We start from the raw sequence: 142,607 nt of genomic DNA on the forward strand, positions 1-142,607 counted from the left end.
TAATCTTAGTACCTGAATCTTTGAATTGAAACCAAAACTGGAAGGGGGGAAGAAACAAGAAGGATGCAAATTCATACATGAACCAGCAACCTGGAGACCACAAGGGATGTAAAAGTTCCTGATGGTTTTGTTAATCAGAAGGAATTCTGTACATCCTTGCACATGGAGTCAGTAGGAGGGACCAGGGAGGAGCAATCGCAGCGGTAATAATATATCTCAAACTTATCACTACATTTTTGCATCATTTTTCTTCATTGTACAACTGGAGGGAAAAAAAAAATCCAAAAAAGGGTTTAATTTCTACCTCTACATACAATAAGTTACAAGTTTATTTATTTAAATAATTGTAAAACATCTTACATTTTTTAAAGAGGTTAAACTATGAGCAAATACACACATACACCAAAGTTCCATCATTCACGGCAGTTTGTTCGTCCTAGAAATCCTTTCATGCTGGTACCCTGTTTTGTTGAATTGTTTTTTTTCTGCATAAACTAAATCGATATCTGAAAGGCTCCGTAGAAAATAGAAACTTCAACTTTTTTCCCCTACAAAGTAAAACAAATTGTATCCAAAATATCACGCTTGAATCATTTTTTGCCAATTTCTTTCTCCTTTTCATAGTTTACAAATCTCAGGAAGGTTTCACGGCTGTCAGGAAAGACTTTGCATTTCGGGTTCCATGCGGGCAACTGCTGCTCATCCCGGCTCGTGGCTGATGCTTCCTTCGCAATGGGTTAGGAGTCGACGTGGCTGTGTCACAAATATGAAACGGGTGAAAGATGCAACTTCTGTCTTGTCCAGTCCATAAAAAATGTTCCTTTTTTTTTCTCTCCTGGGCCTGGCTTTCCCCCAAAAAAGAGCTTGTAGTGCTATTATTTTCTTTTAGTGGTCCATCACAATAAGTAGTTTTGTGCTGTAAAAGAAACATGAAAACAAAAAAGAGGAAAAAAGGGAAGAGGGAGAGGAGCAAAACTGCCTCTTCCTTACATCGGGGGAACGACAAGGCCAGTCATGGCTGAAAGAGAAAAGTGACAAAGATGAAAGTCTGGCAAACTGGTAAGGAACAAAACGCATTCGAGCCCTTCAGTGGACAAATGGATAAATCAATTCAGCCCTCAGCAGGTCAGTTTCTGGAAATGCAAGCCCATTTTTGGGTGCTCATCTCCTGAGGGATCCTTGGGGATGGACATTGCCCAGAACCACCCTCAGAACTTCAGACTTCCCACTCCAAACCCTTCCTCAGGACCCTGCTCAGTTTGGGTTTCACTTCCCACAGAGCCTGGGTGCAGAGGGGTTATGTTGGGAGGGAGGGAAGATGGGGAAGCAAGTGGGAATTGGCTCACATGCTGCTTACGGGGCCTCACCAGGGAATTGCAGGTCCCCATTCCTGGGACCACGACCAGAGCTGGGTTTGTTAATCCCCTTGCAGTGGAACTATCGGAGCAGCCTGTTTCTCGCTCTCTTCACCCCATGCCTGAGCCACTGCGGTTCTTCCCTGGCACATTCCCAGAACACTGGGCTTATGGAAATTATTTATTAGTCACTCTCCCTGCCTCTCGTTGCAGCTGGATCCTTCATAACTGACACCAGCAACCTTGGAACCTGCCTGGAACTGGTGCTGTTCCCAGAGGTCCTGAGGGGTAAGTGACGTTTGTATGTATTTATATAACAAACGAGTGAGTCATGTTTTCAAAGGGGCCTCGACGCAGTGCAAGGGCCTAATCCTGCACAGATTGATGTTCACTGGAATTTGTGGGATTATTCATGTGTTTAAAGCCCTGTCCTGTGGGAACTGATTTCACCCTTGTGTTTGCAGTGGTTAAACAAGTGCTTGGGGCAAGCTCCTCTGCTACCACGACTCTTACTGGAGCTGTGTTTTTAAACACCCAGGCCACGGGCTGGGATTTAACACAATGGGAACAGAAATCTTTCCATAGTTTGTAAGTGAGGAGGGCTGGAGTCCCGGCCAGTTCTGGCGCATCCCTGAAAGAGAAAGTGAAACCAAAGCACCTTCAGTCAAACACTGACTTCTGCTTGCTTAGGAATCTCCTATTGATTTTCAGATGTATTTCCAAGCAGGTCACTTACCTAACCCTAACTACAGCAGGTAGAGATCTGAATGCCTGCCTTAGGGGGTGCATTAGAAGGAGAGAGCTTTTCTGCTAACACCAAGGAGCAGGCTCCTCCTCCCCAAACTAAACCATGACCCTAAGGGTAGTGTTTGGCCTCCCTTTCTGTCCTCTAGGAAAGAAAACTCGGCTTAAGTCTTGGATTGATGTCCTCGTCTGGATTCCACTGGGCTGGGAGCAGAGTAAGTGTCCCCCACACGCAGGTATCCAGTGTGCATCTGTGTGAGCTCTGCCTTGGCTGTGTCGGGCAAAATCACCCAGGTGAGCTCAAGGATTGAACCCGTGTCTCTGGGGGAGCCTGGCTGGTCCTCTGCCTACAGCAAACACAGGAGCAGCTCCAGAGGTGGTGGAACAGCCGGAGTCTGGCTGGCTGTGGGCAAACAGACTGTCCCTGGTGCGGGGAACATGGATTAATCCCAGCCAGGCAGGGGCTGTTCCTGAGGGGAACACGCATTGGCACAAATGCTTTTTCTGCTACTCTCGTTAACAGCATGATTTTCATTTCTTTTACGCAAGGCAAACCTCTTCCAGCAGATCAGAGCAGAGATCAAGTCTGAGTTTGTGCCGTGTCACTTCAAAAGTAGCTGAGGAGCGCTCGTAGAGGCATCATTTTGGGAAGTTCCCTACAAGTAATGCAAGTCCATTTTTACTGTGTAACTGGAATATTCTGTTCTGCAGCAGTCCTGGCCTCAAGCTAGTGACAGCAACAGCAGCACTGCCTCTGCAAGCAGGAGAGTGTGTTACTACCCCTATAGGGGGTTCTGGTGATCCCTCTTGTGCCTCCCTTCCTCCTCCTGAGCAAACAGCAGGTCCCTACTTTCCACTCCTTGCTTCCCTCTCCTTATTTTAGCTCTCCCAGCCCCAAGTCTCTTTTCTCCCTGCAGGCTGTAAGTGCTCCGGAGCAGAGACACTGCTCAGAAGTTGTAGGGATGGAACCTGCCGCTGGGCCAATTCAGGTAAAACTCTACCCTGACACACAAAGGACAAGCAAAGGGGTAATTGTTTCACTGCCATTTCATCCTAAGGTTGCAACTCCACCTCCTTCTGCAACAAAGAGCAAGGAGGGTGAGGAATATTGGCTGGAATTCTCACCTGGTTTTCCCCAGCTCATCTGAGCGCCTTTGCTCTGTGGTTCTCTCTTTTTACATACCCTCATCTGCCCATTTCCACCCCACCTCCACTCCCCTTTGGGGCTGCACTGTCAAAAGCCTATTCCCAGCCTGTATCGCTTTTTATTGAATGTTTGTGAGGTTTGGATTAAGGTCTTACACTGCTAGCAAAGCTGTAATTATTTTTGCCTGTATTACTATATATTGAATCGATGTAACTTTTCAATAAAGGTGGTTCAATGCAGGACACTCCCTGATGAGTTGGGAATATAGAAACCACAGTCATTATCCCAGAGGGTCTTTTTTTTCTCTTGGAGGGAAATGGAAAAAGAATTAGAGATGAGCCTTATTGTATTAACCTTGACAGCTTGCAATTATCAACTGAAACACTTCATTAAAATTGTCACAGGGTTGGAGAATTTTTTTATAAATAAATAATCCAACGTGGATAGCACCCAGATGCTCTGGTGATGGGCACCTTTAATGGCTGTAATTAATAACCATCACAGGCCTGGTGTTTACAAGTAGCCCCTAAAACTGCTGCCTTGCTCTGTAGTGGAAAAGAGCTCTGCAATTCAAAGAGCTGCTCGGTAAGCACTGGACACAGGTACACACATACACGTGTGTGCACACGCTGATCTAGTTCTTCAGTGCTTTGTTGGGGCCTAAATACTGACCTGGTTTAAAACTCTGCTTTCTAGAGGAGGAAGATGGGTGCTGAGCATTTACAGTCACTGCCACATCAAAAGCACTGCCTTCTCATTTGGTTTTCCTCTGTTGGCACCAGGTTTGCAGCAAAGTCCAGTCCTGCAGTTCTACAGCTCTTTGGTGAACAACGGGCTCCAGTGGTGCCACTCTGAGCATCTTAACTGAATGTTCCTACCCTGCAACACCAGAAACATCTCCACGCCTGAGCTGGCTGTAGGTAAGGGGAGGGTTGCGCTTTGCAAGCCACCGAGCTGTTGGTCTGATAGAAGCTGCAGCCTCTGCCCACAGACTTCACCATCCTGCTGAATCCCAGCACCGTGACCACTAGAAAATGTGCAGACTTCCTGTCAATATTAAGACCATGCACCCATTTATTACCATCATTTATTATTAACTAAGGCAGGGGGTTGGAATTAGATGATCTTAAGGTCCTTTCCAACCCTAACGATTCTATGGTTCTATGAAAATGATAAAGAAAGGATTTCCAGAGGAAAACCCAGCTGGCCTCCATGGAGCAGACAACCAGCAGTGGGCTCTGCTGAAGGGCACCATCATCCTTTATACTGGAATGCAAGTGAACTGAATTCCAGCTCCTGTGCAGGATGGTTCCAACTGAGACACTAAAACGTAGCCAAAAGCTTTGGGTTTTTACTGAAGAATCTGTTTTTTTCCTCCAGGAAGTTAACACTTTTTTTGGAGCAATGCTTCTGTATCCGGATGGAAGATTGAAGACAGGCATTCACCCTCTCACCGTGTCCAACCACAAGCAGGTAAGCTATTTATGAACAGGGGGTTTGTCTCTCCTAGGTAACAAGCAGGTTAACCCGTATTTTATGCAAGATGTTTTTAAACAATCTACATAAAACCCCTGACAGATCAGAGGTGGAGAAGTCAACCTGGTCTCACCTGTGGAGTTGTGTTGATGGAGTTACTGCCTCACCATGGTGCTAAACTGTAGGCACTAAAGGCTGCCTCAGCAACCACTGTGATTTAGTTCAAGCTAATTAGGAACACCCTTAAAATCAAAATACTTGTTTGCAGTGTCACACGTGCATTAGTTTAATTACCAAAGCACACAGGAATGTAAAGCCACTCTGCAATTAGCTGTTCCTCCAATTAGACTAGAAAGCAGCTAAGTATTGACCTCCAAGGTGTCAATAGTGAATCCAGCCCAATAGCCTCCTTTTTTGGGGGTACATCCAGCAGTCCTGAATATTTTCTTCCATTAAAAAAGGCAGATTTTTGTTTTTTTCTATTAAAAATGGAGCTCTTGTCTAGCCCAAACAGCTCTGTGACATATGAAGAGCTACTAAAATTAACATCCCATCAAATGAAAGATAAGTAATTAATAGTAACAGGAGATATTTTTGTTAAGTGTTAGCAAGAAGATTTAAATAGTTCTTAAGGGTTTTATTTTGGAGCCGGCTCTGCTACTTACATCTCTGCCAATAAACTGGGGAGGAAACGGTACTTGATCTTCCACTATACTGGATTTAATCAGATGGCAGATACATATTTCTTGTATCTATTGACATCATGTACACAGCATTTGCTGCCTTTGGCATAATTAAATCACTGTCTTGGCTCTGGAATCTGATTCAGGCAGAAGCATTCTGCTTGCACATTCCTAGCGTGGAAGTGGCCCTGTTAGTTTTAGAATCTCTGGTAAGAGTTATTTTAAGAGTGAAGAGTATATTTATTTGTTGAGTGAGTGGAGCAGCAGATCAGGCACTGCACTGGAACCACTCAGGAACCATTGTGTTGTGTGAGCAAGCCAGGTCACGGGAATCCCACCCCTCCCAAACTTTTCAGAGCAACTATTTCTCTCTTTACCTGTTTGCACAGCCTTTTAATGCAAGGAGAGTGGAACCCCCTGTGCTGTTGACACCCCTAATGTGGCCAGGACAAGGCACTTGTAATTAATTAGGGTCTTTAATATAAATACCTGGATCTCTTCAGGTGTCTCCTTTGCTAAACCGTTTCTGAGAGTATCAGGCATCAATACCTTTGGATTGGCCAGGATCCTGACAGTTAATGGAACATCTGACCTTCTGGGGCTTGCCTGCTAGTCCTTGTAACTGAGCTTGCATTTTTACGTGGAGATGTGCTGAGCTGGCCAAAGGGAATCTGGGCACGCAGCAGTCCATGCTGTTCCAGCAGTTTCCAATTTGCTTGCTTTTCCCATCAGCTGCCTTCCTTCCATCTGAGATGAGTTGATTGGGCATTTGTGTACCTAGCATGCCGTGTTGCATCACGTCACATCCTATCCAGTGCCTTTTCTAAACTGCCTTGACATATGACATGAACAGAGCATGCAAGTGTTGTGATCAGGATCACCTGTGCTCAATTTGGAGAGCATATAGAAGTGAGTGGTGTCCAGTACGGATTGCTGCTTGTTCTCTACCTATAATGTCCTGTTACACTGTAGGAATGGATAGCAGATGGCAGGTGAGAGAGGTAAGCAGGAACACGTGGCACAGGGGGTTATCTGAGGGTATCCCACATGTCTCGGCTGCGTTGTGCAGTCCAAAGCCAAGCAGATAGGCAGGTTTCATGCTTAGCCAATACTTTTGAGTTACAGGATATTCCCTAGCAGCTGTCCTACTGTCTCCAGCAGCTTTGAAGCATCACCAGGACCTTCCCCCCAAAATACATTTTCAGAAGAAAAATTTCCAGCAGTAAACTGCCTGGAATAATGGGAATGCCAGTCTGAGGATGAAGCCTGTACAGGTACAGCTACTTCTGTTTAGACCAGTTTTAACTGAGGCTTGAACACCTTGGTTAATGTATGTGGAAGTTACATTCTAGGTTTTCACTGCTGCTTGTGAGTGGCATGCCCTGAGGTGTGGGTAGCAGTTCTATTGATCTCATTGAAACAGGATGTTGTAAGTAGGATGGAGACTCTATCACCAGGAAGCTTTTGCCTTTGAACAAAAGACATAGCTAAATTACGTTGCAAACATTACACTGGGGTGTAAAGAAATCCCCGTTGCAGAGATTTTGCCCTAAATTATGGAGGGTGGGGAAACGGAGGTAATATCAAATCACTTGCGCCTGGAATGCTTTGGGAGGGAGCCTGCATCTACTTACTGCTTGCTCTGCACTTTTGCTATTCCATCTTCATCAGTATTTACTGATGCTGAAATCTGAGATATAAGTAAATAAATTACATTACCAGCTCATCTATTCTTAGCTTACAGTACCGGGCAATGGCATAGCCAAGGGGATTAACAACCTCCCCTTGCTGCAGCCCAGTAAGTCCACTCAAGCAGCCTCTTTGGGACCCTCCTGTTGACTTTCTGGCCACATCTGTCTGTCAGCACTGTGGGAACGTTAATTTGGATATCAGGCTCTGTGTATCTGGAGCCTTTCCAAAGCATGTGCTCCCCAGCTTGCATCAATTTAAATATTTCAGTTGGAAAGGAGAATTTGCATCTATGGCTGGAACCGTTCAATAGTTACAAAGAGCTGGCATGGCAAACGTGGGCAGACGGGATCTATTCTGCAAAGCAACTGCTACCTTTGCTGGGAGTCATCTGTTGTTGCTCGTTGCTGCAGTCTGACAGGTCCTGGTGTGCTGTGTGTGCTGAAAACTTACTTAAATAAGAGCGTATTATCGTATTTATGTATCAGGCTGTTGATGTACAGGAAGTATCCCATGAAGAAAGGGATATGGTTAATAACTTCGTATGGGTTTATCCATGCCCAAGTCTCTGCATCTGTGTATGCCTAAGCTATTCCAGTGAATGCCCATAACCTTAACTGATCCATTAGTCTTGAACCCCTCACAAGCGGAGTTTTTGTCAGCAGAGATGCACGGAGGTGAGGACAGGATTTTGAGGTTTGAAGTTTGACATAAAAGCTCAAAGTTCTATTTTTAAAATCATTTATTGATTACTAACATAGATTGGAGGAAGTATGATGTAAACACTAAGCGCTCTAATGCTTTACCTGCTCACAAAAGGATTAAAAAGGAGATAAACTCTTGCTAAGTGGAATCTGGAGCAGCCAGGACAGCCGTGGTAAGTTAAGGAAAAAAAGTATTAACTTAAAAGCCAGTGGGGTTTTTAATCTGTGTTTATTTCTGACTCCCTGAAATGATAAGAGTGATTTTCTCACTGAACTGATTTGGGGTTGGCACTGCCTTAGGTAACTTCATAACAATGAGGCCTTCCCAGCATAGCAGTCAGGCAAGCCTAACACTAAAGCAGACTTAAATCTGTTCCAAACAGACTGTCCAACTGGCTTAAGCTGAACAAGCAAACTGTTGTCAAGCTGATCCCTGTCCTAGGTAAATGTTTCACTAAATCAGACCAGGCACTGATGATGACTCTTTAGGCACCAAAATTAATTTACCAAAACTAAACCTATACCTGAACAGTTTAGATGAACAGCTACAACTGCTGGGCCAACAAAACTTCCTATACATAGAGTGAAAAAAGTTACTCCAAATCCTTCTTCTCACCTTCTTTAAACAGTGGAAAAGAAATCCCATTTCCCATCCCCATCTTTCACAAAGAGGAAGAAGATCTCAGAAGCAGCTCCCTGCCACTGGGGCAGGGGAAGAAGCTGCTTCACACTTCTGTCAGTTTGCTTTTAAAAGGGTAATTGGTTTTGTTCACCACACTTAGAATTTCCTTATTGTATCAAATAATCACACTCACTCTGTGCATCCCTGGGGCCCAGCTAAGGATTTATAAGGCACCCACATCAACAGGTGCAGTTTGTGGGGCTCGTTCTGGAATTACCACTGGCTCTTGGCATGGCTGAATTCCCAGAGTTGTGTTTTCTGGGCTATCTCTAGTGAAGTCTGAAGGAGCCAGATGACTTCCCAGGCCCTATAAAGGCTGTTTTTATGGAGACTTGGAGCATATTTAAGTGTCGCACACCCCCCCACAGCCTGTTAAAAGAAATAATTTAGCACAGGTTTCCATTCTTATCTTAATACTCACATTTGTTTTGCAGATCACCTTTAAAAAGGCTGTAAATGCACTATAGGGCTCAATTCCCGGTATGTGCCTAAACCTTGCAGCAGGTTTCAAGCCATGAGCTGTTGCATACAGGGCTGTGTGGTAACTGCAGGGCAGACACTCGTTTTACAAGTCCCTGAAGCCTAAGGAGGAGAAGTTGTTCCTCACCAAAGATGTGGTACTGGAAAGCAGCGTGGGGCAAATCCTTCTTGGTCTAAATGAGTGTCTGTCCCCTGTTGTTTTAAAACCAAACAGACAAAGCTCAGACATTGCTTTAATCCAGTTAGATTGGGTCAGATTTCTACTAGTCAGTCCTGTAATAGCCATGTAATGGTATTCAGATGATTCCTGTGTTTACCCAGACTAACACTGTGTGCTTTACATGTGTAGGCTGAATATTAATTGTACATTTCTTACCTCTAAACCCATTTCCATTGCCACTAGAGCAGGCAGGAGAAGGAGACCCTTGGGGTCTGATGACAGGAGCAAAGGCACTCTTCTGTTTGACAGCAGGGAAGACGGAGGAGGAGAATGGAAGGATGGAAGAAGTGCTGGAGGAGCCAACTGTTGGACTTGAAGACATTACTGCAACAGAGAAAGGTGAATCCTTATCAGAAACACAGGCACAGAAGTTTGGTAAAACTGGTTAAGATGTCTCTTTTTATTCATTCTACTTCTACAAGAAGATCTCAGTCTCACTCTGAGCTACAGTGTAGGTAAATACATAATAACTCAGTAAAAAGCTGGTTAACTGTGCATTAGTTTATATGTGTGTGTGTGTGTGTGTATATATATATATAAAAATACACATTCTTGTCAGAGAAAAACCAAAGCAGGAAAGGAACAGTCACTTGCTAATGGTAAAACTAGCAACTACAAGTGGAACAATACTAAATTCCAGAGCTGAATCCAATCGTTGTATTTCTGGTTATGACAGTAACACAGTTTCACAAGAAATTTAATCCACAGTTCAGCTCTGGGATTGATAATGCAGTTCCTACACATACAAATTATTTTAGAGGAGTAGGGCTCGGAGTAGCCTGTGCTAGAAGTGATGGCTACAGTCTGAAGTTGTCAACTGTACCTTTTTCTTCATTGTGGCCTCTGCCACTTTGGAATCTGTATAAGGATAAAAAATGAAGGAAACACAAGCAGGACTGGTTCAGTATTCCTCTATTCTTGAAAAATGGGAACCCTTTCTAGTTCATCCCAAAACCCACCAGAACCCAAATCAGAACCTTTCACAAAGGTTTCACTAAATCTTGAGCACTTCTCTTGAGAGACACCACTTGCTGCATTTCCCGACGTGGTAAATGAAGTTAAGCAGGAGCAAGAATCAAATGCAAGAGGAGCAAAGCACGCACAGCCATAGGGGGATCCTGTGGGAGAGCCGTTGATGAAGCCGGGCGAGCCGGGGACGCCCAGGTTGGACATGGGGACGTTGCTGTAGCCGTTCATGCTGTTGCTGGAAGTGCTGTAATTGGACTGTTGAGGTGTGGAACTGGAGGAGTAGCCTCGGGGTGAGATGCTGCTCGTATTGCGAATGTAACCTGGAAGAGAACGCATTGCAGAACTTTCTCCTGTGTCTTTCCTTAATGACTGACTTAAATCCAGACTCATTAAAACATTTAAGGAAATACCATTAAATTCAGGGGTGTTTCTGCACGTGCTCTCAAGTTAAGCAATACTAAGTGTTAAAACAAGGTGGGAACTAACTTTCCACAGTGAACTGATGTGTATTTTTCTAATCACAGCTGATGTGAATAAAATCTGTCCTCAGCCCTGGATCGCAGCGTGTGTGCCTCTCTTTCTGAGGTAGAATCCATCAGGGATGGGGATTTTCTATTGTTTTAGGGGGGAGATTATACTTCTCAAGTTATTAATGAATCACAAATAAAGCAAGTACATTAGTAAGGGGAAATTACAACCCAGATCTAGTTTGCAGCTTGACTCTGTATTTTGTATATATTATATACAGTATCCATAGATACTTGGGGGAAAAAATAAACTGGATAAATAAAACCATGTTTTGTCTGTAAAACAAAATCACAGATATTTGAGAATCAAAATTTAGCCTCTTTTTTTCTCCAAAAGGAGCCCTGACCAACACCACAGCCATCAGCATCAAAGTACAGGGCTATTATTACAGCTGCAAATGGCCTATTTTAATGGAAAAGCTTTCACTAGAAAGATGGAATCCAATACCTACTTTAAATGTGGTTACCATGTAGATATGAAGCCAGGTACCTGCCCATTTATATTATGAAGTTCTAATTCAGGGCTGGTAAGACCTTATTAAGAGAAGCAGCAGAATTATCTACGTGATGACTTTTAACACGACATATGTAATATGAACTTCCTCTGTCATGGGTTGACTGCTGTGGAGCGTTAAACACTGCCCTGCTCCTGCAGTCAGCCACAGACTGGGTGTAGCTGGAATCATGGGCTAAATGTCCAAATAATCAGGAGTCAGAAAACACCCAAGTTTGCGCTGGTCCCATGACGTGTTACTGCTAATTTAATTTAATTACTTTAGGACATGTTTTCCTAACTATCCATGATATTTATCACACAACCTCTACAAGTTAACATTAAGGTAACACCACCAAAGCAGCCTTAAAAAGAAAAAAAGGGAATTTCCCACCTATTTAACAGTTTTGCTGTCCTTGTCTTCTACAAAACCAGCAATACAACAACAAAGCTGTTGTGGGGAGCAAGGGGGGAGGATTGGGGTGAAGCTGGTAGCAAAAACTCCTCAAAACTTATTTCACACATAGCTGATGTGGTGCCTGGGAGCTGCGGCAGACAGAGCACCATCCAGAATGGCAGCGCACCTCCTTTTCTAATGCAAACAGTTCAAAGCCACCTTCGTGTCCATCAGCTGAGCAGGTCCAGAAGCTGAGGAAGTCCTGTGGCAGCAGCTGGGGTTCGGTTTGTACTGTCTAAATTAACGCTGCACCACTTGCAGCGCTTACCTTGGTTGTTCCCTTGTGCTGACTCTGAAATGCTGACTCCTAACTGGCTGCCGTAGGAGTTAATTCCCATCATACTGCTGTGAGCGGGAGAGCTGGACAGCGCGGGGATCTGGGCAGGATTCCGTGGCACGCTGTAGAGAGCCTCTGCAATGTCTGCAGCTCGTTTCAGGATGATGTCCTGCGGGACGAGTTCAGAAACATGCATGGAGAAGAGCTCTACTGTGACCATGGACCACTCCCCTGCCGAGGGCTCATCCTCACCTGGTTGTTGTGGGGCGTTCCATACAGTGCTTCAACTAGGTCAGCAGCTCGTTTCAACAGCATTTCCTGGAGGATGAGAAGATGCAGAACATTGATATTTGAACAGAAAAGGGTTTCAGTGCAAATAAAACCTTGGGATTGTATTTTCTGAAGTGACTGCTGTTTGTGTGTGTTCATCCTGAAAAATGGGTCCCTTAAAGACCATTATTTGCCACTCATCTGACAAACGAACCCTTTGCAGTGTCTCAAACCTGATACCAACATCGCAGCGCATGAGATGCGCCGGCCCCGTGCTCCTGCTCATCGGGAGCTCTCCGTAGTCCTGAACCTGCCCTCGGCTCCAGAAAGTGAAAAGAACTTCCCGACCTATCCAAGTGAAATAGGAACTGTTCCCTTCTCAATTTCAATGGATATCCTTTTGCACAGACACATAAAAGCTGATTAATCCCCACATCCATTTCTGTTTTCTAAGTAACAATAACCAAACAAAGCACTTTAGCTAGAAGGTATCTTATGTTACCTCTGGTTCTAGGAAAAAAACAACACAGTATAACATCTGAACACAACAGTCTTTCATCACACAACTGCATCATGAATTGGTACTTTTGGTACTGCACTAAAATCAAGGAATACAGCCATTAATGCCGTACACTGTGCTGGGTGCTCCATCAACACAGTGCTATGGATAACTGCAAAGGACAATGGGCATGACCTGGGAAGATACCTGCATTGGATGCTCATTTTATCTGCACAGTGTTTGAGCTCTAACAGATAAAACTTACTGGCAGCTGTGGGTTCCACATGATCATATCCTTGCTTGGACCTGCTGAACGTAACTTACGTGCAGATGTAACAGTCATTTAAGACACATTTTTTTCTCTTTTATAAGAGTTAAAGAACATATTTAGTGGGCTCAGTGAAAAGCTTAAAACTCTTTTACCTTAGCTAGTCTTTCAGGGTCCCCAGGATGTCTTGGGATGACCTTCTGCAGTCTTTGGAAACCATAATCTATGGTAGGTTCATTTAAAGCTGAAAACAGGAAAAAACCACCATATGAGTGTGTGTATATCTGTATCATCTATATCTAATCTGTACCTATCTGTATCTGTCTTTGACTAAGTTTCATTGCCTAAGACAAGTTTCACAGCCTCTACAGAAAACCTCTCCTTGCCTGGGCCCCTGGGAGGTGTCATTGCCTCCTGCTCAGGTGAGCCCTGAGCACTGTGTGTAAAATGGGCTGAACAATAAGCTACTCACTCACTAATCCCTTTTCAAAGACAATCCTTACACTCATGACTTTGGCTTACTTGGTAGAACACAGAAATCACCACTTCTGCACTTAAAACATCAGTTTCTGATGCTGATTTCTCATCTGTCAAAGGCTGAGTGAATAATCTGAAAGGTACAGCAGGGAGGCACTGCCACAGAAATACCCCTTCAAGGATGAATGCATTTACTTTGGGCAAAACACACTGTGTCAAGCAAGCTATGGTACAAATACAAATTACAACAGGTCAGAAATGAAAAGTACCACATTTGCTCATGTAATAAACACGCCCCCAACATTTTGCCATCACAAACTAGGGCACAGCTATTCATTAGACACATTAACATCGTCAGTGGTGTGTGGCTATGATGCACACAGAGCCACTTCACTGTGGTGATGTTAATCTCCAGTGGATAAACTGAGCTATTTTGACCCAGATCAGTAATAGCTGGTGATTTCATAACACTTCAGACACTTTAAATACTCTACTATGAAATCATGGCAATAAGAATCTCATTTCTGACAAGTCCAAATTAAACTCCACATTAATACAGAAACCAAACGTCAAGTGCTCTGCATACTCCAAAGCTTCGACTGCCTCTAATCCATTAGGATTACAAGCATTTACTAACACAGTTACAGGTATGGATTTTAGGATTTCCTTATACTTCAGAATGCATTAGAATGCAAACACCACATTGCTGCCGAGACCCTAATACCAGGCATATTGAGTGAGTACCACCTGTAAGTCCATCAGCACCATTCTTGCTCAGCGGCTTCCACCCTCCTGCATCATTTGCCCTCCTTCTGGAGGCAAAATGAGACTGATTTTTTTACCTAAGCAGTGACACCAGCACAGGAAACCCCAACTGCAGGAGATGCCGATGGCATCTCCCAAAACATCCCCGGCACCTCGCAGGGAAGCCGCCTCGGACACCAGGAGGATGGAACTACCCAGCGAGACAGCAACGACACGGGTCCGGGTTCTCTGTTTATCTGTGCCTGTCTCTGGTATAACAACACGAAGGTAAAAGGTCACATTCCCCGCTGAGAGACATCTTCTATTTACTTTCTATTAAATAATTATGGCATGGCATGAAGTTTAAATATTACAGGAGATAATCAAGTGGGAATTGAGCAGAGAAAATCCAGACCTGAGAATTTAGTCTTGGCTATACTTAGAATGTCTTTGCTCTCCACTGGGAGCCATTCTGGTTTGCTTAAGGAGTTTAATAATACACATTTCAAGTGCCACAGAATCTACAGAAGGGGCTTTTTTAGGGAGGTGGGGGTTTTTTTGCCAATAATCCTGAGCATTACAGGCCAATTCTCTCAGGAGCCTATATATCATCTTGCGCCATCTCTCTTCTTGATTACAAGTCTAACCAGTGAAGTTATAGATCTTAAGCTAAGCAAAAGCAATGTAAAATCTATAGGAATTCAAACATAGATACACATAGTTTGCTAAAAATAGCTAATGGGAATATACAAAATGCTAATTCAGGAAGAAGAAATTGGCTATTATTCAAGAAGCATTTTTCCAATGGATTGATGTGGATATTTTCATTCTGATAAACAGCAGCAAATCACTTCTCAACAATGATGAACTGTCCTAAGAAGGACTCAACCATTTTGAACCAATGTCTACTTTATGTCTTTCAGCACAAAAGGTCTTCTGTGCAGCTTGCAACAAAATGGCCCACTCCTAATTTTACTCATTATTAAAACAAAAAATATCTCAGTCATTGAATCCTCTTAAAAAACAGCATCCAGCATTTGTGGAAGTAAATGGCACCTTTTCAACTGAAGGGCAAGACAGAGAATCCACCAGCAAGTTCAAGCAGCTTCCCCCCAACAACACTTCCATTGACAAAAGAGCTGCTGGATCAGTGGTGATTTATCGAAGTGTTACACAGAAATAGACCAAAATTATACCCAAATGCTTTTGGCTTCATGGATTCAGGACCATAAAAGGGTCTGACACAGCAGCAGGCTGCTCATTATTGCTTACAGATCAGAAAGTGGATTCAGGCACAGGAAAATCCCTTCAGCAGCTCTCAGATCTGGTGTTCTGGGGTCTCCTGAACGTCCCAGGGCAGAGTTTAAAACACTGTGCATGAAATCAGGTATGCAAAAGAAGAGCAACCACCTGGTGAATAAACTCATTGTCAGTTAGAACCTAAACCCTGCTCTAGCATAACTGCTTTAGCAACAGAACTGTTGCAGTCAGCAGAAAGGAGAGGTTTAAATGCCCCCCAGTCTACCAGGTTTTATCTGGCTCACACTATGGCACAGTGCTTCCTCTCTGCTATTGCTCCTTACCCTCCAGACACCGTGCTTTCAGCCTAAATACAAGTCTCCAGCTATTCTGACTCACTGGAATAGGAGAAGAAACAATTTCTCACACTTGAGCAACCGATGCCACGACATCTGTCTGCATTTGCAGAACCTGAAAAAGCAGCTCAGCCCCATTCATCTCAATGGGGACCAACTCAGACACCCAACGATAACAGTGCTGACATTTAAAGTATTAATTATTTCACCACACATCAAAGCACATCAGACTGTGGAAGGAAGATGATGTTATGAAGATCTGCACAATTCATCATGAGTGACAGCTCAGCCTCGTATTGCCAGTGAGCACCCTGGGAGAGGAGCGCTCCCCCTCTTTGCCAGTCAAAAAGGGAACCTAGCAAAGCTCTGCAGCTCCCCTCTGCTTTACTCCATGGAGCAGACTGGGGAGCAGCACATCCTCTGCTTGCAAAGTCTGAATGAGAAGAAACAAAGCAGGCGGAGCTCTAAAAGCATCCTGAACCCAGATGACTGAGCAAGGGGGAGCAGTTTATGCGGTGTGATGTCTGACAGCCTTAAAGAGGTGAGGGAAAGGCACCAGTGGCCTTAAAGCCTGAATTCCACCTTTCCCTGGTGAGCACCTTCACCGAAGCCAACAGTAAAGAGATGCTTGGTATTCACCTGACAGAATAAAACCTTCCCATGCTGCCAGCTCCAACTGGACTCATTGTGGGCTTGGGAGGTACCTACACACAGGTCAGTCTACCCTGAAGGGTACGTTGTGGCCTAGGGTGGGAGGGATGCTGCTAGGAGCACCCTGTCCTATCCTGTGTTCTGTTTGCTGTGCTAACAGCTTTCCAAACACCCCGCTACCTCCCAATGCGGCACTGTCTCCCATTGTGTGTGTGCCTTTCCTAGGCTAAAGCAGTGGCAGAACAAATGCCTCCTGTCACCTCAGCTGTGTTCTGCCCACACGAACTCGCTCTTCCAATTTGTAGAGCTCCCTGCACCCTTGTAAGTGTTGTTCCCCACAAGCAGGTAACAAGACCTTCTCAGATCTACTTACAAGCTTCAGCAAGCCAGTACCCTCCTACCCGTGGTGCATGGCACAGAGGCTGATAGAGTACAACCGGGAGTCCGACATATCCTACAGATTACTTTATATTGCACTGCTCTGACAAGGTAACCCCTGGAGGATTTCTGCTCAGCAAGGAAAATTATGTTCAAAATCTCCCCGATATACACGTTTCCAGGTTAGCATCTCTGTGACAGAGTAAATGCCGAGCTGCGATCAGACTTAAGATAGGAAAGCCTATGAGACATATCCTCAGCTGGCGTAAGCTGATGTAAGCGTTATTAAGTCAGGGGGACCATAATGGAACTACTTACAGCAGCAGAGCACTGAGGTTGTGTAGTATTAAAGGCAGAATATGAGGCTACTGCTGGATTAGCAGCAGAGAGAAAAATGCCTTCTTATTTTAGGAAGAGCTGATGAAAGCAAAGCAATTGAGAACATGGGGGTGTTTGTGTAACCTCTGCGTTCACCTGATGAAGGTGCACACAGGGACTACATGTTTAGTTGGGGTGATTTAAAAATAGACCTTTTATCTCTCGCTTTAAGTACAGACTGAACTTAAAGCACGTCAGTTGGTTCAGCAACTGCCATTAACATCTAACAAGGCACCTCTCTAGCTTTTTGCTGTGCTCCCTAGCACACGCTTAGATGTCCACAGAATCCTGTTGGCTTCACTCTTGTCAAAGTTTTCCATCTGGGAACCTTACAGAAAGGCCCACACATCACATCTGGGTGATGAGAGGAATCTTATGGTTAATGATAGTACTCAGGAGTGGGAACGCTGACAGCCCCGTGCTAGCACAGCACCCCATGCAAGGAGCCGAGTAGAAGCACACATCACAGGACACGTACAAGCTCCTGGAACAGCTCCACTGAGGTGCACCTTGAATTTATAGCTCATTCTTAGAGTCATCTTTTCAGCAGTTTAGTGTTTTCTTCTTCCAACAACCTGTGCTATTGCGACTCTTTAACAAAGGAGGAGTCAGAAACATTAACAGCTGACTGTATATTAAATATGAAGGGTGTAGGCAGATGCACACAGTACTAAGATCATTGGTTTTCTGTTTCCGTATTTTAGAGCAGCATTTCGGTTCTGCTTATTAAAGGATATGACCAGAACCCAAGAGAACTATCTCCCTAACTTTCAGCTCTCCTGTATGACCACAGGCCTCACTGCCCTGTGGCAATGGAAGCATGTGTCTGTAACTGATTGCCCATGTCTGATGCAATGGGACCCTCTGAGGTTTGGCCTTCTATGAATAATTATTCCTGTTATACCTGGGAACTATCCATATGCAGCTACTCAGAAGCTGGTCCTGACTTGACCCTTTGTGTTTTCCATCTGAGGCTGTATCTTGGCCATTGACAATTATGAAGGACTTAATACAACATGATCCCGATAGCACCAAGGCTCCGGTTGCTGCTGCTGATCCTAGTTGTGACAGAAGCCCTACATCTTCCTGTGCTCTTAGTTTGCAGGATTCCACACTTTGTTATTAAATTATTAAGTTCCCCTTATTACCAATCAGGTAACCCATATCACCAATAGTTATAAATCTGTTAAACCTTCCTTTCTGGTATTTATGTGCTATTTGTCTGCTACACTCTACCCAGCACATGCATTCTGAGGGCAGTGGCATTTCACAGAATCATAGAATAGTTTGGGTTGGAAAGGACCTTAAGATCATCTAGTTCCAACCCCCCTGCCATGGGCAGGGACACCTTACGCTAAATCATATCACCCAAAGCCTCGTTTCCTGACGCTGTCTTCCAGTAGCTTTTCTGCTGTCTAATAACGTGGTTGAGCTCTTCAGTGGAGGATTAATTCAGTGCTCTGTTACCATTCTCCACTTTCACAAAAGAGAACCTTTGATGCTCCTGTCTGATAAAACCTGACAGAAACTGGTTAGGAAGTTCTAAAGCTGTTGTGGAAGCTCTGAGGAAGGCACCCAGGCAGAAGGGCCCTGACCGCCTGAGCATGGCTCGCCTGGGTTAAAACCAACGCATTTGCTCCCAGCGGGTTTCTGATCGCACAGCCACAGCAAGGAAAAGAAGAGTCACCGTGTTATCTTCATAGCTCAGGAGCTGGTTCTACTGCCATCAGCAGCAACAACCTGGGGAACTGCTGACAGGTGAGGCTGTACCCAACAGCTGTGCTTACCATTTCCCCTGCCATGGCAGGAGAACCACAGGCTCCTCAGCAGACAGACTGAGAAGTTGCCTGTTCCACCCTCACACTGGGCATCTTCTGTGACTGCTGTTTTGGAACATGTGGCAGGAAGCACCCACTCACTCCTCAGAGGATGCCAACAGATCTAGATCCCCATGCAGTAAAGCAGGGGTAGTATATTTAACTCTGTTCCCTTCTGACAGCACCTACATGCATCTTTATGTCCTTTCTGGAGGAAACACTCTAACTCGGCGTTAAAGCACTGCCCTGGAGTCTGACTTTAGTCCCCCCTACATGGTACAAGTAAGTCTTGCACTTACAACAGCTTTACATTAATAAGGTGACTTTTCTTCACAGAGAAATGAACATTCCTATTACACATCTCTCTATCACTCCAGCCCTAACCCCTTTCAGCACAGGTACCAAGAGCACAAAGTACTGTTTGTGCTGAAGACACTGTGAGAGCAAGGCCTCCAGAAGCAGAAAACGGCACAGAACTTTACATTTCAATCTGTAATAATGACTAGAGAATGTCTACTAATAAAGGGGACAGAAAGCAGCATAAGGCAGAAACAGGATCCTCACAAATCACTGGTTCTTTCTCAGGTCCTGAAGTATCAGATTTTCATTCACATTTTTCCACTTTTGGAAAAAATCCCATTCACCCAACAAGTGGTGAAGTTTTTAATAACAAAAATCTTGGATCTTCACGATTGAGTTAAATCACGATTTCAATTTTGACAATTCTAATACACAAAGATTACAGAAAAAGGATTGTTTGGCTTCAAAAAAACCCCAAACCAATCCTTCCATTTTGAGAAATCTGACCACGATTTGGTGGGAGCAAGTCATTCAACTGAAATATAAATCCATCCTTTAGAGCTCAGCACATCATTATTCTCCAGCCATGTTTAATAGGCTCCAGAAACCACTGTATGCCATGACTGGTACTACTGGTATTGACAGTTCAATGAGATGGTCATCTGGGCACATCTGATTTCTTCTTTTCAGATCTATAGGTAGTGTTCCTCTGCCAGCGGAGGTGAATACAGGGCACTAGAGATGTTGATCATCCATTTAAGAATAAAACCACCCCTAACAGATTTATTTTCCACTCAGCTCATTGGCTTCACTTGATACAAGAGGCTTTCCTCGCCCTTTGGGATCATCTCGAAAATTAAAGGTTACCCTAAGCAAGAGGGCAATGTAAAATAAATCCTGTTATAAATAAAACATCATCCAGTACATAGACCAATACTCCCATGTTCCTGTACACTCAATATACCTACAGGCAGGCCCATATAGCAACAGCATGGCTCTAATCTGGAAAAAATATCAACATGTGTAGTAAGAGTGCCTCAGCAGCCCTGCACGACAACGAAGCTATCTCCTTACATGTCCAAATGTCACAGCCAGCAGAGTGGCCTTCAACCAGCAAGGGGCTAAATAAATCAAGCAAGCAAGCAGAGAGTTGTCAATACCGATTACCGAAGGAAAGAGCCCCGAGCTCCTCCAGTGTAAAGCACAGCCACCTACCTGTGTAAATAAACCTGCCCGGTGCACCCTTGCAAAACTGCTTGGATTTGTATGATAATGTCACTTCAACCACTCCGGGGATGTGACGTGGAGGCGTCTGAACTCGGATGGCATGGGGCGTGATCAGCTGGGAAGTAACAAAAGGAGAGGCACCATTACAACACGTTGGTGTTAATCCCTTGCTTTCGCTTTTCACCCTCAAACCATGAGTAAATGCACTGCTTATTGCTGTAATGGAGACACCACAGATCAGGCAAAAGTGTTACATCTGGTCAGGTTTCTCACCTTCAACACAGGAAGACTCGTTTTAGGATAAACTGTCACCAGGAAAAGTGCACTGCTTATGCTGACTGGTTAACTGCCGGCTTATTTCTGGATCCAGAGGGAATCCTTCCTCCTTCTCAAACTCTAACCCTTTCTTTTTTACTTTCATTACCTTTACTGTCTCCGGACACCTAGAACTGTTCAGTTCTGTCCTGGATATTACTGAGCAGCTGGCCTCAATAGCATCACACAGCAAGGAGTTCCACAGAGGAAATACATCCCATAAATTTCCTTCACACAGGCTTATACATCCTACCTTACACACCATAATTTTTATATCATTATCAGAACAGGAATTAATTAATTCCTATTAACACTGTTGAGCAATAGGGAGGCACCCCTACCTACCTCACTCCATACAAGCATGGTCCCAAACACAACTTGCAGCCCATCAAAGAAGTTGTCTCCGATGATGATGACCATTGCTCCACCGGTAGTCCAGCCTTCACTGGGACTGATTGCTTTGATGCACGGTGTGGCTGAACAGAACCAAAAGGACATCAGAGTATCAAGTTATAGGGCTGTTTTCCCACTCAGATTTGAGACTGTTTGCAACAGGGGGTGTAAACCCTTGCAGGAAGGCCTAGGACAAGTCCCCTCCAGCCATTCACCCATAAAGACTGCTTTACCATTCCATGAAGCCCAACAAATCAATACACAAACAAATACATAAATAAATGAAACCACGTTTTCTGCCTTGGTGGTGTTAATGACTCACCTGTTCATTACTGGCACTTAACTTTGTGTCATTAAAGCCTAACAGGCCAACTGCAGTAGGTGGAAAAGCGAAACACTTAACTGATTGTGCAGAGGCTGTTTAAAAATCACCCCATTCATTAGCATATGATCACACAAAAACCCACAGGAAGGAGAGAGAGATCAGATTTATGAAGTTTATCAATGGGTAAAAAAAGATATGGGAATACCAAATGTTTCCTCCAATTCAGGAGACAATTTCTTGATTTTATAGAGTAGATTTTTCCCCCCCTCTCTCTTCCATATGTTCAAGGCCTCTGGACTATGCATCCCATCAGGAACCCAATATGGTTTCCAGGCCATAACCAAAGTCAATCCATCACTCCATTCCCAATGTTGACAGGGTCAGAGGTGGAGGGGAACTTTGGCAGTGCTCCAAAAACATGAGACTCCTTTGAACAGCCAGTCAATCACATCCAATCAGTCAAGGAAAAACTGGATGGCTTCCTAGGCTAGGAATCCTGGGATTTTCCTTCTACCATTTCACTGCCCGCTGGGGGAGAATTAACACCACTCTGAATTCTTTACTGATTCAATCATTTTCTTCCAGTTCATTAATTCTTCTTTTAGGTTGATACAGGGCACAGTTAAGAAGTGGGGCAGCAAAACATTATAATGAAATAATATCCTTTCTTGTCTTTTCTACTAACATCACTTGCTCTTCTCACTTTCACTAGCTGCAGGGGAGGGAAAAGGAGACACAGATAGCAGTTTCTAGCTAGTGTCTGCGTGAGAGAGGTGGAATGCACTGGGAATGAATGTATGGGGAGGGGGAAAGGAGGGGCCAACCGGTTTGAAGCTTAACAGATACAAGTATTTGTAATTGCTTTAATGTAGTCCAAAACCCATCCTGCAGCCGGCCATGAGCCTTGCTTGGCCAAACAAACTAAAATCAATTAGTGTCAGTCTCCTTCTGTGCATTGTTATGCTTTGCACATAGTTTGTTTAAGGGAACCGGTGACACTTTTTCATACACATCTTGTGCTGTAACAGTTCTGTTTAACTAAGATGTCATGTTGCCTAATTTGCCTGAAATCAAATCTATCCCAGCTGAACGAGAAGCCTGAAATTCAGATAATACTTCATGTTTCTGTGTTTTTCAGCTCTGCAGTACACACTAATTAATAAACTGGGGGGAGGGGAGTCTCTGAGATGTAAAGAGGATCAGATTTTGCATGCAGCAGACACCGTTTTCCTGCCTCTTCCTTCTCTAACCCCCCTGAGGTTCTGTAGTTCCCCCTTAGCCTCCCCAAAACAAATAGAAATGGAAGAATGGGTAACATGCTTTCCCATCTGTGGCCTGCTCTTCATACAAACGTCCTACCTTCTGAAGGGTCAAGTCTCCTTGCTCTCCGGCCATGCTTGGAGTTGTTGTGAACAAACATGTTGTCAGACACTGCCAGCACGTGCCCATCGACATTCACAGTTGTTGATAGCACAACCTACACGTTTAGAAAGGGAGGAGAAGGCAGGCAGGTAAACAATGTGCTTTGGAATGCCACTTGTGAAACGTGAATTTTTCAGCTGAGTTAAAGCCCTGTTCTGTCTGTAAAATGGCACCAGGTCCTGCAGGGTTTATTGCCCAACAAGAAGGGGAGAAAGTATTTCCAGTCTTCATTCTAGGCATTAATTCCATTTAATACAGCGTCCTAAGGGCCACATAAAGTCCTAACTGTATAATGAACCATCTACTGCAGATGGCCTTAAATTTAGTTCCCTATGATGCACTGTAGCATAGCTGATGGCAAAGAGGGCTGACTATACCAACCAGGGGGGCAGGCTGCAGAGCACCACAGCAGTTTGCCCTCTGATACACACAGGCAGATTCTGAGCCATCTGCTGTACTATGCTCACATGCAAACGGACCTGCATCTGCTTTAAAAATACAGGTCTCCATTGACTGAACAAAATGGAAACTCCTACTCTGTGAAAGCAGCACCTCGGATCACGTCTGGGCTTTGACATTCATGTGCTTAGAGCCTCCTGAAAGTCACCTGAGCCCAAGGACTTAGCATCAAGATGTAGTTTCTAAACCTTGACGTCCACGTTGCTGGGCTCCAGTTGGGTATCAGTTCTTAGAGGAAGTTTATGTTCATTAATCCCACTTAGTTTTCCCTTTACAATAGAACATCCAAAGGTGTGAGTCTTATAAATCCAGAAATATACGTGCCTTTAAACCATGAACTTTTAGGAAAGCCCAAACAAACTGCGTTTTAACTACTGCAAGAAGCAGCATCTCGGGGAAACTTTCAGGTTTCAACCACTAGTGCAAAACAGCTGAACTCCATTCAGCTGCCACGCAGCCACAGTAATTCACAGCTATTGAGAATCCAACCCTGGGTGTGTTCATCAGTTTTCACAGATGTAGCTGTCATAGTCTAGGTAAGAGAATGTCAAGCTCTAATTGTTGATCAAACTCCATTCAGAATATAGCAGGAGAAGCCTTGCCCTCTACGGGGTTCTGCTAGCTTAAACAACACTTACTTCCTCGAGACAGATTTAATTCATTCCAAAAGGCTCTTGTCATACTGTACTTCTCAAGCATTCTTGTCACAAAATGCGTTGCTTTTGTGTGCCAACGGATTTCATCATTGCACATTTGGGTGGAGTGAGACTCGCATCCAAAGGGAACATTTCCCGCATGACATAGCTGAACCCACTCAGATGCACTTCATTATTTTCCCTTAAACAATGGAAATAAATTTTCATCCCTCCCTGGCCAGCCCAGAGCACGCTGCGGCAACAGGGGAATAGACCTGAATTATTCCAGTGTCTGAAATATTTACGACAAGTGTTTAAATTGTAACCAAATGTAAATAAAAAGTATATCATGTATATACAGTTACACTATATAATATACACACAGCTCAGCTCGCATACACAAGCACAGTGAACACACACCCGCATGCTCTCGGTATGAGATCTTCATAAGAGATGCAGACTTCAAGTATGCACGTTCCCTGCCTGAGAAACCATTTGGGTGTAGAAGTTGTGCACAACACACGAGCCACACTGCGGTACGGGTTACAGAGATCCCTGCAGCATGAGTAACAGCTCTGCTCTGAAGGGAAGTCCCGAGCATCCTCCATCCCCTGAGCCAACAGGGGTGGACGAAGCACTCTTAGACCTCCCCGCAGGAGCAGTTCCATTTTTATTCACCTCTCCATCACAGGAGGGTCAAAGCCACTTGGCAATCCACAGGCTGGGCCCTGGGGTAAATAACGACAGCGTTCTCATGGACAGGACAAAATGCAAAGTTCAGACCTGGACCTGAACGTTTGCAGAAGTTTTGGTCCTTGTGTGCAGTAATCTCGAAGGTACTGCTCCAGTTCAGCAGAGACCTTGGTGTCTTTGCTACAACACTGCTAGCCATCATCATCAATGATGCGGAGTAAGGACATCATGGGATTATGGATGTAAAAACAACTGAACTTCTTCACTTTGCTCCAGTCATTCCCTCCTGCCCGATGAACACGACAATCCCATTGTTTTATACTTGAAGATTAAAAAACAATGTTTTATGGATAAAAGGAAGAGGAATGCGCATTCCACTATGGTCTCTAACTCCCAGGCCCTTCCCTTTCACAAGCCAACTGCTTTCCCCCAGTGAGTATTTCCTGGGTCATGAAGGGTGACCCTTTCCATCTGGAATCAATCAGTCAACTCCTGACAACTTCCTGAAACACCTCACTCCATTTCCTGTTCTCTCCCCCTTCTCTCTTTCCCCCTGGTTTGCTTCACTCTTCAAAACTGCAGGCCACAGCAGCTTAATGTTAGAGGGTCAGACACAGTTAGACTCCAAAACACTACACAAGAACACCTTTGACCTTCAAAAATCTTTACATCTTAGCTAAACAAATCAAGGTCAACATTTCTTACCATTACCTTGTTAACCATTTCTAGGCATTTTTGCCAATACCCTTCTGAACATGTATTTACCAGTAACACTTGTTCTCCTAACACCATAAAACATTCCAGGCCTTTTGTTTAAAAGAACCTGTATTTAGTGCGGATGAAAGGTGAGGTGAAAACTTCCACGGAGACTGAAAGTCTCAGATTTGTCCACAGCACTGACAAATTACTGGCAAATCTTTTTGGTGCTTTCTCTTATCCTGATCTGATGGCACTACTTCTTGGCTATGATAATTTGGCTTCTAAGCCTGTTTACTTGATGGTCTTTTACCTAAAATCAATAGTTAATGCAAACCAGAATCCTCAGGGAATGATCTGAGAACATCAAAATCTGACAGAGAGGCCATGGATTCCAGTAATTGTTGGTGAAGGCCAAATGTGACACAGGCAGCATAAGGACCAAAGATTTTGTGCTGCCCAGCAGCTGCATCAACCCACTACCTCCACTGGAGCTTCAGAGGACACCCAATCAAGCAGGGAATCAACAGGGCAATGTGTTATTTCTCCATCCATCCAATGGAGGGTCCATCTCTAGGAACAGTCAGGGAGTTCCAGGCTTTTAAGCAGTGCTTTCAGCAGTTGTTAAGATTCTCTCTGCAAATCTGCAGGAATCTTCTTGTTAGCTGGGAAGCCACAGACACAAAATGATTCCCCAGCAGCACTGGAGGAACGCGTGTGCTCTATCTCCACATTATCTTTGTTTCCCAAGTGGATTTCTGTAATGAAATTCCTGCTCAAAAACCACAATGAGGGTTCACCTACAATGACATTCAAGCACATTAATCAGGTTCTCTGAGCTGTGCTGCCCCTCTCCCACTTCCCTGCACAGGGTTGTATTTCTTCACAGACCTTCACCTGGGTACAGCAATTTTGCCTTCCCCATCAATCCATCGCCCCAGTATTTCCATATTCTAAAGTATGTTCCTCTTCAAATCATGTATATGCAAGTAAATACACATCATCACATGCACATAAAAGCTGCATCACTCACAGACACCTTTTTAGACATATGGTACAAACATTCCAGGCATACAGGCATTTACTTACATGTAATGTATCTCATCCCTGTGTAAATGATCTCTCTCAAAAAATTCCTGTTACCATTCCAAGTGTGGAAAAAATTCTTTATGACACTGTACATCTGGAAACAATATTGCATTCCTGATGCACTTTCCCTTGTAACTCTCTGGTCACAGCACCCTGTTATTTTAACTTTTCGAAAGAAGAACTACTATGAGGACCTAAAAAATTATCATTATTAGCATTTTCCAGCTGGATGGAAGGAAAGATGTCAGGCCTCATCCTGCTGTCTTCACTTGGACAGGGCTCCCATTGATGTCAATAGGCGTTTTGGTTGAGGGAGTAATACAGGAGTAGAGGCTGGAATATTACGTGTTTGCTCCATAGCCAGATTAGGAATAGCATAAACAATGTGAAAAATGGCAACAGCCTCTCTCTGCTCAAAACTTCCACTGAATTCTTTGGGATATCCTCCCTGAGACCCTGAGCCTGCTGCAGACCTCAGGCTAAGAGAAAAACCTATGCACATAGCCTTCATGTAGGCTGGATGTGGTTCTGGGCAACCTGATCTTGCTGAAGGTGTCCCTGCTCATTGCAGGGCTAGATGACCTTTGAAGGTCCCTTCCAACCCAAACTAATCTGTAAGTCTATGATTCATCTCAGGAACAGAGGCTCCAAAGACTTTAGGGGCACAGGGATAGGAGAGCAACCTCATCCATGGTTTGTTTTTAATAGACAATACATAACTCCCGCAACTCCCTGTCACGATGCCTATTTGGTCTCCAGATCTAAGCACATTAAGCTCCATGACTGCTTTTTCTTCTGCACTTGCAGTCAGTCCTTCCCTTACTCATGTAGAACCTAAAATAACATCACCCTTTTTTGCGTCAGTCACTACCTGATGAGGAAATGTGCCACCCATTAATAGCCTTAGACTGTGCTGATACTCGTTGCACTTGTTTTGCAGTCTACACCTGGGAAATTAGTCTCTGATAACACTAGTCCATGTAGCATTCACCTCTCTAACAACAGTTCAGCAATTCCTACCCATACCCAAGAGACCGTGGGGGTCTCTGGCACATTCTTTCACCATCGGCATGAAAAGGATTTTGAAGTAGGCCCGTTGTGTTTCATTCTTGCTCTCCCTTTTTGTCTTCCCAGCCTGCGTGGCTAACTCACAGTATTGCCCCACCACTCTTACCCAGTTTTCCTTTTCCTGAATGACACAGATCCTTCAGTGCTTCGTATCAGAAGCCAGCTGGGTGAATTCTCAAGCACAGCCAGCTTTGCTCACGTGCCTGATGATGAACTGATCCAACCACTCTGAGGTCAGGCAGGAAATCTCCCCAGGGAAACACCTTGTTATTTTTCCTTTCTCTTTCTCCCCTAGAGCATCTAGAGGGGGATACCTGCCAGGAAACATTCCATATCATGATGTCTGCTGAAAACAGAGGGCAACTGCTGACCTTTCTCTTTGTGTTTCTAAAAAGCATGTTGGTTCAAAGCTGACCATTGTTAGTATTGATGTTCCGTTGCCTTGTACCATTCTCTCTGTAGGATCTGTTTAATCAGCGCGTTACTGGATGAAGCAGAATTCCCAACCAACAGGAGTCTAATGCGTTAGCACCAGGTCTCAGCTGAAGCATTTTAGCTGAAGTGCCTCATCTTAATTCCACAGAATTATTGTCCCCCATTACACACCGGTCGTTACCATTAAGCACCACTGGGCTTCAATCAAGTTCTCCAGGAGAAGTCCTCATTAAACGGAGGGCATCATATTTGTTTTATTCTGTTCCTGAGAGAATCGCTCACTGAGACTACAGCAGTGACAGCAATGCCAGTACCTGTGTAAAGTCAGCTTTGCAGCTCAGCTGAACTCAGTCAGCATGAACAGGTGATTTTAACCTGCTTTTTGTTTCAGTTTTCCACTGATAATCTCTGGTCAGAAGTATTTTAATTGATAAATAATCAGTATTTGCTTCAGTTAAATTCACAAGGATTTGTTACTCCATCTGCATACTTTTACCTGGGCAGCCAGCAAGTAACCATGAACACATCCATTAGTTCTAGAAAGATTCCCTCTCCCTGCTTTAGCCACTGTAGTAGTGAGCAATTCACAGTAAAATCATGTTAGTTGTGGGGAAAAATCCCACCAAATAATGGTCACTCATCCTTTAACTTCTGAGGTTTAGCATTTTTTCAACAGTAGAAAACCTCTGTATTTCATTTGAAAAAATGAAACTTAAAGAGATTTTCATTGCATCTTTGAAGCTCTACTCAATATCAAAGCAACTTTCAGCTGGTGAATGTGATCACAAAGCAGCTGGTGTTGCTCTCCAAACTGAAGAATTATACTAAAACAACACCTCTTTAGGCTTCTGGAGCTGTATTAATTTTACAATGCGGTGTTAATGTAACCTTTCCATCCCTCCTTCTCCTCACCCTCCTTGTTTTAAATGAATGGGATATAAGTGAAATTTAACATTTAATTTAGTCTAATACATCATAGCTCTGCTATAAAATATCTAAACCTTATAACCTATCTAGAAGCAAGGCTGAGGCCAGGGTCAGAGACTGGAGCCCACTGCCCTGGAACGCTGGTGATTAGCCAAGGCAAGCCCAAACTGTGTCACTTCACACCCATCTCTAATCAGAAGCACTAACTTGACACTTTTCCAGACATGAGTAACCATTCTTCCGCGCTGGAAGAGCTCAATAAGATGCATTGTACGGCACTAATTCCATGTATCTTATTTGTACTTGTGTCTCAACAACAAAGCCTGAGTTTTGGGCTTTCATTCAATCTTCACTGAAGAGCAAAAGTGGCTTTTGATGGGACCCTTTTAGTTCCAGATTTCAGTAGCAATTTAAATGAGAACTCTTGAGATAAGGATTCTCTCTTCTGCTTTTTAACCATAAAAGAGTATCTTAATGTCTCATGGAGATCTGACAAGTTGAAAATGAACATATTTCTGCAGGAAAACATAGGTACAAGTGAAAAGATTCTCAACAGCATTGCTGCGCAAGTCTGTTTGCGTAAGGAAAGTTAAACGTGTGCAAATGTTTCAAAAAGGAGGGCCCTAATAACAACAGCTGTACAAATAATTTATGGGGAAAAAACAGTAAGGGTTTTAGATGTAGTTCAAGAATAAAACGTAGTGAATTAAATCAGAAAATGCATAAAGTATCCTACAGCACTGAGCCTTTTGACCCTGCTTTTACTGTGCTCACACATGCTCCTGCGCTGGGAGGACGAACAACTGACTGTCCTTTCAACCCCAAGAAACAATTCTGCACATTAATTACTTTGCCTGGTGTAAACCTTAACAGCTAAAATGAAAATGAACATGCTCACAGTGTGCAAGCACATCACTAATGCTCGAAGTAATCCAGGCTTTTTCTCCCCACTTCTGACTTTAGGGGGACCATACTCAGCGAGCAGCAGGCAAAAAAGCTTTGACCCCAAAGAAACAAACCCACAAACCACCCTAAAAAATCCACCAGAAAAAGAAGATCCAGAGGACAGAGAGAGAGGAGCATTCAAGAGTGCTCTTAACTTCCATTACATCCCGGGAAGTCGTGCTTCTATCCTTATAAACAAGGAGGCAGGCAGAAAACAAGCTCTTTTGCCGATTGTCGTTCTGGCTCATCACAGCTAATTTCCCTTGGAACACTGAGCTTTTTTACTCCCAATGTGTAAAATTTTAGCAGCTGAAGCACGTTTTGTATCCTTTTTTCTCCGTCCTGACCTCTGTAGGCCAGAACAAAGCTCATCAACCGACGTGTCCCGTTTGGAACAAGCCCGAAGGAAGATCCCTGCACTCGCAACCTCCAGTGTTTGTCTCAAAGGGTTCATTTCATTTTTGTAATGCTGAGAAAAGTCGTGTCGACATTTCTGGGTTTGAGAAAAAGGAAGCTGAACCTAGTGGGTTTGCCTGATCCTGATTAATTTGGAGGTTTGAACTTAAAGCTCATAATGAAGCTCAAAGGGGATGAACTCGCATGGACTGAAAGTGCAGGAGGAGTTTAAGCAAGCCCTGCAAAACACAAGCAGAGTTTCACTTGGCTCTGTTTTCCTGGCTTGGCAAGTTGCAAGGCAGAAACCCCAGCTGAAGAGTCTATCCCAGCTCTTGTTCCACTCCAGCACACCGCTGCTTTTGGTACAGAGATCACAAGCAAAGCCATACTGTTCCACACAGAGCCAGGTGGACTGGCTGCAGGCTCTCTATCACAGGCCATGGACCCACTTCAGTTTCCCTGGTCAGTGTTTCACTGGCAATGTGAAGGTATTTAGGCTCTGTAACGTCACCGTTCAGGGTGGGGAGATAAAGAGGTGAAACAATGAATAAGGCTGATAGCAGAGACAGATTTCAGCCAAAAACCTTAGTTCTAAAATCCTCCTGCAGTTCAGCACCTGACTGAAATCTCAGGTTTTGGTTCAGTCACCGCAGCTAGCACAAGACTGAAACCAGATCTGAACTGCTGCAGTGTTCAGGTGTGTCTGCATCCAGAAGTTGTACTCCGGCTCTTACAAGGAGTATTCTTTGTAATAGGGCAGTGCCTGGAATCCCCGGGTGCTAATCAGGATACCCTTGTGCCAGATTCTTTACCAGCTCCTAACAAAACAAAGCAGGAGGCTCTGTATTTATGTTTCATCGCATTCCACAATCAGCTCCTGGAGCTGCTCTCCGAGCTAACAAGATCTGTTTACATGCTATAAACCCAGTTTTCCTTTGTGCTCAGGTTTTTGGGCACTCTTGGCAGATGATAACTAATTGCTGGGGTTTTCTTTATGGAAATTGCCACTCGAAAAAACAATAAAATCAGGATAAATTCCCTAACAACAAGCACCTCCTTCTTCTTGTGTCTTGCCTCTAAAAACACAGAATGGACAAGTCACTGTGGTTTCAGGTATTTATTTCTGCTCAACCAAAATAATCAATAACTTTTCTATTCTTTGCCTATATTTCTTAACCATTTTTGGAGCTTTCAGAAGCTTCCATTTGCAGTTGCTCCTAAAACTTGAACTCTTTATTTGGGTTTTTTATTAATACCTCCTGTGAATTTTTCATTGCTAGTAAAAGTAAAACCAACTGAAAGCACTTGTCTATGAAAACATGTTTTGGTGGAAAGTTTTAAACAGCTCCTGTGGAGTTTTAATTTCATTTATAACTGAGGAAACTGATGCAAGTGCCCAAGCAATGAAACATGAACTGCCACACCTAACGATGGCACCTTCCCACTGCAAGTCTTGTGGGTCACTAGGGAAACCACACATCCCTCAAGAAGCTAAAATCCTCTTTGTACCAGGGATGCTGCACAAAGAAGGTACAATAATGAGGAGAAGCAGTAAGAGTATTTACAAGGATAGTCCTGATATCACCAGTAGGTTACAGAGGGACTGGCTGGCCAAGCATCCCTGCACTCCCTCAAGCATTCTCCTGAATCAAGACCACAATGCTTTACCAAGGTGAGCATCCCCATATGGAGAGGTAGAAATAAACACTGGATCAATGGTGCAGCCCAACCCTGACCTGCAACCCCACGTCCCTTCACCAGACCAAGCTGCCTCACACTCAACTGCAGGAGAGCCAGTTCCAGCACCACTTTCCTACCACGTTCTCTGCCGTGCCACCTTTCCCACTGCATGGAGACACAACAGTGCATCCCTGAGCACTCCGGTCAGTTACAGTTAAAACATTAATTGTAAGTAGCTGCTTAAAAGGCTGGGAATGAAAGATGGGAGACTGTGCCTGCCTTTCTCCTCACCACTGACACACTTCGCCTCCTTCTGTGTTTTTATTAGCTGGTGTTCACAATACATCAGCGACAGCTATGATGAAACCAGTGGCAGATTTTGCTGCAAAGCAGCTGGGTCATCCTCCCATGGGCCTTGTTGCTTTGCTGCGTGAGATCTTAAAGTGACCATTGCTATTTTGGCTCCTTGTTTTAAAAAAGAAGCTAAAAGGGAGGCCATGAGAGTGTTAAAAGGCAAAAAAGATGGAAAGAGAGAGGGAGTGGAGGGAAATGAGGAGCCTGCTTGTGTACCACGTACAGAGCTACTTGGAAAATTCTGAGGCATCTAAGTATCACAAACATGATCCCTGCTGTGGGCAGCTGTATGTGCGAGTGCTTTGCCCGAGGGTGTCAAATCAAATATCCACTGCTGGTTGGTGCAGTACATCACTTCCCCTTGGGGATTGAGAGTGGAAAAAGAGGAAAAAAGAGGAAAAAAAAGGTTTAAACACAACAAATGGAGAAAAACTTTAACAATATCTGCTATGGCTTATCCTATACTGTCATCATATTTATGTATGGAGGGGAGAGGAGAGGGAAGAGAAAACAAGCAGACAGGTTAATGCTAAGCCTCATAAGACTTACCTGGAACCGTCTCATGTCTCTTGGGTTTCCTGCTGTTTTCAAGCAATTCTGATTGCACTTGAGAAAAAATTTTAGGAAGAACCTGGAAAGATAAAGAACCACGTCACTGCTGTTAACCCTCACAACCACCTCCTGTGGGATCTTGTTTTAAAATACACACGGCAGTGATTTACAGGGGGGTATCTGCAGACCAGGGACTTAGCAAAACAGAATTAAACCAAACATGAGCAAACCCTGACAAAGAGAAGTTAAAACAAATCAGGTGAAGTACGACCAATGTGAGTGTAATCCACCCTGAGCTGGGCTGCTAGCCCGTGGAATTCAACAGATCCACTCCGATTTCTGCCCGTTGCCTCACTGCATGTTTGACCACACGGTTTCAGTCTCTTTCTTTATCTCTCCCTTGCATATAAGCTCTTTCTTCTGCTGCCTGAAGGGATTTTCCATGAGACAATACAGAAGGATAATGTCATTGTAAAAATTACAAAAAGCAACAGGGCAACCCCGAAGCAGATAAGCCTTGAAACTCCCGAGAATGTGCTCAAAACCAGAGACAAACACAGCTCCCAGAAGCAGCCGATGAGATTTCATCACAACGGTGGTTTTTACTTATTAAGATTTCACAAACTAAAGCAGAGAAGCAGCACTGCCAAGAGTCCAGATTATAATCTCACACAGATTTGGAGAGAGGATAACGCAAGCACAACCTGAAGGAATACGTGACAGCTCATGCTGTCCAAGCAGATAAACCCATTAACATCGTTACAAAGTCCTCATGCCAATTATTTTTGCCCTGTCACATATGCCTATCTTTATGTGTTATTATCGGTCGAGTTTAGCTTGTCATGTACCCAGGTTGAAACTTCAGACTGCTGGGTTGGTTTCCCCAACACCTCGCACTAGATCTTAAAGCTTAGAAATATTAGGCAGGCATTTTTCTATACCATTTCCATGAAATCGTGTGTCAGATGCAGGGAGGAGAGGAGTTATCCCTTTGTTATCTGGTTCATCCCATTACATTTAGGAAATTCAGAAGTAAAGAAATTACATGAAAAATCAGAGTTGTTGCCTTAAAAACAGAACAAGCACGTCTTGAAAATTCAGACCTAGCAGGCAAGGATTTTTTTTGGCATCCTCTATCACAAGGGGAAAATTTTGCTGCAATTTTTGGTTCCATTTGTTGGACAAAACCAGATTTAACTGCAATAATTAAGGAAATCAAAAAATCAAAGACTTTGAGATAGATTCCAAAGGAAAAAAGACTTGGCTGGAAATTAAAATAAAGAGTTGAAGGATTGATTTGGAATACAAAGAGCCATTTATTTATTTATTTCGCTTTGCTGAGTGCTTTCCTTACAAAAAAAAGCCGCTTTTGCAGTAAGTTAAAGTCCCAGGTGAGCCAGGCCTATTTCCCTTTCTGTTACTATGACAACGATTTTTTACCGCAGTCCCTAAGTCCCTTCAGAACTCACACATTCATGCCTTGAATTAGAACTTTAAAGGAGAAAGATGTATATTTCCTGGCTTTACCACCACCACCCACCCAAAGAGTCCTTGCACAAGACAATAAAGCAGGAATCCGCTCGCCCTTGTTACTGCTGCTTGCTCTGCACCACTTCCATCGCGGCCTTTCTCTTCCATCTGCCCCAAACACACAAAGAAATATCGAAGGATCTGATCCGTTTATATGGTGCTTGAACAAACAAAACCCTTCAGAAACCTCATGACAATTGAACCCACAAAAAAGAGCCAGATAACGTCATGTAAAATGACTGTCACAAAATGAAGCCTTCCAGTGAGCTTTGTAAATTAAAAGCACAGAATCCCACACTGGTTTGGGTTGGAAGGGACCTTAAAGCTCATCCAGTTCCAACCCCCTCCCACGCCCAGGGACACCTTCCATTAGACCAGGTTGCTCAAATGTCCCTTTCGGCCTGAAATCTCTCACTGATATTTTTTAAATAGCTAAAATATTTCTTTTTCTCTGTGCATTTTGGAGACTGGATTTTATTTTCCTCATTCCTTCTCATTTATGACTTAGAGAGCTCCTGGTCCTTCCTTTCGCACAGATGACATCCTGCCATGGCCCCTCACCACACTGAGGTTCATCAGCAGAGACCTGCTCATGCTCAACTGTCAGGGGGCAACTTCTCCCAACAGAGCCCTGGTCACCGCTGCATCTTCTCAACTGAAAACCCTACAGAGCTTCATGCCCGAGGAGCAGCACTGAGTGAATATATTCTATCAAATACAATTTACTGGTTCCTCGTGCTAAGATCTGTGACCTCTTTTATTTGGGTGATTTGGAAGCAAGATTTTAACTGCAAGGATGTTTGCAGAAGGAAAAACACGGCGTGCCGGCGCGAAGGTTCACAGGAGAATTCGAGTCAGAACTTACTCACAAACACTCCTTTTTATCCTGCCCTCTTCTTACAGATATAAAATCATTATTTGCAGATATACAAAGAGCTGCTGTTACTGAGAGCTACCTATGGAAGGAAAAACCGCAGAATGGAACCAAACTAGATAATGAAACCAAGGCAAGTAACTACATGAAAATCAATGTGCTGCTGGGTAACTGATTATACTGGAGGGTAACTGCAACCTAAAATCCACAACAAGTTGTTACTTTCAAGGCAAAATAAATCGAACATAATCAAATTAACCAGGAAAACGTGCAGTTTCCTTTTTACATGTTTTAAATGTTCGCATTCCTATTCATCTAGAGGAGAAAACTGATCAACATGAACCAAAGGACAAAGAAAATCAGAGCAACGAATAGTGCCTGTAAGAGAACTCGCTGCGTCAGCTGGGCTGGCTTTGGGAAGAGCTATAGGATACTGCAGCACCCGGGTCACACCAACCCCTAAAATGCAGATACAGAAAGGTAAAGATTCCAAATGACCCACTGGAGACAGTTTGAAGAGCCTGACCTTTTGGAACTGCTGAGCACCTCAGCTGCTGAAAATGGTGCACCTTTAAGATAGCACAAGATGGATATCAGTAATTCCTCACCTCGCTTTTGGAAGTGCTGGCTTTGGTTTTAGTGCTTGAGCAGTATTCCCATATATTGCCACTGCCAAGAGGTCTGCAGTTTCTTTGAAGCTCACTGGATACACTGCACTAAGACAGTTTCCCCTCCCATCAGCTGAGATTTACATTCAGTTCTATTTAGATGCATACACAAGAAACCACATCTCTTTTTCTCCTCTTTCAGACTTTTTCTAGTCAAATTTTATCCACAACTGGGCATCCGCATGAAGTCTCTGGTAGGTCGATATATATACACATATATATTAAGTGGCTGCATCTGGGAAAGGCATTAATATTTATTGCAGCATTAGAATAAAAATGACTTGGGGGGAGCAAAGAGTAGGGAAGCTTTAGCGCTAAATGAAGCTGGTTTAGGGGTAACAGGAGAATTGCAGAAAAGCTTTATTAATTTTTTTAAATGAGAACCTTTAAGTTTTGGCTTTAACCTCCACATGCATCGGAAAATAAAAAGCAATTTAAAGAATTAGCCCCCTTTCATGTCTCTTAAGCTGGCCTCTGTTTCCCGCTAAGGAACATCAGCTATGAGTTTAGCAGGTAACTCTGAGTCCAGCCAAGCAGAGCCAGTGTGGCCCACTCACTTCAGAGCTCGCCATCTAAGGGCACTGGGGGAAAAACTAAACACTTCTAAATCACTACCACTAAAAATCCTGGCATTACTGCAGAAAACCTGATTAACTTAATGCATAGACATAAAATTAATGACGACATAACTGTAGACTTCTCCGGTTTTGCCTACTGTCTCTCTTACAGTCAAGCTTTCTACCTACAGCCTCATACACTTGCAGAGGTCTCCTAAAAGCCACCTTAAATATAACTCCCTCTTTTAGGATTTAGAAGGAGCTACGGTAAAAGTTGCTGCACCTCCTACTGGGAGTCACTGAGGAGTGAGGTTGATGAATCATTTAAGTGCCCCTTTTTCACTTCAGTACAAAGACAGCTGTGTTATCTCAACTGTTTTGCAGCAATACTATGAGCAATGGGATCTGACTTGGTGGGAAAGCAGACAGGGAGTGCTATACAGCCCATAATACAGCTGAGAGAGGCAGAACAGATTCCCCTGTCAATGGGCTCTCAATGGGCACAGAGAAAGGGGAAGGGCAACATTCTTGCATCTCTCAAGGTCCTTCCAAAGAAACTGCTGACCCACACTCCCACGTCATCGACATATACTCATATATTATATACAGATATATATATTATTAGGTTCTATACATTTTAGGTAGGTAGGTAGATTAGATAGATAGATAAGGTTCTGTACCCATCTGAAGCAACTTTAAAATGCAGCTAGAACTAGAAAGCAAGTTCCACACCTCTGAGAATGTTTCTCCTTCATCTCGGATGACTGAGAAGAACCTTAATCAAATCCTACTGGAGTCAGGAGAAAAACCTTTTGACTTCAACAGGACAAGACAGAAGCCCTAAAGAGCAGTCCCACAGGCAGCAGAAGGTGGAGGTTTAAAAGAAAAATGCATTAATGCCTTTTTAAAACCCTGCCACAGGACCTGGGACTGATTAGGCTCACCACATGGAACCACAGAAACAGATAATATGCTTTGCGCTTTTATAGCACCATTCTGTGGGACTTAAACTTCAATTAATTCTGGCTCGCAAAACCCCTCTGCAGCAGGTGGTGGAACTCACCATTCCACAGGCAAAGATGCCAGGGCCTGGGAACGTGGAGGGAATTGCTCCCCATCACACTGCAGGTCTGCCGCAGAGCTGGGACTAGGACTCGGCTCTCCTGACTCCAGGTTCTACACCTTAACTAACCTTTATCCACCTTTTGTGGTTCCTTAAAATACAGGTACAGAATCAAGGCTCAGAACGCTGGTTTTATCTTATGAGCAGCCTCTGGACACGCTTCCAAAACATCCCTTGAAAAGCAAATACTGAGCTAATCCTCTCCTGTTTGGGTTACTGTAGAATTTGGATTCGTGGCCTCAGGCTTTTTTTGGCACAATCCCACCTCGTCTGATCATGTTTATCAGCAAACTCAAGGATGCTTCAACCTAATGAAAACATAGAGACCTGGTGGCATTCTGCTTAAACAATTCAAGTGCTTCCAGAAAGTCACAAAGTGAACCAAGAGAAAACTAGAAGCTGTTACTAAGGATAGCTTTGCTCCAGTTAAACAATACGAAGATTAAATCTTCTATGAACTGCAAAATAATCATTGCAGTGAGGGCCTGGCTCCAACCCCATCAAAGCTCCTGTCCTCCTCTTGACTCACCCCTGTGTGTCTTTGCATTGCAGACTCTGAGATAAGCGTGACCCTACCCCATGGCACAACACGGCAAAGGAGGCGGCTGGACTCACGTCTTCCTTTCAAAGGGACTAGGTCAGATTCTGCACACCTATTTGAAGGTCACTCCTTAAAATCAATTAATCACATTTATTCCATATCATCACCTTGATTTTAATGAATATCACAGCAGAAGATTTCTTTATAATCTGAGTATTTATCTCTGGAGTAATTTCATTCTATTACATCGGTGTGTATTATTAGGGAGCTGATGAGAAAATTTCCTGCTCTTTTCCAGCAGTTACAGCCAATGTGGGATCAGGCTTTGCACACAGGCATTCTAATGAACATACACCTTATAGTGTGTGAGGAATGAGTGAGGTTATTACAATAATCCAGAGCATTTATATGATACTCTACAAACAGCAGCTAATTCATCTTCACAAAACTCCTGTGCACAACAAATGTGAAACCCACCATATGTAGGTCAAAAGACTTTGGAGTTTGTCAGAGATTTACTATGAGGGAAGGGGGCAGGAGTCAGATGATGTGAGGTCCTAAGCCTTGGCCACAAGAGGAGGTGGCTGCTCATCTGTCACTTGTTTTTTGATAGATAGAATCCAGCTGCACCAAAACTGCACATGAACATGAAGCCAGTCCCCAACAACATCCTCATTTCCTGATGGGAAATACTTCCTTCAGTGATGGGACCACCAATTTGGTAAGGCCTTTCTCCAGCTGCTGCATGCAGAGGACAACCAGACTACGCAAGTTAACTCCGCAGCCTTGTGTAGAGATGAGTTAAGGTGTTTGCAGACCTAAGGGAGATGAAGCCTTCGAGGTCCCTTCCTCACAAATTCCTGATTCCTATTTTCACACTTCCACCTATCCTTCCTGCCACATAAAACCTTTCCACTGCCACTGCATTCTCATCTTACCTCTCTGATGTCTCAGCTTCTAGGCACTGATCTGACCCCTTTCCACAGGCTCTTTTTCCTGTGCTCCACAGTTCTTTCCCAGTTTTAAAATAGATGCTTGCCAAAGTGAAATCTGCTTCTGCAGAGTGTAAAGAGTACGGTGCAGGAGTAACTTGTATTATTAAATCAGGGTGGTTTGGACTAAAATCTTCAGGACACAAAGATCCTTTGCGCTGAGGAAAGCCTAGATCAGAAGTTTCCTGTATAGGCCCATCTTTATTATTAAATTAATAACCAATCCATAAGAAGATGATCTTTCAGGTTCCTTCCAACCCAAACCATTCTATGAAGAACAGTGTGCTCATTCCAAGATGAAATTCAAAGCACATGAAGAGATGCAGATCAGATAAGTGTAATAGGGAACAGGTGGAATTAGCACTTTTAGCTTTAATAAAGCAGAAAAACTCAAAAAGGCCTTTAAAATTCCACAAGATATTGTGTCCCTCAAATTAATTGGAAACATCACATGATCTTAACTATCAAAACACTTCTATTTTCCAACGCTAACAGCCCAGTGTCATTTACCAACATCCACTGTTTAACATCCTACTTTCCTTCTCCTACACTGAGGCAATCACTTCAATTTAGGTTTTGAGTTCTGATGTGGAACCAGGGTGAAAGTACTGACATCCTGTACTTTAGATGGGTCGAGAAAGAACATTGCACCTTGAGTCCACAGCAACAGCTGGGCCTGAATTCATGTCCAGCTCCCAGCCTCATGTCTTCACCACAGAACAATTCCTCCTCAAATCTCCCATCTCTCTGCAGCCTAGAACATCATATTTCTCTCTGCCCTGTATCTAGTGGCTTTCTTTTAAAGCTTAGTTTCCAAATTAATAGGAACTGAATGTAAACCCGCAATGTCATCCAACCCCAAACCCCATCAGTAAACTTGGTGTTTCTATTCTGTACATTTTCCACCTCCTGCACAATTCTCATCTCTAAAGCAGCTTCTGTTCCACTCCTTCTGAGCAACTGCAATCCTCACTCATTTGGTAAATGCTTATTCTGTCTTGCAAAGCGATTCCATTTTCAAGAAACAAGGGCTGCGGGGAGCGCGCTGCCGGTTACACACAGTCATTTCTCGGTGCTCAATGGAGTTATTTGGCATGGCCACATTTGCTAGGGGAAAAAAAGATCTCCAAGGAAAACCTCCTTGTTTGTGCACTCTGATGAAAACCTGACACCATTAATGAAAATAATAATTGAACTCTATGGGTTCGAATTGAAAATGAAACACAACACTAACAGCGTGTTTGTAATTGCAACTGGTCTCCAGAAAGTCTTTGGAGGGCTCTCTGCAATCTGAGCAGTTTCCCTTTCCCTTTGGGTTTTCCCCCTTCCTCCCACCCCAAAACTTTCCAGTAACTTACAAGACAATGGCTAAAAGCTTATTTATACTGTAAGATCCATATTATTCATGCCATTTGGCACCAGACCAAATGCCATAGCATAATCAAAAGTCAATAGGCAGGGAGGTAATAGAGGAGAGGATTGGGCTGATGGGCTGTTGAAAGGGATGTTCAGATAATATTCCCTGGCTTATTAAAGTATCTAAGGGCTCCTACTGTGCTAAGCATCACACAGTCACATTGTGAAATTAGTACTGGAGAAAAGATACACAAAGGACAGGAGGAAAGAAAGGCTTTTATACACACTTCACTGATGGGGAAGTCAAGGCACCTAGAAATAAAGGGACTTGCCCACAGCACAGATGAAGCCAAGAACCAACCACCATTCCTGCAAGCCCATGTTTGTGATTTTACTGGTTCTTTCTAACAGTGACAAAAATTTCACAGAGCACACTGCCCCAGCACATAACACCCAGCCAAAATCCTCTTCACTCCACTTGGATCTGCCTCAGCAGAACCCAATGGTTTGGTGCTGGACTGCATCACGGAAACATAGCTCTGCGATCCTGGTGACATCTACTTATTCTTTGGTATCCCTTTGTCCTTATAGCTCTACATAGGTGCAAATTTAACTCAAGTTCGTCTTTCTAAACACTATGGCTCATTTTTTAATGGCAAATAGGCCCTTACAATTCCTCTACCTTCTGACTCTTCCATGCTCTTCGCCACCCCTCTCAAGAACGATCTGCCTACTGAGCCATGCTAGACTGAACAGTGAGCACCAATTACACCAACAGCCTTTTTGCTGCTGCTGGTTTTTACTCCTTCTGCCAGATGGCAGCGGCCAGAACATAAAAACTCTTCACCCTGCAGTTAATGCCCAACTTGGGAATAACTTCCTGGTGACTCCAAGAGATCAGGAAGTTGCACTGATGCGAATGTTTGAGATGGAACCAAGGTTAGGCACCTGTTTTACACCTGCCAGAGTGGATATCACTCAGCTGTAGGTTCTCACTCATTTAAGAAGACAAGAACATTGCCTGGCCCTAAACTGTATTCATCTAAACATGCAGTCATCTGCTAAAGAGACAAATTTACAGCCCAGCACCTCGGGTCCGTGCGCATTTCGCCTCCTCCCTTTCCTGAGGTCTATTCAGTTGGTATATCTGCACCTATTGTACTTCTGGGTCTAGTCACAGATGACCTTGAATCTGAGCATTGGTGTAACATTATATTCCTATGACAGATTTATAGATTGGCAGATCGGGGTGCATTCAGCACATTCCTTCCCTAAGACAGGACAGCATCCAATGTTTGTTAGCATCATTAAACTAAAACTGACTTTTCACCTGCTCCCATACCATATGCAGCTGCAAATTTTTAAATTAAACTATGAAGCCATGCATAAATTTACATATATTACAGACTAGCCTCTCCATTTAACATGCAAATGTACTCCAATGTTTCAGAACACCTTCTGTCGCTAATTAATTTGCTGAATTATAATTAGACTAATCCTGCATAATTAATAAGCACAGATTTTTTTTTAATTTCTAAGCAGCTTGATGAGATCATTCACTTCCTTCTATAAACTGCTAAGTAACTGTTAAAAAAAATCTGGAAAGAACATATGTGAAAAGGTATGTTTGATGTCGCATACAAATTTAAACTAGCGGGCAAGCTTCAAGAAAGTCAAGATTAATATAGGTGTATGGTTGAGGCACAGCCGTGTGATTTCCAGGGGCATGGAGCAAGGTTTTCTGTGTCTATGTTATTCCTTTTGCCTTTACCCATCGGACCTTTCAAGATCATAGACTGAGACAGAAAAGGATTACAGAGCCGTCTGTAGAATTAGGAGATGTTAGGATATTCACCCACCGTTGTGTATCAAACCCCTCTCCCTGTACATGCTGTGTGTGGATAAGCTCCTTTGATGGTATTTGGAATTGTTTTCATTTCGGCTGCCAAAACCAACGGAGATCATTCTAGTGAAACAATTAAGTGCTATTAGCACTGGATTCATTCTCTAATGATTAAAATGAAGGGTCCTGCTTTAATGTTGAAGAGCCTGGACTCACAGAAACGTGCATGCCAATGCGTCCTGTAAAACATGCAGTGCTACAGGCTGTAGACCAGGGACTCTGCTTTGTGCATCAAACAGCCACAGCCTGAGATTTCACCCAGCAACTGGGTGCAGAGAAAGAGGGAAAGAGCACCCAAAATGGCATTGGCCATTTTGCAAACAAGCATGCATAGAAGCACCACCTTGTATTTCTGAGGAATATGAACATTTCTAGTGTGCATTCAACAAACTAATACATCTAAAGTGGTTCCACCTTTCCCTGCAAACATTTATCTCTGCTTACTAGTCTCCAAATTTCATTAACCTTTTCAGTACTTTTGATGTGGCACATATGTGCCAGAGGCCAAAAAGAAGCTTCATTTTGGGGTATGAACTCCGTTAACTGGCAATTGGTGAGCCTCAAATGAGATCCCCCAGCTGATTTTGCCTTTCCAGGACATTAATATGGGAATGGAGTGGAAGGGTTGGGGTGGTGGTGGGCAGAAGACAGGCACATGAACTTCACTTCAGTACCCTGCTGGGGTTGACACCCAAGGGGACTTGACTTTGCACGGTTTGACTCTTCTGCTATTTCAGGGCAACTGTCCTAAGAAGTGATGATGATTATGAAGATACACAGCAAGGTAAGATATGTTTTTAGTGGGCTTATTAAGAGGTTCTTCAGGAAAAACACTGCTAAGTCATGCTGTACTACAACTGCTGGACTAAGATGCACATCTCCAGAATCCAGTGGGTCCAAACACCAGCACTTCTCTAAGCTCCTGATTCAAAACCATGACTAGACATCAAGCTCAAAGCCCAGGTTTCATGCAAGAAGAAACACTTGGGGCAACTGCACACAACATCGAAAAGCGGCCTGGATTCTCATGGAACACATTGTGAAAGCCATGCTCCTTCAAAGCACCTTAGATTGGACACCCAGAAATCAAGATGAGGTAAAACTCAAACACTTGAGCAATCAGTTTGCTATGAACTCCTGGCTGCAGAAGTCATTTTGCTTCTGGCAAATAGTACAGGAGAAATTGCATCCCTTCATTCCAGCCCTCCCTCGCTCACGTTCACACACACGCGCGCACCCCAAGTTGACTGTGCACTGATGTTAACAGGAGAGGAAAATTGCTTCCTGACCTTTCCAGTGATCAATTTACACCCTGAAGCATGAGATTGGTTTCATTTTACTGTGTATATGTAATACCTATTCCCACATCACTTCAGACAATGCAAAATCTGCCATTCACCTATTCAAGTGCACACGTTCAGATCTGGTTTTAGTGGTGGCTCCTTCAAGATCCCCACCTGGTGAGTGAGCTGCTCCTTTTACACAGCAACGGGGACCCATTCTTGTGGTGAAGGCCATAGTTTGGATCTCCCCCTTCATCACTACAGCATCTCTATGTGTATATTCACAATGTTGTTATAGAGCTTTGTGTTCAGCTACAGAGCTTTACCCTCTGGCTAGAGCAAAACACATTCCCAGGGCGTCTAGGAGAGATCCTGAGTTAACACTTTGTAATTCCAGCTCCTGACCTTCCACCTACTGAAAACGAGCAAGGCCTGTGAAACGTACCAAAACCCAAAAGGAAATACCTGATTCCTGGGCCTCTTTACACAGCAGACACCGACCTGGCTTTGGACCTTGAGGGGAATTGCAGGAGGCTGCACAACAGTGAGACCAAGTCTCAATGGACCAAACTTTCTATCCCCCCCCCCCCCCCCCCCCCAGCTGCTGATCACCCCACTCAAGCCCATGATTAATAAAGCCCCCGTGCAACCAGCAGCTTCCTCTGCCTGAGCAGTGGTCATTCACCCACCGGCTTGTTTGTGCTTACATTTAATCTCATTAAGGTAAGACTTCTGCACTGCTCTGCTTTGTAACGAGACTAATGAGCTTGTGCGAGGGCTCCAGCTGTTTCCAAACACAGCAACTATGATCTGTATTCTTCATTCCCTTCAAATTCTAATACTCTTCCCTGATTTGGAGAGATCACAGGGACAGATTAAACTCGATGCTTAAGAAGGTATTACAAAAGCCAGAGATGAGGCTATCTCAAGAGTTTAGCAGTGTTACAGCTAGACACAAACCCCACACTGAACTGACTTTAAAAGACTTCTCAGGGAGAAAATCCAATCCCCTTTATCTCTTGGAGATGTACAACATATTTCTATGCATACATATTCCATGGGTTATACGTCCAATTGCAGGCACACATACATACATGAAGAGCACAGATTTTAAGATAACAGTTGGCTTATTGATTGGAAAATAGTCATGTTTTGACGGTGTAAATAACAGGGTATCCTTCCAGATGCTGCATCATAATGTGCTCTCTACTGAAAAAGGTCTTTTGGCAGTTCCCAACTTCAGAACTTCCCTGTCCCTGGTGCAATGTGAGGTTGGTGCATGTGGTTAAGGTTGATTCTTTTCCCTTCTCAAGTTCTGCTGCAGTCCTAATTTCTGGACCGAAGTTTGTGAGCGCCTGTAACATTTCTGCACTCCTTTAATCCAGCTGTTTACATGTTAAATAACTGAAAAGCTGCTATGGCAAACAGACATCAAGGGAGGCTAATGGGAGTAGCACTGTCATTCCAAACACGTTGTGTGACGAGGCGTCAGACTACGGAGTCAGTGCCTACGGTGTCAGGACAGGTTGTAGGAGTGAAGGCATGGAGCTTGTTGGAAAACATCACACATCAACACAAGCCTATCCAGGACACTTAAAGAGACTGCTGAGCAAGGCTGGACCCAAACTGCACAGAACTTGTAGTGAAAAGAATATTGGGAACTTTTCCATTATAAAAGCTAACACCTTTCTTCATCAGTTTGATTCAGCTGCAGACGCAAATCGAGTCAGCTGAAATGGAAGGAAGATTCTATGCAGGTTTGCAGTAGATTTGTTCAATTCAGTTTTCAAAATCACTTCTTAGGTTGTTATAATGATCTGAACCAGGTAAAGACTCGCTCCCTGGAAGTCAGCTACTGTATATTCCCTCCTTGCTCCATGGCACAACTGTATTTTCCCCCAATATGCAAAAAGATCTTAAAGGCTCCATATCATGACATAATCCCTTGTAAAGGCTCCCCTGGAGCTGTTAAAAAGTATCTACTGAAATACCTACAGAACAGAGATTTCACAGGAGTTACAGTCCATTGGGCCCCAAAGCTATCTTTTATGAGAAGCCAGCCGAAGAGAAGAAAAGACCAGATTTCCACAGATATTTTTCCCTACCAAGAAAATTAACTTTGCAAAGTTCCTTCATGCATAAATGTATAATTACATCTCTGATGAATGCTGTGGAGTTGAATAGCATCCGATGAACAGTTCTGACTTGGGGAATGGTTTTAAACTGAAAGAGGTGAGAATGAGATTAGGCATTGGGCAGAAGCTCTCCCCTGTGAGGGTGCTGAGGCGCTGGCACAGGGTGCCCAGAGAAGCTGTGGCTGCCCCATCCCTGGCAGTGCTCAAGGCCAGGTTGGACACAGGGGCTTGGAGCAAGCTGCTCCAGTGGAAGGGGTCCCTGCCTGTGGCAGGGGTTGCAGCTGGAGGAGCTTTAAGGGTCCCTTCCAACCCAAACCAGTCTGGGATTCTGTGATTCCACTGTGACTTGTCAGCATACACTTCTTAAAGCACCTGTATATGAAACTGTGCACCACTGTTTCAATAAAACAATTACAGAAACATTTGCTCTCTGAATTTACAGACAAAAATTAAGTTTCAGGCAGAAATTTTAGGTTCAGAGGCTTCACTCATTCCAGCAAAATGTGTTTTCCTGGGGAACCAGCAGGAAAACGGTGCACTGCTTTTTAGAAGATCAGCATTTACTACGGAGACCAGCTAGATGACCTGCACATCTTAATATACATGCTAAAAAGATGTGCCATAGCTTTGAAGCTCTTGGGGTTTAAATCTACTAATCACACTCATAAGGAATCATCAAACCAATGAATGTCAAGGCAGAAACTTTGATCTCTGCCAGGACACTTTAGCTTTTTAGAAGATGAATCATTTGCTCTAATAACAGATCCCTCCCATCTCTATTCCCCCTTTCCCTCTCCACCTTCAAAAAGAAACAGTCAACAGTTTCAGTTTAAATTCAGTAATTCCAACATCATTTTCTGTTGCTGAATTAAACTACCAATGTGGAGGGCAGCTTAGGAAAACGTTCACTATAATGCTTGAAGTGAGGCATTAGAAACCATTTAATGTGTTCTACGTCATTACTTTGTACTTACCTATTAACAAGTCACATATTAGGGGGAAAGTGTCTTTTACACAAAACAGAGGGTTTCTTTCTAATAAAATGGAAAGCCTGCTCATTTTTCTCCTTGTTGAGTAAGCTTCATACTCCTGAGCACCTGAGCAGGACTAACAGTGCCGTTATTATGTTTGGCAATGGCTTTACTTGAGCTTAGAAAATGACAAAACTTGGAGAAAAGAGAAATTGTTTTTCTAAAGGGCTTTGCCCCACCATTCACTGCCCCGGTTGGCTTTGGCTGACCATGAGTGTGAGAGGCCAGGGCTGGCAAGCTGAGCAGGCTGACACCTGGCGACTTGTGAGCATCTTTGCCTCTTAATGACAAATTATCTTTACTAAGAGACTATGGAAAGCTTTTAAAGAGGGATCAAGGCCTCAGCAGTTATAAAAGAACAGGAGACACAACAGTCCCTTTCCTGAGCCTCCGAGGATCTACCAACAGGAGGAAATCGGTTCTCATCCGTTGCTTAGATCCAGTAAAAGGTTTTGTCTTACCAAGAAATGTTCCCATGTCCAAGCATTTGCAGCTCAGTCACTACAGCTGAAACCAGACCTGGACTGGCTCTAAGTTGTTATTTAAAATCAGAACTGTTGAACAAACTCTAGTGGTTTCTTAGAACCAGTCCTCTCACCACCAGCAGCTTGCTCCTTTTTTTGGGTGGGTTTCATTTTCCTACAGCATCTTATGGGGAACTGCCTGTTTGCTCTAAAATTTGGGTTAAAACGTTGCAAACCGCCTGTTGCAGCTTTAATGTGACTCTACCCATTAAGCAGCATCCCCAGTTGTTAACACTGTTCTGGTAGCAGCTGTTTACAAGACAAACACCACCGCTCCACCTTCATCTCAAGCACGCTTGCTTAAAGTTAGCAGGAATTCTGTGATGAAAGCCTTACTTTACGTCCTATTTTAAGAATCCATGTTCTACTATAGCCAGGGTTGTGTGAGTTCTGGCGTCTGCCCTGCAAATGCAATGACCACCCCAAACTTTGCTCTGCATTATGTTATCCCCTATTAATGACAAGAAATTAATAAAGCTGAGCACCAAACAGCAGTACAGGATAAAACAGAATGGCTTTTACGATTCAGAGATTTTGGAATAGGAATCTGGTTGATAATGCTGGAGATGAAGGATTTGTTACATCCGAAAAATGATCACAGCACAGTTCAACGCTGCACACACCCCAGACTTACGTGGTCCAGCAATCCTCAGTACATCCTGCTACTGTTGTTCCATATGCATTCTCATGGTCAAATAGACACTACCTTACACTAAATGTGCACCAAGCCTTGCCCTCCTAGGCCTCATTGAACTTCTCAACACACAGACAGTGATCATACAATGGGTGAAGTCTCAGACAACTCAGGGTACAGGTACTTGAAAAGAGACAGGTAACAACAGTCGCATTCCCTAGAGACTGAGAGCTGTTACCTGAAGAATGAAATGCTCCAGTCTGCAGAATACTCTAGATTCTATGTTAAGAATTCCATCATTCTGTATGACACCGGTGTATTCATGTGACAGCGTATTTTTTCAGGTCGTATGACAGAAGACTATATACATACGTGCATGAGAAATCAGTGATCGCTCACAGAAGCACTGAGCCACGCTCCGCTTGTAACTGTTTATCGTGAGTGCAATGAACTCGGAACCTCCCTTGCATTTACAGCTCAAGCTCAAGACCTGAAAGCTGAGCCTCCGGAGGAGCTCACCATACCCGAAATCACAAAACTAACCAACGCAAGGACTGCTTCCAACAAGTACTTCCACTGCCATTAGCACACACGCACATAAAGAAATGAAAGGAGCTGCTGCTGTTCTCAGCCACCACCAACATTCCCCATGTACTGCGCAGGGTAACCAAGGTTTGTGAAGTGCCCAGTTTCAAGCACCTCCACATGAGCCTCATTTTTTCCAAGTGCTCTTAACATTTCAGATGCAACACTTCCAGACACTTTTACTCCGTATTTTTTGTGGCTGTTACCAGAAAGGTTCATTTTATTACTCAAAGACACTGAATTCGTGTATGCACCTCTGTGAGAGTGTGCGTGTAAAGAGAAAGGCTTAGAGGGGTAAGAGACATAAATCACTTCAAATTGCTACTGTAATAAATGTGGACAAAAGAATAAAATTTGTCACCAAGCTAATATTACCATCAATGTTTTGTCTAGCTACATTCCTTCCAATTTGAAAACGGTTCAATACCCCTTTTACCTTCAAGTAGCAGCACTTAATAAACAGTGATGGATGCTTTTTATTCCCTTTCCCCCCCTTCCTCCTGTTCCAGGCTTTCCTAGGTCTTTTACAAGGGGATTGTTTAGCTTGGGGGAAATGTAGATCCTCCATCCTTCTTGCATTGACATGCATCCCTCAAGGAATGACGACCATATTTAATTCATAACCCCCGTTGGCTACACAAACGTACAACTTCCCATCAATTAGGCAACACAGAGATGCTGTTAAAAATCAATGAGCTTATTATTAAATATATTTTCTTTTCATGTAACAATAATAGTTATTGCTGCTCCATTGTTACAGCTGTAATATCAGCCGGATAAGCAGCCCTTAGAAAAGGGGCTGATTGCTTTTTGATCTGCCAGTGTAACAGCAGAGTATCAGAACCACCTTGTCCTCACTGTACTGCTTGACACAGACACTGAAGGATAGAGGAAAACTGACCAAACAGATGCTTCTTGAATAAAATCATCTAATGTGAGTGGAACGCAGCAGTTCCTCAATCTTCACCTGCTTTTCACAGCCAGACACAGAGATGCAAGGGAAGTACCATGCACTGAACACCCACCGCACACCAGCGCATCCAACCAGGCTCCTATTTGTGTTTGCACTGTGGTGTGTTTATTAGAAATTACTTGGATATTTTGACACATGCCACTACTGAGGGAGCTCCCTGCCTCCAGCAGCGATGGGGAGCCCGTGCCAGCTCGTGCAAAGGTTAACAAAAATTCCACACACACACACAGACCCACAGTGCACACATTTTGGCAAGTACATCACATGCTGTCTGGCCACAGCTGATCTGAAGCGAGGCCCCTGTAATTATGGGAGAAGGTGGAACAGGTTTCCTGCTAATTGGAAAATTCTGCAAATGGCACCGCTGAAGTGAATTGACAGTCGTTGGAATATTAGCAAAATGAGGGAACTGATTAGGAAAAAGCTCAGATGTGGACTTCTCTTTTTTATATATTAAATAGTGCCCGAATCTACCAACAAATTGGTAATAAAAGCTGAACTTCATAATAACAGCTGTTATTTGACCTGTATCTGCGCACATATGCACGCACGGATACTACAGCCATGTACCCACACGTGCATCTGAATGTACTGAGTGCATAAACACATCCATGCCCGTATTATTCCTGTCACTCTTCTCACATTAAGACAAACACACAGAATGTTGGCTTAACTTTTTAGAAAATATGTATTTTCCCCAAAATATTTACACACAGCAGCGGAGCAAAGCTGCCTTTGAGAACGGCATCAAGAGGCAGGTTCTAATGAAACTGTACTCGTGCTGTGCTTCAAACACGGCTTGGAAGATATTTATTTACATCCCGAGATCTCCAAGTGGTTTGTTCCTAAGGGAAGCTGTATTTCTATTGAAATTTGCTTCTTGATTGACTGCTGTTGAGAATTCTAGTAGCAACTTCTCTTTGTGTTTTAGTTTAAACTGCACAGGAAGCACAAAGTGGGATTTGGCCACGACTTTGGCCATCCATCAGCGCTTGGTGTTTGTGTTCGTTATTTTTCAGCTACTAGGAGCAAGGGAAAAGCAGACGTGAGGGGAAAAAGAAGACATGTTAATTAGAGACACTCCTACAAGCACCATGAAATCCACCTCTCCATAACTTCATTACAAATCATTGCTTTTTCTACAATCTTCTGTTTAGTCTCAAAATAATCTCCAAGGGCCTGATCCTACCGCATAGACTGCATCAGGAGCTCTTACACTTACAGTAGTAACAACTTCCTTTGACACAGTGATCTCTGCGGTCACTGAGGCCTCTCATTTCCCATCAGCTTCACTAGTACAAAAAGATGCTCAGCTAGCCATTGGCTTTGAGGGGGGGGAGGATGTTGCTTGATTTTATCTTTGCTTCTAAAAAAGCTTAGATATTGACTCTCCTTCTCAGGAAGAAGTCCTAAAGGTGCTAATATAATTTAGCCAGAGAGTCCTACAAGACATTTCTCCAAAATCCTTAAAAAAGAGATGCTATCAATAGAAAAGTGATATTTCTTACACAACCCAATGGAATTATAGAATAAATATACAACTGAGTGCGAAATCCTAGAGACAGCCCAGTACAACTTCAAGTTATCATTTCAATGAGAACCTTCCTCATACCAATGATATTTGTATTACATCTAACCCAATGAGCACTCTGCCTGTTCGCTATGGATTTGAAATCACTTCGTTCATCTCAGTGATACCATAAACCTAATAAAGACTCTGGGATGATTACCTATCACATTAAGAACTAAAATAACTATATGGTGTTCTCCATGCCCAGCACAGGCTAAGCTTGAATTGATTTTAAGTATAACATTTTCAGACTGAAGAGATTTCTCTGTAATGTAGCACTTGTTCCTCTTATTTGTGTATTTATAGCATTTTATTTCCTTCTCTGAAATTTTTATTGTAGGTTTGGTGAATCTTTTATCATACTTTATACTGGGGGGATGTTCATATACCTACATCTTACCCAATACAGAAATAATTGTACCTAACATATTATTTTACTTACAAGAATAAAGAACACGGACAGAACTTTAACAAAGAATGAGGGTTTCTAAGCTGGATCCCTAGTTCATTTAAATAAGTATGTGTTTGTGAGGAGAACCTCAGCTATACCTCCAGCATCAGACACGATGGCTTTATAGACCAATTCCAACAGCATAATATTAGCTTATATCCTAAGATGCTACAGGACTTCCGTACGTGATTTTCTCAGTGTATTTCTGGTTGATCTGACGAGCAGACAACCTACTGTTTGCATTTCAGCATCCACGTTTATTTTCACATACTTATTTAAACAAATCAGGGAGTCAAAATAATGCCAGCTCCAGTCTCTTCACAGTGGTCCCCAGATGACAAGAATACACAGCAATTCCCAGTCCTCCTGCTATTTTGGCCTCTTCAGCATCTGATATCCCACCCCAAGGCCAATTCAAATCAATGGACTGATTCTCATCAGCTGCTATGGATTTTGGATCAGGCCTTTTGGTGCCAAAAAGTCAGCTAAAGATTTTCTACAGGAGCAGATCCGGGTGCTCACAGAGGGAGCCTGAAAACCCACAAACAGCAGCATGTAAAATGGAAGCAGACAGGATTCCTTTTTAGAGGATACTAAGAGAGGAAGGGCATGAATAAAAGCATCTTATGGTTCAGTATGTTGCTTTCCTTCCTATGCTGAATGTATTGTCCCAGTTTTCATACCCTCAGAAGGAATTCTCCCTAGGATCTTCAGGACATCTGCTGTCAGGCCTAAGAGTAGCTGGGCTTTGAGAACAGGAATAACTGGACTCCACTCCACACAAAGCAGGGGTTTCTTTTCCACCTTTCCTTCCTCAAGTTTTTGCTTCATTTTCCATTTTTGGTGTGCTCGATTTCCTAGTTTTCCTTCATCCTGACAATTCCACTTCATGAAAACAAAAGGGAGGAGGGAGAGAAAGGAAGGGGAGTAGGAGAAATCCTACCCAAAATAAAAAATAACACCACTAAAATAAAAGTCCGTCCCAGCCAGTTTGTGCCAAATACAGTTAAGGGTGGTTGGGAAGAAGGGAAGGAAGAAAAAAAAAAAATCAAGTCACTTTCAATCAAGTGTCACACCTTTAAATAGTGGTTAAATCTTTGCATTATGCAGCTCATCCCTTTTACAACATGGGGTTCCCATAGAGAATTCCCTGTTTACACTGGGAATTCCTCCAGGAGAGCATCAATAAAGCTGAACAGATGTCAGGGTGGAATGCCAGCGGCAGTGGCTGTTGTCAGGGGTGGTGGGGAGAGAGTCAGGAAACAATAAGAGGCGGCATCTGCTGCACAAAGCCCTTGCGTGTGGGTCAGGGTTTGCCAGTGTGTTGAGATTCCACCCTCTCCTTTGTCTGGGCACATTGCCTCTCTTGTTCCTGGATGACAGGGGTTGACACATGTCACCCAACCCTATCAGAAAGGCTATTTGTTTGGCTCTTGCATATGCACCAGTGTTTTTGACCTCCTCTGCTTGGAATACATTGAACAACCCTGGAAGGGGGAGGTGAGGGAACCTGGAGGGGGGGAATAAAACCCCCAACAAAACCCCCAATCTCCTCAGTCCTCCCTGACACTCTTATTTCATCACACACCCTGTGTCCAAAGTGAGGATGGAGATGCCCTATTTCATTAAAAGCCTGATGGATGAAATGCAGCTAACAGGAGAACACAGGATGTGAAATACTCCTGACAGACAAAGTCCATACAAATACTTGAATCAGATTTTGTGTTATGTGGAATGTATCAAAAAGGGAAGTTATCAGCCTATAAAGAAAACAAAAATCAAGCTAAACTTCAGGAGTAAATGATAATACTCAGCTGAGCTCCAGCTTGACTGCAAATCTCATCACAACCTCAAAGCAAAGGCTTGCAATAATGCTCCATGCCAAAGCTTATGTGGGATTTGAACCTCAGCATGACTTTGCATCCTGATCTTCTGATGGTTGCTATAATAAAGAGAATTAAACCATAGTGTAATAGCAAAAAATACAATGTAAATACAGAGAGCTCTTACTAACGTTAAATAAGGAACGAGGAGGTTGTTGTATGGTAGATAAGCAGTTTGAATACTGGGGTCTCTTCCCACAAAACTGGTTAACTGAGTACATTTAAAGATCCATAATGGAATCCGGACAGACATTATTACTTACTCTTCAGAAATGACACCAAGAAAATAAAGACAATTTGTTTCACTTTCCCCTGTTACAAGGAGCTTCTCACTACTGTATTATCCTTCCCTTCACTTAATGCTTTCAAATTCTTTTCAATATTCTTTACTAATAATCAAAAGCTGCCCAAAACCATCCTTTGAGAACTGCAATTTTCCTCAGTAAAATGCAATTCAGAAGTAAAAATCATCAGTTTGAAGACCTGCAGTAAGTGCACACCGAAAAGTAACCTCCAACCAAGTAATACTTGGGTTTAATTCTGATCATCAGGTTAGGAGCTGCAAACAAAGCCCCAAGGCCACAGCTCCTCATCTGGCAGAACCCACCCCACTGCTGCTCTGAAGATCTGCCACTTACGATCCGACCAGGAACACCAGGAACACCATGGGCCGTGATCCCAGTTGCAACAGTGGATGTCAGATGGCCGGGGGGGGGATTGCTAAAATGAAATGGTTGGAGCTGAGATTTTCACCTCATCTTTTGTCTCCTACTCATATCCTAGCTGCGGAAGGGAGGTCCTTTCACAAAACACACTGCCGGGTTGCAGGGAAGGAGAGCCCGACCTTTCATCCTATGGGATTGAGCGCCACATTCCAGGCCAGCACTCCGCACAGCCCAACCTCTGAACTCGCTTCTCTCCAAGTTTCTCCCTTACTTTCACAAGTTCAAACCACACACACAAAGCTGAGAATCTCCCTCTGATCTTTTACCTCTATCTGCTGCAGAGGGTCCGGTGTTTGGGACGGGGGTTCCTTTCCCTATGTGACAATTAGACATTGTTTTTGGCTGCTCCATAGCCAGCAAAGGTTAATTGCTCTTGCTGCTGTAAAATCCTGAATTCTGATCACTTGATTAATGAGGTGTCAGAAGCCACAAGTAACCACCACTGGTTTTGAAGGAAAAACACTGAAATCAAATGTACTTCTAAAGATTCCATGTTTCTCCCACTTCTCTTCCCATCCTTGAGCTGCTTCAGCGGTGGGTTCCGTTTTCAGCGTGGTCAGGAAATAATAAAGAAACCACTGTCCCAAATCAAGCTGAGAGAGAGAACCCACAGCATTTTGTTGTGGGGTGTGACTGCTTTGATCTCTTGAGAACATGAAATGGGAAATCATCAGAGCCAGGTCCCTGCCTGGCACAAGGGGCAAAGCAGCACAGTCCTATGGGCTGGGAGTCAGCCCGGCCAAGCATGCAGTGCCCACTTCCCAAATTCCCTACCTGCTGCTTTCACTTCTCTTCCTATCATCAATAACAGCACAGAACACGTAGATTTGGATGAATCCTCAGCTAAAATAAATCTTTCATTGGGGGATTTAAATACATCCATGCAATTTAAAGCAACATAAGTTTCATGTGTCTTATGTCTGCAGTGAAAAATAAAAGGTGGTAAAGAGGATTACGCTCCCATTTGACTCCACTCAGGAGCAAGCTGATCTTTCTCTATTTGCGGTGTAGATGCACTTTGTCACAATAAACCACCGTATATTATGTTTATATATGTCCTTCAGGCATGTCACAACAGTTTGGCATTCTGAGTTGCTCTACCACTGTGTACATTAAATAGTCATGTAGTTACATTAAACAGTGGGGAGTTCACACTTCACAACCACTCAGTGGTTTAAAACAGATGTGGGCTGTCTGCTGTCAGGCTGGAATAGTAAGACTTTGGAGGATCTTGGTGGGGATTTAACCTCCAGACGATTGAATGCTCCCCAGCCTCTTCCCACCAGAGCTCCCCCCGCCCGGACCCCACTTTTGGAGGAGGAGGATGTAAATAAATAAATACCTGGGACCTACAACTTTGGTGCGAGGGAGCGGGGGGGAGCGGGGCCATTTGTGATTCGGAGGACTCTCCAGCTTGGAATATTTTTGAGTGGGGTGGGCTAGCAAAAGCACCCAGGGATTTACTGACAGGAGAATTTTTGACAGTTGATGGACAGATGAATTCCGTCATGGAAGCGTTAGTCGAAAGCGGCAAGGCCAGATGGAAACTCACAGCTTGTCTTTAATATTAATTTTCTCCTCCCCCCACCCCCCCTTCTCCTTTTTTTTCTTTTGCAGGAGATCAGAATTCCCTAATTCCCTAAAATGTTTCAATGCATCTCAAGGTATTATTTTTCCAATGCCTTTACCCACCTACTCTTAATAAGAAGTGCTCCTTTGTGTTAATGTGATTTTTTTCTCTTTCCTCTCTGCTTATTCCCCTGCCCCCGCAAGAGTCAAAAGAAATCAAGGAGAAAGGAAAAAAATAAATCAGTGTAGCTACACAGCTGTTAGAGTCTGCCTGGGTTACAACACACAGAGAGAAGCACCTTCAAGTGCACAGTGTTTTAAAGACACAGAGGAATCCGGGCTTTATTTCGCAAGGTTTAGGTGAAGAAACCCAAATAAACACCTGAAAAATGGACAATGAGGAAGGAAGCTCTAAGGAGATCAGCTACAAAGATGGAAGAGCAGCTCTGTGTTGTTCTCCAAAGAAGGTTTTTCAGCAGTTGTGGAGAAAAAAGTCTCTTTTGATTAAAAAGATTTGCTGTGACAGAGAATCAAGGATCAGCCAACGAAAGTCACCCTGTTCTAGATTTTTCTTCCATATTTGTTCAGCAGCTTGAGTGTCAAGAGCATCTCCCACAATCAAAAATCGACTCCCAACATCCCACAGTGGCCCTTTGAAAGAAAAAGGAATCCTGAACAGCTTCATTTCCCTAATATATACTTGTGAAACTGATGTAAATAGACAACGATGCTTACAGTGAACAAATTTATGAGACCATCCCCCTTTTCAAAAGTCCTATATTCAGTTGGGAATAAACCATATGGTTCCATCATAATTTAGCATGTAGGATTCACTCTGTAGAATGCCAAAAGAGAAGCAATAAATAGTTTTTGCAGCTACTACAGCGAATTAAATCCCACGGATGCAAATGTAAAAGACATGGGCACAGAAGTGTCAAAGACTTGTAGAAAGGATCTCCTCCAGACAACTCACTAGACCAAGCTTAAATGTTCCTACCAAAAGGGTGCTCAGCCTAGTTGTGCAATCTCAACAATGTGAGGTTTGAGAACACCCTCGCTAAGCTTGTAGGCAACACCAAGCTGAGTGGGAGCACTGATGTGCTGGAGGGTAGGCGGCTCTACAGAGGGAAGGGATCATCCCCCTGCACTGGTGAGGCTGCACCTCGGATCCTGTGTTCAACTCTAGGCCCCTCACTACAAGAGAGACATTGAGGTGCTGGAGCGGGGCCAGAGAAGGGAATGGAGCTGGTGCAGGGCCTGGAGCCCAAGGGTGATGGGGAACGGCTGAGGGACCTGGGGGGTTCAGATGGAGAGGAGAAGGCTCGGGGGGACCTTACTGCTCCCTACAACTGCCTGACAGGAGGCTGTAGTGAGGTGGGGGTCAGTCTCCCAAGTAACAAGCATTAGAACAAGAGGAAACAGCCTCAAGCTGCGCCAGGGGAGGTTTAGGCTGGATATGAGGGAAAACTTCTTCACCACAAGGGCTGTCAAGCATTGGAACAGGCTGCTCAGGGCAGCGGTGGAGTCACCAACCCTGGAGCTGTTTAAAGGATTTGTAGATGTGGTGCTTGGGGACACGGTTTAGTGGTGAACTTGACACTGCTGGGTTAACAACGGACTCAATCTTAAAGGTCCTTTCCTACCTAAAGGATTCCATGATCTCAGTGAGCGAGTTCAGAGATACTCTCTGGTGATGGCGTTGCTCCAATCTAGCTGCATATTAACAGGCTTCAAGTGATTATTTCACATTGAAAGTAGAACATATGCACATCTTGTGTATTTGTTTTACTTCTCAGTCTTGGTTATGTGCAAACATTTGCAGTGTAAGACGACTGATGTGCAGAATGATGCCCTTTTGTACTGCAGGAACTAAACAGTTGGCCAAACTGCTAAAATCAGGAGCATAGGATGGAACTGGAGTTTGGGGGAAGAACAAAACACTGCTTTACTGGGGCAGGCACACTCCCGTCCAGAGAGCTGTTTGAAGCACTTACTCGACAGAAGTAATTGTTTGCACAGAACTCCCAACTTCAGCAGAGATTCCCTGTAACCGGAATTGCAATTTGCCCATCATAATCCAAAATGTGGGAAATGTGCAAGGATCATGCATAGATGATGCAAGAAACAACCGATTCCATGAGTCACATTTAATGTAAGCACCATGCTTAGTTAAAAGTATTTTTGCACATCTGACCTATGATTGTTTCATCGTGCACGCAGTGTCTTCTTGTGACCCCTCCTCATAAGAGCAGTCCCATTTACTCACTGCTTCACTCCAGTGTGATCCTGCCCTCCCTGACAACAGACTCGGAATCCAAGAGTTTCAAACCTTCAGGAACTGCGGATTTGGGTTTAAGGGAACAAAACAAGCTAGGAGAGCAAACACAACAATCTCCACTGGATCTGCACCAAGGAGTAGCTCAGACTGTAATATCGCATCCCAACGCCCATGACTGCGAATCTGGAAATGAATCCAAACCTTGTGGCTCAGACACATCCTTATTCACAGCTGCAGTTTTCACATAGCTGCGCCACAAAAACAGCACCATTAGCCACCCACACAGGTCAGGAAGTCCTCTCAACCTTATTAGCAAATCTGGTCCTAGTTTTGAGTCTGGAAATGTACCACCTTCCTTCTGCAGCCAGTATCCCATCAATATCCCCAACTTACACTCACTTTCACATGTAAAGAGGTTTTGTATGTACCTTAACATGAAGGTTGTGAATTTTGACCTTCCTCCATCATAAATAGGACACAGTTACCAAGAACCTTAATCAGAGATGAATCACACTGTGTTACATTTATCCTGTGGGCATCAATCTCCCAGATATATTTAAATAAGCAAACTGGGATATCCCCTGAAACAAGGCACTCGGGTACCTCTCAAACCATGGAATGATCCACAGTTAAATGGGAATCACATCACATACTGTCCTTCAACAAGAGACCCCTCAGACTGACAACTGTCCAGACTGCATCAGTTCACTTTAAGCCTGCATGCAAAGATCTGCAGTTTTAAACCTGAGACCAATTTTGTCACAGTCACAATTGCACATGCCTTGGATAACGGAGCAAGGATCTCAGCTGTGGAAACATTTCTGATTCCAGTCAATGACATAACCTTTCAGTAGCTGATCTAGATACCATTCAGCATGAACAGATGATCCTAAATGAACAGACTGCTTCGTGACAAACCACTCCTGCTTTGTCAGCAAAGGCGTTTTTAATCATAAAATGGGTGATTAAGAAAAGGTGTCTGACCCAGCTTCAGCAAGGGATACAGTCTGTGGAAAAGAGAATGAATCAGGAATGATTCCCCTAGAGCATGGCTATTAGACAGGTAACATCACCAAACCTTCATCACCCTTGGTGCAGTGGGCATAATGAGGCAGAACAGCATCGTCAAGCGCAGGGGGTGGCTGAGGGGGGATTCCCAGAAGAGGTGCAGCAAAGAGTCTCCCCCTAAATAGGCCATCTGATCACAGAAGGATCAGCAACCAAGTCAGCACTTTGTTCAGGTTTCAGCTTAAGCCGCGGGGTAAGCCACAGACCCAGACAGCTTCAGGGAGCTGCACATAGGGAAACCTCTCGTGAATCACAGCAGGAACTCTTTGCATAGCAAAGGCAAATTAAGCCAAGCACAGTCGGTGTACACAGGGCTGGAAGGTAAAACCCTCACAGCTGCACAGGTTTTCATGGCCACTATGCACAAACCAGGTTTATTTTAGGGGAAGGGACTGAGTCCTGTTGTGCTGCCATTTCCATGGGTGCAGAGCACGGTGCATCAAACTGCTGTGCTTCAGCCCAGAGATGGCTGCACTTCAGTACTGCTATACATGCAGGAACTGAAAGATGACTTTCAGTCAGGTGTTGTATCAGCAACAAACATCATTAACGTGCACCTCCTCCCTTGAAGCATCTCAATTTGTTTTTAAACACCAACGATTTGATGTTTAAATCAACCCTCCTCATAAAAAGGTACCAAAATAATTTATTTGCAGAGAAGAGAAAGAAAAATCAGAAAGCAGAAATCCAGAGTACAATAAACCAGATGTCTGGGTGTGCGGTAAGTGGTAGGGAACTACCATTACCCCCAGTTATGGCCAACCATCTGTAGTTCCTGGGTACATAAGGATGCTTACTGTTAAATATCAACAGGTTACACTTCCCAGCCTGTGACAGAAGATTCCTCATGCAAACCTCTGCTCTGTCAGAAACTCCCCATTCCTACCTCCTGTTGTAGTTCTCTCTGCTTCCAGTGAGGACAGGGCAACAAAATGTGCTAGAGAAGCACATCTGATTTGTCTACATGTGAACAGTTCATGGATAAGACACAACAGAAGGATCTCCAAAACCACCCAGCACGATGCCTGCTTTTTGCAGTACCTGTTGCTGCCCATCCTGCAGGTCCCACAGAGCAGCTGTGCTGCAGTGAGGCATTCCCAGCCCTGCCATCAGGCTGACAACCTCCAAGATACACCATGCCAGCAGAAGTCCCAGGGTAAGAGGCTGCTCACTGAGGACCCTGGGCTCCGAGAAGTACCTTTTCAAAGAGGGGAGGCAGATTTACACTGCTGCCACTTCCCTCAGTGATCATCTATGTAAGGCAAGCAATGATGGAGAAAGGCGAGTTAAGGAGCTGGTGAAAGAACTGTGAAAGCCCTGGGCTTGTGAAACCAAGTCTGCATCCCCAGTGCAGGGTGACAGATAAGAGTTGGAAGGAGCATCAGAATATGATGTTGTCATCTTGCACATAAGTCTATGATCCTCTTTTAGAGAGCCCAAACTCAGAATAAAGACCACTGTAACTCCCTTCCCAAGGTACCTAGTCAAAAGCTTCAGCATTACCTTTCCTATCTAGCAAAAGAAGCTGAGCATGGGTGCAGAGTTCTCCCCTTATTGCCCTCACAGTGAGGGAGGAAGGTGAGTGCAGCCACCGGCACGGGGCTGGTGCTGTCCATACACATATCACACCACCGTGCATCTGGGCGGCATTTACAGGGGGTTTGCACTGGTAGTTGTACAGCTGTTCAGGCTTGTAAGTAGCATCTATACTTAAAAGACTCCATGAAGGGAAGGGTGGGGGAAAGGGGAAGAGAGAGGAAACAGAAATGGAGAAATCGGAAAAGGAAGGTGGCCAGATGCTGCTTTAAGAGCAGGGATAACAACCCCTTTAACAGCCAGCATTTCATTTTGAAATGCCTTAAATGCCTTGAAATGCCAGCATTTCATTTTGAAATGCCTTAAAAAGGCATTTTATTTTGCAGGTTTATTTCCTTATTTATTAGCATCATCCAGGAACTGACACAGGAAAAGGCAAATGTTCTCAGCTAGTATTTAGGCCACTTAGCAATGATTTCACAAAGGAGTTTAACAGCTCAGCTGTGAAATCCTTAGCACTGACATCCACTTTTGCTTGTATTTGCTTGCCTCAGCTGGCAGGTTTGATGACTCCTGCTCTTCAGAGATGCTCAAGTACCAGTGATGGGTATTCAGCTCCCACAAGAACCAGGCATGACCTGTGTGTCTCATTCTCTTAGGAAACCCTTTAAAATCTGGGAGTATGGGCACAGAATACACAGTATTTCACAGCATATGCAAAGGAATCTACTTCACATAACTTCTCATTCTAAATTCGGGGAATTTACAGTGTAGTATTTCTCAGGATACAGCCTTTAGTTAAAATTGTTGCATACAAGAACCTGTAGAAGACAGTTTTGGATGTGCTAACACTAAGCAGTTCATTTTAGATGATCAGAGGCTAATCCTGCAAGCTGAAGCCAGGCAGTGCTTCCAAGGAGGGCAGTCAGAGTAACAGCAGAAACTGTTAGATCCGTGCATCTAGCTCCTGGAGATATGCCAAGGGCCTTGGAATTTGCACGGGAATTAAGCATACAAAAGTCACTGACTTACCCCCATGCTAAATCCCATAACATCCATTAATTGAGTATCAAACTATCTGAATGGTAAGGCTTGAGAAGGAGCTGTTATTGCAGGATGGAGAAGCCTTCCCCACCCACCAGTTCTTTGAGTTCTCAAGGGTTGGAGAATCATGGTTCTGGCAGAGCTGAGAAGCAAAATTCATAACAGATAATAATATAAGAGTTGGATTAATTTTTTAACAATACCCTGAAATATAAAGAAATGTTGTGCAACAGCCACTCCGTTAAAAGCAAAACAACAGCTGTGAAAAGGCACTACAAATTCCTTCTAGAGCTCAAAGGACAATGAAGACTTGTCAAGACATTTTATACTTGAGGAAAATATTAAGTGATGCTTAGACACCAAAATATCCCTTATTTTATATCTTAATGGAAAGGAAAGAAATCCACAGTCAGATGGCCAAGTCCTAAACTTCAGCAATTAGAAATAAAATAGCAAACCAACCTACAGTGATTTAGTTAATAGCTTATAATTCACTTCTTATAATATGAAGGTTTATTATTATTGCTTTAGATTGACTAAGGCCTTACTTCCTCTAAAAACAGCCTCCTTCGTTGCCATGATTCCATGAGATCTAACCCTTCCTCAAGCCTCAGCTTGAAAGATCTATTAGAACAGTTTGCACAAACTGATACCACAAAGCATAAAGGTCTAGTAAAGAGTTCAACCAAAGTGTCCACCCTTTGGCTTCACTTCACTTCATCCAAGCTTTTGAGGCTAACATTAGTGTCATTAGTACAACCTAGGCACAGATATTCCACTGGAAAACTCTAGGAACGCTGGACTGATTTCACTGAATACCAACCAAATAGCAGAGTTGTTCAACCTCTCCCTGTCTTGTTTTCCTCATTCGTGTTGCAAGTGTCACAGTAATACATGAAGTTCTGTATCAAACTGAACTTCAAGGTCAAATAAGTCCTTTGTAGGTGAAAAGGGTTCACTCTACCCGCACACCTTCCCAACACGTCAGTGAGCAGCCTTGCAAGACTCTTGGGTTAGGTCCCAGTGCAGTGAGACCTTTTTCCTGGACAGGCTCTTTAAAAAGTCAACAGGGCACAGCACAGATTAAGTTACAAGATGAGGGTCTAACACCACGAATCCATAAACCACAGTATAATTTGGTCAAACATAACTCAAAGACTGCCATTCATTGTTGCTGCTCTCAGAAAGCTGTGGTCTTCTGCAGCACTGCACTTCATTTCCTAATATCCACTGCAAAGTAGACACAAAATGCTCACTTTCCTATTCAGTAAATGACACACAAAACAGGGGTCAATAGAGAATCAGGCCCTTCAGAAACCTACCATGACATTTATGACAGAGATGTTTAAATACCCAAGTTAGACACAAGATGCCAATTAAAAGTAATTATGTGGTAGGATCTCTGGGGTGAAGGCAGTTACCAGGAGACCTGCTTCATCCCTGGCCTGTTTATGCCCTATGCTACAGCTCTGCACACAATGTGGTCCCACGCCTGAAGTCCCAGCCCAGGTTTAGAAGACCCAGATACTACCCTGAGCTCTGCTACAGGCTACACGATTACCTCTCAAGTCACTGAGACCCTATTTCCTACTTCATGTGCTCAAGTCAATAGGAGCCAAGTGGCTAAGTGCCTTCAAAGCTCACAGCACACGGGTTTACCTAGTGCACAACAGGAGTGACAGGACTTCCCTCTGTCACTGGGGCAATCTGAAGCAGATATATAGACAAGTACGCAGCAGCAACTGTATTATGGGCTATAAAATGACTTTGGGGAAAGAATACACCAGCATTACTCATCAGATGAACTGCAGAAATGGAAACAAAACTGTAATTAGCCTGCCCAACTGCAGGGGAAAATGGGTTCATAGTCACAACAGTTGAAGCAAATAAGCCTGCTTTGTAATTAGGAAGAACATACCCACTGTCAGTTGCCACAATGTGGGCTTATTTAAATAATACATGATAAATTCTGATTGTGCAACCATATGCCTTGGGTTAGGCACAAATACTCTGCTGCAGAGAAGAAGGAAGGAACAAAAGCTATTGGGAAAATGATAAGGAAAACCTGTAAACAAGACTTTTGCATCCAAGTCTCTTTAGGAGGAGTCCAGAAGCACAAACCCTGCCTGACCTGTCAGGAAGGGCTCAGAGACAAACTGTTTCAAGAAGCCATTCAACATGAATGCACCTACTTTCTGCATTATTTCCCCTCTGTTTTTTCTCTTTTCCCCCTTTCTTTTTTCCCTCTCCCCCTGTCAGCCCCCCCCCCCCGCTTCCACTCTCTACATCTGTACTTTATTCAATGAACACATCTGCATTCTTTCTTTCTGTTTTTGGCCAGAAACTCTATCCAACCTTTATCACTGACACCTCTCTGCAGTTTCAAATTCCAGCCTTGTGCCAAATCCCCATTTCCTGCTGCTTAATTTCCATTCATTTACTCTTGTTTTTGCTTCTTCTGCCATTCCCAGCATGGACCAGCTCCAACCCAGCTTCTTCTAATTTTTTAAGGAAGGCTCCCTATTGAGTGCTATTGGAACTTGATCCTCTGCTCCAAGCCAATGGCTGGCTATTGTTTATACTACCTAACAACAGTTGCCAATATTACTGCTTTTTTCCCTTTCTTTATTTCACTTTTTAAGTGTATATCCTAAGACCCAAGAGAACTCCTCTCCACATATGGTGACCCATTAGGTCTGGTTTTATTATTACTTCTGCAGAATCTGAAGTAGCCTCTTTATAGATACATACATACATATGTATATATATAGATATATACAAGTTTTAAAACAAAAACACCAAGAAGAAAGTCTTATCTTGGTGTCTTGTTTACACAGGTCTATTGTTCTGGCTCTGCTCATACCTGTGGAATAAACTGGGATTGAGCTTGTGGTCTTTAAAGGAAAATCATCCTCTTAGCGGCTCAATAAAAGATGTTTCATGCAGATGAAGCCCAAAAGCTGCAGCAGAAGTGAAGTTCTCACTCTGAACATCAAGAATGCAAGAACCTTCCAAGTTCCCAATTACACAGAACAAAACATCTCTCCCCTTCTCACACAGAAAGGAAATACCTGTAACAAATAGGAATCAGTGTCTTGGTGCTCTCAGTCACCCCAAGCAGATGTCATCTACCAGCAGACAGAGGACCAGTAAAGGACTAAAGCACAAGGCAAATACAGCTCTAAACAGACACCTTAAAGCTCATCCAGTTCCAACCCCCTGCCATTCCACTAGAGCTGGTTGCTCCAAGCCCCATCCAACCTGGCCCTGGACACTGCCAGGGATAGGGCGGCCACAGCTTCTCTGGGCACCCTGTACCATGGCCTTACCACCCTCACTATCCTGTAATCTTCCCCCTTTCTATTCCAGGTCCGCAGGTGGCTCTGTCTCTATACAGACATCCTTACTGGTGTGTCAAAGACACTACAACAAGTGCTTCAAACTCTGCATTCCAGACAAACTCAGCCAAGATGAGTGCAAGGCTTCCCCTGAAATCACAGGCCCTTGGACTGCATCTTCCCAAGCAGATGTTATGTGCCATACTTCGGAATCGGATTCTACGTGGTCCCAGCGAACCAATGCTCAGCATCCTGGTGTGGAGCACACGCACTCTGCTGAGATCTGGGGTGAAAATACTCCTTTTTTGCCTTCTTCCACTGGTTACCAATGTTTCAATGGCACAGAAAGCAGGTAGAGCTCATGACTGCCACTGAACTATCACAGCAGGAGGACAGCAATAGCAAAGCGTGCACACATCCACATGACTGAAGCTAAGTGATGGAGACCATCTGTAAACTCCACTACAACAACCAGCAACCTTAACAATAACCCCTCTGAGTCTGAACCAGGGCATTACACCAGTTTTTCCTCACCAGAGAATTCTGCCTGAGCCAGAAGCAGGGATCACAAAGGTGATACCCATTCATTCGCAAGGATTTTGTACTTCTAACCTTTGTTATGGTCCAAATGGCTCAGAAAAAAACCTGAACTGTCATCAGAATGATTAATAGCATTTCATCAAATGCAGAAACAAATGGGAAGCTTTAACGTGCGTAACACAAGAAAAAGGAAAAAGATCTTGTTGCATTTTTCACAGTGAGTATCAAAAGCAGACAGAAATACTTTACTGTCCCTTTTTTAAGTAAGGACTTTGATTTTAAACCAAAATTCTGGTTTTAAACTCAAAATCACACCAGAACCTCCAGTTTAAGAATTGAAATTTCTTATTTTTAGTATTCTATTTTGTTGAGGATTTTTCATTTGGGACCTCTCAACTCCTTAACTGATATAAAGTGAAAAGTCATTTAAGAACACAGCTCTGTTCCAAACACTTTGTGAGCTCTGCTTAATGCAAGAGCCAGTCACCACCATCAGCAAACTGCTGTCAGACAGGGAACAGGCTGAGGGGGACGAGCCTCGCACAGAGAATCTGCAGCACATTTCAGAAGTGACTCAGATCTTCCCCACCCTTTCACTGAGATCCGCTCCCCAAACGCAGCCATCCCGTTATCCCTGGGCAGGATGACATATGAAGACCAAACCAGCAGGTATCAAGATTCTGGCAAAGGCTGTGCAAGTTTAATGCTAGCCAGTGCTAGGAACAGTCATTGTTGGCTATGGAGCTCTGTAATTACAAACCTAAGATTATTCACTTGGAGACAGATAGCTGATACATCCTGAAGTGAACGCTGAACCCAAGTACAAGCTGAGGGACTGGTTTTTGTCCTGCACACAGAGCAGCGTCGGGAAAGCCAGCTGATTACTTCATACCTCAGTTTCCCCACTAACAAACTAAAGAAAATAGGATAAAAAATCTCCGTGCTATCATAACTGAGGCTGGGATTTAGGGACTGTGCTCTAATCCTAGCACTGCCACTACCCTGCTGTGAAATCCTAAGGAAGCTGTTTCACATGCCCATGTGGTTCCTGTGCTCAGCACCCTGTGTTTACACAATCTGCTTTGAATGCAAGTTCTCCTTGGCAGGAGCTGTCTTCTGGTGATGGTGAACAGCACCTAACCCAGGCAGGCCTGAGCCCTGCTTCCCCTCTGAGCACTACTGCAACACAAACAAGTGCTTTAAATTGGGATGCAAAATGTAGGCATCCGTATGGATCACAAGGGGTGAGGTTAACAATCCAAATACCAAGTGTAACAACATGAACAAACCCAGACAACTCCATGTCACATATTTTGCTGGTGACTTGTGTGTCGGTACAAATCCCATTTTGTAAGAACCCTCTAACTTATGACATCATTCCAAAGGTATTTGTGTGTCTCTTCCCCCTCCCAAGCCCTGTGGCAGGCCTGCTACTGCTCTCCTGGTAGCTCTGCACCCCCGGCGGCCTGTAAATCTTGCTCAGGATAAAAAATAGGGGTATCAGCACAAGGCACATATTCCCCCCTGTGCATTTAAGCCCTTCTGAAAGCTCCGAAAGGAAACAGCTTTCAGCTCACTACAGCGCACGACTGCAACACAGGATATTTTTCCAGCTCACTGATATTTCATAAATACCATTTGTTGTCATGTGGTTAAATTAAAAATTCGGGATATCAAACATCAAACAGTATGTTAATGTCAAGTATGCTTGAATAAATACTAAAGAGTTCAACTGACTGAAATCTGGGGCCTAGCAGCTAATTAAGAAAGAAGCAGGTGTGAAAAAAAAACTAATTTAAGCAATCTTTTTTTTATATAATTAATAATGTTTACTTGTAGTTCCCCTCATAATAAGGCTCCAGTTTAACCTCCAGAGAATTGAGAGCTGTAATCCAGCGTTTTAAATATAATAATTGAACACGGCACTTTTAAAAGGAGATCAGTTTTCAACCCCGGCTAATCTGCCTGGCACCCAGTCAGAGAGAGTTTTTAGTGGGAATCATGATAAAGCTTTCTATCAATTGGATCAGCTCCCACATGACCCCAGCAAATCCAAACCCAACCCAGTGTCCATCATACTGGTACCTGTTGGGATTACAGAAGTAACGAGGAATGAAATGTCAGGGGTGAGGGCTGCAAGAGCCATCCACAAAGCAAACAACCCAAGCCAGGAGTTTGGAGTTTGCTGGTGGCTCTGACATTACGGGGTAGTTTTACATAGGCAGAAAAATAAAAAACAACATTAAGCTTTTTATTTGACCAGTTTTGGCAGCAGCCACCCAGCCAATCAGCTAATCCAAGGCTGTATTTAATGTACAATTTCTTTCCAAGAAGGCAAATGGAAGTATGGGAGGAGAAAATGGCTACAGATGTAAAAACAGACCTGGAATATTTCATTGACATGACATATCTACTGCATTTAATTAAAAGAAGAATGTATGGGAACAATGCATCCTACTCAATCCGGGTCGGGGGAACAAAATAGGACTGGATTAGATAGGACAACTCCAATCCCCAGAGAGACTCCCATATTTAATGGGAGCGCCACATGTTTGATATGTAGGGAAGCAAGTGGGTGTTCCTGGACTTGATCCACTATTCATCATAATACCACAGCCTTGTTCATTCCCAGTGAGGAGGCTTAAAACCATGAAACCATATGTAGAATATTAAAAACCAGTTAAAGTTAAAACGAGCATTATGAAAGGGAACGCTGCAGCCAAGAGCCCGCCGAGCGCTCGCTGCTCCTGCTGGTAGCGGCTCAGCGAGCGAACACCATCGCACGCACGCACACACGTGTGCACACATGCACACACACACACACACACTCCCCTTTACACGGCAAAGTCCCAGTGCAAATGATGGTCCCTCACCAACCCTGCAGTGAGCTCATTATCAATAATGGATGTGACTTTAATACTGGCTTTAATACAGCATCAGTGCTTTAATTTATAATTAAAGATTAGAAACTCCTGGTCTGTTCCTCCACTCATACTATCTGGTGGTTCCACTTTTTTCCTGACATTGAATTGTTTCTCAGACACAGTCAATAACTTCACTATATTCTCACTGCCGTTGAATTAATCATTGCTCTACCCTAACCACATGGAATTTAATTTCCCATAAGAGAAATGTTTACTTTGGTTTACTTTGTTGGAACTCAGCGTACTTATACAGTCTATAAAGATTTACTGTAACATATTTTGTTAAGCAACATTAAAGCCTGTGCTGACAGATCTTGTCTTGCATTACTTCACTTATATTCAGATCCTTAATGCTTTTGCTATTCACCATTGCACTGAGGAGGCATCCGGACTAGTCCAGATATGCATGCTTCAGAACTACATGAAATGCATGAATCTCATGGTCGTAGTCTGCCTTGACTTTATTCATGGCCAACTGCTCCTTACTTTGCTGAGTGTTTATTACAGCCATTCAAGCCATCAGGATGAATGAACAGAACAACTTTGCTATTTAATTCCTCGTTATGAGTCAATTTGATCTGAATTGATTGCATCTGAGGAGCTAAAGGAAGTTTAAGCTAAAGAGAACATCAGACAAAACAGCCCAGGGACAGAACTTCGAAGACCTGAGGACTGTAGCCTAAGGGTGCAGTGAGGTCAGTTCATTCCTCAAGCCCTATTCCTCCTTTTATCAACCCGGCCCATTTATACTAAAGCATCCCAACGTACAGTTCTTGCACTCAGCATGTGCGGATGGTGTGAGCAGGGGTTGTAACATGAGTAACACTGGCACCAGCACCAGGACACATGGGCACTGCAAGGGGGAAGGGCAGTGTTGTGGTTCCCACCAGCACAGCCCAGCACTGAGCATCAGTCCATGTATCCTCAAGTATTCACGGCTGCACAAGTCCATGGGAATCATGACAGATCAGCACCAATGAAAACTGAATTTGAGGTCTTGGGAGCAGAAAACTCCCATAATATCCAAGCACTAGAAAGCAGAGCGACACATCCACATCAGTCCCTCTGCACAGACCACATTCAGACATCACACTTCTGAACATTAAGCAACAAGAACTGAAGTATTTACTGTAGCACTGAGCACGTTTGGGTAGGGACTCCTGCACCAGAAGCTTCACCTCTGAGATGGGTAGTGACTGGGACCTGGTCATTCTGCTCTTGCCTTTCTCAGCTGATGCACCATCTCTACAGCATATACTTAGTTCACATTCTCACTGTGAGATGGACTTTCATCACAGGGTCCAAAAAGCAGTGGGAGAAGGGGGAAAAGTGGAAAATTAGTAAAAAGAAAGTCCTGGGTGTGTGAAGCTGTGGTGAAATCAGACCTATCACTGCCTGTGGGTGTGAATCCAGTTCACATCCATCTGCATGTGCACATTCTGGGGGTGGGAGCTGGCAGCTGGGTGGGGGAGAAAGGAAAAAGTGATTTTTAGATATATTTATTAAATCACTGCTGAGAACAGAGGGGGGAAGAAGAGCCTGGGAATCTGCAGCTAAGGCTCAGCTGGTGAGGAGACAAAGAGGAACAGAGTCTGCAATGCAGGAAAGTCATTTTGAAAGAGAAAAAGAAAGAAATCCCTCCCCAAATTTTCACACCCCCCAAGAAACATTTGCCTTAAAGAGGCAGTGCAGGAATCAGTGCAGTGCACAATTTCATGTTAGGATCCTGTCTTGCAAATACTTTGCACAAAGCCAGCAACTGGGACATCCCCACCAGTTTTAAATGGAACTACTCACGTTGATAAGCTTTACAGTGATTAACTGTTGATTGTAGGGCAGGTTAATGAAACCTCTGCCTGCAGATGAGGGGACTTAAAAGTCCACGCAGCTGCTCCCTGGGTATGGCAGATGACCAATGGGCTGTGCTAGTGTGAATCACAGAACAGTTTGTGTTGGAAGGGACCTTAAATCTCACCTAGCTCCAGCCCCCTGCCATGGGCAGGGACACCTTCCACTAGAGCAGCTTGCTCCAAGCCCCGTCCAACCTGGCCCTGAACACTGCCAGGGATGGGGCAGCCACAAAATGGTAACAAGAATGGGAAGAGCAAATCCACATCAGCCTTCCCCTGAGCCCTCAGATACTGCTTCAGTTAAAAACCAGGACGGTCGCTGGATGCTATCGCTTGGGATCACATCGGTGCAATACCTCAGCATCGCACCAGGTGGCTTCAACAATCCGCTCCAAATCCTCCCAAGCCGCGATCAAACCCTGGTTTGTGCCTTCTCTCAGCGTTAGCTTCTGTCTGAGAGAGTGCAAAGGCCCGTAACCCGGAGGAGCCGTGCTCCGCCTGCCTGCTGAGACGCGCACAGCGAAGGGAAGCGGAGCGTTAATCCCTCTGCTCCGCAGCTGCCTTGTACGTAAAGTAAAACAGAAACAAGAACCCTGCAGAAAACCCTGTTTAATCAAAACTGCTCCATGGACAGCCATTCATTTTAAGGGCAATATTTCAACATTCCAATATTCTCATTTCATTTCATGACCAATGGGTCATCACACTAATTTTATTACAGGTGGAATGTAAACATATCATCATGTATAATATACAGTTTACTTCTTCTGTGCTTATTATGTTGCAACGTGACACTGAAATTCAGCCAGAAGATTGGGCTGACTGGGGAATAATTCCCTGTAAAATCAGAGCTGGGGAAAGATGGGGTTGGTTTTGAACTACTTGCTTAAATACAGCATAGCCCTGAATGAAGCTTTTCATTAAGGCTGCTAGTGGTTTGTTCCTTTTCCTATCTTCTTCCCTAACCTCAATTTCCTATACAAAAATTCCAGAGTAGGAAAAAGAGGAAGGAAAAACAACTGGCTAAGGACTATTTTAAAAAGCTGGGAATAGCTGAATTATAAACACCATTATTTTGAGAATATCTGAAGGTTTTTTGATTTGAAAAACGCAGGGTTTAAACCCACGCAGAATTTGCCCCTACTTGTAAGCTTTCCCCACAAAAACCACCTACATTCCACTGTTTTCTCCCCATCCATTTTGATCCCAACATACAAGCCCAAGATGCACAAGGCTGGATGAAAAACACAACTTGCAATCTGACTCTCCTCTCGTCTCCCCCGGCCTTCTGGGAACAGGAGCCTCTCAAAGCACCACAGAAGCAGGTGTAGGCGTATTTTAAGCAACAGAAAATCAGTTTAATTAAGCTCTCCTCAGACTCACGAACTGGGAGCGTTGCTTTTCTTCCCCTAATAAAACAGCCCACAATAAAGAGACCCGCTCGTGGGTCAGTTCTCGCACAGCTTCACACCTCCGGTGGGAAGGACGCAGCGCTTCAAGGCTGCAGGAGCACTGCTATGCTTGGTAAAGGCCGGGAGAGGTGGATTTCTGGGGCCCATCTCAGTTTGTGGCTTGAAAAATCCCAGGATCCCTCATCACAAGCCAGGGTCCCCATGTGCCAAACCCAGGAGGAAGCACAATCCCCACTGGGGGCTGGACCAGATGATCTCCAGAGATCCCTTCCCACCCTAACAGCTCTGCGACACAACCCTTCCAACCGGAGCTGTGCACTGTTGGGGCTGCAGTGGAAAGAATACCATGAATTCTCCAAAAAGACAATCATTTGTCCATTTCTCTTCAGTATTAAACTGCAGCAATGTTTGAATTTCTCCACTGTAAGCAGAGAAATGCTGTTACCCTTATCCATATGTGGGAAACAGCGGCGCAGCAAGGCAAATGCTCAGCTTTTCTAACCAAGCTTAGTTGTTTCTAAAATCCTTTCTAGACTCCACACACATTCCTAGCTATCACAGGTTTCCAGTCACAAAAACAGCCTATGACAAAACAGGAGTCAACCCAGAACCTTTCCCTTATTTCATGTTGTTCTAATGGCTGGCCTTCCCTCAGAGAGCTGCTCACAGTCGCAGTACCTGTGTAATCAGATGTTCAGTTCCACCAACCGGTACCAGCCCTCACCAGCAAGAGCAATCTCAACTGCTGTTAAAGTTACTCCATGCCCACAACTTGCCCAACTTACAGTATCTCCAAGCATTCCTATAGCTTCATGGATGCTTGTTGAAAGCTGACAGGATGTTCTCCTCAAATACTTCAGCTAAACTGGACTCAGAATTCTGATCTCTAAAGGTCTGATGATCTACAAAGGTTTAGAACCCCTGACTTACAGTTGCATCCACTTGGGTGGCTGTAAGGCAGGAAGGGGGATCTCACATACACACAACAAAAGGATTCCCAACAGAAAAGATGTAGGAACATCCAGGAGCAAGATGTAACACACTGCTGGTTCTGGCTATTGATTTATGAACCCTGAATGATATTGTAGCTAAATCCAGAAGGAGGAGTTTACAAGAGAAATTATTGCAGGCAAATGGCAGCTGGCATTTTAAATCACTCCCTGAAATGGGTAAGTTTATGTATGTCACACTTGAACCCAAAACCCCTCATCTTCCATTGCTTACCACCTCCAGGCCAGCAGACAGACCCCCTTCATGCTGGGGAAGTCACCTGCGATGTTTACACTTTTCTGACTCACTGACTTCAATTACACATCTGGATTTGAGAATGAGCTTTGCAAAGCCGTAAGCACAGAGCAGCCATTTCCCTGCCCCAAGCCCCTTGTCCTCTGGGGCAGTAATGGTAAAGACAAAAAGAATTAAAATAAATCAGCATTTTTCACCTTCTCTTTGTTTCCAGGAAGTGAAAAATAACTTTGGACTTCGACACGCTGTGGCCCCATCTTTTTCTCCATTTTTCATGTCATTTCAGCCCCAACAGAACCAAGAGGCAAGTTAAACAAACAGAAATGGTTTTGACTAAGGTTAAGTGTCTGGCTTAAGCTGACAAAGCCCAGGAAATTGAAAGCTAAGGCTGATACTAACAAATCCTGGCTCTTCTGAAAACTATAAGGCAAAGACAAAATGGTGTGAGCCACAAATAATGCCTGCCACAACTGTTCATCCTGAGGATCAAGCCCACAGATGGAGGCACAAGCACACACACAGCCCCACTTACCTTATTTAAATGTGGGGTTGTGTACTTAATTCTTCCCAGCTTCATAAAGCCCATCATTTCCGCCAGGGACCAGCGCTGTGGCTGGGGTGAGCATGTTAACTAAGCAGCTCTGCAAAGGGCTCATTATTTACCTAGAAGGCCAGGAAACCACCGGTGGAGATGTTTGGTCTCTCAGGTAAATAAGGGTTTAGTCTGCAGGAATGAAGAACTCAAAACCCTTTTATAAGACTCCTTTAATAAAATACTGAATATATATGAGGATATTTTTCTAATGGAGCATGGTAAGGCTGATTTTTCTTTATGTTAGGGCCTCATTGCATTGCTTTGACAATACTGACAGGGCTGAAAACCAGAAGCAGTTGTGATTTACACTGTCAGAACAGCATGAAATGACCACAGTCATCCAAATTAAAGAACTAACATAACTTCTATCTGAGATGCTCTGAGACCCGCTAAGGAAATCGCATCAAGAACTTGGGAACGTTAATAACACTTTAGCAAATGCGGTACAATGACCAGACTCTGCTGCTATTTCAGCATCGATGCCGAGATCAGGTTCTCCTTTGCCACAGCAAATCATTCTGACTCCTACAAAATCCAGTCTCAGTTCCTCTTAAAAGTCTGGGTATTTTCCTTCAAGATACAGAAACCAAAGCACATGCAGTGAAAAAAATGATGTATGCAAGCCAGCCTAAGATGAACTTTTAGTCTCAACTTCTAAATCCATACACAGCATTAAAATCCCATTTGGAAATGGGAGAAAACACTCCTGCAGCGCACAGAGAAAGGGAAGGTGTGTTGAGAGTGTGAATGGCTGTCAGAAAAACTCATATTAAACCCCCAAACCAAAAGAGGGGCACGGTAGAAACTTTAAATCAAATACACCCTTCTGTCCTCAAATGGGGAGGGGAAGGAAGGAAAAAATCTTGGCTCACCAAGTGAAATGTTAAACTGTTGACTAAACTTGCTTGAGTTCTGCACTCACCATACACATGCTGGATACTGGCACCAGAAATCTGGAAATGCTTATAAATCTACATTGCAACATCAGTCACCAACAGCTAGGCTGCAATCAGGTTTGTTATTATGCAGGCTCGGCTGTGCTCTACTACACGGAACAATACTTGGGAATTCAGAGAAGCAAGTGGATGATCCATAACCTTCTATGTGTCCAAATGAAAAAAGTGTTGCCAAGGAAACACCCAAATATCAAAATTGAAATATAGCTCAGCCCTTAATGAGTCCAAAAGGAGCTGTAGGAAGTTTACTCAAGTTCAGCAGAGATTTTGGCTCAATGTGGGGAAGACATTATTAAAAGAGCTCCCAGCTCCGTGGTGGAGGCAGGAGGAGGAACAATACAATTTTGCAATGTAACTGTGTTTAAAACCCTCTATTACATTTGCCTTCTCTTGGGACAATCGCAAACACCCCAAACGCAATAAAAATGTGAATGTTACTGAAGGGAGGCGAGAAAAGGAAAACTCTCATTTGGGGACAAAACCAAACAAAAAAAGAAGGGAACGGTAACGTTAGCACAGCGATGCAACCTTAAAAAAAAGGTACAGTTTTCCAAGAACTGCATTTTTCTGACATCTTGCGCATACTGAGGTCCATGGAGACTTCCCATTTTCCACACTCAGCACTTTGAGGGTCAGAGAGGTCAAGGTACCAGTATTCCCAATGGATCGCTGATAGTTCATCCAGAACAATCAAGCTACTGCCTGTGCCTCCCCCCTCGTTACCAGCCTGACACCAGGGTAGAGAAATCACCACTGCCATGAGGAATGAGAAATCCAGAGGCAAAAGATTAATTTGAGACAGGCTGGGTCTTTTCTTTTCTTTCTTTGCAGTCCTGACCCCAAACCACAAAGAAAAGTTTCTCTCTATCACCCACCATACGTAACTCCATCCCTAACTGCTCCTTGGCACTTACAAGAGCTGAGTATGGGAAGAATTTCTACATTTCTCATAGCTTTATATCATGGAAAATCAGAACTCTTGGGAGAACTTCGGGACAAGAACTGCTTTTTGGGGGGACCTTTCAGAAATCACCTAGGACAAAGGAAATGCAGCAATAGGTAAATGAGTCCGATTGAATGAAAAACATCCACCACCAAACCCAATTACTGTTCTTGTCAAGATGCTTCTTTCCAGCTACAGAAATAACAGTATTTGCTTGAGAAATTAGGCAGGAAAATTATTTACTCAAAAAAAAATAATGACTTCAGCAAATAGGCAGAAGAGCAATCTTCCTGCTTTTTGCACAAGGAATTGTTTGCATACTTTAACTAGGAATCCATAACAGAATCACTGTTTCCATTCACTAACACATGTGTTTGTGTGTTCATTACTAACTACATCATTCATGTGAAACATTCCTCTGCCTGAAAAGAGCTTGAAACTTCTCATGCAAAATAAGTGGGAAGCACCCAGTGCACACACAGGATTTTCTACTTACCTGAAGAGTCGTTTTCAGAATCTGTTGCTAATTCTATGCTAAAATAACTTCCAAAAGAATTCAAAAGAACCGCAAGCAGTTGATAAACACCCTTACATCAATGTTCCCTTTCAAATGGAATAATCAGGCCCCATACAAAAACAATGTCTCCTTTAACATGCATTTCTATTTAAACAATCATGGTTTCTCATTAATGTTTTGCAGAGTTTACACAGCCACCAATGATAAGGAAAAATCTAAATCAAAAAAAACAGTGAATTGATGCTTCTGGCTTAAATCTTTATAAGATTCTTACATATTATTTAAACCAATAGCCGATTAAAAATAGCCATGCACACATATATAAATAATATGAATTATGAGTCAGTTCTGACTTGTTCTTTCTGATTCTAGTGAATAAGCTGCTCATCAGATAAATCACATTGCATCATGCGTTTCATAAAAATAAATCCATATTTTTAACTAGGATGTGGTTAAAATTGTTAAATCATTATTGAATATAGTTCTGAAAAACCACATGCAGTTTTTCCATGTTATTTCCCCACTTCAGAATGAAAATCAGGAGAAGTTGGCCAATTTGGCAGTCTCCCACCACAGGCTGCTATTAAACACTATGCAAGTGCTAAGCTTTCTGACTTCCATAAAGGTTTGTAGGCCCCAATAGATACTGAGAGGCTATTTGACATCTTTAGAAGCACTCATAATATTCTGGGCAAGCAACTTAGGAAAATGACCAAAGTGGAAGTTAGCTGCACAAATACACAGTCTCCTTCAGCTGAACACGGCTGTGATTTGGGTATGATTCCCCCCACATTTCTTGCATTTATTAGTTATTCTTATAGAATTTCCAGTGCTTGAAATTTCCAGGCTTTATATATTATTAAAAAAAAAAAAAAAAGGAAAAGAGACACAGAAGTTTACAGAGGGGAAAAAAATCACTTTGGAAGTGTCTTTGCTCAAAATGTGAAGCCTGATTGTTATTCTCCCCATTCTGTGCTGTAGGAAACATGGCTCTAAAAAGAGAGGAGGGGGGAAAAAAGAAAGCAAGCAAAACCAAACCACAGTTGTTGCATTCTCTGCAGCGACTGTAAATATTTTATGACTGGATACCTCAGAGCAAAGTATCAAGATAAAAATTCTCTATAATTATTTGTCTAACATACTGAGAGAGGGTTTGGACTTTGCCGTAAGTCCTTAATGCAAAGAACTTGTCAACATCAGCTTGTTGAGACATTAAGAGGATTTCTTTAGGTGCCACCTTTTAAACTCCAGTATTAAGCCACAGCTTCCAGTAAATTTACCCTGTGGTAAGCAATTCCAGATGAGTTCTAGTGACAGGCTTCAGTCTCAAGGTACTTATTCATCGCACATTAAAATCTCATGTTCCCAAGACTGGGTTGTTTTCTGACTGATATCCAATTAGGGAATAGAGAAAAGAGGCATTTCCAAAGCTGGAGTTGAACAAAATAACCCAGAGCAGTAACTCACTGATAACCACCAGCAGCAGTTGGTACTTTCTATTTATCTAACAACAAGTTAAGGTGAGCTGGAAAGAGATGAGATCAAAACCAGACTTAGCTCCTCAGAAATAACTTCCCATAGAGCACATCAGCATTTCAGCCATATAACAGCCTTCAAAACAGCTATGGAAAATATGTGTACATACTGAATAACCAGCTTGTAGTCCATATAGGATCTTTCTTGCCAAGCCATACACTAATAGGACTGAGTAGCAACAGCCCAAACATTTACTGGTTGTAAGAAAAGTACTGTAGGAACCATTCCATAGATAGTAAAAACAAGGCTTATGGAAGTGAACTGAGTAACCCCAAGTCACTGAGGAAGCTTACAAAGTCCAGCATTGAAAGCAGGCCACTTCAGCATTACATTTCAACCTCAGATGATCACTCTTCTTTTCCTCTTCCACACCAGATAAAACTATCGGTCCCACTAGAACAACTACAGGCCTCTGACAACCATTAGATCCCAATGCCTTTCCACAAGGAGTTAATACAACACACGGATCCTGGTGTGACAACATGTGGGGATATGTTCCTGTCTTCCCACCAGCTTTTTTAACAACAAAGAGCTTATCAACTTGAGCAGATACAGTAGGTTATTACTCCTACAGAACAGAAGGCTGTAGATGCTACACAATCCTAGAGGAATGCCTAGGGAATCGGGAGCAGGCGTCTGGCTTTGCTGCAGTAACACACATCGTGCCTTGTCGCTACTAAATCAAACGGGAGCCATAGTGGGCAGCAAGGATCAGAGCTGGCTTCAAAACTGGACAGGTTAACTGTCTTGCTGCTGAATTTGATGAGTACTTTGCTATCAGCTTTGCTAAGAATAAGAAGGGTTTCCCAAGGGCCAGGATCGGAATGGGAAATTTTAGTTCACATCTTGCTTTGGAAATTGAAGGCCAGATCCAATTGGGATCTGACAAGGACCTAACCTCAGTGAGCATCTCTGCTGGAGGAAGTAATGGACTTCACCCCCATGAGCTCCATGGTAGGTTAAGGAGAAAGCAATAAAGGCACCATGACTAGAAGAACCATGAGTTAATATGTCCCTCTCGTCCACATTTACCTGTCCTTTTCCTAGTCACCTCAGAATGACTTTGACCCTCTGTCACTTCGAAGCGGTCAGTAAAGCACCAAGAACCCCATCCAGCAGCAAAGCAGGTCATCACAGGCTAATGGGCAGGTCAACCTCAGCCCTGGCATCATCAGCAGTGTCTGTCACTGACCCCTCATCACACTGTGGAAGCCAGACTGAGTAGTTACGCATGCACGAACCTTACCTGTCCCTGTGAGGGGAGCATTTGATAGAGAGACAGATGTGCCAGAGAAACTGAGACACATTTGCCTGAAGCTGCAGCAGCGAGGTCTGCAGGCCTGCTGCACAAGCAGGGAATAAAGCACAGAGAGCAGGAATCCTTTCAGGCAGCAGCAGGCAGCCTCTCTTTTACGACCACTAAATGCCTGGCTTTCTCCCTAAGCAATTTACAGTGCAGCCGCGTGTCAAGATGGCTGGTGGGAACCAAGATGCTCCAAGTTACCCAAAATAGATCAGGGATCCTACTGACAGATGCCTGTGGTATTTGCCTGGCTAATTTGCTTTTATTACGGTGAACAAGGCTTGTGTTAAATGTTTGCTTTCTACTTCGGGTTTATGATGATGGGGAGGTTTATATAGGTGTCTGTAGAACTGGTTCTGCTTTTGTAACGGTGTGGGTTTATCAATGTTTGTATTACCCTACTTTCAGCATGATGGGAATGTATGTTTGTAATAGCCTACTTCAATTACATTGGATGCTTTATTTAAGAGATCCTAACAGCCTCCTTTTAACACATTTGTGCGAAGACTTTTATATTCACCTGGTTTTATTAGGTAGAAAAGTTGCTGACCCTATCTCTGCTCACACAAAAGGTCTCTACACCCATTGACTGTTACCCACAAAGATCCTAGTACAAAGCAACCCTTAGCAAATATTTACAAAGCACTGGCAGAAATTTCAGCATGCTTGGCAATGTACTGCACACACACCAGCTGTCCATAGGGTTTAGTATGAAAACTCATAAGCCAATGCACTAAAGAAGAAAGACGAAGTCAACCAATCCTGTATCAAGATGACAAGGTGGCTCATCGCTAAAGTTAAAGGTTATTTTGATAGAAAAGACTGGGAGATCTGAAGTTCCCAAAGGTGTTGGAAACAGAAAACAAGAAAAACAACCTCAGGAAGGCCCTGGTGCAGCAAAAGGGTGTGATGGAATGGAAGAGGAACTGCATGAGGGTTATATGAAACCAGGAAGAGTTGTCAGATCCAGAGGGATGCAAAGTAAAGCTCTAACAATGAGAATGGTTTTCAGTTGCTTGGGAAGAACAGGAAGTTGTAGTCACCCATGTATGAAATGATCGAGTCTCAGAGCAGAAAGAGATCTGCTTTAAAGGGGGATCTACAAAGACAGCAAGACAGTAGCAGAAGGCAAAACAAAAGTGAAACGAAACAGAAGGAGAAAAGCTGAAGCTGGTATCAAGGACATGGGAACAACTCGCCAGTTATCTGTGGGCAGCTTCGTACACACATCAAGAAACAAGAAATTAAGACTGACTTTGAACCTATGATTCTTTAAGGTAATGGAGGACTAAAACTTCTTGGAAGTGAATCTGACATCAGCCTCAGAATAAAAGTCTTATTTGACTGACCTGACAAAAAGCAACGAGGATAAAGGTCCCACAGAAAGGAGCTGCTGGAGAACACAGCATCAAACACGCTTGATAATACAGCACCTAACAGGTGGAATCAAAAAGCAGCCAATCTAATCCATTAAGTTTTGCACCCTGATGGGAGGTAGAGAAAGTATCTTAATCCTTATTGAACAGATGGGAAAATCTCAGGCACAGATCCAGACCTCTTTCTTTCCCCCCCTCCCAAGGCACAAACAGAGCAGACCTCATCTATTCCCTGATGTCCTTTTCTTTATCTCCCTACTAAACAATATACACCCTGCAGAGCAATGCAGAATAGCCAGAGTTCTGATTTCCAGTCTCCTGATCTAACAGTGCAGCAACAGGACCCCAAAACTACAGGCACCGGCTTATGTCCCAGGACTACTCAGGAGAGCAAAGTTACGTGTGTGTTTTAAGCATCTCCCGGATCAAGGCTATGTCGGTAATTGCATCTGTTTTCACAAATATTGTTTTATGAGTCAATCAACAGGAAAAGCACAACACATTACAGATGTGAGGTTTATTACCTCCCCCATCCAAAGTAAAAAGCCCTTAATAGCCTCAAACTCACAATCCCCTGCTGGCATTTGGAGTTACCTGCAATGCCTGCACCACCTTGCACCAAAAAGGAGACGCATCGTACCATGCAAAGCTTTTGAGAGAGAGCTTTACATCATTTTACGTCATCTTAAAGGCTTCACAACTCATTGAGAACAAGTCTTATTCTCTCAAAATCAGATTTACTTATGCAAAGTTTTGTTTAAATTACTTATTAAAAAACCACACTCACACATAAGGACACCCTATGTGATTAAAACTGTGGCTAAAGTCACATTGGTGAACATTTCACCTGCAAAAAGAAGGCAGGGGTGTACATTTGTTTGTGTGTATGATGGGAAGATGAAGAATTACAACTGAGTTATGTGTACTCATACATGCTAAGTAAAAGCAAACCCCTCGTTTCCTCCTCTGCACTGAAACACAGTCAGACACTCCCAGTCCCAGGAGTGCCACCCCCATGGACCACCAAAATGAACAAAGGAGGCTCAATTAGATTAGAGTCAAGGAAAATATCCTGTTTACTGATCACCCTCATCTTTGGAGGAGGAGAGCAGCTGAAAAAACCAAGTTGTGGAGTGGGAGATGCTCATCTCTTGTTTTCTTGCTTTGCAAACAAGAATGGAGCAAGGGAAGAGAAGGAAAATCCAGGCAACTTTCGGCTGGCAAATGCCATCAGAGGGGCTGTTCACAACCCTGCTAAAGAGAAAAAACCATTTCACAAGTTCCCCTTGTGGCCTCCCTTGCTCCTCCTCCCCCATCAAAAATTCATAAAGGGAATCAGCATTCTTTACCGAATGGGTCCCTCAGGTGCCATAGACCTTGTTGGAGAGAAAAGCTATAAATATCGAATTATACACCTCATGGGAAGAAAGGGCTGAAGATTCAGCTTCAAACCCACTACGCTGTCCCCAGGGGAACTCGCTCCAGACTCCAGGTCCAGCGTGGCAAGGAAATGGGTCAAGTGTGTCCATTCTGAGATCAGCAATCTCCGACACCTCTAATGATGCCCGAGTCCCCTCCTCAACGACCGCTGCCCCCCGCGCACCACAGACTTGCCAAAGTCCCTTCAAGTGGAAACATAAATACCCAAGTCAAGCAGCAGTGAGAAGCTGTGCTAAAGGCTACTTCAGAAGTGTTTCTGGCCCATTAAAGCAAGCGCAGCGCTCAGATTATCCCTATACCACTGCAATACAGTGGAATTGAGGGCAAGTGCACTTGAACCGGCCAGTCCTCTGTGTAGGTTTTGTTCTAGGTACAGTGTAAACTCCACATTATGAGACTGTACAAGGCTCCACGATCTTTTTGCTTTCTCTCAGTATTTTCAATTCAAGTTGCAATAAAAGATAAAGTGTGAAACAGTTAAAAAGCCAAACAAACAAAAAACATTCAGTACAACTGCTGTCCATAGGCACAACCCAGCACACGTTCACTACTGAGGTGCAGGAGGTCAGAAGAGCTGCCTACAGCTCAGCAGTAAGCATCTCCAGGATCTGGCCTCTCCCCACATTTTTCTCATCTTTGGCTTAAGCTGCTGGTAGCAAAAGTCACCCAACAGCAGAGAACAGTAAGAAAAACACACGCTCCTCTATAAAAGCCAACCTCAGTGCATAACCTGCAGCACCACAGTGTGGTTCACCTTCACAGATCTTTGACAAAACATGGATGAAGGAATCTCCTCAAGTGGTGCAAGCAGGAGATACCTCCTATACAAGGGGAATGTATTTACACCCAGCTAGGTTAACCCTCTTGCTCCCAACGCTGGCAAAGTGAATGAAATGCTGAGGAAAATCAGTGATCATCATTCTTTGTTTATTCCCAAGCCAGGTACAAGAGAGGCCGCAGCCAGACAAATACAGTGTCTCACATCAAGACTACCTCTACTGACCTCTTGTCACTCTGAGACTACCAGCAATATGTTACTTGGTTCTCATGCCACCGTTGTGCATACCAATTAATGTTTCCTACACAGTTCCTGTGGTCTCCTACAGCTATTTTTTTTTGCAGGGAAGAGGAAAAGGGGAATGTGTGTGGCTGCAAGCATCAAATTGCTAGCACAGCTGAGAGGGAATTGTTCTCTCAACACCAGAGGGGAAGTGCCCTCCAAACTCATCACCACCACTGCTCCTGCCACCTTCCAGTCCGAGAGCACTGACATTTTTGGTGCACATCCAGCATTTACAACCAAGTCCTGGGTAACACTACACCTCTACACACCACCTTCCACCCAAACAGCGAAGAGGCCTTGATCACATCTGTCAACATCCCCAGGTCCCATGCATTCATCTGAGTGACTCCTACTACACACACAGACGTGATGCAGATCAGATGTGTCCCACGTGCATCAGCTTGCACGTCGCACACACAGGGAGCAATGATCCCTTGAGCCACTCTGCACTCCAACATGAAGCCATACAAAAGCATCACCCTTGGAAAACAGAAGCTGGCTACATCAAACCAAGGGTGCAGGTAGCTGAGGGGAATAACATTCTTACTAGAGACCAACATTTCGGATCTCTCAGGTCAATGCTGCTTCTCTCATGCCAGTGTTACTTGCAGAAATTTCTACTACATGCCTTCAATTCTGCTGAGTCAAAGCAATTTAGAGCATTGGAACCATGCTATTTGCCTGCAGTCTGAAAACAAAAGCTCTCCACTTTGAGCAGAGGCACATTTTAAGACCACTATCATTTATGTAAACTCATCTTTCCATGGACAATTCATAACCACCCTGTTTTCTTCTCTTTTGCTTATAACACTTCCCACGTTGTGTTTCGGTGTCATTAAATGCCCTTTTATTGCTCCCTCGTTGTAGGTGCCTGAGTATTAACCAGAGCTTCAAGATTTACAACCTATTTTAAACTCAGATAATGATGTTTAATTTGTTATTGGCTGTGTAAAGGTTAACAAAGAAATAACTCAAACTATTAGCAAAGGAATAACGCATTACAGCAGGGTAATTAAGAGCTATATCTGGCACTGCATGAAAAGATTGATCTCAGTTCAAAATGAGCTCGATGATCTGCATTCACAGCCCATGGAGCACAAGGGTAGCACCCAAGTTCATCCTCTCCACGCTTTGTGCAACGTTCAGTTGGTTTTCATCAAGGAACTTGCATGAGTAGGATGCTGATGGGAGCACCAATCTACCTGTGAGGTTTGAAAGACATTTGTGCCCCTGGTATCTCACTGCTCTTTTTTGGGGCTTACCTCTCTCTGAGCAGAGTTGGCAGAATGCAGTAAGCAGCATTTACCTGCCCATAAAACACAGCTAAGCTTGGCTTAAGCACACCTCCAGCTGCACATCGAGCTATGTCTTTGTCCATAACTTGAGTGAGACACAGGCTCACTTCCCTCCACCAGCTCTGCAGTGAAAGAGAGGCACCATCTGAAACTAATGTACTGGAAATAAACACAAATCAATGTCCTAAACGAGAAGATTTCAAACTGATTTTATAGTCCTGCTGCAACTGCACCCCAAGGCCTCACTGCTGAACTGCAGTGCTGTGGATTCCACCGATCACACGTTTTGCTGAGGGGGAGGAGGGTTTATTATGTCAAATTCAGTGCACTGTTACAGTTGTTCTCATGCAGATAAGTCCCTTTCTTTCCCCTCATCCATACTGAGGCTGTTGGGCAACTGCCGGAAACGCTATTTGGAAGAGATGGGGAGAGGTTATTGGATGTAGGCCCAGCAGCTTTTGGAAAAACAGAGTAGAAACTATGCAGAATTCATGGAAGAAAGACAAGCAGATGCTGCTTGACAAGATGGTTATATTCTTATGTCAACAAATTAGTACATGAGCAGCCAAAAAGCCCACACAGAGGTAGCACAAGCAAAAGTGTCCTTAAGACATGCAAGGGAAAACACAAACTCTCCCTGTAGGATCCACATCAGCAAGCAAACCACGAGGACCCTCCTCAGCAATGCACTTGAGACCAATTCCCATAAACTTTGGATCAAGGCACGGGAAAGGCTGGGTACAAAGTAAACCCAGGCCTGAAACTTCTGCAGCTGAGCTGTGGTTTTGAACAAATCCTTGCGTTTGGGAACAATTCCAAACCATCTTCCATGGGGCTGAAAAACATGGATGGGAATGAACAAACATGGACTCTGCAACTTTGGCGTGAACAGCATCCACTTTATTTCTTTAAACTCTTACCCAACACTGCAGCCAAGTGCAAGTTCAATCACAATTCCCAGCCACTGCCTGGGAGAGGAACATGCCTCCAGCTGGTATAAAATGGAATGTGACTTCAACAGCTTTAAAACTATTTCTACCAAGCCCAAGACTTAACTTCATAGTCTCTTAAACATCCTCTTCTTTAGATCTTTCTCCTACCTGCAGGCTCTACCTCCATCTTTGCTGACACCTCCACCCCAATTGGACAGATCTTGGCTCTAAACTTGCAGAAGTATCAAGGGGGCAGGGTGGACATCAGTGCACCTTCCCTGTAGGATTTCTGCACAAATTCTAAGCAGTCTTATGAAATTCTGTGGAACCTTCCCATTCTACCCTTCCCCCACCTTTTGCTGCCTCGTTTCCCCCCTCCTAACTCTTACCACATGTTGTAAGAGCCAGACATGAGTCAGACCAAGCTACTTCAGCAGGAGGGAGGAGGAGGTGGGCAGAGTGGGGGGTTCCTTTAAGAGAGGGGCTATTTCCCAGCCTTCCCATTCCACGCTCCAGCGCTACCTCACACAGCACCAGGGACTGGCCATTAAAACCAGTCCTGCCAAGGAGCTGAGAACAGAGATCCAACAAGGAATTCAGGAAAGTGAGATGAAAATTAGGGAATTCATTCTTTTCTTGCCCAGTAAATTTCTAGTGGGTGAACATGTCCTGAAAGCCAGCAGCTGTGGGTACACAGGCTCCTGCTGTCCTCTGATCAGTAACAGAGATTGAGGAGGACATAAACCTTGTGAATTGTCACTTTCATATTGAAACATGGTGATATGTAAGGCTCACAGCCACGGGTTGGCTCTCCCATTGCAGTTGTGGTTTATCTGCTCAACTTGGTTTTGCAATCTGCTCCTAAGAGCACTTTTTCAGTAGCTCTGCTGAACACACAGGGTTTGATAGCGGATGTTGCCACCAGACCCAACATTTGACCTTTCAAATACTATGATGAGCAATGCATGAGTACAGTTATTGTCAGAACTCACCAAGTAGTTAGCTATGCCCTTCCTAAAATACAGTTCTCTATTCTCAGTATCACATCCATACAGAACATTTGTAAACTTTGATAATTGTGAGGTTTGTCACAGGGACTGGAAATGAATGCCAGAGGCCAGCTCTACCTCAAAGTAATACTAGTTCTTGCTTCTATTCTTTCCATGTTATTGAATACTCTCCTTGCTTATGCCCCTGTTCAAGGCATTTCCACTTTTGCAGTGTTCCTCTAAGACGAAACACGCAGCTCACTGTGCCATGAGGCTCAGCAGAAGTTTCAGACTAGATGGTCTGTATCCAACACTTTTATTTCTCCTTACGTTAAGCTGTTCCAGCTTCCAAAAATGTTTTCAATTACATTTGATTTGTGTTGTTGTTAACTTCAACAAATTTCTGCTCCATTCCCATCAGTGCCCCTGAGGCAAATGGGCAGCTTAAAGGTCTGTGGAAAAGTGTAAGTGATGAGTTTGGGATTATAAAGTGCAATTCAGCTGGCATTAGGTATTGCAGATAGGAAAATCCCCAGGAAATAGAATCATCCAGATGGATTGCCTGCAGAGCCAGCTCAAATATTTCTGCATCATATTTGCAAGTGCTTCTGGATCCAGGAAGACTTACTTACACAGAGACACAGAGCAGAATTAGGCCTGAAAGCTGGACTGTCGTGTTCAGAGCCCTGCATCCAAGGCACTATGTCCTTCCAAAGCTAGAAGTGCTGGAAAATATGATGCAGCAGCACAAGTGGCTCTGCCTGGAACCTGTGTAGGCATACATGTAACACATTTAACACTGCTTCCAGATGAGCATCATCTTTGGCCAGCAGGATTTCTGAGCTCTATGCTAATGAAACAGCACACCCACAACCCAGACCAGCTCCCTCAGATAAAAGAGGGAACAACAAACAGCAATGTATTGAAAGACAAACTGCCAGTGCCTGGAATAAAGGAGAAGAGGGTTTCAGTATACAGCAGCAGCTCTATTACCTGCTGCATTTCTCCCTAAGGCTCTGGGCAAGCAGGCTGCATGGGAACAGCACACAGCATTGCTACTGCTTCTAGGATATTGGTGTTAAAAAACAATATTGATGAACTACTTTGTCATTGTTAACAGCACTGCTGACAAACTCACAGCAGGCCCACTGAGAGGAAGACAGCAGCGTGTCTACCGAGTGCCTGTTGTAGCTGAGACATGTGCTCTGAATTAGGCAAGGTGTGTAAATTCTGACAGGCAGAGCTCTTTAGAGAACGCCCAGGTCTGAAGGATTCTGGTGCACTTTTGTTGTTGCTGCTGCATTTCCCTGTAGCTCTTCTCTCAAAAGAAGCCTTGCTCCTTGGAGAGAGCGTTAACAGGCTCCAGCTCCTCAAGTGTCATTTGACAGAGAAAATTGAAATGCTAAAAAGAAACTCCCGTTTCCTTCCCTTCTTGCATTCATTATTTTATTCTCTCTAACTGGAGCTTAACCTCAGAGGAGAAACAAGCACCACACAGGCTGGGGGAGGAGAATGGGTGAGACAGACAACCAAAAAAAACATGGTCTCCTTCACAGAAAGCCATGAGTGAAACTAGCACCCTGGTAACGTCTAGGAAGACCCTGTCTGCAGCACAGGCTGCCAGCCCCATCCCAGAAAGCTTCATTTCCAACCCTAACTGTTCTATGCTTTCCAGGCATGCCCCAATCAGGGCAGGAACACTCAAGTAACAATCATAACAATGCCATCTTGAAGGAAAATCAGGCTACAATGCACCTGGTCACTACAATAACAAGACAGAGACACCTTGAAAGGACATCCATCAGTTGATGGTAAGCTGGTAATAAAATAATTAACTGAAAAGTATTTTTACTACTACAAAAGCTATTAAATCCACTGAGCAATACTGCTAAACCATCAGACTTCATGTCCTGCAATTTCATCTTTGGTTTTTGCCTCCAGATCCCCAAACCCTTTCACATTCTCTACCAAGAAACCATCTGAAACAGTTATCTCCATTACTTTTATGCTCCTTCCAGGAAATGTTTTGACCTTCAGAAGTGCAACTGTTCATCTTCTAGGCATTTATTGGCAGGAAAAAAAGCTGTGTTTCTTTCCTTCCAATTATTGAAAATACACTTCCAAGTTTCAAGAGCTGCTTGCTAAGAGAAGAAAACTTTGCATAAAAAGTCTAAATATTAACAGTTACAACCACAAAGCACCAACCAACTTCCAACCATTTCTAATTCCCACCATTATCACACATTTGAGTGGAAGTTTCCTTGTTATCAGCCTAAGTATAGAGACACTGTTTTAATTTCAATGATTCAGTGAAAGATTTAACCATCAAATCCACCATGTCCTCTTTCTGTTGAGTCTGACTTCATACCTTGGCTCTGAAATTATCGTGCTAGGAGGTGGAGGAAAAGGGTGGTTTTACACTCAGTACAATCACGGTCATTTCGATCCCATTCTGCTGCAATGCTCAGAAATGTTCTCATTTTGATATAATTAGTGCTTTATTGCAGGGAAAATTAACCAAATGAAACTTTATCAGCTGTTTAATTAATACTCAGTTTGCCAGTGCTTTTTGCCAGCTAGCACTGTGCTGGAATGGTCCTTTCAGCTGCTGTTACCGGAAACACTTGCCACTGGTGCCTCCGGTGAAGCACACATTGACTCACATCTTTGCCAGTCAGCCAAGATGCCCCTCATGGAAGAGCGAAGGGGGACACACAACCAAGGAGCTGTTGTGATGTGAATGATTCCTGGTATCAGTTCTACAGGGTTCCAAGACTCGCAGCTACAACAGGGTATAAAACCCACCTTGTCTTAGGAAGGGCCTCTGCAGATGGACAGCAAGAGAACTGTACCTTCTGTTTGGTAAGGAATAGTCACCACCACATTAAAACCAGCGTCAGGTTGGGCAGGGAATTAAAGAGTTTTTAAACCTTATTTACAGTTACATTACTCTGGTAAAAGAAATTTAGGCATCAGTTGCCTTCGAGTCCTCTTTGGAATATTTCCCATACACAGATATAAGAGCTGGACAAATCTCAGGCTGAGATCCAGAACTGGGAGAGTATTTTGATCAAGAAAAATTGAAGACTTGTATTAGCTCAGTTCAGGAGTTTTCTCTGGAAAAGAGTGTCCCAGTGGAGACAGGCTTCAGGGGGAAGTGATGCAGCAGCATGAACTGACTCTCGCATAGTATGATTCTTATCTCCAAGAGTCAGCCTTTTCAATGCCATCTTACAACAGGGACCTGAATGATGTCTCCCAAGTTCCAGACTTGTGACTCACTCACAGGACACTCCTTCCAATATGGGATCTTGTTATTTCCGACTTTCCTCTCTCTGTTCTAGGCCTAAACACATCAGGTGTCACTGGCTGGGAACAATGGCTGGATTGAGTCATTTCTCCCTTGGAATGGAACTACAGAGCACCAAGGTCTGACAGCAGACACTGCTGGAGTGCTGGTCTGAACCAGTCCCAGTTACATCTCCTGCTTCCCAGTCACAGCCAGCACTGGGTGATGACATTTTAAAGTGGGAGGTCACAGTGCATTCACATCCTTCCTTCTACAATCATATCCTGCCTTCCCTGTCACAACAGATGGGCTACAACATTCCTGCCTGCTCCCAAAGTAGCTGGGAACAAGCAAAGAGAAAGGTTCAGAAAGAGAAACGTGCATGAGACGACCCATTCAACAACCACTTACTGGCTCAAAGGGGAAGAAGGAGGAAAGACAAGTATCAGACAGGACTTCCTGTGAGTGTCCAAAACAGAAAGACTCTGATTGTGAGCAGAGACAAAGGCTTTGGCATCGTACAAACACTCCTTCGAAGATAGAGTGTGCCATGGGGAGAAGGGGGCACAGCACACAGGAGTAGTAACCGAATGGGATAGCTACTCTCTCTGACAAAGCACATGCCATCCAAGTCACCAGGCCATTACAACAGGTACAGGAGATGTAATATTATCATTGTCTAGCCATAACTCTATAAATACATTCCAACTTGACAAATTCTTGGAGAAAAGCAGCAGTGAGTGTCTGCTGTTATGGGTCTAATGAGCTGCCTCTGAAATCCGAGCTAAAGACAGCTCCCTAGTGGCTGCCGAGCCCAGAGGAAACCTCCTTCAGAGTCCATCAGTGCAAAGCGGTGCTGACAGCTTGGGACTACACAACACACAGATTTATTTCACAGACAGCCACAGACAGGAATTTAGCACCCCAAGCTGGCCTCCTGCTTAGCAGAGAAGGTGTTAAAACGCAACCACGCAGAGCCTGGCTCCCCCTCCCCACACACGTTTTCTTCCCTGACCCCTCCTTGAACAAATCACAGTAGCAACTCATCAATTTGGTCACCTGCATCAGGCAGAACACTCACCAGGTTCCCCCTTTCCCACCTCAGTCTCCCCTAATAACCCCCAGCAACTTTTAAAATATAAGCCTTAGTATTATTGTTTTCCCCCAAAACTGCTTTTGAAGATTAAAAAAGGATTTGCGGAGTTTCACATCATTTCGGTTTAAGAACATGTTGATAACCTCGGGATTGAAAACCCAGCTCAAAGTGATGAGTGCAGGTTCTCACACACCCCAGCATTCAGACAGACAAGCTTCATTTCCATTAACACAACAGCAAAAGCTCTGAGAGGTCCCCCAAACGAGGGAATTTGATACAGTTGGCACTGTGGCCAGTGCTGATGATATACAAATCTCTCCTGCTTGCACATCATGCTCCTATTTTTAGACTTTTAGGAAACAAAGAGCCCTTCTTGCTGGCTATCTGCTTGTTTGGGAAAAAGGGAGGAGAGGCCTTTTCTGCCTATTGCTCCATCAGCTTCAGAGCAAGTTTGTATTTGCTGATTGAGTCTGCAACCAGCAACAGGAAGATCCAGCCTTTCACAATGCTCTCACACAAGTACCTTCCTGATGGCACTATGATCACTTTTAGATGACTTCCTCGCCATTCAGAGAGAAGCCATCAGCCCTACAGCACCCTTCAGTGCTTCCTGATGCACAAGAAGCAGCTCATCCTGGCCCAGAGTAGCCAAGCACTGTATTAACCAGATTGCTCAGCAGTGAGACTGTATTTGCATTCCAAGGTGAAATCTATCAAGGGGAAAAGATGAAGTGTGAGATTTCAGAGCAGACAAGGTGATCAGATAATGACATTGCCCTACACAATACAGGATATGGTTACCATTTTCAACTGAGCTATTTGTTTACTCTCTCCTCCACCCAACTAAGCAAGTACAGGAGACTCCAGATTTTAACATCAGATACAGAGGTGAACATCAGGGGTAAAGCTTCATATTGCTCAGGGTTTAGCTTAGATAAGCATCCAGCTGAAGCCTATGAGGATGAAAAATCAGATAGGAAGTCTCCTCAATATGGACTCTATAAATAGATATGTATAGATGTATAAATATATGTGTGTATATATATATATCTCAAAAGCACTTCCACAGAATTTTGGGGGGGTTTGCAGCCCTACAGAAACTCTTAGAGACTTAGGAATTTAATTTCTTACCAACACATCATGGAAACTCATTCTTAAGGATTTTATCTCATGGAAAGCAACAAGGGATAGAACTTTAAAAACTAGTTGGAGCTGACACACACAAATGAGATTTATGTTCAAACTCCTGCTTGTCTGAGGGCTGGTCTTGTTTTCTTATTCCTATTTCTTATTCCCATTAATCAAGCTCATCTCCACAGGTTTCTTTGTCATCCCCAGCCTCCTTTCCCATTCCACTTCTTCCCTGTTGTCCCAATTTCCCAAGACATTTCCACCCTATATTTTTCTAAGCCTGTTCATCTACCCATATAAAGCAACTGGAGATTAAAAAAGAAGACAACACAATGGGGAGAGATGAAGCTCATTACAATATAGAATTTCAAACTAAGCAAGGCAAAGTCTATTCTATACTTAGAAGCATTAGAACCGCTTGTAGCTGTGGCTGTACTGATGCAGAACACGAGATCTATGCTTCTCTCCAGCCTTTCCAGGCTGGGGAATTCAAGTGGGCTGATTCCTCCTTTGGGCTTCCAGAATCCCTCCCCACCAAAGCCTAGAGAGCATCATTAGGCTATATTGCAGAAAGGCTCAGAATAACAAGGTTCAGGGCAATACACCAGACATGAAGTGAGGCGGGTTGGGTTTTTTTTTTTTTACCCACCTATTCACACCAACACTGATCTTCCTACAATCATCTTTTTCCTCACTGCAACCTCACCAAGGGCAATATTGCCTCCTGATAATACAACCTTTGTATGCACCTTCAGAATCGAGAGAGATCTAGGGGAATTTGAGGGTTAGAGGAAGGGAATTTCAAACCAAACTTAAGAAAGAAGCACCGCACAGAGCTAGGTGATGCAAGATCAGAAAATAACACCTCCTCTCTGACCCATGCTATAGATCTCACCTCCTAGTGTCCCACTTTCCCTACATACATGCAAGTCTCTCTTATATCAGCACTGTATATTGATTGGGGTGGGATCAACATTAGCAGCAAGGAGCCATCTCTTTTACTACTGGACAGTTTAGTATTAGGAAGATCCACACTGCTGAATGCTCTGCATACACTGGCAAGACAATTTTTGACTCAGGGAGCCTACAACCCAAACCAGGCACAGCTGAACAGCAAGACCTTCCCTCTGTGAAACTGGAATTAAAGGGTGTTAGGAACAGTCATTTCACTCCCATAGTCTTTTCCAATTAACCTCAGGGTTCAACACAGCCAGGTCCCCTCTAGTTCCGATTTATCCCCCCACCCACACAGTAACTCCCAAAAACTGATGTGAAAAATTAAACTCATTGTTGCAATTTGCTTAGCTTAATCTAAAGCAAGAGCGTTATGTCCCCTCGTGAATGCTGCTGCAAGTGGCTTCGCAGCCTGACCCTTACTTATAATCCCCTGTAAATTCACCCAAAAAGTCATGAACTACATAATATTAGTTCTTACAGACTGACATATTTCCCTGATCTTTCATGAGCCACATGGGGAAACAGTTTTCGCCTGATCTGAATGCAGAAGAAAAACAGTGATCCTAATCAACCGTTTACCCTTAGTGGCTTCCCTAAACAAATCTGGGAAAGAGCTTAAAGGCTTGGGAATATCCTCGACCCTGCTTGATGCACTGTAATAACCCTACCTAATTATACTGATATAAAAACTAATTGGAGAGATAGCAAATGTCAGGGTAAGATGCAAATTGTAGGGTGTTAATTGCTGAACAGGTGCTGGAATAGAATTAAATGAGCATCTTGATTAGGAGAGTGGAAAAAACAAATGTGGACCCCGAAATCAAGTTGGCCATGTGAATTATTTAGCAGCCTCCTTGTACCAGCCAAAGGTCATGTTGATGTGACCTCTGCTTTGTGATGGGTGGGCTGCCAAAACAATAGTGAACTCCAGGAGAAAACAGGGCTTAAGAGGGAGAGGAGACTACCCAACGTATGGAACTTCCAATGGGATAAGGAAGGAGCTTTTCTTCCTTAGGGGACTTCTGGGTGGATAACATATAGCAAGTCTTCCATAGGGATCATTGTGGTGATACGCACTAGTCCTGGAGCCAGGGGAGTCTCTGTGCAGGTACAATACCACCTTGTCCTCTGCTGCCCTTGCAAGCACAGAAACAAGCTTACTGCCATTTACAGCAAGTTATCTGGGGATACAAATGTTGGTCCTAACAAAAATGAACTAAAAGCCAGGTTTTTAGTCCAAAAATGGACTCAGAGCAGGATTTTCAGTCACAGCCGGCTCTTCAGTGACACTACTATGGTAGTAAATCTTTTTCTCATAGGCCCCCAAGAAAGCCGTCTCATGTTCCAGTTGCCATTGAATGACCAGTAAACAGATGAGATCAAGTAACATCAGCAAGTGACAGAACCTACTGAAATGTTGTGCTAATTATGGAGAATTCTGGAAACCAATTCTTTAGAAATTACTGGAAAGATTTAAATGGTTATTCACTTCTGTTAATTATTTCATATCACACTGGTTCAAACAACTGGGGCACGAGACTAAAGGAGGCCTTTCCCACTGAGCTCGCTTAATAAGCAAACAGGTCTCAGTGATGGGAGCAGTTGATGTGAAGCGCTAGCTGAAATGACTGCATTACTTCCCAGAGCAGCTGAGATTCCATCTAGAGCAGGATCTGACCATTAGGCACTGTCCAAAGTCACAGTACAAACGTGCAGTGCAGAGCTTCACTCTGAATGGAAAGGATAGAGAAGGAACAACCAAAACACTAAGAAACAGGCCAGCTGCCCTGGACAGGCTTAAAACATCAGGAGCCTAAAAGATATCTTAAAATGAATATAAGCAAGAGCTCAATTTAAAGCTTTTAATATTGCCAATGAAGTGCAGGATAAGAGCTGGATCTTATTTTTTTGCTGCATACTAACAGGCTACAGCCTCTCTCCTTTTAAGTCTTGTATTCCCAAACATTCACGCAACACAGCACACTGCAGTTGTCTCCAGACTAATTCCCCATTAAATACATTCCTACATATCAGCCCCCTTTTTGCAGAAGGCAGAACTAAGCACAGAGTTCATTCTGGCACCAGGAATGGATGGTGTTAAGGCAGTGGCGAGAATATGACCACCAGTGCTACTGTCAGCTCCTCAAGTTGAAAACCATCTTGCACAAGACAACAGCCTAAGCCCATGACAGAGACACTGAGCGTAAGAGTGCCAGTGCCCTTTTCCCCACCCAAATGCCGGAAGATTCCATATGGATCTGTGCAACAGTGCCAAGTCATAGGAAAGCCACGTTTCTGGCCCAAGAAGCGCAAGAGAGGGACAGCGCTTACAGTGTCTACACACAGATAACACACTGCAGGCACACAGGAGCAGGCACCAGTTCAGAGGATGATGAAACACTTCCCACAGATCTTAGAGGGCAAGGGGAGAAGCACGCTTAAGACTTTAAGCTTAGATTTATGACAGTAAAGACCCGAAGTTCCCTTTGTGTCTAGGGGATATGATACACCATGGGTGACAGGAGAATAGAGTGGGTACTGCATTGCAATGCTCAGTCTCCTGGGATGAAGACACCAATTCATTATCTGCACACCATCCTTCTTGGGGCCTCCACTGCTAGAGGAGGCAGCTGCCAATCACGTTCCATTCTGCAGACTTGTGTTCAGGGCTTGCAGTGTGGGCTGGAAGCAGCTGCAGGGACAAACAGACTCAGTTCATTTTTCAAGTTCAGATCTATGTCTTAGAGGGGAAGGGCTGCAACTCCAATCAAGTTGCCTCTCCAATGACTTCAGCTTTAACTCTGCTTCAGGGCCGCTACAGATACGCAGGGTGTACCTGAAATGGCATAATGGGGTGTGGGGGGGAAGATGATGACAATAGAGACTCAATTTGTGTAGGGTTCAACCGAGCAAAGCCTTGGTAGTCTGTTAAAAACCTGTACCTGCATATGATCACAGCTGTGCTGCAGGCTGTTATACACAGCTCTGTAGAGCCATTATGTTAACAACCACCCTGTACTTTGCCAAGGCTGACAGTGTCCCAAAACAGCTCAGGGAACAGCTCTAGATTTCTTACTTGGGAAAAGTAATGTGCATGAAAGATACAGGGGATTTTATTATCAAACATTCATATTAAAGCTTGCAGGAAGATAAAACTTCACCCACACCTGCAGCTTACAGCAATGTTAATAGCAAGTCTTTCACATGCCAACAATCTTAAATACAGAAATATTGCAGAGCTCTTAAAAACTCATTCAGAAACTAGAAAATGCTACAATTAACTAATTAACTGAAATCCTTTTTGATGTATATGGTACCATCCTATTATGATATAATTCTTCCTCAATACATCACAGCATGTACCATGCCCCATTCCCATTTTTACCTGCTTGTTCTAGCTGCTCCTTGCCTCTTCCTCAGCCCCCAGCTGGGCCCAACCTACCATCAGGTCCTAATCCTCCAGTCAAGACTCGCAGTCCATGCAAAATTCCTCACCAAACCTTAAAGCCCAATTCTCTTGCCCAGAAGCACCATTTCCCCACACTGCAACCAAGCCATCAAGAGGCTGCTCCCAAACTATGTGCAGTACACATCCACAAGAGTTACAGACAAGCCTGAGCTGATAGAAACTCTCCCAGCTATATGACAACTCACATGAGCCAAGCAATCAGAATCCACTGCTCTAAAATCACCTTTGATCTGTGCAAATACAGAGCATTTATCTGCTGGCTGCTGTTCTCTTGCTAAAGCAGAGCTCTCAAGTGGAGGAAAACGGCCATCCAATGTATGAGTGCACAAAGAGACAGAACTTCACGTGCCTTCATGGGTAACATAAACAGAAATCTTCCCTATTAAAAAAAATACAAACCTGAAGCTACAGAAGAAAACGAAAGGAAAGGGGACACAGTCCCATTGCCCATCACAGAAATGGTTCAGGTCACTGCTTCTGAAGGGCAGCTCTATGTTAGGCGAGTTATCAGGCAGGGCTCCTCTCCTGCTTGTGTTGCCTGGCTAAACAGAAAGCAACTGACAGTGACACTTTCTGAAGGCACCGAAGTCAAACTGGAAAATGAGAGAACCAGATGTCCCTGCAGGAATGCTGGGAAATGCTTGAGATAAAGGGGAAGGGGAAAATAAAACCCCAAACCTTTAACCAAAACGTCCCAGAGGATTTTTTTTTTGAGGTCTATGTCAACAAGTGACACTGACACAACCCTGGATACTTTTCCCCCCTCTTTAGCCGAGGAATTCTGACTGACCAAATCTTTTGTCAACATCAAGGAAAATGATTTATTCTGGCGTGGAGTCAGCCTTCAAAGTCCTTGTTATTTTTCTTCGAGGTACTGAGCACCCACGTTCCTAATGAGAGGAGAGATCTGGAAAAACATCACTGTTCAAGTATTTGCTCCTGCTCCAAATAAGTATCCAGCACAATGTAGCGTGGAGACCCAGTGACACAGCGAGCAGCTTTAATTCAAGGAGCATTTAAAACTGTCCAGAATAAAACCCTCAGATAGATGCAGAAGATGAAGAGCATGTCTGAAGGAGGCAGAACCTCCCCAGCTTTACCTCTCCTCCCAAACAGCACTTTTTAGTTTAGATTCATGTGAAAATCCCAAGTTTTACCTTTGCAAAAAAGGAAACTTCAGGAACTGTAGCTCCTGATGGGAAGCTGACAACAACAACAAAGCCCAGCTGGGAATTTTAGCAGTTTCACGATCTTTTCAGGACTTAGCTTCAACAAAATATTTACATACATGCTTCTTGATGTTGATGCTAAATAAAAGTGCCAAGTGTTTTGCCGAATCAGGATCCATTTGCTGAAATAGCTTTTTAACAAAGCTGCAGAAGAGAACATAACCACATCTCTTCAAAAACCCTTCAATATTTGGATTGACATCCCCACTCTTGGCTTTAAGTCTCATTTCTTTATGCCGTCAGGTAATTTGATCTGTTCACTGTGTTCTGGCTTTCAAACGCTTTAAACACCTGTGTAATTACCCATCCTACACCCTCTCTTTTCAAACACTTGCTCATCCTCCTCTAAGGTAAAGCACAACGTGTGTGTGTGTCTGGCTAATGCAAACATACCTCATGCAGTCCTGCTTCTGCAACGTAGCTCCTGGGCACAGAGCCTAAGAGCAAGGCAATTATTTCTTTCCTTTCTGATACAAGCCTCTTGCACAGAGCTGCAAAGATCAAGACAAGGACCCAGCGGGAAAACGTGGCAGTGGAAAACTCTTCCCCTGAAGCAAAGGAACAGACCTAACTAGAGCAAGTGAACACCTACAATAATCAGGCTAACAAACCCGCTTGGTGGTGCAGTCAGCAGCAACAATGGAAAGCATGAGGCGCATGCAGAACGGATGGCACATCCTGTGGAGAAAGTTGACTAGGACTTTGAGAGAAGCACTGCGAATACAAGGGAAAGGCTGTCAGAGGAGCCACTTCCTATCATGCTACAGAGCCTGTACCTTGAAAGGATTCACAGTAATTGACAACACCATTTTCCTTTGCTTGGGATTCACATTTCCAAGGAGAATAGTTACTCCACTCTTTTCTCTTTAAAGGGATAAAAAAATCCATGGAGCAGAATTTTCTGCCTTCAGGCCAAGAACTGAGCAGAGGGAAGAGGGCTCAATGGGCTGCAGAGCTGGACTTGCCCCGCTCACCGATGGCCCCAGGCCACATGGGTATGAAGTTGTGACACTGCAAAGCTCCTACAGCCCAGACTCTGCCAGTTTCCTTTCCCAAATTGCAATTCCTTCCTGGAAAAGTGGATTGGGTTTCACTCCTTGTTTTTTGGTTGGTTTTTGCTTGGTGGTTTTGTTGATTAAAACATACACACCCACTTCCAGAATACTGGAATAACAGCCTTGCTCCCGCTTCCACTGAAAGGAAAGGAAGTTTTGGTGTGGATTCACCCAAGATAAATCCTTAGCTCCATTTAACATGCCATACAAACAGGAGCCCTGGTGGTTGTTCTCTGCTGGAACAAACAGAACAATCCCTTCAGCGTGAGAAATGCCATTGTCTGGCAGAATCAGCTTCATGCCATCTCTTGTCAGGTGTGACAGCACTTGAGTTCATGAGAGGGGCAAGTGATTAAGAGCCACCACAGGGCAATCAGTTGCTGCCTCATTTTACTTTCTTGAAATAGCCTTTGTAGGCCAGATACAAACCCAGGTAGGGCAGAGCGGCTCCTTTTGCCTAATGGGTTCAGAGGCACTCAAATAAGCTGAGTGCTTAAAAACAACTCAGGAGCCACAGTAAAAGAGAGAAAATTATTGCTTCCTGCCATGACCAAATATTAAACACAGCACGCACCTAATGGCTCTATCACTCCCCAGGGAAGAAGCTTTATGAACAATAAAATCCCAGCAGACTTGCACTGTTTGGACTTAGAAGCCTCATTATAGGCTCACTGATCCAATATGATTTACAAGCTCAATGGACTCCACTTGAAGGAAAAGCCACCAAACGTGGAGTTATAAATGGAATGCCCATGGAGAAATAAGCATTTGTTTGTGAAGGAAATGAGCAGAGGAGATGGGGAGGAAAGAAAAAAAAAAGAAGAAAGAGAAGATGGGCTGGATGAGAGCAGCACATTAAAGGTCCCAGTCAGAGAAAGATGGGAATATGACTTGCAGTTGCAGAAAGGAAATGCTGTTCCAGGACATGCTTACATGATCTAGCCTGGAACACACAAGACTTGGATTGCACTCCACACTGTCTCCTACATGATCCTGGGCAAGTCATGTCAGCTCTTACTGTGATTAAAATGGTGAGCCCATTGCTATCTGACTTAGCAAGTTTCAGATATACATTATATACTTTCAGTCTCAACCCTGTCTTCATTTTGCAAGGACGCTGGGAGATGTTCCAAGTGGGACAAGTTATTTCATCCCCTATCTGAAAAGGGCAAGCACTATACATTAACTGGCAGCCTTTCTTCAGATGTGAAGCATTCACTTCAGAGCAGCTGAAGTTAACAGCATGGAAAATACACAAGATCTTACCAGAAACAGATGGTGAAAGAAACACAAGGAAGGGATGGACAGAAATAAAAGGTTCAAAAGGAAAGCAAGAGGCAGTAACAAGAAAGGCTAGGGCAGATGAAGTGACAAGTCCATAAAACCAGGTCTAGACAGAGGCCTAGAGGAGGGCAAAAGTGATAAGGAACAGTATTTCAGGTCATAAATACACAGAGGATGCTTTCATCAAGATGCAAATACTCTGAAATACTGGCAAAGATGCGCTCAGATGGATCCAGACAAACGCAGGCCATTTTCAAACAGCTAAGTTTTAGAGATCACATGTCACACACCAATGCTCTATATGCCCAGAATTTCTTTTGCCCTGTTTGCATAGCAAATTCACCCTCAGCTACTGGTCCCAGAGGTGCTTTAGCTCATGGGAAACTTTGATTCCATTCCCCACTCTACTGTTACCAAACTCCTTGACTCCACTGGCTCCTCACACTGCTATCACATCTGTAATTCTGAGAGCCCTCAGCATCAGCTGGCTGTTCATAAGAACAGGACACAAACTGCATCAAATTCTCTTTACTGCAAGGACAAAGCCTCCATTTAAGAGGAGAGAAGGATTTTTCCACTCTGTTTGAACTCTGATCAAAACTCTGCCTTGCCCAGTCAGGATTCACCCAGCCAGCACCAGCAATGGTTTTTGTCTCCACTAAAGGAGAAGTCATCTAACAAGATTAGAATTTGTCCATGCTTGCTGTCCAAACTGCACTAAAGCATCAGGGAACCTCTCTGGCAGGTTAAAGCCATTCCCATTGTCTTGTCCCTATAGGCCCTTGTCCAAAGCCCCTCTCCAGGTTTCCTGCAGCCCCTTCAGGCACTGGAGCTGCTCTAAGGTCTCCCCTTAAGGAGTCTTCTCTTCTCCAGGCTGAACCAGCGCTGCTCTCTCAGCTTGCTCAGAGACTTAACCATGCTCCACTTGCAGCCCTGAAACCAGAACATGAGCTGACTACTTCAGTCACACTTAGTGGAACTAAACCAACCAATTTTAGTTAACACTCCAACCTGTTATGTTTTTCCCTCAAACTTATCCCAAAAAGGCAAGTGCTCCATTCAGAGGGCTCAGGGCAAAACGCTGCACAGTCACACAGTTACAGCACAAGGCCTGCAGCACTCCTGTACAAAGAGCTAGTGGAAGTGAGGTCCCAGTTCTGTTGCTTCCTAATAGATCCGTGCTTGAAGTCGGCAGTGATTCAAAATCATTTCTTTTTGCTTAGTTTCAGGAGCAGTAACACCTTCAGTCCAGGCAGCAGCAACTAAGGCCTGGGGACGGAATAACTTTTAAATCACTCCAGAACAATTGCCACCTAATGGCAACAGCTTTCCCCATCACCATAGTATTTGCACACATCAGCTTTCAGCATGTGCCTCTGTGTTACCAGTGAAAGGTAGAAATGCCTATGGGAATGGCTGGAAAAATACAGGGAGTCTGCAATGGAGAACCTGGGGCTTCCACAGCTCAAACAAGCTCCTTAACCACAAGTCCATCCTTCAGCTTTCAGGCACACTCGTAAAGATCTTTAAGCTCCTCCTGATTCACCAGCTTGCTGGAAAACCTGCTGTCTGTTGACATTAAAAGGAAGATTATGTGACACCATCCTTGAGCTTACTCCATCTACAAGCTTGAAGTGATTGCATGTAGCAAGATTACAAGATGCTTTGTACAACAAACTAGTAAAGAAATGTTCTTTTTGCCTGAAAGGGGAAGAAGAGGGAAGAACCAAAACATGCACATTAGGCACTAAGAGAACCACGTGTCAAACGGCTCCGATAGTGCACTGTAAGTTACTGACTCCCCACAAACATCCAGTCTACTAAAAAATTCATAAAGAGACAGATGGCACAACAGCAGCTCTTTGCAGGAGAGCAGGGTTTAGCAGTGAACAAAGGACTTTGACTCCCTAGGACAACAGGAGAGATCATTGTGGGGTTTGGAGGCTTGGAAGGGGGGACTGTAGCACAGGGAGCTGAGGAAGGCTGTGTCTCTCTGGGGCTCCTCGTTTCACCCCACAGCAGCAACAGATCTGAGGTGTTTATTCTACCTTGGCAGGTATACAAGGAGCATGGAGCACAGCAGAACAAGAGCAATCCAACTCTGCCATGGAGGTGAAATCCTCACAGTAGAAATACAAAAAATAACCCCAAAATTCCTATTGAAGGATCTGAAACCACTTTCCACAGGGGGAAACAGAGGACTTATGTGACTGGCTTGAAGTCTCAGGGCAACCTGTATCAGTGGGAATTTGATCCAGGCCTCTCCATTCATGCTGTTCTGCCCCTAAGCATTAGGAAATATCCTTATGTTACCCCATGGTTTTAGGGATCAGCCCAAAACGGTGGTGGAAAGGATAAAGTCCTTTTCAGACGGCTGAGACTAAGCAAAAAAGAAAAAACGGAAAAAAAAAACCCAAAGAAATATATAAATGAAAACCATCCCAACATTCCCACTTGATGAATGGGGAATTTATATCCCAACTCTCCTAAAATGAGGAATTAAATTCATTTGCAGCATCTCTGACCTTTTAATCCCAAGACCAAGTTTCTTTTCATGTGCATCACTGCAGTGGGAAAGGAGGAAAACTAACTGGAATATAAGCAAAATACACTTTTCATTTGGGAAGTATCATCTTTAAAAGAACAAGCGTCCACCCTTCCATCTGGAAGCCACCCCAACCCCTCCACTTCACATCCCTGCCTATGATTTCAACAAAGAAGGGAATGTTAGTACTCAAAGTTCACAGATTTCCAGGAATTACAAGGAACATCAAGAGCCACCACTTCAGCCACGAAGGGAGGGGGAGAATAAAATCCATTACACTGCTGAAGTCTCACAAACCCACCAATTCCACAGGTACTAACTCCAAAAACTAAGATGGAAAACAGGATGAAGAGACATTAAGATCCCTGGAAACCCACCGGTGCTATGATCCACCACGGAAACACACTAGAACTAACTTAGCCCTGATGAATTTTGATCTCATACGCTAAATTAAAGCTTGCTCTGATATTCTGAGAGCTGACTGGGATTTGTGCTGCCTAAAAAGCTTTGAGTGTCTATTCTGGAAATGCTTCTGGACTAAACATCTATCAAGAAACCTCCTGCCCATGCTCACAAAGCCCTTTCAGTGCTGTGCTCCACTGGGGTTCCATCTTTCCTGCTTTTTGACCTCTGCAATAGCGACATTGCAGGATTTGAGCTGTATCGTATCACTGCTGTTAAAACAGAGGCAGCGTTCTGAAGTCAGATTCTGATCAGACTTACCCTGGAATTCTGACTCAAAACACTGAAGGAACCTAAATACTCCAACACTTCCTACAGACCTTTGTCGGTGGGAGAGGGTCACAGTGAATTTCAGTGAAGAAGTTCCCTTTCATACAGAAAAGTGCTAGTTTTCAAGACTGAATGGAAAAATAACTGCAAGGTCCTTAGGATCTAAATCTAGTCCCCAGAGCAAAGGTCACAGCAGAAATGTTTTATTCTGCATAAGAACTTTTGGAATTCATTCAAGGAGAAGGAAAAACCCAACAGCAACAACACGACTGACATTTTTTTCCCACTGAGCCATTTCTTCCTTTTAAAAGGAGGATACAAGTTTCCATGATCTGGCAAACACCGATGAACTGTGCCTCCCTATAGCAACAAACAGGTAAACCAACACAAGTGTCTAAGCATCAGTCCCCCGGAGCATAAAAAGCAAGGAGAGAAACAGAGAAAGGGGGAAACACTGCACTGCTGTGCACTGCTCATGAAGTTATGGTCATATGCAGCAGCTTGTAACACAGTCCCTGAACTGAGCTAAATCTGGTGCATGGTTAGCTCAGTGCAACAGTGGATGGTTATAACCTCAACTAAGTCAAAGGCTTCGGCAGTCTCCTGAGGTCTGTAGGATGTGTCTACGGTGTGGGCCGATGCAGAGCACAGACACACAGCCCACATGCAGCCCCTCTCTGCACCCACTCCAATTATTATTTATTGCTAAAAATAACCTGTAGTTCTTTTTGAACTAAGAAGAAACCCACCATGAAGGCAACACTGAACTGAAAATCTTACCTTTCCTGGCCTGCATGATGGCAAGCTGCATTTCAGAGACTATATTCTACCTGCTACTAAGCTCTTAAGCATAGATGTCTTCTTCTAAAGAAGACATATAAAGACCACCTGGATAAATAAGAACACTGCTGCCCAGATTCCCAAGCTAGCTCTGAACACATACAGTTCTCAGCACCGTTTTCTCCTTGTTTGAAAGACAGGAAGATCAGTCCCACTGAAAGTAGCTTGGGAGAGTGTTTAAACTCTTTGGTAGTTACTGCTGTGGACATGCCCGAGGGTGACAGTCTAGACAACAAACTCCTCTGTGCACAGGCACATACAGCATAAACTTTGTTATAGTATTTGCATTACATGTGTTAAGACGCAGGATTATCTCTTACTCCTCAAACCTTGTGTAACTGGGCAAAGTGGTGGAATAGGAGCAACTGTGCGGAAGAGGGAGTGATCTGCTAGATGCTGCCCTATCATCAGTGGTAGAACAAGGTTTAGCTTTGAGTTTAGCTTCTATTCACCACGCTGTTCACTAAACCATGCCACCAGGTATGATTTGTCATCATGCCTTTCCTCTGCGGCCTAAATCTGATCTAGTGGTAGGAACTACCCCCTTCATGGACTTAATTCCTGGGCTAATACAGCACTCATGTCATGCTGCTTCTCTAGCAGCAAGACCAATTTCAGAACATTCAGATTGGAAAGTTCCCAAAAGCAGATTCATACCAAACATCAACACAGCCAAAAATAAGCTTGAAATTTCACAGAAAAGGTCAAGATGGCATATCTGGGACTTCTGCTTCCAGTCAGGAAACTGCCCCCACACAAACAGCCCAGTTTTCTGCCACTGCCAACCCTGGCCCCAACCACAGCTTGTAAATATAACATTAAAAAGAAAATCGTGGGGTAAAAGGAGTGAAGAACCATCACATCAAAGCTCCAAAATACTTAGGTTAACTCTGTCATGAAGAAAAAGAAAGATTTGCAAATCTTTATTCAAACCAGCTTGACCATTCTGAATGCCAAAACAAATTCACAAGACATACTATGACAAATAATGCTTATTAGAATGTAGACAACGCATGCCAGACACATAACAGACATAAAAGCTGAATCCACAATCATTCCACCTCAGCAGCAGCTCACCACTGGCCCCTTGTACCAGCTGCTTCAGGAAAAAGCAGATCTTTAAACAGTTACTATAGATTAAAGGGGGGGGGGGGAAGGTTTTCTCCTGACTTTCCCTTGTTTCCTGTTCTCCTTCTGGAGATCTCAGTTGTGCACTTCTTTTTGAAAGCTCTGTCTACTCTTATTTATCCTTCTGGAATCTTGCTGATCTCCAGATAGCAAACAACACTTCAAGTCAGTAGTTCAGGTGACTTCTCAGCCTCCACAAGTACTCACAGTTTTTAATGTGCCAGCTCATGATTTAACAAACCCCTGCTCTCCCCTATTTATGTTATTCACCTACAAACTGGCAAGCAGAACCTAGACTTGGATCTGGAACTGAGTAACATATGAAGGTGCTGTTCTACATGAAATTGCTCGCAACACCCAAACCATCAGTTTTAATCCTACCCAACATGTTGCACTTCTGCCTTTACCCCTTCCTTCCTCCCCACATTCCTACAAAAATGGTATTTTGTTAAAGAATATTACTGAATCTGCCAGGTTGCTCAAAGCTTTATCTGTCTCAGTAACCCAGTTGGATCAGATCCCTGGTGAAGAGAAAACATTCCAGATGTATATATGGAATATTTGCTCACAATGAAAGTGATACATAGAGAACTTAGTTTGAAAGATGAACATCAATCATTATGCCAAGGTAAGCCTGGATGGACTAAAGCCAACCCGCTCGTAGGCTGGCAGCTCTGTCAGGAATCACGAAGCACAGATATCTCCAATGGCAGACGCTGACAGATATCCATCATCACAAACCCTCAGCCACCTCAAAGCACAACCAACAATTTGGGGTTGCTTTTGTAGGAAAATGAGGATTTGTCTCCTACCTGTCGATGATGACGGGGTCAGACGGAGTCTCATTTCTGTTGCCACAACTTTTCTTCTCACAGCACCGACTAAAGAGAGAGAAAACCAAAGTTAAAGAATTACTGGGTCTATTGACAGCAAAGCAACCAGCTGAAAGTCTTGTCTGCAAAGCTTCAGAACTCAGCATGTGCCTAGAAGAGTGACAGAAAATTCTGGCTAGGCTTTCCAGAAGGGAATTCAGTGCCCAAGTCCTGGTTGTTTCCAGCTGGATTTTGGTACTTGGCTCCTCACAGTCTTTTCTGCAATTCCCAGCCAAAACTGAAAAGCAACATGGTCATGCTTTAGACTAAGGTGCTATTCATAAAGCTTAACAAATGATTAACAGATGTCACAATGACATGACAGGCACAAGTATCATGTTATGTATGGTTAAAAGTCCATCTAAAGAAACCACTGCATTTCCTTTTCCCATTTTTTAAAAGGAATAATAAAAAAAAAAAAACAAGAGAAAAAAGTAAATCAGGAGATGGGTCACCGATTTCCACTGACAGACCCACGGACACGAGTGATGCTCCTTGCAGATACAGCAGCCAAGTACCAGAAATTCAACAGACTTCAAAAACAGTCCTTAGCTGTAGGAGTCCACTAGAAGAAATTTCAGCTGTCCTGATGCTCAGATAGCTTGTTCCAACCAGAGCTAATATGGGAGGGGGAAGATGGAGTCATCCAAAACTAAGGAGTCTGCATCCCAAGTCCCATTTGCCTCAAAAGTCACCAGATGACATTCTGCCCTGACACAAAAGCCTTCCCAAATTCTGCTTTCCAGAGTCTGCTGTGGTTTTTCAAATTGACACCTATGGGATCAAGCAATTGCTGAGGGTTTTGCACAGAGCTGTAATTGGTGCTGAGTACATTTGCAAAACTGCAAATTCCAGTTTTCCAACTGGAGAGCAATTCCAAGCAGAGGAATTAAAAAAATTCAAATTCAATAAAATGCTTGAATTCACTGAAGGCAGACAAAGCATCAAAGAGGGGCTTCCCCGCCCCCCAAATGCCTAATATTCAATTATAAATACCTAAAAAGCATTTGGATAAAACCCCTCATTCAGATATGGAAAGGAGAAAACGCAGGTATTTGGAATTGAAGTTACAGCGTGTGCCAGGAACTTCACGTTCAAGTTGCAATTGCCCGGTGAGATGAGCTCTAACCAGCAGATCTATTTGAACAGCAGCTCTAACTGTTCCAGCATTTCTACATTCCCTTTGCCTCAAACCTGCACTTATTCATCGATGCTAGTCCTTTTAAAATAAAAGGAGACACTAAATATTTAAAAATCCCTGGGGCAGAGCCTCGAGCTGCTGTAAATTGTCATAGCTCCATCGACTTCAGTGAAGCTATGGTAATTCACACTAGCTAAGAATATCCTATTCCCTCCTTCGCCCAACTTTAAGTGCATCTTTTATGCATTTCATTGCCTAATGATTGTTTAAAGAGAATTGCATATTTTTGTCCTAAAAGCTGAGACGAGATAGTTTCTAAAGAAAAAAAATAACCCCCCCCCCCCAAAAGCAGAAACCCCTCACATAGAAGAATATAGATTTGGCATCTGCTTCCTACATATCCAATGTAACACTGGGAATAAACGCTTGTGCTGGTTTACATGCTGCTCTAATAAAACAACAAAACCCCCAATTTTCAAGATACTTTTGTAGTGTTTGGGTTTTTTTACAGCTAGCAGAAACAGCACTTGTTTCCTCTCTGCAGTAATACTAAATGAGATACCCTTTAGTGATGTAACTTATGCAGATGATCATAAGCACGTATCTGATTGCATACTGATAATACCCAAGCAGAACACACCAGCGGCTCCTCCATCACATCTCATCAGCTCATACACCCTTCCCAGGGCTGCCATTCCTTGGCATAGGAAGTGGCTTAGGATGAGTTATGCGAGATTGGAGTTCAGTGTGGCTGCGGTCTGAAATGAACACATTTTGGGTGATGGGAGTTTGCACAACTGTCGCAGTTTAGAGCTTTACATTTGGAATACATAGAAACTTTCTTTCTAAAACCATGGCTTACAGCTAAACTTCTCCAAGTACTTCAAAATGCTTTTGAGATCTCTACATCCTGATCACACAGAATTGACTTGGTCCAATTTAAGTCAATGGCAAAACTCCCAAGCTCTGGTGGTCAGAGATCAAGCCTACGATATTCTCTTAAAGCAAACTATTGGCATGACTTCACCAATACCTACACTTCTGTTACAACATTGTGCCAGGAACATACCTTTAGCTTAAAACAAGAATATTGAGGCCTGTAGTTCCTACACCTTTTCTTATTATTCTTTGCCCTTTAACTGGATCTAATGAGGAAAAATAATGGTTTACATTAAAATAACACCAAAATCAAACACAGAAACCAAAAAGCTCCTATGGCCAACACCAAATCTCCAAACTAAATGCCCCAGAAGGCTCAAATCAGGGGCAAACTTGCACCCTTTCCCTCCCCATACTTGACTAAAATGGTTTTAAAATTCAGCCCTCAACTTGCCTCCCCTCCCCATAAAATAAAAAAATCTGTCTCTAATTTCAAACTCAAATAAGCTCCCAGCATGGTGGCCTTTGTTTTGTTTTCTTCTCCCCAACTCCTCCCTGCAATTGCATAACAAAAGTGTCTAAATTCACACCATCTGGCCGATAAAGACACGGGCCCCAGCGGCCGCCTGGCCCAGCTGATTAGAGCTCCCGTCTAGTCTGAGCCTTGTGGCGAAAGTCACAGCTGTGGGGCTCGCCTGTGCTCAATACAACTCTGTTATTAGCCAGCTGTAGGCCCTGAGACTACTTCTGTTCACATTATAATACCTTTTAACCCTCTGAGCATTGAGGGCATAGGGGGTTGCTGGCAGCAGCATAACAACTAGTTTCCTCTTAGTCGGTAATTGGAAGAAAAAGAAGAGGAGAAAAAAGTTATTCCAGGAGAGGAGAGTGTTTACCTTGATTTCCAGCCATTGGGGGGAAGCCTGTGTGTCTGAGAGAGACCCACCTAACAGGAACAGATCCCATTAGGGCAGGATAACCCAAATGAAGAATTTCAGATGTGCAAATAAATAAATAGGAGGCTCTCAGTGAAAGCACTAATTATTGAGAGTTGAGAGTTTAACTTTCAATGGGTATGACAGATTGGTGCAGCCGTATCAATATTTAGACAACTTTCCTGCTAAGCATGCATCTGTCACCGTCTGAGGGAAAGAGACGGGGTTTCACATGCACTTGTCTCCATGCAGCAGGAAAAGCTGCGTGTGTGATTACATACAAAAAGAAAGCCTACCTTTAACTAGTGAGGACTGGAAGCAGAGGAGCAGAAAGACTGGCAAACCCTTCTTTTAAAAACACCAGGCATCAATTTGGACAGCAGAGTGGGTAGTGCATTAAATTTTTATATACTGTTACTAATGCAAACTAAACTAGAGACTTTAAAAATTGATGCTGCCACTTAAGCAGCACACAATGAGGAAGATTTGATTATTGTACTTAAAAGAAATAAAATAAAATGTCAAGTTTAACTAGAGCTGGATCCATTCCCTGGGCATTATTCAAAGTGATATGTGTAATGCCTCTTCAGAACATGCAGCATCCTGTTCAGAGCTACTTTAGAAAAACACGACATTTAAAACCAAATGTCTTGATTAGGTTACAGAGTGCTTTGATTTCCTTCACTAATCTGTTTTTTACATAGAAAGGACATCCCTGAGTTGTAATTCTTCCTTGGTGAATCTATCAAGCAGGAAAGTTCTGTGTAATCAGAATAGTGGCTTACATTTGTAGAACACTACCTCAAATCAAGCACAGAATATGGTTGCAGGCATCAGTGGAGGCCAGATATATAAAAGCTGAACAGTGACTAGAGGCATGAAGAAGCAGCAGAGCAAAAAGCCAAATTAATCTTATTTTGAAGGATATTTGGATGGGAAGGTGCTGGTGTTTGCTGAAATACTTCAGCTTCTAAAACAGAACTGCAAGAGTGCAGACAGATGTAGAGAGATACAGGAAGAGAGGAGAAAGATGAAGTGTGTTGTTACGTTGTTATCACAGCCGCGTGGAAAATCCAAGAATTTTCCTTCTCCGATATTCACCCAGTTACAGCAAAGACTTTCCACACTATCGATAGCATATATATTTAAATTATGTATTTAAATACATATGCAAGTTCCAGATGTGACAGAAAGTAACAAAGGTACCTTTGCTCTTTGGTCCTACAGCTACGGTCCCCGTACAGCGCACCATACGGGTGTCTCGCCTGATACACTCCGTGTTTGTGCACCCGGATGCAAAGTTGGACAGAAGTGACAATGCTCATTTTTTAATTAACAAGAGCAAAGCCCAACAGAAACACTACACATTGACTCGATTCTTACCGTGTTTAAAAAGTAATGAAATAGTTGATATAATATCTAAGTACCGAAACTGATACCTTCCCTTGACAAGGAGTCTGAGCAAACAGGCTGCTCTTACTACTACATTAAAAGGCTACTTTAAAAAAAAAAATCATTAAAAAAAACCCAAACAAAATAAAAATCAAGCAGCAAACTGCAAACATTAGAAGAAGCAATCATCAGTCCAACAGCTTAACCCCCTCCCACTGATACAATAAATCATAAACTGTGGTTAATAAAGGCCAAGATTGGGTTTGCCTTGCCTTTCTTTCCTTTCATAAAATACATTCTATGCACAATTTAACCCATCTTAATATGAGAACAGTGACTGTTTGCATTGTTGTATGTACTGGAAAGAATATCAGGACTTTTCCCGTTCTTGCGTAATAACTTCCCATCGAAGCATGATGTACATACATGAGGTACATGCAACTTCAGACTTAGATAAATATTATTAAATCATCCTCAACTCATTTTACCCTCTAATTTATAACTTTACATGTTAAAAATAGTGTCTTTCTGAATTAAAAGGTAGAAGTCCCCTATATATTGCATACACGGTATAAAAAAGGATTTGTGTTTTGGGTTGAGGAATTTCTTTTTGGGCTGGCGTAAAACTAAGCAAAATTAAGGAACACGAATGATGAGAATTAAAAACATTAAACTATTGCACCAGATAAAATTAGATGAAGAATGCCTTCTAATTGCCAGGGAAAAATCCATACATTCAACTGCTCATTCTCAAGAAGTGAACAGGAATTGGGTAAGAAATAGGCAGATGAAAAGTCTTGATTTAAACAGTGTATACAGAGGCCCAGCTTAAACCAAAGCAGCGCAGGTCAGACTGCAAACATGGGGCTGCTCAGCCTCTTGTGGTAAACAACAAGAAAAGCCAAAGCAAAATAAGATAAAAAAATAAGACCTCAAATATATGTATGGGACCCAAATCAAGCATTATCCACATGTAAAAGGAAAATCTTCCTACATAAATAACCCCTGTGACTCAATGACAAAAATACCAAACTTTTCCTACCCGTAACTTCATCAGAAAGGCCATTTTGGCATCTATGGAAACAAACTTGACACATGCCATGCCATTAATCAAGTCATCTTACCTGCACATGACCTCGTGGGTAAGCAACACTCTGCACATTTCAGGGTTCTTGTTCTGTCCTTCGTAAGTTATGGGCTACAAGAATTAAAGGCAGGGGTAAGCCAGGAGCATTGGGGTTACTCGTATCATAATATTCAGATCTAAGGTGAAGGCTTTTTACCACTATTCACACATAAAAACCTTCCCCCAAAGCCTTTATGAGCAGGGAAAGCAGCTTATACATAAATATTGATTTTAAAGAGGATAAAAACCTACAAACCATAAAGAAAAAAAATTAAATAGACTTTAGAGCATTACTTTTCAATTGCCCTCAAAAATAAGGTCTTTAAGATGAACCAGAGACAAAAATTAACCGGAAGGAAAAAAACCATGCAGGGCAGTGTTTGGGAAAAAGGCAGGCTGCAGCAAAGCGGGACAGCACGGCACACATTAGCTATGCTCACCTGCTTAGTGACTGAGTCGATGAGTCTAACGTACAGATCCTGTTCAGTCCTGACACCTACAGCGAGACAGACGAGCAATAAACAACACTGCCACACGCATCCTTCCCTCAGCATCAGAACAAACCTGTTTAGTTTCATTTAGTGCCTTAGTAAACATCCTCAGAAAGACCACTTGAGTTTTGTTCTTTCTAGTGTGTTTCCCAAGGCCATCCACACCAGGGAAACTTTAGAACCCATCCCTACACTGAAGGGGCATCAGGCAAGGGAATTTTGGTGTGTTTCAGAAATCAAAGTGACAGCACCTACAAACCTTCCCTCCCTTTACAGCGCACGGAAGGTGACTGGAGGGGGGACTCACCATTGCTATAGAGGAGCTGGAGTTTGTAATGTGTGCCGTTGTTTGTCTTTTCATTGCCTTGCTCCTGAAAGAGAGAATTAAAAATCTTCCAGAACTTACACTTGGCACATTTAAAATGCAGAAGCTGATAATCATGATGAAGTGACAACAAAGTTCATTAAAATTCTGCGAGGTGAATCCACTGATTGGGATGTATTAACCTTCCGAATGACCCAAGGCAAACTACAAAATACTGCTGACATCTTTTCCTATAGGAGTTCAAGAACTTCTTTTCCTCCTATTTGCTGCTATGCTCTCCACTTTTTCAAGGCAATACACCAAGATAAAGTAGTCCATTTCAAGTCAGTTAATATGAAGCAGATTGACGGTGGGAAAAGTCAGTGGGTTTGGGGTTTAGTGTGCTCATTCCTTTGCAGTAGTGTTATTTTGAATCATTACTGATATTTATTTCCTGTGTTACAGGGAGGCTTCTTGCATGCATTTTTATTTTTACTGTAATTTCCTAGAAAATAATTAATGGCCATTCTTCATAATTAAAAAATGTCCATGACTAACAAAACAATTGTAAAACCAATGTGAAGTGGTCAGCACGTGGGTTTTAAAATCCAAAAGCAAATGCTTTTTAAATCCTGGCATTGACTTTGGAACCTTCAAAAATACATATAATCAAGCTCAGCAATAATATGCCCTATTACAGGTCACATTCCACTTCTGTGAGGGTGCTTATAAAACTTGACAGATCTGGTAGGTACCAAAAAAAGGTACATTTGACCCGCATTATTTTTTTTATTCTATTTTTAGTGGGTCTATGAAATTCCCATTGTATTCCCAATACAGCAGAGGCTTGCAAACCTTTTTAACTACAGCAGCACACAGAGGGCAACAGCTCTGTCAAAGCACCTGAACCCTTAACCAAGAGCTGGTTGTATGTTGTTCGGGACAACAGGTATTAGAAGTTAACAGCTCAACGGGGAGAAGAAAAGATCAGATTTGGAGAGGGAAAGAGGAAGAAGAAAGGTAACAAGCCTTACTTTATCATTTTCTACAAAGTCCACAAAAGCTGTCCTCTCTATTTCCACGGGCTGCCCCTGTCTGTCGTAGAGAGCCAGAACAAAGTGAAAGAAATTGGATTTCCTCAAGTTGGAAGGTGGCTGCTTTTCAAAGTGAGCTCTGGACAAAGCTACTCCGCTGTGAAGGAAACATACGGGATGGGGTGTGGGGGAGAGACAAAGACATTACCAGGTTGTGCAGCAGTCACAGCAAAACAACAACAGAAAAGGCAGCACACATTCCGAGAAGAGCCGGCAATCGCCCCCCTGCGCCAGCGGCACACAGCGCTGGAGCAGTCGCTTGTCACACCGACCCCGGCGCTTCCCCGCCCGGGCGCCGCGGCTCCGCTATGGAGAAGCGCGGCCGAGGGCTGCGACCGGGCCGGGCTGTCGCTGTAACGCTGGTGTCTGCAGTTTGCTCCAAGGATAAGAATAATTTACAGGCGCCGAAAGATAAGAAAGAGATCGGTCACTGCTAAACGCAGGAAGTGTTTTATTCTTTCCTCTCTGTCACACTCATCTCTGGAACGCAACACGCAGGGTGGGAAGATGGTGTAACATATTAGCGGGTCTGGAAGTGCTATCTATGCATCTCAACATCGCTCACTTCTCCTGTAGGAGACAAGGACCTTACAACAGATCCTACAAGCAGACTGTCAACTTGAGGACACCTACATTTTAGGTGAAAGGTAACTAGTTTCAAGCAGAGCATCCACTTCCCTCAGCGGCACAGTTTGTCAGGGTAGCACTTAGTCCTATTTGAACCGATGTCTGGGTCTTCAATTTCGGATTTAAATTGAAAGAATTTAGATTCAAGTTAATTCACCTTTGCCCAAATCTTGTCCCTGACTGCAAGACTGAAATGCTTTTGTGTATTTACAATACACAAACTGCAGGTATATTTCTTAGTGAAACTAGCTGTAGCTCCTTCTCCCTAATGCCGATTTCTACCCACTGCAGAGAACAAGGGCGCGCATTAGCACCTCCAGATTATGTACTAGACAGATTAAGTCTACCTACCAGACAAGTTCGGAGTCAGAACTGCTTCGCTTTTTCAGTCCCCAAAATAGCTGCACCGCATTGGCAAAAGTGTTTGACTCTTTCGGAGAACTACAGATGTTTCCCTGCGTTTTCCCTTGCCAAATAGGTGCAGTGTGAACTCACCACATCCGCCACAACTGCCCCTAGTTCGGATTTCCTCTCATTTTCTGCATTTCTTGGTTTGTTACAGGTCTCTCAAAGAGCCCTGGTGATGCCACCACGAGCACAGCGCAACTGCTGCCCCACTGCTCCAAGAGTTACAGGCTTCTTTAGGAGCTGTTTCCTTTTGCTTTCGGTTTCCCCGGGAATAAACCTCTTCCTCCCCTCATTGTATTTATTAAACCATCTATCGACATTCATAAAACTCTTGATAACTCCTCCCATAGCCCTCAGAAAACCTCGCTCACAGATCAGGCCGGAGGAGGGGGAGGGCATGGCAGTACTATTTAAAACGTCCATGGTTCATTTGAAGTCCCATCTGGTGTCACATGCCCTTCACTTTGTTTCTATGTTAAAAAAAAAAAAACTTATTCCTGGGACTAATTTTACCTTTACCTTTTGCTACTTAATAAAAAATAAGAAGAAGAAAAAAACGTATCCAGAGAGCAAGGAAGAAAAAAAAAATACCTAGAAGTGGGTTTAATCGTCTTGCCCCTAATGGGAAGACTGGAATAACGGTCCTGAGCCGACTTGGCTGGGAAGAGAGAATAAAAGGGGGTGGGAGGAGTGGTGTAACCCTCCCAAACAAGTAGAACCACCCGGCCCCAGCGCCGTGGGCTCCGCAGCCCCTCGGCGCAGAGCCCCGCGGGCAGGTGCTCCCCGCCGGCTCCGCGCAGCACCCACGCGGCTCCCGTTCTGCAGACTCCCCTTGGTCCAGAGAACCGCGCTCCAGCCGCTGCTCGCCTGCTTTAGGCAGCTCGCGGCCTTGAAGCCGCGGGGGAAGGTTTGGCCGGTGCCTGCGGTAGCTGCAGAGCCACTTGTATTAAATGAAACAAGATGGGCCGGGGAGGGCGGAGGGAAAGACCTACATTTAAGTTAATTCTAACTTTATCCACTCCTATTCGGCTGTCCGACCCACAAAGAGGGAAGGAGCGGTCTGTATTACTGTTATAATCCACCACACACACACCTCCCTTCCGCAGGAAAAGAAGTAATGAGCCGATGTCGCTGTCATCCGATCCCCGCACTGGATTTTAGGACGCTTGATGCTCTCCGTGTTTGGAGCGCTTCTCCCTAGCTCTAGCTGCACTAACTTGGATTTTCACTGACTAGAGGAGACTGGGAAGGGGACAGAAAGGGAGAAGATAAATTTAATATCAAATGCGAACAACAATAGAGAGTAAAGGCTTGCTTAAAAAGGTAAAATAATAGAATAAAGGCAGGGGGGAAACGGGGAGAAATAGTCACGGTTACCTTTGTGCTGCTACGTTTGCATCCACAACCCCAACGTTTCTGACCCAGGACCTGACGGAATCCATTTCAGAACCTAGAGATTTATCTTTCAGAATTGGTCCTCTTCCTAAAGTATCTTGAATCCCAAACATTTAAAAAGTCTATTCCAACTATCAACAGTTTCCTTTTGGGAGATAAGGGAGGAGAAAAGAAGAAAATAAAAAGACACAGCCTTTGGAATTGGCACACACAAATCCCAGGAAAGTGGAGAAGTTCAGCTTTAAAACCAACTTCTTCTGCTTTTTTAAGTGCTATGTGTTTTTAATGCCTTCAAATAGAGAAAATGAAAAGTTTTTCCTCTTGCAAAGTAAAAGTTACGCTGATTCAGTCTTGCCGGGTATCATCATCCTTCAAACGCAGGAGAGGAAACTGCATCCAGAAAGCGATGGCTGTTAACCAGGATCACCTGTTTCTCCACAGACACGGGGAGAAGGAATGATTGCTGCCTAATCCGGGGGAGGGGAGGGGGGGGACAGGGAAAAAAAAGCGGGATAAACTGTACAAGAAAGGAAGAAGCGGAGTTAAGGAGGGTCTTGTACAGCTCCACCGGGAAGAGCCGGTCCTTCCGCAGCCGGTCACCATGAATGGGTTACCGCGGACGTACCGGGAAGGGGGCGGAGCCTGCTCCCAAATAAGGGATTACATTAGCATACCGTCCGCGGATTGGTGGGAAGCGGGCGGTCCCGGGGCCGGACCCGCGGGCGGGGAGCGGGCAGCGGGGCCGCGGCACCGGGAGCGCGGCGGGCGGGCAAGCTCCGAACTTCACGGCACGGCCCTACCCCGTGCTAACGGCCACGTAACGATCCAACCGTGCTGCAGTGACAAGGCAGCCGCACAGGCAGTTGGATGGTTCGCTCTCGGGCGCGGGGTTTAAAAACCGAGCGCCCGGAGGAGCGAACCGAGCGGCAGCGCTGCCCGCGGGGTCTGCGCTCCCACCGTGCGAGAGCTGCCGGGTCCAGCCTTAAAACTTGTTATCATGGGCAAAATTCCCCGTTCAAAGCGAGCGGAGCTCCCCCAGCCCGGCCCGCTGCGCACGGGGACCGCATGGATTCTGTTTTTTGTAACGCACTCTGCCTCGGTGATCATTTTCCTCCTGCCCCCTTTGTATTCCGATCCGCGTATAGATCTGCCTCTGAAATCTATATAGCACCAACGCGAAAACAGATTTCAAGACAATGAATGCAAATCTGTGCTCAGAGACCATCTGCCAGATGAGGGAATCAGATGTTCGGTAGTTAAAGGGACAGCGCAAGGATTTCCTCACTCATTATGTGCAGCTTCTCTCTTTAACCTGCTTTATTATTTATTTTTAACGAGATAGGACTATAATATCCATTTCGAAATAAATCCCAACTCCTTCCATCCACGTTCAGCTGCATTCCAAAAAGCCACTTTTCTACTAAATGCGAAATTATTTTCATGGAGTTTCATACAGTTCTCGCCAAAATAATCGCAAATTAAAATCTTCCCATAAAACTTTGATTAAAACGTATCCTTAATTCAGGCCGGGCTGAGGGCGAAGCCGACGCTGCGAACTGTTGTGTCCGCACGAGTGACACACATGGTACTGAATGAACTAATGCACCGCGCACGATCTTTGTTCCAGGACATTTACCATGCTACCCGCCTCCCAAAATTGATAAATATGCAGGAAGCGATTTTGCCAGGTTAGCAAAAGGCGAGGCTGGCGTTATATTAACGGGAAAGAAAAGCAGGGGCACTTTGATAGTGTTCTGGAGCCGAGGCCAGCCCCTCAAGATACGATCTTGGCATCTTTGAGATGCGGTTTCTCAGTATAAAAAAAAACACCACCACAATTCACCCAAACAGGGTAACATATTTGAAAAACTAATAAGAAGTGAGAGAACAAGGACCTACGAGGTAAACATGCGGGCAGTGGTAAGGCAGATTAGGGTGGGATTTTTCTTGTGACCATTTCGCAATAGGCGTGGGTACATTTCCTCAGATAAAAGCCCCCTCTCCGCACTAAGCGCATTTTTTGGCAATGCCACTCCGACCGTTTCTGCATTTAGTCTGAGACCCGGGCAGAGACGGAAGGGGAGGGGGCAGAATTCCCAATCCATCTAACCTTGGCCGATGTATTCAGAAGGAGAAAACGTTTCCTAATACCCGGAGTCCCTCGCTCCTGGGTGATTAAGCCGGCTCTGTCCCTGCAAGTCCGCTCGGGTCCTACCCGACTTCGATACAAGGGGGGGGTCGTGCTCCGCGGCCCTGGAGCCGTGCTCGGGGGACTCGGGGCGGGTCAGGGGGCAGAGGCGCGGGTCACGGAAATGCCCTCTCCTCGCCCCAAACAGCTGCCACCAGAATTCTGCCCTTCAGGGACAAGCGAAGGGACCGTCCCCTCCGCGGGGGGGGGGGCTCGGCGGGCGCTGGGGAAGCGGCACAGCCCCGCGCCGGGTCCCTCAACGGCCCTGGCAGAAGAAGCGCTTTCGGGGAGAATCTGCTCCCCCGCCCTCAGCTAAGTTTCCCTCCTTTGTGGCTTATTTTAACAGGATTTAGTACCTCTGAAATTACAACCTCCTGATCTAAATTCCTCATCTGAAGCACTAGGTTTAACGCAGTTTGGGAAAAGCCAATTTCTGAGACTCTTCTGAAGTAAAATCACCGAGTAAAAGCAGCAGTTACACTAGTGCAACCGCCGCCGAGTTTGGCTTTGCACTTCAGATGTTCCTGCTGAGGAAGCCGGTTCCGCCGGCAGGTAAATGGCACCGTCTAACTCCGGGATGGACAAACCCTGCAAGACCTGCCGGGGACACCCCGGTAAGAGAAGGGAGCCTGCAACCAGCAGCGGATCTTCCGCACCGGACTTGCACCCGGTTCTCCAAACATTTGGAGACACAAATCAGAGCGCGCCAAGCGCTCGGGGAAAGGGCTTCTCGGCGCCGAGAGTGGAAGCGACGCCCGAGAAGCGGCTGCGAGAAGGCGCGGGGCCGGAGCTCCCCCCGCGGCTTCCACCCTCGCAAACCGCTCCAAGCTAAAAGGAAGGGGAAAAAGCAGCGGGTTGGGAGCGGTGCTCGCTGCCTCCTGGAGGTGCTCGCTGCTCCCCTCCGGGCTGCCGCGCTCCGCCGCATGCCGGGGTCAAAGTGACAGGTGAGGCGGGTCTGGCGTGAAGAGAGATGCGCCTTTGTTAGCAGGGTTTTAACATCGTCATTTCAGATAGCATAGCCAAATTTAGCCACCCGACACGTCTTAGCAACTCCCAGCATAAAGAAACATATATACTGAAGATAATACTTCAACCCTCTAAAAGCGTAACCTTAAACTATTATTATTTCCTCCCAACTTTGAGAAAATGCCAATGAGAAAGTTAAAATACACCTAAAGACGACACTTGGAAGGAACCATATCCCCCCCTGTCCTATTCATTTGGGAGAATTCACCATCCTTCAGGTGTCTCAAGGGAAAGAATCGTAGGTTAAAATTATCAGACAGAGAAGGGTAACAAATCTTTTCCTCTTTATCCAGTATTCTCAATAGAAGGTTCATTTTTCTGATACAGGTGTACCAGAAAAAAGAAATGTGCCGGTTCCAACTGTTCCTTCAAAGCTGTCAACAGCTTCAAGTTTTAAGTCATTAATGTTCAAGCACACACCAAACGCATTTTTGGCAATATAACGATATTTGCCAAACAAACAAGTGCTCCAAAATAATTTTCAGGAGCCTGACACGAGCATAACCACCACATTCACTTGAAGGGGATGCCCTGCACAGAACCGGGGCTACACGCACCAGCACAGGCTGTGCTCTGAAAACGGGTACCGGGAGGTGCGCGGAGCGTGGTCAGGGCACCATATACAAAACTAGATGAGCCTGCTCCGAGTCATGCAAGACTGCTCTGGATTTACAAAAGCCTCGATTTAACCGAAGTAAGAACGTACACGGCTTCGGGGGGGGGGGGGAATGCTGCTTAAAACGTTTTTAATCCAAGAGGTTTAAAGCAGTTCAGGTGCATGCAACTAAGTCGTGAAAGCAAATCGAGCTCTTAACTGTGAATGGAAAATGCAAACCAAGTACTTCAGCACTGAAGAGCTTTTGGTTATATTAATTAGAAGCCTGGGTTTATATCCTCGAAATACAGGTTCTCGCAGAAAGGAACTCCCCCAGCTGATTGCCGGACAAAGTTTAACCCCCAAGTCTAAAATAATCAATCCTCTCCACAGACACACGGTCTTCCCCCCCCTCCCCCCGCCAGTAGCAAACACCCAAACCCGCGGGGTTTAGCTGTAAAACCATGGGCTGCACGGTCTCTCCCTCTTTCACTATTTACTGGAGTCAGCTCTCCACACTGATCAGTGCTTACGAAACGTGCAAGTTCCAGACATTGTCCTGCTCAAGGTTAGAAGCAGTGAACAAACTTACAGCAGCTTTCAAACTTACAAATGCATAAACAAACATTTAATAATTTCTTCTCCACCTCATCTTTCCCAAAAGGGAGAAAATACTGTATCCAGCACATCATCTTCATAGTCTTCCGTTCGCTCCAATAAGTAGGTGCTTTTTTTACTAGAGCAGGAAAACACATCTGCTGGGGTTTTATCCAACTTTTTTTAAGATACTGCCTTTTGCCTCAAATGGGTTTTGGAACACGTTATCAAATAATATTTTACCATCGGGAGAGTATGTTCCATTTTATTTTATAATGCAGATTTGAGAAGCCTTAGTGCTGAAGTTTGTTTTTCTAACCACATGGAGGTTTGAAGCAACAAGCACATTCAGGAAAAATACTTCAAGTGGGCGGATATTTGTGCTGGGATCCTCTCTCTCATTTTGCAGTTTATGGAAAGCAGTCAGGGTCAGCTTTTCAGTACGTCTTTGTACATAAACTATCTAAAATATTCACCAGGAAGTTTAGGTTATCAGAGCCTTTCTAGTTCCAGGTACTTACGACCCAACTCCAGCTGTCAAAGAGCATCTCCACAAGCAACTGGATAAATAATAAACATACCAGAGAGCAGAATTGAATTCATTCATTAACATATGAACCAAATAAAAAATGGTCCCCAGTATTATAAACATTCTCATACTGGCACTTAATCCATATTAGTCACTGGTCTTACATAAAATTACTTGACAATATACACACGCTGAACCTCATGCTTAAACATCTGTACAGCAAGGGCCTGATTCTATTTTCTTGACTCAGCTCAATGCAGCTCTGTCTTAAACAAGTGTCTAACTTTAATTACAGGAACAGTCACTCTCAAGTGATGCCACAGGGACACTGAAGAGTCAGCACACCTTAAGCAACTTGCAAGATAAAAACTTGATTTTTCAAGTGTTTAAAATACAAGAATTGCAGACACTTGGAAAATTGCTTTAGTTCCTTCCTATAGCACAGCCTGACATGAAATTTAGCACTCTAGTTACCACAATGCAAAACTACTTGGATGCAAACTGGTATTGTATCAGGAATATGTGAATTGTGTGCAATTCCAAGTCTGTCACTTTTGTCTCTGGTTGATAAAGGGGGGGACACATATCTAATGTGTATCTTGCTGCACTGTTTTGGCTGGCTGAAAGAACAGCCTCCAGCTAGGGCCAGCTACCTAGAGAAGCCAGCTTCCAAAGTTCTGTCATTTTCCAGGCATATACATACATATATATGCATATATGTATACACACCCCCCACAGCCTTCTCAAAGAAACATTCGTTTTCAAAAAAAGAAAGTATACTGATTTCCATCCTCACATAACTCAGACCAGCAGATCCACCTCAGGCTTTCCACTAACCTTTCACTGTAAGGATAAATCCAGAACTTTACCATCCACAAAAAGGAAGTTAGAGGGTTTCATTCAAGCCTAGGACATTGTTGGAAACATTTTGACTTCAACAGGGTTTGAATCAGACCAATTTTATGTTGTAGAGGGGCTATTTTAAGATTGATTATAGCATTTGATTTTCCTATTTTCAGTGTTCATGAAGCTTTCAAGGTTCTTGAAGAGACAAACTCACCTAATCTCTGCAGTATTACTGTTCAATAAGCTGAGAAGTTGAGGCACCAAAAAGGCACACAAGAATAAAGGTCCACCATGCTCACCACCTACAAAGACATCTCATTGAGCCATCTTCCAAATACACAGGAGTCCATAACAACTAGAAGAATACCCAGGTCACATCACATGTGCAGCAAGCACCTTAGCTAGCATGGGCTCCAGGAAGACTACAGAGGCAGCCTACTTTAGGCTGCTCAAGGACATGCATATATTATTGATGCAGGCTACTACCAACCTGGAGCTCCATAAATTAGTGCAAACCAATTCTGAAAGTGGCATTGAGCTCTGGAACTTAAAAATAAACCCAGGTTATTTGAGGCTGCAATCACAGGCTTCAAGGAAGAGCTAGCTTTAACCATTCTGTATAACACAGAAGCTCACTTCTATCAGAGTCTGAATCCTGGCGTTTATAGGTACAACTATAATACAAATTATTAGGATTAGGAGAATCTCTCTTGGGGATGGTTAACAATCAAAACATCTGCCTCCCACAAAGTTTCTTTTAAAGCATCTGGTAGCGGAAGCTAAGATATAATACACAAGCAGCCTAATCTAATCTGACTATTCCAACATTCTTTCCGTAAGGCAAGAAAGAGGTAGTTAAAAGCTCAATAAATCCTAATTAGAGCTTTACAACCTTGGAGAGACAGATCAGTTCTTCTCTGAAGTGTATTAAATAACCTGAAGAATTTTTTGTATTTTTTTTTAATTTGGTGAAACAAAACTATTAACACACCTGACTTCTCAAAGCCAACTGGACTCCTGCCTCAGCACATGGCACTTCAAAAGCCACCAAATTATACTACCAGATTCTGATCCTGCAAACCTCTGCATTGGTATTACCCACAGTGAAGCCTGATGGCATCTACCAAGCGCTCTCAACAGATCTTTCCAAGGGTAGGGTCCCATAACTAATACAACTCTGAGCTCTTGTTACTGAGCGTTTAAGTCGCTAGGATGCAGTTTAGTCTAAACATTATCTTCTAGGAGATAAGAAATCTACCCAGAGTTTTGTGCCTTAATTATAGCTTACCATTTGAACTGTTTCTTTCATCACTGAGTTTAAGTATTCATAGGCAGGCTAAACACAAATGCTTTGAAACTTACATACACCTAAATGGTTCTGATACTTAAAAGGATTTGATCAGCCTGTTTGGCTAGCATCACATTTCCATCAGCAGTATCAGTTAGGTAAGGAAAAGTAAGATTTCACTAAACCAAATACTATTAAAACATTTAGAGAGCATTGCTACTTTCTTTTCTTTTTTGCTAGCTTTGTGGCTCTGACAGACACAGTGTAAGTTTATGTATTTAGTAGGTTTTACAGTAAACCTGTATAAAACAATCTTAGATATGGCTCCTCAAGTACATTTTTGACAAATAGAAACTAGGAGGAGCAAAGCTGGAACCTGAATTTGGAGAAAGAACCTCATCTTGTACACACCTGTACAAGATGATGGGCCCAAAACTGATGGGCAGTAGTATGCCTGGGCAAGCATTTAAGTCTCTTCTAATGGTGTTCAGGAGAAAAATCCAAGCACCAGTAATACATAGCATGTGAAGCAGATATCTTTTTACAAGTTTGAAGATTCAAATCAGCTTAAATTTAAGGAATCAGCTTAAGGGCATCAGATGAGAATTAGCTGCTAACAGACAAGTACAGAAGCTAGGCTAAACCCACACTGGTGAAGAACTGTTAACACAAAAGGGCACCTTTATGGTGCCCAGCCAAAGCCAGGCTGTGCAGTGGGTAGCATCACCCAGTGTAAACTTCATTACAAACAAGATATTTTAAATCTTAGCAAGAGCTACAGTAAATCATTAGATCAGCTGAGATGTTACTCAGCGTTTCTCCTGTAGATGGAAGAACTGCCACATTAGCTGCGATTCATCAGAAGATGTCTCTGTTCAGGACTGTTCTTTCATGACAAGCAGCACCAGCTTTTTAGATTCATTGTGTACCAGTTCACTAGTACAGGACAAGGGGTGAAGGGGAGTGGAAGGAAACCAGCTCTGTGCACACTCTTCCCTTCAGCTACTTGCTAAAGACAAAAAATAAGCCTTTGCGGATACCAAGTCTGTAGGGTATCAATGACAACAAAACAGATGAGCAGGTTCAGGGGGTTTCAGAACACCACCCTGAGCAGACAGCTTTGTGGTCCACATGCATTCTTTGGCTTTAGGGAAGGAAAACACCCTCTGTTGTTTTCAAAAGCATGTGTTCAGAGCATCTGAAGACTAGAATATGTTGAAGCATATGGCATATAATTTCATTTCTTCCATTCATAATCTGCAGCAAGATCAGTTTTAGTAAGAACAAGCTCCAGCAATATTTCCATAGCTGTGCCCTCCCAGCAAGCCTATTTAGGCATACTGATGAGGTGAATATTAGAAAAGCAATTAAGTTAGCATTGCTATGATGGGCTAAGCCTACATCTTTAAGACCTGGCCTGTTTGTTACCTCCACTGATATCTCATAATATGATGGTACTATCAACTTACTGTGCTTGTATACCATCCTAGTAACTAAGGTGAGTTACAGATGAGTTAAAGCTTCTTCACTGCACTGTTAACATCAGAAGAAGCAATGAGGGGAGAGAGGATAAAGCAGAGGAACAGACAGGAAAGCCAGGAGAAGAAAATACAACTTCAGCCCAGAACACTTCAGACTACACAGCATAACCATTAACTAACTGAAGGACAGCCACTTGCTTTCAAAGACTTGCTCTTTACTTACTTTCCCCTTCAGTACTATTCCCTATTGGGTCAAAGCACTCTGCAACTACCCATAGGACAGAAGGAAAGAGAACACTAACCTGCAGCAGAGACAGCATCCTCAAACTTAGCCAAGAGCCTGGCAAGTACCTGGTGTCCTACAGGCTTGTGCCCTAACGGCTACAAGATTTGAGACTCTCTTGAACCTCTGACATACAGTTGGATAGTCTGGGCTATCACTTAAGATGAAAATCATCCAGCGAAGGCTTAAAACTAGCTTTGCCCTGAGCTGTGTGCCGGCACCCTTACACCCAGGATTTACTATGCTAACCTTGACTTGACTGCACTGAGAGTGCGGGGCAGGGGGCCAGCAACTGGAACACACACTGCATGGAAGGCCAAATGGCAAAGCAGCACAGCGTGTACACCCTCCAGAGAGGAAAACCATTTTACAAGATGGTTTATGGCATCTTATTTTTCCCCATGTAGAATATGAATAATGTTAATGGTGACAGAGCCTACAGGCAATAAAAGGCCTTTGCAGGTATCAAACAGCTTCAAACTTTGCTTTGGCTCTCTTCCAGCTGCTGCAGTCAGGCAGCACTTCCTATTGAAGGCTAGAACCAGTGTCCATTCCGTAATTACACAGCCTTACTGGTTTCCAGTGAGAGAACAGATAGAAAACCTTTTCTTTTAATTCATGTGAAAACCAGAAAGGAAGAAATTTGTGTTTCATGTGCACCTGCCACTTTTAAATATCCATTTCTAATGGATAAGGAAATTGTTATTCCCATAATCAGCTGCCAAGGCTCAAAACAAGAGCATAGGTTGGGAAGCCAGACAATGAAAAATTTCTACTTTTATTATCATCCCTTGTTCAAACAGCATGTGAAAGCTCAAACCAGGAATCCAGAGCTCCCCTGTGCTAAGCTGTTCATAGCAATTTGGAAAGGAGTTCCAAACAGAACTTGAGTGTTGCAAGATGAAAAAAGAAAGAAACAAGAAGTTTGCTTCACATTGTTAGTCTTGCACAGCATGCAGCTTAAGCCAACTTGGCCCAGTGGTAAGGACCTACTTTTCAAAGCAAAAAAAACCCACATCCCACTGCTTCCACTGCTACTTTTTTTTTTAATCAGGCATACAAGTCTACCAGTTAGGCAATTTACTTTGTATAAACGAGCAAGTCATGTAATAAACACTCCTAATTTCACATTTCCAAATCATAAAAGACAGACTCAAGTCTTCCTCAGTGATCAGTCCAGTTTGGAAGAGTGCTTTTTGAATGACTGACCCAGTCAGTTTCTTTTACCTTACAATACTTACCTAATATATATTAGGTAACTTAACTAATTCGGTAACTTACCTAATAATATATTAATTATTTCTTTTACCTTATAATGTTTTCCCTTAAGCTTTTAATTCCCCCCTCGTTTTTGTTGATCACTGCGAGCTAGTTTCCATAAAAGTACAATTCAACAATAGTCAAATGGGTTATTTCTTCATTGTTCATACACAAGTAGACAAAATCCTTTTCAGTGAATACCCAAGTATAACACAGTTATCCAACAGCCCCAAAACTTTTCCTTAGGGTCACATTAGTACCTATATCAAATACTTTCAGTCAAAGTCTCAAGCCATACAAAGTGGGCTGTTTGACATGCTTTCTGTTGTTTCTTTTTCCCTTTTCAAACAGGGGTACCAGGGCAAGTCTCTTAACACCTGCATTAGGTAAATGCTATTGTGTCATTCCTGTTCACCACCAGAGGAAGTGGGAACACACAGAAGTCAAAGCTGCAGCACGTCAGCTGCAGAGATGGGGCTGGATCTCAGGAGCTCCAGGGTTCTGGGACAATGCTATCCATGAATATGCGAAAATATTTCCCCAAGGCTCAATTATTGGCACATTTGCCACATACCCTGCAAAACAACAACATTCAAGAAGTAAGCCATCAACAGCCAAGACAAAAACATCTGTTTTAAGGAACATGCTGTGGGCTGGGAACAAGACAACCTTTGCCTTTCCACCAAGTATTGGTTAAATGAGCCAAGTACATTCACTTGTATTTACAGTATTGTCTAAAAACCCTTGAATCACTGCACTTCCATACCCTAACATGCATGCAGTACACATAAACACATATACACTTAGATATAAAATCCGATACGTTCAGCTTGCCAGCAGAGGTAAAATTTGAGATAAAATGTTAAGAGTTCTCCTTAACAGTTGGAAAGTTTCCACTTCCACACTTTCTGTAAAATGAGTAATATCGTTTACAAGCCCTAATAGTTAACAGAACCATTGTTTTACACCTGGTCTTATTATTTTGTAAGATAGGAACTAAATATTTGATCATCTGACATGTTTTAACACCTGCACTGATTTCCTGTCCCCCAGGATCTGAGGTACATTTGTTGCTCATAAGTACAAGAGAGAGAATTAGGGAACCGGACGAGCTGTGAAAGTTTTGCCATTAGTTTCAGCTGAAGTGAAGCTGCACTTGGACACATCTGATCACTGACTTCATAACAGACACCAGTCTTATACTTTGTCATGGTAGAAGCCCAAACATAAGACCAAATTTCGCCTGTGCTATGCAGTAAGGTCCAGAAAGAAATTCTAAGTATCTAGGATTACAAAATCTGTGTGCAAATCAAGAAATACAGGCTAGAGGAAATAAAAAGTCATGTACCTGTAGGTTAAACATAAAAGCAGCAGAGAGTAGAAAAGAAGTCTTTAATGGCCCTTCAGTTGATGCCAAACCTAAGATTTAAAAATCACAATTCTGTGATTTAATCTGTATTACATGGTTTAAAGCTCTTCAAAACAAAGCAGATGAATTCTGACCTGCATTTCCTCCCCACCCTCCCATGAAGTCCATCTTCCAATAAAGAGAATTCCTAGGAAAAAGATTGCCAACCTTGTTTTAAGCTTTCCAAAGTCTCAACAGTTTGGCAGGCAACTTTCTCCGCAGACACTGATAGATGATCCAGAAGGAAGGGTGTGCGCAGGGAAGGGGATAGGTGATCTAAGCCTACGCCATTGTAGGGGTCAAGGCGAAGGTAAACAGGCTGATAAGACAGCAGCTCTGATAGCACTGGAGAAAGGCCCTTAAAGAGGCCTTAGAAAAGGAAGACTGATGAAGGAACAGAAGAAGGAGGCAGCGTAGTTGAACTCATGACCTAAATTGATCACACTTTCAGGAAGCTGGGAGCAGCTGTCAGCATGCCCACTGAGGCAGGAGATGCCTGTTCTAGAACAGGAGCCTTGGCAGCTCAGGTAGAAAGACAAAAGCCAGACCTTTAAAATACTATTAAGTTGTGATTATGGAGGTTCATCCATTCAAGTCTACAGGTCAAGGAACAGAGCTCAGCACCATGTTAATACAGGCTGCCCACTGGTGCACATCTCCACTAAGCCCCTCTCACTCAACTCGTGTACAAGTTTATTAACAAGGTAATTAAGTACATGGTGTCCCTCTTAGCCTGGCAAAGGTTACAAGAGTAATTTAAATACTCAAGAAGAGACAGGATGCTAGTGAGTTCGGTATTTATGGGTACAAGCCACGCCTGAAGAGGCTGCACAGTAAACAAGAGGAGAACAGAAGGTGGAATGGTATATTCCCAATTTATATATCAGAAACAGAGGTCCACAAAATTTATGTCACTTGCCTGATACGACACAGGAAGCCAGGAACTCAACCCTACTCTCCAAATTCCCAGAGCACAACCACATTCATTCCCCTTATAGGACAGTTAAATGTTATTCAGATTGCTTAATAACCAGGCTTGAGGAAGCATTCTAAAAGGGAAAAGTCCCTTGTATCAAGAAGCGTACTTTAAATTGCTGATTAAGCACAATATTAAAATATTAAACACGTTATTTCCTTTCCAGAGGACAAAATTGGCAGAAAAGACGAACCTGCAGCTCAAACCAAAATAAAAAACAACTAAAATCACGGTCTTGCGGGTTCCGTTTACCTGGGCAATGCCACCACCTTGTGGTCTGTACAGTGAAACCACCACCAGAATCCTACTGTCTTCAACAGTAAATAAACCTAATGCCGTCTTGCTGTTCTCTTTTGAGAGCACATTGCTTGGACTTCACTCATGAACGACCTGACTGCATTTAATGATGTACGAGTTTGCAGTCCTCGTTATTTCAAAGTTGATACCAGTTCTCAACATAGAGAATGAGCATAGCGCTTCCTACCCTTGTAAAACTGACTGAACACTCACTGAATTTTGGAGTTGCTCATATAATCTCATCAGTAACAACCCGGAGCGAATAATGGGGGATCCACACTCCCAGGCTTTGCTAATGAAGCATTCCACAACCTGAAAGCTTGTCCCTCTCCTTTGCCCTATCTTTTAAATCAGTGTACCATGTCTTTGCAGTGTGACTAAAGATCCTCAGGTGACAAAAATATCAAAGTTTTGTGTGGCCACATGGCTATTTATTGCACAATTCAATTCTACTCTAACTAGGAAAAAGCATATCTGAAATTGTCTTAAAGACAAATACTTTGGATATCTGCCACCAATATAATCAAGACACCCCCCTGTGATGTAAACCTAGGCTGCTTTCCAGGATACTAGTGCACACAAGCAGCAGCAGCAATTTTTCCTGCACAACAGTGACCAACACATAACTGGTTCAGGGTAATACTGGAGCCAAGAATACACCTTCCTGAAACAGACATTGACAGCCTGCAGTATCCTCCTCAGAAGCAGATTTAGATCCTCCATTTGGAAAGTTTTAGCCTGTAAAGTCTTTCCCCAATTCCCACCAGCCTTTGCCACTTATACACTATATTTAAATCTCAATTACAAACACTACAGCCTCTTTACAGCTTTCACGGTACACTTAATACAATAGGATCCTCTTTACCAACACACATTTGTGCAATTATCAACACAAAAACATTTATGGGCAAAACAATTAGCCTTGAATTTCATCTGCAAATATGGGATAGGATCCTCTTTACCAACACACATCTGCGTGATTATCAACACAAAAACATTTATGGGCAAAACAATACAGGCCTTGAATTTCATCTGCAAATATTGTGAATACCTGACAGAACAAGTAGTCACAAGGAAATGTTTTATTGGATGCAACACAGGTAGCAGTATGTCTGGCTTTTGCTATATATTTACATTTTTCATGTTTCTAAGTGTCCGCAAAACTCTAATAAAAGGCCAAGCAAACCAACTCGTTACACTCCTATTTAAGAAGGAGAGTTATTGTAACATTTCCATGTAATTTTCCATGGATTTTCAGATACTTGTCTCAATAAACAACTTGCTTAAAATATTTCAACATGCAAAAGTGTTACATATGGAACAACCACCCTCCTTGAAACACACTTAAGGGTCAGATATAATTAGGTCAGAGCCATACTGCAGCATATTGAATTAAGTACAGTCTCTATACCTTTTATCCTGCATTTTTGAAGTGCCTACAAAGGTTAGAAGTATCTAAGGCTTTGTTCCGTTTTCCAAAGGATGAAGAAAGATAAAGAAGGTTGAAATGAGCTTCGCAAGTCACCTAAGAAGAGCAAGGATGTAAACCAGACTGCTGCAAGCCCAATCTTGCATGAATCAGCAGAGTACCAGATTTTAGGCTAACACAAAAGCCCATGATGGCAATTGCTGAACCTTATCTTACAAGCACTACATGAGCATTTGAACCCTTGCTCCTTGCTACGAGTCAGTGCAATAGCCATACCCTCATTTACACCAGATTGGACTTCCCTGTGTTCCTCCTCACCTTGCCACCTATGCTTAAAGTGCCTGCCCTCCAGAGATGAGATGAGCTGATGCCAAAGCACAAGCTGTTGAGTTGTACAGGAAACACAACACTGCTTACAGGATTAAGGCCCCAATAAACACTCCTCCTCCATTCTCATTACATATGAGAAACAGGAATTTCTGCATCTCCATTTTCTTCTTGCCCCCATCACCTGTGCATGCTCAGATGGGAAGGCAAGAACTGGAGTGTTGAGACTGTTCACAAAAAAAACCACAAACCAGCAAAAACAATCTAAAAATCCCTCTCTACAGAGGTAGACCAGATTTGTTTGAGAAAGTGAGAATTAGAACAAAATGCAGTATTGCACATTCTGCAGCCTGCTTGTCTATTAGATCCCCACAGAGCAGCTGAAATCTTGTACCCAGCATCAGAGAAAACTAGTACTGTGACACCTTTATGCCTTAATTCCCTGTGCAATGGTACCTTTCCTTCTGCTGGCACACGGCAAGAGACACGACACATCCATGCTGCTTGAAGTCTCAAAGCCACTCCAACACAACACCCTCTCTCCTAGCACTATCCCATTAACTGGAAATGAGGGAGAAAAAGCAAACAAGAGCACACCAAAAAACACCAAAAACCTTTTGCAGAAGTGACGATTCATGCACAACAGAATATTAGCAATCAGAACACAAAGTGCAGTGGCTACAACCCCACATGCAGACACTTCCACATGCAATAAAAACCAAACAAAATCATACATTAGACATATTTATTGAGAAAAAGATCAAGGTAAACCAGAACACTTGTGAACTGTGATGAACTCTCCTTTCCGCAGGCCTTGGTACCTCACCACAAGGCACCTACACCAATACTCTGGAGAAGCTTTCACCATTACACCAGCTACAGCAAACACAACTGAACACGCAAGCAGGCTATGGAGAACACCACAAAAAAAGGGCAAAAGAAGTATTATTACAACAAAGAAACGGCAGCCCAGCCCGTAACACGGCCTTCAACACACCGTTACAAAAGCCTAGCAGAAAACACTGCGCAAAGGCAGGATCACAGCCTGCAAACCACGCGCTAACAAAAAACAACAATTTTAAACACCACAAAAACCAAATCCCTTCCCACCTCCCTGCTACAAGCAACCAAATCACCTCTTACCTGGAAAAGAGCCTCAAAGGGTTGAGTTTTGATCCAGAAAAACGCCCTAAAAGCGCAGAACCCGCACTCTTGGCACGGAGGAGAGCGCTTTACCTCAGCATCCGGGGCTGCCCCGCCCAGGTCTGGAAGGTTCCGCGGCCCCTCAGCGCTGACCTCAGCAATCAGCAGCTCAATGGAGGCACCTGAGGCAGCTCGCACCTGAGGGAAGTTTTCTCCCTTTCAGGCTACTTTTTGTCCCCCTGCACAGCACGGGATGAGTAATGGGAACACATTGCTCACTTCCCCCCCCCCCCCAAAATCCGCCGTTTTAGGGCTATCCGCAAGGCCGGCAGCGGGGGCAGCTGTGCGCTCCTCTGAGGGAAGGGCGCTCGCAGGCACAGCATTACCTCAAGCCTTTGGTTTTCACTGCGTGCTTTTGCGCGTTTTCATCCTCCCTGTGGGTCCCAGGGTGGGACTTAAAGGTAAAACCAAAACGTGCCATGGAGCCTGCAGTGCCAGCCTTGCACAGCACTCCTGTAGCCTCTTCTCCCGTCTAACGCACAACACCCATGTCAGGTCTCTACTGTGAGATGCACAATGGCGCTGGGTTACAGGTACACGGCCTGCAGTGCCATACGAACTGCCTCACGGTGCACATACAAAGCAAACATAGAATCATAGAATAGTTCGGGTTGGGAAGGACCTTAAGATCATCAAGTTCCAACCCCCTGCCATGGACAGGGACACCTCACACTAAATCATCTCACCCAAGGCTTCGTCCAACCTGGCCTTGAACACTGCCAGGGATGGAGCATTCACAACCTCCCTGGGCAACCCATTCAGTGCCTCACCACCCTAACAGGAAAGAATTTCCTCCTTAGATCAAATCTAAACTTCCCCTCTTTCAGTTTGAACCCATTACCCCTTGTCCTATCACTGCAGTCCCCAATGAAGAGTCCCTCCCCAGCATCCCTATAGGCCCCCTTCAGATACTGGAAGCTGCTCTGAGGTCTCCACGCAGCTTCTCTTCTCCAGGCTGAACAGCCCCAACTTCCTCAGCCTGTCTTCATACAGGAGGTGCTCCAGTCCCTGATCATCCTCATGACCCTTCTCTGGACTTGTTCCAACAGTTCCATGTCCTTTTTATGTTGAGGACACCAGAACTGCACACAATGCTCCAGGTGAGGTCTCACCAGAGCAGAGCAGAGGGGCAGGATCACCTCCTTCCACCTGCTGGTCACACTCCTTTTGATGCAGCCCAGGATATGGGTGGTTTCTGGGCTGTGAGCACACACTGAAGCCGGCTCATGTTCATTTTCTCATCAGCCAACACCCCCAAGTCCTTCTCCTCAGGGCTGCTCTGAATCTCTTCTCTGCCCAACCTGTAGCTGTGCCTGGGATTGCTCCAACCCAGGTGTAGGACCTTGCACTTGGCATGGTTAAACTTCATGAGGTTGGCATCAGCCCACCTCACAAGTGTGTCGAGGTCCCTCTGGGTGGCATTCCTTCCCTCCAGGGTATCAACCGAACCACACAGCTCGGTGTCATCGGCAAATTTGCTGAGGGCGCGCTCAATCCCACTGTCCATGTCAGCGACAAGACCGGTCCCAACACCGATCCCTGAGGGACACCACTCGTTACTGGTCTCCAGCTGGACATTGAGCCATTGACCACAACATTGAGCCATTGACCACATGCCACATATGTGCAGCAAGTGAGGTATTCCCTGGAGAGCCAACTCTCCATGACAGCTTCCTCAGCAGTATCAAGGAAGCGGGGGGCTGGAAGCAGTTCCCAGCTCTTTCTGATGTTTTCACAGTGCTCAGCATAATGGGGCAGTGATATCTGACACACGAGGGCCTGGAGGTGACACTGTCAAGCACAAATATTGTCTTAAGGACCAGTTTCCGGAAGTGATTTCAATTTCAAACCTGATTTATTTGAACGGAAGAGAATTCGAGCCACCTCGGGTTGACATTCACTGAGATCCAGTGGCAAATCTGGAGTTCCAGCAGCAGCTCAGAGGGGCACGTTCAAACCCTGTTTTCACAGCTGCAAATGCATCAGCCAGGCTGCAAAGGTCAGGTTTGTGAAGTCTTCCGTAGGTGGCAGCATTACTGCAGAGTTCCAATGAGCAACAGAGCCCAGCGCATCCCTTCAGCATCCATAGAAACCTCCTTTATGGGGAAAACACTCTAGGAAGTCATTGCTTCCCCCCAGTGCTGTCACCCAGCCCAGGCAGCCACACGACCCTGGAGGATGAACTAAAGAGAAGTCCAGTAGTAAGGCTGTAATTGCATCCAAACAAGGCTTAATGATGAGCTGGATATGTGTATTGCTAACTTACAGCTTTTATAGGCGTGTTATTACCAGCAAAGTCAGCCTTTACTTTCAGAGCTTTATTATGAGAGTCAAAGGGCATATTTTTGCTGTAAGTGTCATCTTCGGGTGTCTTTGGAAGGATTCAGTTCTTTCAAAGGACAGCTGTGTTACAAGAAACGTGCTGCATGAAATAGCTCTCAGGTTGGACAGAATGTGGTAATTCTCACGTCCCTCCATTATATGCCTGTATTTTATCCTATGGACTGTTTAACAGTTGGTGTAATCCCTCTGAGAAGCTATTAGCAGCCACCATCAAATTAGGGTTCATGTAAAGCACTGGCTTAACCACAGCCTGAAGCTCCCAGCTTATATTCATAGTGCAAGTGGCAACAGAGCAAGCTGCCTCCGACTGCACTGCTAGCACATCCCATACCATGCTCTGAGGAAAATATAGTATCTTCTGTGTGCTTGGGAATCACATATTTGCTGATGTTGGGGGAAAGGAAGAGATCAACACAGTCACTCTTCTTTTTTTAGAGCTGTTTCACATGTCAGTAAGCCTTCCCTGAACCAGAAAGTTTGACACTTCACAACAGTACACCAATACTCTGAAAATATTGCTCCAACAACCAGTGTATATTCCTAGAGCCAAATAAACCTGTACATAGCGGGTTGGATTTGACTTATGAGCAGCCCTTTCTGGGGTTCATCACCCAGCAAAGATTTCCAGGGCTCATTCTTTACCTTTTCTGCTGTCCTGGTGAATAAAGGGATGTATACGGGGCAGACAGAGGTGATGAGGATGGGAAGGAGTATGTAATTTCAATCATCACCTTTCAGCTGCTTGGAAGATAAACAACCAGTGGATATATTTCACTGCATGTCTACTATGAGAGTAAAATGTAGCTTTATCATTTACATGGATCAGAAGCTCTCTTGGGATAATGGAGCAGCAAAGCAATGTGTCTTTTCTCAGTTGAAAACATGACACAGTAGAGCTGTGTAAAACATCTCGCACCCAGAACTGAAGGGGTAGCAATGAACCAGCAGTGACTCCTGAGTCTAGCTCTGATTTAGAAGTTAAACCAGCACTGTTATGGGAGACCTCTGTAAAGGCAAGTGAAAAATGATAAAATGCTTTTTCTACTCTTCAGCTCACCTCTTGCAGCCAATTTATTTCCCATTGCATGTATTAACACATAAGGATTTCTGAAGTCACTCTTTTCACAGCACTGGAGAAGAGTCCTGGACTGTGAAAACCTCACTGGAATTAGGACCACTACTTGCAGTATTCTAAAGCAATTAAATATTCATTTTGAGTTTCAGCCTTACAAACAGCAGTTATGTGCCCCCAACATCCATGCAACAGGCATTGGAGTGCTCTGAAGCTTATAATCGCTGCCAGTGCAATCACACAGCAGTAGAAGACTCTAGAAACTGATTTTCCTCAGCTACCCAGGCCTCTGCTTAATCAGCTTCATAGGTGTATGTGATTCAGAATCCCTGCTCACCCTTTTGCATTGTGTTTTTGGATATGGGTATAAAAATGTCCCAAAGGAAGCTGCCTGTTACCTTTCTGCTGCTGCTCCAGATCTGCCTCCTCTGGTTATGCCTTTGCTTCCCTCTCTTGGCTGATGTTATCATTAGAAATGAGAAAAATGCAAAGTGTAAAAGTAAAATACTTTTAGAGAAGGCTGTGGAAAAGACACTCCCTGTTCTACAAGCTGTGTTGACTCATCATTTGATAACTGAGATTTAGAATAGAAATTACCCAGAACTTGTGAACTCCCGTCTCAAACCTCCTTGCCATCCTGCTACAGCCAACACCGTCCACACACCAAATGTTAACCTCAGGTACATCAAGGACGAATAGCCTGAGTTGCTCTGAAGAGCTTGGAAGCATTCCTGGGGGACAGTATTAACTGAAATGCCACATACCTTTTGGAACATATGAATGGGAGAGACCTGACCAAGCCTGGTTTATCTGTATTTGTTGGGGGGGGACCGAAAACAGATTTCAAAGGTGAAAAAATGGAAATTTTTCCACTTGGATTCTCCTTTGAAGCATTGAGAAATTTGTCAGGCCCTATCTCAGACAATCCCAGCTCAACATCAACAGGAAACCTCCCACAGATTCCCATTTTGACAATGACTGGTTTATGGTTTTACTATACAGGTCTGAAAGTTTGTTATAACTTCTCTAGGCTTCTCTCCTGTTTCACAGCATTTGAACAAACAGCCCACATTCCCACTATAAATAAGGGGATGTTTGCATTTTTCCTTTCAATTTTCCTAAAAATTAGGGGAAAAGAAAAAAGATTGTTTTGCTTTCATGACTCTCCAACATATAATCATAGAATCATAGCATGGTTTGGGCTGGAAAGGACCTTACAATCATCCAGTTCCACTCCCTGCCATCGGCAGGGACACCTCACACCAGACCATGTCATCTTCTTTCCAGTCTTCTTCTCCCCAGTCTCCTCCCCGCTTCACTGATTACACTGAAATCCCCTCTTTTAAAAACTGACCTGAAACAAATCGCCTTTCCTATTTGAGCACATTTTCCCAGTCTTTTCTAAAGCCCAGGACTCTCTTCTCCCATGACCCATTAATACTCCAAAGGGCAGCTCGTATCTGTCACATCGATTAGATCAGCGCTCTGAGGTAAGCAAAACTCAGGGAATGATGACAAATTGATTTTTGTTTCCTTAACACAAACTGCAAAACGCAGGGAGGCCCCACTTCATTGTTCTCTGCACCCACACACTGAACTTCATTAACTATTTAATTAAACAGTGAATTCATGCTGCTAGCAAAACGTGCTCTGGGGCATGCCATCCATTCCTCCTCTTCCCTTCCCCTCCCCTCCTCCATGCAACCACTCAAGTTTTATCTCCACAACAACACAGAAGCCTCTCTTTGTTACAGCTGCAACACTGGCGTCATTGACTGGAGTGCTCATGCGTCCAAAAATAACCAAGCAAGTGTCCACTCTCTTTGGAGCCATCCAGCAGCATGGCCTCAGGCTTGGCACATCCCTGGAAATTCTACACCTTCTCAGATGGGAATTAAAACCCAAGACCCTGACTCCTTGCACACATTTAAAGGGACATTTCCTTCACACATTGACTATTTCTAAAGAGCTTTTTGTACCTGGATTTCTTAGCAAAAATTGTTCAGAGAGTTCTTTTCTTTGTTCTTGGCCAAATTCCACAAAGGGTAGTTACTCCCTACCTTGAATGTGCCAGTTTTAGATGATGGTTTCATTTGGTTTCCTTTCACAGTCTAACAGCACATAAAATCCTACCCAGCACACATTTTTATATGGAGATCCAAAGGAACTTCAGGTTTTATTTAGTAAATAGCAATTATAGAGTCATTCACGGAGCAAAGAGAAGTCAGGCTCCTTAAGGTTAAGTGCAGTGAGATAACCCAACTGCATGAACCTCGCTGAAGAAGCCATTATTGTTCCTGCTTTTAGAAAAAAGGAAGGAAGAAATGGGAGGATTTGCTGAGTTCATGCAACAAATGGGAAACAGAACAGAGACAAAAGCCCAGATCCCTGAAGTTCCTTGTCAGTCTTCTAGTGAAGAACTTACCCTTGCTTCTTATAAAGAAAGACTATGGGGCCAATCTCTTTTTGATCAGTGCTGTAATCTTTTTCACTAAAAGATTTCAAAACCTCTTGACGTGCATCAGGACCCAGTGAAGAACACCACTGTTTACCTATGCACACAGCTGAACCCTCTGTGGGAGTCCCAGAAACATTAGACACTGGGAAAAAACAAAGGTCTGATGGTTTATTACTGCTGTCAACAGACGTCCTAGGCATGTTGGAATGCTCCTCATGGAGATCTTGGTTTGAATTGTCTCATGGCCAAGCCCACATTTCTAAATGCAGGGAGTAACACTGGATAAACATCCTTCAGGTTCAGCAAAGTTACAGCGGTCAGGTTGGGCCCTGTGGATGGCATTTTCCAACCCACTCTATTGCTTCCCCAGCCTCCCCTTCCAGACCAGTGGCACACCAGTTGCAGAGGAATTAGGTGGTGCATCCTGAATGCATACATTCCTGAATTCCCTCACAACAACAGGGCTTTCCTGGTAAATAAACCATCACAGTCACAGTGGAAGCAAGGCACTTATTCCACGAGAGCCCCGTTTGATTTGGAGCACTGTCCATCACATCATCACTGCTGTGTGGATGGCAAACACCACTCTGGAGTCAGCAGCTTCCTATGACTTGGGAGGGAAGGAGTGGCCAGGCTCTGTGGAACAGCAAATTTGGCAACCCTGGATGAAGCCAGTGCTACACCCAGGCTGCTTCCAACAGTTGTGCTGATGCTGGCACTACGCAGGGGAATCAGAAGAAACGGCAAGCAGAGAAGGAATCTATTTCAAGCTGCTGCAGGAAACACCTCTGCAAATCAGCTCTGCAGCCCCATCGCCTGTCATGGCTGCTGTTAATTTCTTGTGGCAGATCCAAAGTCCAGTTGTCTCATTGTCATTATTGTTCTAAAAGGACAATAGAGAGATGGTGCGTTAAGCAAACAATTGCCTCCTTGTGCAATGTTCCATCTAACACAAGGAGAGGAACACTGAGCAGAGACGTGGCCAAGAAACGAGAAAACAGGGAAATGAAAGTGGGTACAGAGGTGACCTAGAAAGTAAAAGGATCTTTTTGCGCAGATCTGATGATAACAGCTTTGTTGTGTCATCATTCTGCTGAGGATCCCTAAGGAATCCACCTGCCTCCATAGTGTTGGGTGAGAGCTGGCAGAAAAGATTTGAGTTTCACATTTTGCTCTTGTATTCTGTGGAAAGCAAAGCTTTCCAAGCTTTGAAATGCACTTTTTTACAGTGTAGTGAAAAACTAAGGCTTTTCAAAACGCTTTTGTTCTTGTTTGGTGAAGTACAGAGAAAGAAAGACTGAGTCTTTGCTGATGGTGGCCAGCAACAACTTTAATTAGGGCACTGGTCTGTAATGTGACAGACCAAGTTCAAGATCTTGGAGAGAATCAAGCAGAACAAGAACTTAAATTGAGTCTCTTGGGAGAAACATTTATGAGGGAAAAAAATCAACTCAAAACATTGCACTTTGCCTTCTTATCTGAGGTAATTTCATGGAAATCACATCCTTTAAGTAAAATGCTATCATTAATTTTGTCTCCGGGTATGGTACCACATAACTGCCATAAAGTATTTGAATAAGCTCACTGTCGTGTTCACACTATTGATAAGAGCTGCTCAAGCATGCTCTGAGAAACCAAGCACTGCTTTGCTGAGGCCCAAATGTTCCATTAGTCACTGCAGGCTGCAGCTCCATAACCTTTCACCCTTTGCCTGTCCTGGGTGTATTGTTCTGCCCCTTTCCTTCTTGTGAGTCCATGTAACTGCAGCACTGTTTAGTGAACCAGAGCACTGAACTGTGTGACTGTGAGAAGCATTGATGCAATCACAGCCCCCCTTCTGCTGCATCTGGACTGATCAGAACAACCAGAGTGTTGTTTCTGCAGGGGCTGCGGAGGAAGAAGTGTCTGATTCCTTTGGCATGGAAGCCAGTACCTTGCTTAGCATGATACAGAGATGTGGATTATAAAGGCTTACGGTGTTTAGCAGCAAGAGAGTTATCCTGGCAGTTTTGTGGGAAGTCAGATATCCTGGGAACCCCCTGTAGTTGCTCAGTGAATGGATGTTCTTGGTAATTTCCTGCCTCCTATTGGAAACACGACTGATAAGCTTGTTGATTTTGCAGAGCCCCTGTAGAGTCCAGGGAGCTTCCACTTTGTGGGAAAGATTTCTCGTTGATGTCCAGTTTGGACTGGACAAAGTTTTGGGAAGATGAAATTTCTCTCAAACCAGGAGACTTTTTTCACTATTTTTTTACTATTTTTTTTTTCCACTTTTTACTTTAGTGACCATAAAGGAAAAATAATGGAACTGCAGAAACAGTTTTACCCAGTGGTAATGCCAGGAATAACACACCTAGCTCCATGCAAGCTCTCAATGCGCTCTTAAGCAAAGTAAAAGGAGTCAACCTGAACCCCGTTTGAATAGTTAAGCCCTGCACTAGTGGCTCAGATGAACTCATTTCACTTTGCATGCAACACACCAGGCAACTGGTATGTGACGAATCATCGCAGCTCAGTGCAGTGACTTGTCAGACGTATCAACTGGATCCTGTGTCCTTGTGTGACCATGCTCGAAATTCCTCACAGTTTACACGGGTGGCTCTTTATGAAGATATCTGGATGCCTTTTGGATCCATCTGTCCCTGTTTACTGTGCATTGCATCATTGCATAGACACGCCATGTGAGTATTGAAACCTCTGCAGTTCTTACTCAAAGACAAATGCTGATACTTACACCTGTGTACAAATCACAACCAAGATTTCCCTCTTTGTACTTCAGCAACACATCCTGCTCACCTGTCAACACCCCATTCTAAAGCTGTTGGCAGGCTCTGTATGGAGAGCCTGATCTAAATGTCACTGCAACTAATGAAGATCTGTCTGTCCCGACTTCTGTGAGAGCAGGCAGAACGCACAACATACTCAAACCTAATTCATCTTTGTGCTAGGCCAGTGATAACATTTCTAGTCCTGAAATGAACTTTATTGCATATCCCCATCAAAAGGAACACTGCACCAGTGCTTACAGCAAGGACAATTCAGGTTTGCGTGCCCAGTCTTTGCCTGTGTCAGAGAAGGCACCAGCTCCCCCCTCCAGGACTCTGAAATACAGTGTTTGATGATAGAACGATGAGAAGGTGAGAGTGTAATTATAGATCCTAAGTGGCTGAGGTGCTCCAATGCCAAAACAGGGCTGTGAATGTTCCCTCTCGGAGACTTGACCTCCAGGAGGGAATGGAGCACAGTATCTCCCGTGTTTGTGCAGCTGGGGTAACCAACACAAAGAAAAGATTTTGATGAAACTAGAAAAAATAGCAGTGCCTCATGGGAGGGGGAGTGGAAACCCACTTTTCCACTTTTTCACTTTTTTTCCCTGCTTACCATTTAAGCTGCTTAAAGGAGGTTTGGTAACAGGCAACTGTTTCATGAGTTTTCGTTTTGTAATTACATGGTGGAAGAAAACTGAGCTCTAGAAACATTTCCACGGATCCTCTGGACGAGCAGCAGTCGCGTGTGCTCAGTAACCCTCAGACTCTATCTGTAAGCTCTAGGTAAAGGAGAGGGTGAGAAACCTGAGGTGAAGTCATACTTCTCAGGAGCCTGGCCTTTCACCTTTCCGTGCTGCTGTTAGCAGGCCGTGTTACTGCATGTTCTCCCTGATTAAAGTAGGATGGTGAGATTGCAAATCGGATTCATCACCTACACGGTCATTTACATCGATACAGAGAATGTGCCCTAAAAACCTCAGGCTCTTTGCCATGACTGCAGGCAGGGCTGTCACACCTCCAGTCTCTCTGCTGCTTCAGTATTCCCAGCCCAGCACCATCACCTGCAGGTTCCAGGACTCTTCACATCAGACATGACTTTGCCAGGCATCTGCATCTGGTATGTGGGGTCTCAGGGCACAAGAGGCTGCCATACTGCTCAACAGTGGCTTCTACTGAGGGCCCAGCACACAGAGGAGTCCTCCTAAGGAACACATCCTCCTCAGCCATAATCTTCTCACACTCTTCACTTGCAGGTGTGCTCCCTGCATCCCAAGGGGAAAAAAAGAACTAAGAAACCTGTTTACAACTGGGCTAAATGCAGCCACAGTGTGTGTGAAGGGTGGCAGAGCAGACGGCCTGGCCACAAATCACACCAGACAATGGCTACTGCTTGTGAGGCTACATTTCCTTCTATCCCTGCTAAAGCATCTGCTTTGCATTGTTACAATGAGGAAAACAAAGGCTCTGCATGTGCGCTGCTGCCTTGGGCCCCCAAAGGTCTCTGGTCCTCAAAGCAGGGTGAGGAAATAGCCTCAGACAAGTAGCCAAGTTGATTCCAAGCCTGTGTGCCGTGAGCTGTTTTTAAAGCATGTTATAAATGTTTTAACTGCAAGACTGCTGCTATGAACTAGTTCAGTGCTATCATCCCCACTTTATTTCCAATTAAAAAACTAGGAACAGAAAGCATTTGCTCAAGGTCTCCAAGGGAATCAACAATACAGCAAGGATTAGAACTAAGGATTTCCTGTCCGATCTGCAAACCACACCTCTCTCCTGTTTACAATGTGAACTTATTCCCTAGCAGAAAAGCCATGTGAATGGAACAATTCATTCTGCTATTTCGGCCTCCCTTCCTTCCCTTCTCAGTTCATTCCTGGCCTTGCCTTCCAAGCCCGTTAGCAGCAGAACTGTGTGACAAAGCAAGCAAAGAAAGTTTGAGAACAGTTTCAGGTGCGAATACTCGAATCATGTTTGTTAAACGAGAGAGAGTTTGAAACACATCAAAAATAGCTGAGAAATACGTGCTTTTGTTAATGAAAAATGAAACCAAAAGATAAATGAGCTTGAACATGAAGGAGTAAGTTAATGAATTACTAAAGCAAATCATGCCAGTTACCTGCACACGTCATGTTTTGCACAGGAGATACCTGTGCAATACCAGCAAGGGATAGTGTTACTACTCAGAGTAAGTTACTACTAATACTTCCACTTGTAGTTTACCTTAAGTGCATTTTAAAGAGAGAATATTTCTAGGCTCCTTGCATTTGCTTTCCTTTTCTGTATTTGTTTTGGTTTAGAAGTCACATTTTCACATTGCCCTCTGGGATCAAAAGCTAAAAACTCCTTGGAAAAATAAGCTGAATTTCTTATGTCTTTTCTGATTCCAGGCCTTAGGACATCACCCTGCTCGCACCCTTTATGTACCAGGAGAAGCCAGCAACCCCAAACTGACTGAAAGAACAAGACTCCCCTAGAGCTGAGGATCAGCAGGAAGAATGCTTGAGTTCAAAGCCTACAGTGGCATTTTATTCCACATTATGTATTTAATCATCGCTTCCCACAGTCCATGTTTTTTAAGGAACATTTCTCCTGGCAAAGTCGGATCACTGATGTGCTAAGTTTCTACATGCTGTTAGCACCACACAGAGCTGGCAATTAACTTCTTAGTGCAAAAGGCTAGTAAAATTACAGGCTTCTTCAAAGTACAAAACCATGATTCCAAGGAGCTGATGGTAATCTCTTTGGATCAGTTGGCTTTTTTTCTCTGTGTCAGTAACAATGGCTTCAGTGATACATACAAGATAACTACAGGGCTTGAGCTAAGCCTTATATTTAC

The 142,607-nt window shown here is 43.8% G+C and overlaps 1 protein-coding gene across 3 annotated transcripts; it reads right to left on the bottom strand.

Annotated features, from left to right (window-relative positions):
* Positions 1-275: 275 nt before the first annotated feature.
* On the bottom strand, positions 276-115,989 carry EBF2 (EBF transcription factor 2). 3 transcript variants are annotated; one of them, XM_062617022.1, is made up of 16 exons: positions 115,380-115,989; positions 112,908-113,064; positions 111,877-111,940; positions 111,519-111,574; positions 111,077-111,150; positions 105,546-105,614; positions 32,889-32,970; positions 22,900-23,017; positions 21,168-21,298; positions 20,496-20,622; positions 13,096-13,184; positions 12,156-12,221; positions 11,895-12,072; positions 10,284-10,469; positions 9,337-9,504; positions 276-916 (listed from the first exon to the last, which is right to left on the bottom strand). In XM_062617022.1, exons 1-16 carry the CDS (start codon positions 115,508-115,510, stop codon positions 897-899), a joined length of 1,716 nt encoding a protein of 571 aa, XP_062473006.1. In that variant the 5' UTR covers positions 115,511-115,989; the 3' UTR covers positions 276-896. The 3 variants fall into 3 exon arrangements, with proteins under 3 accessions (XP_062473006.1, XP_062473005.1, XP_062473004.1); XM_062617021.1 differs by having other exon boundaries at positions 276-1,018; positions 115,380-115,988; XM_062617020.1 differs by lacking the exon at positions 276-916 and having other exon boundaries at positions 9,199-9,504.
* Positions 115,990-142,607: the final 26,618 nt, after the last annotated feature.

This window comes from Pezoporus occidentalis, unplaced genomic scaffold, assembly GCF_034315485.1.
Source record: "Pezoporus occidentalis ecotype Australia unplaced genomic scaffold, CSIRO_AGI_Poc_V1 ctg191, whole genome shotgun sequence".
In the NCBI taxonomy this organism is placed as follows: domain Eukaryota; kingdom Metazoa; phylum Chordata; class Aves; order Psittaciformes; family Psittacidae; genus Pezoporus; species Pezoporus occidentalis.

Coding starts and splice junctions, on each gene's coding strand:
- EBF2 (XM_062617020.1), bottom strand. CDS start 115,510: ATGTTTGGGATTCAAGATACTTTAGGAAGAGGACCAATTCTGAAAGAT. Junction 32,971..105,545: donor GACCCCGTCATCATCGACAG/GTAGGAGACAAA, acceptor TTATCTTTCCAG/GTTCTTCCTAAAATTTTTTC. Junction 12,222..13,095: donor ACCCTGAAAGACTAGCTAAG/GTAAAAGAGTTT, acceptor CTCATCCTCCAG/GAAATGCTGTTGAAACGAGC.